Source organism: Pecten maximus, chromosome 1 (assembly GCF_902652985.1).
Source record: "Pecten maximus chromosome 1, xPecMax1.1, whole genome shotgun sequence".
NCBI lineage: Eukaryota > Metazoa > Mollusca > Bivalvia > Pectinida > Pectinidae > Pecten > Pecten maximus.
The window spans coordinates 20,624,254-20,768,432 of record NC_047015.1 but is presented as its reverse complement, the minus strand read 5'-3'; the positions used below and the strand labels follow the sequence as shown (position 1 = coordinate 20,768,432).

General features: G+C 38.0%; 2 protein-coding genes across 10 annotated transcripts; one reads left to right on the top strand and one right to left on the bottom strand.

Annotated features, from left to right (window-relative positions):
• The first annotated feature begins 30,295 nt into the window (after window positions 1-30,295).
• Window positions 30,296-100,473, top strand: LOC117327415. Of its 9 annotated transcripts, none has more exons than XM_033884398.1 (9): window positions 30,296-30,453; window positions 45,081-45,158; window positions 74,099-74,199; window positions 87,032-87,221; window positions 87,548-87,609; window positions 87,897-87,999; window positions 88,279-88,357; window positions 88,819-88,947; window positions 94,548-94,661. In XM_033884398.1, exons 3-8 carry the CDS (start codon window positions 74,142-74,144, stop codon window positions 88,924-88,926), a joined length of 600 nt encoding a protein of 199 aa, XP_033740289.1. In that variant the 5' UTR covers window positions 30,296-30,453; window positions 45,081-45,158; window positions 74,099-74,141; the 3' UTR covers window positions 88,927-88,947; window positions 94,548-94,661. The 9 variants fall into 9 exon arrangements, with proteins under 9 accessions (XP_033740289.1, XP_033740321.1, XP_033740296.1 ...); XM_033884405.1 differs by lacking the exon at window positions 30,296-30,453 and adding an exon at window positions 30,710-30,971; XM_033884414.1 differs by lacking the exon at window positions 30,296-30,453 and adding an exon at window positions 31,120-31,232.
• Window positions 100,474-102,090: 1,617 nt separating this feature from the next.
• LOC117327404 (transient receptor potential cation channel subfamily A member 1-like) lies at window positions 102,091-139,764 on the bottom strand. The gene is made up of 30 exons (XM_033884364.1): window positions 139,656-139,764; window positions 137,602-138,021; window positions 136,358-136,514; window positions 135,117-135,292; window positions 134,231-134,344; window positions 134,037-134,145; window positions 133,703-133,806; window positions 133,479-133,526; window positions 131,989-132,113; window positions 131,417-131,465; window positions 130,696-130,890; window positions 130,133-130,216; window positions 129,871-129,953; window positions 128,974-129,135; window positions 126,904-127,015; window positions 126,471-126,640; window positions 126,149-126,233; window positions 125,949-126,008; window positions 120,823-120,900; window positions 119,863-119,933; window positions 119,478-119,667; window positions 117,177-117,293; window positions 116,181-116,347; window positions 115,785-115,845; window positions 113,069-113,137; window positions 112,393-112,566; window positions 111,999-112,067; window positions 111,337-111,450; window positions 108,773-108,891; window positions 102,091-106,495 (listed from the first exon to the last, which is right to left on the bottom strand). Exons 1-30 carry the CDS (start codon window positions 139,671-139,673, stop codon window positions 106,348-106,350), a joined length of 3,648 nt encoding a protein of 1,215 aa, XP_033740255.1. The 5' UTR covers window positions 139,674-139,764; the 3' UTR covers window positions 102,091-106,347.
• Window positions 139,765-144,179: the final 4,415 nt, after the last annotated feature.

The window sequence follows — 144,179 nt, the reverse complement described above, 5'->3', positions numbered from 1 at the left end:
CTGATGTGTCGGTAATCTACCAGGTAGTCACTTATAGGCCCTCACTCTGATGTGTCAGTAATCTACCAGGTAGTAGCTTGGGCCCTCACTCTGATGTGTCAGTAATCTACCAGGTAGTCACTTGGGCCCTCACTCTGATGTACGTGTCAGTAGTCTACTGGGTAGTCACTTGGGCCCTCACTCTGATGTGTCAGTAATCTACCAGGTAGTCACTTGGGCCCTCACTCTGATGTGTCAGTAATCTACCAGGTAGTATTTTGGGCCCTCTCTCTGATGTGTCAGTAATCTACCAGGTAGTATTTTGGGCCCTCTCTCTGATATGTCAGTAATCTACCAGGTAGTCACTTGGGCCCTCTCTCTGATGTGTCAGTAATCTACCAGGTAGTCACTTGGGCCCTCACTTTGATATGTCAGTAATCTACAAGGTAGTCACTTGGGCCCTCACTCTGATGTGTCAGTAATCTACCAGGTAGTCACTTGGGCCCTCATTCTGATGTGTCAGTAATCTACCAGGTAGTAGCTTGGGCCCTCTCTCTGATGTGTCGGTAATTTACAAGGTAGTCACTTGGGCCCTCACTCTGATGTGTCAGTAATCTACTGGGTAGTAGCTTGGGCCCTCACTCTGATATGTCAGTAGTCTACTGGGTAGTCACTTGGGCCCTCACTCTGATGTGTCAGTAATCTACCAGGTAGTCACTTGGGCCCTCACTCTGATGTGTCAGTAATCTACTGGGTAGTCACTTGGGCCCTCATTCTGATGTGTCAGTAATCTACCAGGTAGTCACTTGGGCCCTCTCTCTGATGTGTCAGTAATCTACCAGGTAGTCACTTGGGCCCTCACTCTGATGTGTCAGTAATCTACCAGGTAGTCACTTGGGCCCTCTCTCTGATGTGTCAGTAATCTACAAGGTAGTCACTTGGGCCCTCACTCTGATGTGTCAGTAATCTACTGGGTAGTCACTTGGGCCCTCACTCTGATATGTCAGTAATCTACTGGGAAGTCACTTGGGCCCTCACTCTGATGTGTCAGTAATCTACCAGGAAGTCACTTGGGCCCTCACTCTGATGTGTCAGTAATCTACCAGGTAGTCACTTAGGCCCTCACTCTGATGTGTCAGTAATCTACCAGGTAGTCACTTGGGCCCTCTCTCTGATGTGTCAGTAATCTACTGGGTAGTCACTTGGGCCCTCACTCTGATGTGTCAGTAATCTACTGGGTAGTAGCTTGGGCCCTCACTCTGATGTGTCAGTAATCTACCAGGTAATAGCTTGGGCCCTCACTCTGATGTGTCAGTAATCTACCAGGTAGTCACTTGGGCCCTCACTCTGATGTGTCAGTAATCTACTGGGTAGTCACTTGGGCCCTCACTCTGATGTGTCAGTAATCTACTGGGTAGTAGCTTGGGCCCTCACTCTGATGTGTCAGTAATCTACCAGGTAGTAGCTTGGGCCCTCTCTCTGATGTGTCAGTAATCTACCAGGTAGTCACTTGGGCCCTCACTCTGATGTGTCAGTAATCTACTGGGTAGTAGCTTGGGCCCTCTCTCTGATTTGACGGTAATAGCAGGTAGTAGCAATTTTATAGCCTTCACAGATGAGTTTGATTCAGGTCACGATGCAAGGTTTGACAGAGGAAGAATCTATACAGAAGCTAGATCTCCTATGAATGCTGGTGATTTATAGATTTTCATAATTGATATACCACACCCATTTACTGAACCATAACTATATTTGTAATATACAACTTTTTTCCTATCAGTTCAAATCAGTTCACAATACATACTTACCAACCTGAAGAAAATCTTAATATATCATCCATGAATGTAATTTGGAAAACTGTCTTCATATGACTCTAACAAGTACACATTTCCTTAAAGAAACAAACAATGCTTATTACATATTCCATTGCTTTCTACATTAATTTGAAACAGACAGACTTTTTGTCCTTCGTCCGAGGTCCTTTGTCCCTCTGTAAACAATCCCAGTTACTGCTTTTTCTCAGAAAGTACTATATGAGGTTTTTTTTCAAATTACATATGTATGTTCCCCAAGGTCCCTAGTTGTGCATATTGAACTGGGAGACTGATAGGAGAACAAAATGGCTGACAGGTGGCCATCCTTGATTTTGACAGTTGCTAATTCTTCTTCACAGAAAGTCCTTCTTAGACTCCTCTTAGATTTCATATGTGATTTCCCTTTGTTAAAAGATAGTTAGAAGGGAAAGGGAAAGAAGGTAAAAGTAGAGAAAAGATTGATCTTAAACATAACAAATAAAGTTCAATCTGTGGTGGGCACCAAGATCCCTCTGGAATTTTTTGTTTGTAGGATCCCATTTCCTAGAAGGCCGCGGTGGACGAGTGGTTAAGGTGTTCCAACACTTTATCACTAGCCCTCCACCTCTGGGTAGCAAGTTCGAAACATACGTGAGGAAGTTAACTGGTACTGACTGTAGGCTGGTGGTGTTTCTCCTGGTACTCTGGTTTTCCAACCTGGCATGTCCTTAAATGACCCTGCCTGTTAATAGGATGCTAAATAATATAAACCCAATGCTTTGCAGTTATTCCTGAAGCAGTGATTCAGGGCTATAACACAAAGTCTGTAAGGTTAACTGCAAATCCATCAGGTTTAATATACTGCTATTGTAGACTATAAGTACTACCGGTTTTGTCAATTTGACTGTAATCACATTTTGCATGTGAAAGTTAACAATTCAAATGCTTCGGAGATTAAAAAAAATGGAAAGTCTCAGTTTTTGAATGCTCAACAATCTGGATTCCCAGAAGTGTGAAATTACACTGTGACATGGTTAAGTGTCAGCTAGATGTATATAGTCAATTTTGGTTAGTATATATAACAGGTGAGTCTGCCCTCTTTTAAACTTCTATTCCAGCTTGACCCATGCCATTGAGCTGACAAGTCTTTTAAGTCCTTCTGGATGGCTTGATAGATTTAGATCATAGTCTGGAGTATATTGAGTAAAGAAAACTCATTTCTATAATAAACTAAAGGTTTGCCTCTCCTTCGAAGGGCTTATTGTAGAAAAAATAGGCCAGATTTGAAAAACATATTCCCAATTATGCAGCAAATGTGTTCACAAATAGTCTAGTATTAAGGTCGTAAAACCTGCCATTGATACAGCTGTTTGGTATTTGTTTATACATTCAATCATCTCCATAGGATATAGGATATACTTTGGATGTTTTGTTTTTTTCACTTTTCTAACAAAAAGTTTGTGAAGTTCTTGGAACAGTAGAATTGATGTTGTCATTGTGAGTCTGGTGATGTCATAATAGTGGTCACATGATCAGATATTGTTATAGTGCGATATTATGTTTGTTGCTTTCTCTATATATTGCAATTGGATGATGCAGAACAAATAGTTTGCTATGCTTTGTGGAATTCAAGGTTTCAAACCAAAAAGTAGATGGCTGGAGATCTGGTGCAGTCATGTTGCAAGTCTTCCAATATTTTCATAGCCAGGAGGCTCAAGTTTTTATTTCATCCAAATGCAAAACAAGCATATAGGGAACAGTACAATCATTTTCATAATTATCATGACATAGACAAGCATAAGATGGCGGAGGACAATATTACCATCAATACTACTGTAATGAGATGTACAAGACATGTTGTAACTACATTGTGTTATCAATATACACTGTAAACTCACCAGTTTCAACTTATTGAATTAATATGACAAAACCATCACGTCATACATAGTAACGACACGTCATAACGGATGACGTCATACTATATAAAAAGCTACAGAAGCAACAGTGACACTGATGAAAAATGATGAATCAATAATAGCAACAAACTAAGATCAATTTAATTACTTGCAAGCAGGGCTTTTCTTTTCGCTGTAGCACGAAACAAATACTTACCCAACATATTCAAAATTTTAACACTTTTACTCGAGAATAATTCAATATACGTATACACACTTGGTCGACAATAAAAATACTTTTTGATGTATGTCGCCCTTAATTCGGAATATGCCGGACAGAGAAGTACAAAATGCACTTCATCCTCTACGTCATTTTTATCACAGACAGTACAAATCCTCTGATTTCTAGGGATGTTATTATAATGCCCAGACTCGATATTGAGACTGTGACACTGCATACGAAATAGGCTTAATAACTTCTTAAATATATGATTGATAGGTTTAATTAGATAGAACTGAGTACAGAAGGAATCCACAATATGTTTATACAAATAACATTTGGGGGATACATCAAAAGCATTATACAATTCTTGAACAAAAACATCATGAATACGTTGGTTGTATATTTGCAAAAAATGATTTTCATTTAAAACACATTGATTTTTCCAAACATATCCAAATCCTAAACTACAAAGTTCATGCTTAATATGATAGACCCAATTAGTTTTACAATTAGGTTTTCTGCAATTCAATTCGACTAGAGCATCATAGCATGATTTCAAAATACAATTTTTTGATTTCAATATTTTTAACCAATATTTCATAACAGATGTTTTACGTTGCACATACAATGAATATCTACCGATTTCAAAAAATACCATAGAAGTATTGACTGTTTTTCTAACGTTAAGTAAATCCTTAAGAAAAAGGAGGTGAATTTTTTCTACTTGTGGCGAAACATCTTGCCCCCAAACTTCACACCCATAATTCAAAATACATGTAACATATGTATCAAATAAGGAGAGTTTTGTTTCCGTGTTAAGGTTAAAGTGTTTCATTTTTCTTTTTAATTGAAAATATGCTTTCCTGCCTTGAGAAGATAAAGTATCTTGCGCTACAGAAAATCTGCCGTTAAAATTAAAAACCAAACCCAGGTAACAAAACTTATCCACAATTTCGATAGGTTTACTATTGAACGTCCAGCTTTCACCAGGTAATATTCTTTTCTTTTTTCTAAAAATAACAATTTTTGTTTTGTCTGTGTTAACTTTTAAATTCCACTAAGTAGTGTAAGTCTGTAAACAGTAAAGCATACGTTGGAGGTCAGTAACGTCCTCGGAGAACAAAACTGTATCATCTGCATACATTAACATAAACAGGTTAATCAACTGTAAGGAGTAACTTTGACAATCAGACTTTATAAATTCACTTTCCATATCATTTACAAATAAAGAATATAGTATGGGAGACAAAGATTCCCCTTGTAATAAACCGACATGCAAATCGAACATGGCGGATAATTTACCATTAAGTTTCACGCACGAACGTACATTATCATAAATTGATGAAATAACATTAAGTAATCGCCCTCTAATACCACTTTTCCAAAGTTTATGCCATAAATATCGATGATTAATACTATCAAAAGCCTTACTGTAATCAATAAAAACACAATATAGTCGTTTGTTCTGTTCTATAGAATTAATAATTAAGCTTTGTAATGCAAAAATTGCATCTCTATAGTACCAAACCCAGGCTTGAAACCAAACTGTGCATCGGTAACAATATCTTCACGAGCGCTCCACTTCAACAAGCGCTTATTTAACATAGACGTAAAAAGTTTAGCTAAATGACTAATTAATGTTATGCCTCTGTAATTGTTAACATTATCAATATCCCCCTTTTTGTGCAGGGGAATTATAACACCTTGAGCCCATGACTCTGGGAAATAACCAATTTGTAGCATGGTATTGAATAACTTTAATAAAACTGGTAGGAATACATTTTTATATTCAATAAAATATTCATTAAGTACCATATCAATACCAGCAGCTTTGCCCCTGGGCAGATCCTTAATTACTTCCAATATTTCATCATTACTAAAATCTACATCTAACTCGGGATATACGCACTCAGTATCATTACTACTTGTAATAACACTATTGTCTGTTTCACCCGCTAGATCTTTAAAATAGTTGAAAAAATCTGTTAATGATACAATGCCAGTCTTAGAGGTCTTATGATTTGAAAAATGACGATAAAACTCCCTAGGGTTATTACGTTTCAATACATCCAGCATATTGCCTTCCATACTATTATATTTACGTTTCATCTTTCTTTCATAGACTTTATATTGTTTTTTGGCATGGGAGAGAGTAGTTCGGTTAGCTGAGGACCGCTCACTATTAAACTCAGATAAAGCCCTTTTATATCTTTTATACAAATTTCTACAACTGTTGTCAAACCATGGCTTATCCGTTTCCATTTTAACCGAAGTACCAATATGACAGGAACATGAACAATCAATAACTTTACTGTTGGAGATACAAAATTTATCAAACAATCTGCGTGTACATGAAACAAAATCATTGAGACATATATCGACACTTTCTTTCGAGCAATCAAGTGATTCAACACAGCTATGTATTAAAAGTCTGGCGTTAAATATATCACTCGTAACGCTGCTACTGGCCTCATTTGACCATCTTACATTTGTTATAGTGGTATACGTATCATTACCTTGGCAACAGTTACATTGAAAGGTAGCTGATAAACAATCTAAAACAAGAAATATTGGTGCATGATCGGAGTATTCCGTAAAGCCACCTACTTCAAAACTTTTAATAGACGACATTGAACCATTATCCGTCAATGCGTAATCTATAACAGAACAGCCATTCGAATTAACAAATGTTAATTTACCATCCAGATCGCCAGAGGTACGACCATTTATAATTTGAACACCCGTTGTTTTACAAAGATGTAGTAAATAACGACCAAAGGTATTAACTTGTTGGTCCTCTGATGTACGTGTAACTGTACATGGATCCTGAGGGTAACTAATGAACCCCTCAAGCTGACGATGAACGCTATCATGCAGTAAGTCGATAGGTATAAAGTCCGGATCTATGCCGGTCCTACTGTTAAGATCGCCCATTACAAAAACCTTCCCTAATGAACTATAAGAGGCAATGCTGTTCTCAAGTACCGAGAATATATCCTCTTCGTACGAACGATAAAATACAGAACCCTCGGGAGGTAGATATACAAGCGCTAGATAAACACTTTTCTGGTCAGGAAATAGTTTACCATCAATTTTTACCCATACAATGCTGTCTAAAAGTACAGACTCAAGAGAAATGTAATTGTGTAACCATGGTTTGTATAAACATACTAATCCACCACCTTTACATTTTGATCTAACAACAGGTTTAAAGCCTTTAAAACCTTTTACATTTAACTCATCCTTATCATCTAGCCAACATTCTGTTAGGCAAACAATGTCTGCCTCACTGAAGGTGGTACAAAAATCAGTGTTTTCGACTTTATTTATTAACCCTCTCTGAACGTTCCAACAACAAAGCCGTATAGAAGTATTGGCCTCCGCCAACCGCTAATCGGCTGATTTGACGTGAGTCTCATCTGATGTCTGTTCAGAAATAGGCACACCCGTTGTCTGACATCTCGTAGTACCCGTTTGGTTATGTCCGTCCTTGGCAGACTTGACACTATTGTCTTGACGACCCGTGCTTGCTGGGGAACCTGCAGGGGAAAGCGGCGTTGAAGATTGCTGACGTCGCTTTGCTTCACGCCTATCACTGTAGTGTGTGCGAGTACTCATAGGTTGGTCAGCAGTAGAAAACCCCTGGGTGGTCTCTACAGACTCTTCACCAGTGTATAATACTCCATCAATGTACATTTTGTCCCTCACAAACTTAACCTTGTGATTGAGTCTACGAAGACACTTGGCAACGGGATATAGTTTCTTACGAATCTCTTCCACGGCGGACGGAAACTGTTCGTTCACGCCATATCGTGTGCCTCTAAGAAGGTAGGAAGGTGAAAGAACTAAACTATGCTGGCTCTGATCAAGAAATCTGGCCACGATAGGTCGGGGCCTGTCCTGTTTCCATTTCCCGAATCGGTGCACATTACCAAACTCAACGTCTTGGATGTCTAATTCGTTGTATAGGAACGACCTAACTAATGCCTCGGTGTCCTCTCTGACGTTCTCACTTAATCCATTAAAAACGAGGTTGGCCTTCATGGACCGGCACTGAAGGTCAGTTACTATCGACCTCAGTTCATGTCGTTCTTCATATGCCTTTTCGAATTCTACTGACAAAGCGACTGAATCCGATCTATTGGCTTGGCTTTTTAACACACTGATATCAGATTCATGCCTATCTGTCTGAGCCTTCACAGAATCAAACATTTGACCAATCGCTTCAGCGCTGTGCTCCAGATCACGCATTTGGCAACTCAATGCCCCAAATTTGTCCTCGATATCACACACGCGCGACGATAAAAGAGTGAGATCATGTTGAACTTTATCTATTTTATTGACTTGTTCCTCAATGTGTTTGAGTCTGTTTTCTATACGTGTCATAAAGTGAACCATGTCTGAGTTACTCACTTCCGAAGTCCCTGTGTCCATGGCGTCGTCATATAGCACTGCACGCGACGCCCCTAGTACAGATGACGTAGTTGGTTCCGACCCTGCACTCATAGTGCTGATCAACTGGTGTGCGGGTACAGGAATAAAGTCATACACATTGATTATATAAGCACAATGGAGAAGAATGCACGTGTCGTTACACTTCTCTCTCCTATAGAGCCTCACGCCTCGAGTCCGTCACGGTTGATTAGGCATACAGGTGAGCGCAACCGGTGAACAGGTGATCATCAAATACATATACAATGGACAGTCAATTGTTTGAAATAAAATGACGCTTAAATGCTCAGTACTCCAATATATCACCTTCGAACGTGACCGAAATCGAAGTATCAATCATAGTTCAAAAGTTGAGCCAGAAATTAAAGAAACCACACTGGCCACAACCATATTATATCACAAAAACTTACGGAGTCCCGACACACGTCTAAACACACCTGCCGCCATCTTGCAGGCTAAATTTCTGTTTTTATTTATGAGGCAAAATTTCTCATGCATGCTGTGAACAGAAATAATGTTGATGAACTCACACCCATGATATTTCCAGTAAAGAAACTTCACTTTGAACAACCCCTACCAATATTGGAGTTTGTGATTGGTAAGGGTACTGTAATGTCAAAGGTCTTAAAACAAATTATCTATGAAACCCTGTATTAACTGAAAAACACATACTTTGTAAATTTGATTACATTTTTATGGCATATTATTTTTTTACTGTTCGTCAGATTTTGTTCTGAAAAGGAAAATAATGATTTTATGTGAAATGTTTTTAATTATACAGCTAGAGTCCTAAATCCCTCTGTGTGTTGCAGCATCAGCACACCAAACTTTTAAACTTTAATTTTTTAGGTATCCCAGATTATATAAATTTGTGATAGACCTAACATGATATCTCAGAAGTCAAGGCCGGGTAGTTTATATAGTGGCAAGCTGTTACAGGTAACATTATGAAATCAATGATTTTGTAAGTCAACAAATAATTTCATGTTGAGTACGATGAAAACTCATGGTTTGGGCATGTTTATGGACAGAAATCAAAGTGCTAGGAACAGGATGGTAACTGTTCATTTGATATAATCCTTTAAAACTGTAATGCTGGTAATTCATTACCATTTCTATAATCACCGTAGACAGCGATTACACCATCTTAAAACATATTACATGTTTCGAGGTCTTTTCACCATGTTAAAAAAAATCTGTAATTCTTCCTTGCTGTAGGTCTGGCTTAGTTGTATGTAGAAATAAATAAATGTTAAGTTTCGGAAGAGATGTTCTGTTAAGAGATGCAGGTCGAGTGCCCTACTGTGGGCGTTTTCTGATTTCTTTTTTTTAAATTCTGTTATCAGCAGCACGTTCTGTAAGATTTCTGTTGGGAAACATTAGTCCAAAGCTGAAATGCCAGAACATCTCCTCCCAGAATACCTTATTAGTATTTAGTATGGCTGTAATGAGGCTTTGCTCACCACCTGTACCTGTTGAATGCTATAGACAAGAGGAATGCTTCTCCCCTTATGTAGCTTGGCATATCTACACTGAGAAGATGGCAGTACTATCTACAAGGCCAGGTTACATATCCAACCATGTCACAGGCTTGTAAACATGCCTCAACCTGTGGTTTTACTCAAAAAGGATAGGACTATCAACTATCATTCATATCGTTAATATCATTTCTGGAAAAAGGATCAATTTAACTGAATAAGTTTATGTTTGGGTCCTTATTGTAGACCTTCAATCAATAAATATCCAGACCAGGTTTGAACTTTGTGATGGTCCAGACTAGGATTTAGACCTTTGATACTCAACTAATGATGGTCCAGACCAGGGTTTAAACCTTTGATGCTCAACCAATGATGGTCCAGACCAGGGTTTAGACCTTTGATGCTCAACCAATGATGGTCCAGACCAGGGTTTAAACCTCTGATACCCAACCAATGATGGTCCAGACCAGGGTTTAATCCTCTGATACTCAACCAATGATGGTCCAGACCAGGGTTTAAACCTCTGATACCCAACCAATGATGGTCCAGACCAGGGTTTAAACCACTGATACTCAACCAATGATGGTCCAGACCAGGGTTTAAACCTTTGATACTCAACCAATGATGGTCCAGACCAGGGTTTAAACCTTTGATACTCAACCAATGATGGTCCAGACCAGGGTTTAATCCTCTGATACCCAACCAATGATGGTCCAGACCAGGGTTTAATCCTCTGATACTCAACCAATGATGGTCCAGACCAGGGTTTAATCCTCTGATACCCAACCAATGATGGTCCAGACCAGGGTTTAATCCTCTGATACTCAACCAATGATGGTCCAGACCAGGGTTTAATCCTCTGATACTCTACCAATGATGGTCCAGACCAGGGTTTAAACCTTTGATACCCAACCAATGATGGTCCAGACCAGGATTTAATCCCCTGATACTCTACCAATGATGGTCCAGACCAGGGTATAAACCTCTGATACTCTACCAATGATGGTCCAGACCAGGGTTTAAACCTCTGATACTCAACCAATGATGGTCCAGACCAGGGTTTAAACCTCTGATACTCAACCAATGATGGTCCAGACCAGGGTTTAAACCTCTGATACTCAACCAATGATGGTCCAGACCAGGGTTTAAACCTCTGATACTCTACCAATGATGGTCCAGACCAGGGTTTACTCCTCTGATACTCAACCAATGATGGTCCAGACCAGGGTTTAAACCTCTGATACTCTACCAATGATGGTCCAGACCAGGGTTTAAACCTCTGATACTCAACCAATGATGGTCCAGACCAGGGTTTAATCCTCTGATACTCTACCAATGATGGTCCAGACCAGGGTTTACTCCTCTGATACTCAACCAAAGATGGTCCAGACCAGGGTTTAAACCTTTGATTCTCTACCAATGATGGTCCAGACCAGGGTTTAAACCTTTGATGCTCAACCAATGATGGTCCAGACCAGGGTTTAAACCTCTGATACTCAACCAATGATGGTCCAGACCAGGGTTTAAACCTCTGATACTCTACCAATGATGGTCCAGACCAGGGTTTACTCCTCTGATACTCAACCAATGATGGTCCAGACCAGGGTTTAAACCTCTGATACTCTACCAATGATGGTCCAGACCAGGGTTTAAACCTCTGATACTCAACCAATGATGGTCCAGACCAGGGTTTAATCCTCTGATACTCTACCAATGATGGTCCAGACCAGGGTTTACTCCTCTGATACTCAACCAAAGATGGTCCAGACCAGGGTTTAGACCTTTGATACTCAACTAATGATGGTCCAGACCAGGGTTTAAACCTTTGATGCTCAACCAATGATGGTCCAGACCAGGGTTTAGACCTTTGATGCTCAACCAATGATGGTCCAGACCAGGGTTTAAACCTCTGATACCCAACCAATGATGGTCCAGACCAGGGTTTAATCCTCTGATACTCAACCAATGATGGTCCAGACCAGGGTTTAATCCTCTGATACCCAACCAATGATGGTCCAGACCAGGGTTTAATCCTCTGATACTCAACCAATGATGGTCCAGACCAGGGTTTAATCCTCTGATACTCTACCAATGATGGTCCAGACCAGGGTTTAAACCTCTGATACTCAACCAATGATAGTCCAGACCAGGGTTTAAACCTTTGATACCCAACCAATGATGGTCCAGACCAGGGTTTAATCTTCTGATATTCTACCAATGATGGTCCAGACCAGGGTTTAAATTTCTGATACCCAACCAATGATGGTCCAGACCAGGGTTTAAACCTTTGATACCCAACCAATGATGGTCCAGACCAGGGTTTAAACCTCTGATACTCTACCAATGATGGTCCAGACCAGGGTTTAAACCTTTGATACTCAACCAATGATGGTCCAGACCAGGGTTTAATCCTCTGATACTCAACCAATGATGGTCCAGACCAGGGTTTAATCCTCTGATACTCTACCAATGATGGTCCAGACCAGGGTTTAAACCTTTGATACCCAACCAATGATGGTCCAGACCAGGATTTAATCCCCTGATACTCTACCAATGATGGTCCAGACCAGGGTATAAACCTCTGATACTCTACCAATGATGGTCCAGACCAGGGTTTAAACCTCTGATACTCAACCAATGATGGTCCAGACCAGGGTTTAAACCTCTGATACTCAACCAATGATGGTCCAGACCAGGGTTTAAACCTCTGATACTCAACCAATGATGGTCCAGACCAGGGTTTAAACCTCTGATACTCTACCAATGATGGTCCAGACCAGGGTTTACTCCTCTGATACTCAACCAATGATGGTCCAGACCAGGGTTTAAACCTCTGATACTCTACCAATGATGGTCCAGACCAGGGTTTAAACCTCTGATACTCAACCAATGATGGTCCAGACCAGGGTTTAATCCTCTGATACTCTACCAATGATGGTCCAGACCAGGGTTTACTCCTCTGATACTCAACCAAAGATGGTCCAGACCAGGGTTTAAACCTTTGATTCTCTACCAATGATGGTCCAGACCAGGGTTTAAACCAATGATACCCAACCAATGATGGTCCAGACCAGGGTTTAGACCTCTGATACTCTACCAATGATGGTCCAGACCAGGGTTTAAACCTCTGATACCCAACCAATGATGGTCCAGACCAGGGTTTAAACCTCTGATACCCAACCAATGATGGTCCAGACCAGGGTTTAAACCTCTGATACTCTACCAATGATGGTCCAGACCAGGGTTTAAACCTCTGATACTCTACCAATGATGGTCCAGACCAGGGTTTAATCCTCTGATACTTTACCAATGATGGTCCAGACCAGGGTTTAAACCTCTGATACCCAACCAATGATGGTCCAGACCAGGGTTTAAACCTCTGATACCCAACCAATGATGGTCCAGACCAGGGTTTAAACCTCTGATACTCAACCAATGATGGTCCAGACCAGGGTTTAATCCTCTGATACCCAACCAATGATGGTCCAGACCAGGGTTTAAACCTCTGATACCCAACCAATGATGGTCCAGACCAGGGTTTAAACCTCTGATACCCAACCAATGATGGTCCAGACCAGGGTTTAAACCTCTGATACTCAACCAATGATGGTCCAGACCAGGGTTTAATCCTCTGATACTCTACCAATGATGGTCCAGACCAGGGTTTAAACCTCTGATACTCAACCAATGATGGTCCAGACCAGGGTTTAAACCTCTGATACCCAACCAATGATGGTCCAGACCAGGGTTTAAACCTCTGATACCCAACCAATGATGGTCCAGACCAGGGTTTAAACCTCTGATACCCAACCAATGATGGTCCAGACCAGGGTTTAAACCTCTGATACTCAACCAATGATGGTCCAGACCATGGTTTAAACCTCTGATACTCAACCAATGATGGTCCAGACCAGGGTTTAATCCTCTGATACTCTACCAATGATGGTCCAGACCAGGGTTTACTCCTCTGAAACTCAACCAATGATGGTCCAGACCAGGGTTTAGACCTCTGATACTCTACCAATGATGGTCCAGACCAGGGTTTAAACCTCTGATACTCTACCAATGATAGTCCAGACCAGGGTTTAGACCTCCGACTCTACCAATGATGGTCCAGACCAGGGTTTAAACCTTTGATTCTCAACCAATGATGGTCCAGACCAGGGTTTAAACCTCTGATACTCTACCAATGATGGTCCAGACCAGGGTTTAAACCTCTGATACTCTACCAATGATGGTCCAGACCAGGGTTTAATCCTCTGATACTTTACCAATGATGGTCCAGACCAGGGTTTAAACCTCTGATACCCAACCAATAATGGTCCAGACCAGGGTTTAAACCTCTGATACCCAACCAATGATGGTCCAGACCAGGGTTTAAACCTCTGATACTCAACCAATGATGGTCCAGACCAGGGTTTAATCCTCTGATACTCAACCAATGATGGTCCAGACCAGGGTTTAATCCTCTGATACTCTACCAATGATGGTCCAGACCAGGGTTTAGACCTCTGATACTCTACCAATGATGGTCCAGACCAGGATTTAAACCTCTGATACTCTACCAATGATAGTCCAGACCAGGGTTTAGACCTCCGACTCTACCAATGATGGTCCAGACCAGGGTTTAAACCTTTGATTCTCAACCAATGATGGTCCAGACCAGGGTTTAAACCTCTGATACCCAACCAATGATGGTCCAGACCAGGGTTTAGACCTCTGATACTCTACCAATGATGGTCCAGACCAGGGTTTAAACCTCTGATACCCAACCAATGATGGTCCAGACCAGGGTTTAAACCAATGATACCCAACCAATGATGGTCCAGACCAGGGTTTAGACCTCTGATACCCAACCAATGATGGTCCAGACCAGGGTTTAAACCTCTGATACCCAACCAATGATGGTCCAGACCAGGGTTTAAACCTCTGATACCCAACCAATGATGGTCCAGACCAGGGTTTAAACCTCTGATACTCTACCAATGATGGTCCAGACCAGGGTTTACTCCTCTGAAACTCAACCAATGATGGTCCAGACCAGGGTTTAGACCTCTGATACTCTACCAATGATGGTCCAGACCAGGATTTAAACCTCTGATACTCTACCAATGATAGTCCAGACCAGGGTTTAGACCTCCGACTCTACCAATGATGGTCCAGACCAGGGTTTAAACCTTTGATTCTCAACCAATGATGGTCCAGACCAGGGTTTAAACCTCTGATACCCAACCAATGATGGTCCAGACCAGAGTTTAGACCTCTGATACTCTACCAATGATGGTCCAGACCAGGGTTTAAACCTCTGATACCCAACCAATGATGGTCCAGACCAGGGTTTAAACCTCTGATACCCAACCAATGATGGTCCAGACCAGGGTATAAACCTCTGATACTCTACCAATGATGGTCCAGACCAGGGTTTAAACCTCTGATACTCAACCAATGATGGTCCAGACCAGGGTTTAAACCTCTGATACTCAACCAATGATGGTCCAGACCAGGGTTTAATCCTCTGATACTCTACCAATGATGGTCCAGACCAGGGTTTACTCCTCTGATACTCAACCAATGATGGTCCAGACCAGGGTTTAGACCTCTGATACTCTACCAATGATGGTCCAGACCAGGGTTTAAACCTCTGATACTCTACCAATGATAGTCCAGACCAGGGTTTAGACCTCCGACTCTACCAATGATGGTCCCGACCAGGGTTTAAACCTTTGATTCTCAACCAATGATGGTCCAGACCAGGGTTTAAACTTCTGATACCCAACCAATGATGGTCCAGACCAGGGTTTAGACCTCTGATACTCTACCAATGATGGTCCAGACCAGGGTTTAATCCTCTGATACCCAACCTGATTTCTGATTATCAAAGTAAGCAAATGTGTAAAATTGACTTTCTGTAGGATTCCATGGTTGTTAGTAATTTTTTTTCATGTTTAAGAACTTCCCTAAAATTATGGTGTTTGTATCAGTTTTACTGCTGAAATCTACATAAATGCTCCCATTGAATATGCTCACATTCCAATTGTTGTATCAGTTTTATGTCTGGAACTTACGTAAATGCTTAAAATTGAATATGCTAGCAATGGTGCATCAGTACAATAGTGTATGAGTAAGGCCTAAATGATATAGTTAATGTTGTTTGAGGATGAGTAAAATGATTATTTACATTTCGTGGCAGGGTATTGGGTAACATTCCATTCATGTTTAAAACACTTAATGAATTAACACATTTTGTTCCAATGAAATATCAGGGAAAGGTTTCATGGAACATGACCAGATCACGGAGGTTAGTAATCGGAGTATGAATCACTTCATTCATGTTTTAGATGTAATATATTCCTCACAGGAACATACAAAAATGCAGAATTGTCCATATGAAATAAATAGCATGACACATCCTGACACCAGGCAGTATTTCATTAAGATCTGATGGTAATCCCTGCATCTAGTGGATATCACAATCCTTACAGCCAATTCCCTATGTAGCTTCACAAGATTCTAGGTTGAGGTGAGTGATAGTTTCTTAGCACTGAAGGTTCAAGGTCAAAATGGATATGTAGGGTCTATAGATTCTAGTGGTTAGAGGAAGAGGTGTCTGGTTAATTCCTAGGTCATAACGATTCAAGGTCAAGGCCCCTGTTGCTTGCAAAAATATAAGGTCAAGGTTTTCTGTCACCTGTGACAATATAGGATCAAGGTTTCCTGTAGCTTGTGACAATATGAGGTCAAGGTGTCCTGTAGCTTTAGACAATAGGAGGTCAAGGTTTCCTGTAGCTTGTGACAATATGAGGTCAAGGTGTCCTGTAGCTTGTGACAATATGAGGTCAAGGTGTCCTGTAGCTTGTGACAATATGAGGTCAAGGTGTCCTGTAGCTTGTGACAATATGAGGTCAAGGTTTCCTGTAGCTTGTGACAATATGAGGTCAAGGTGTCCTGTAGCTTGTGACAATATAAGATGAAGGTTAGTAAATTTGCTTCATGTAAGTGGTCTTACCCTTGAGTTGCCCACCACTATCCTTCTAGTCTATAGCTTTGCTATTAAGAGTAACCCCTCCCTTACCTACTGCCCCAACCCCCACCCTCTAGCATAGGAAATGGTTGCTCTGGCCATCCTTCCTACATTTGTATAAAGACTGAGGCATTTATAAGCCCACCTGTAATATTTATTGCCCCCAGCCCCCACTTTCTTTCATAGGTAATTGTTGTCCTTTACACCCGACCTTTCTAGGTATTGGTTAGTGTAATCCCCCTCACTCCCAGCAGACCGTTGTAATGAATATTAGTTGTCGATATTCCAGACAGCATTGTTATACAATATAAACCAACTCAGTGGACTGTTCATGTTAACAGACATTGGAGTTCCTCTTAGCACCTTCGCTTCTATAGAATCGTAGCATATAGATTTAATTTGTAGGCGATGGCTTCTTGTGACTTACACTGGAATCCTCGGGGAGGTGCCATTTTCCACACAAGGGAAATAAACGCCTCACAAAGTTTTGAATCATCAGTATAAAGTGATAAAAGATATATACAATGTAAACATATAAACAAAGCCATCCATCCTTCTCTTGCCTGGGTTTTTTTTTTTTTTTGGAAATTTTTGTCTCCATGGAATATAAACAGTTAGACATGCTTAAGTGAAGGAATGAATCATCTTGAATAATGTGGAGGGTTGAATTCTCAGTGATTTGTTGCTGATGTATGATATACAGTCGTGTTTCCTGCTTATAGACACATATGTCCCAGAGATCGTGTAAACTTCTCGGCCTCGGTAAGTAACTCTCAGAACTTTTGAAATGTAAACTTTATTTATGTCACAACAATTGCAAAACAAGTTATATCAATTTATATATAGGTTAGGAATTAATGTATATTTTATGTCTGTATATATGAAGAAAATTTATTTTCTATATTCTAGAGAAACCTCTCATATATAGAAACCTGTATAATCTAGACAAATAATGCATGAGCAGAAAAAAAATCTATATTCTAAAGAAACTTTTTTAATAAAGAGAAATCTTTTTTATAGATAGAAATCTGTAATTCAGGCAAATATTGAGTAGAGTAAATTCTGTATTCTAAAGAAACTTCTTTAATACAGAGAAATCTCTTATTATGTATATTGAATGTGTGTAATGTAGACAAATATTGAGTAGAAAAAAATCTTTATTCTAGAGAAAAGAGGCATCTCTTAAATATATAAACCTGTGTAATTCAAATATAGATTGAGAAGAGAAAGTTTCTGTATTCTGGAAGAGCTGCTTTAATTCAAAGATTTTAACCTCAAATATTTATGAACATTTTTTTATGTAAGTTTTTTAATCTTTAAACTAATCTGCAGTTATTTTGCTAATATAAAGGTTCCTTTGTAATGTAGGGAAGTGTATGCATTAAATAAACAGAAACATCTGAAATCTCAATCTGAGAAATCTCTGTAGAGGAACCTGTATCATTTAGAGAAACCTGTGCAATCTACAGATATTTCAATAATTCAGAGAAATTTATTATCGCGCCTGTCCTCTAAGGGCCGGTGAGCTTAAAATTATGCCATGTCCGTCATCTGTCCATCGTCTGTCCACAATCCCTACTAGTCCTGAACACCTGAATGGATTTTGATGAAATATGGTCTAGAGCATTATTGAATAAAGAAAATAGAATGTTGTATAAATGACGGATGTGGTTCCCTTGGGAAAAGAGGGGCTAGGCCCAATAGGGGAAATAGAGGTATATCTTTAAAATCGCTACTAGCCATGAACAACTTAATGGATTTTGATGAAATTTGGTTTGGACCATTTTTGGGCAAATGAGATCTAATATATTTGTAAACAAACGATGTGGCACTCTTGAGGTGGGAGAAAGGGTGCCCAAAAGGGGAACTATTGCAAATCCTTTTCCTTTTTCCAGGAAAGACAAAACTTGGTCCACCTGTAGTTTGAACCATTGTTGGGTTAGGCAAAAATATGAAAATATTTGAAATATAACTTAGTTAAGTATTTTTCTATAATTACTGAAATATCCAGGTGAGCGGTGCAGGCCCTCTGGACCTCTTGTATGATCTAGAAATCTATGTAATCAAAATTAGAACTTCTCATATGAGAACATACACATTGCATGTACATGTATTCATGTTGTGTATATAATTAAGCATGCTTGTCATTTTTTTGCTCACCTGCCCAAAGGGGCAAATGAGCTATGCTGTGGTACAGCATCCATTGTCCTTCTGTCCAGTGTTAACTTTTCCTTCAAACAACTTCTTCTCAATAACGGTGAAGCACAGAGACCTAGCTACTGTAATATTGATCTTGTGCCATGCTGGGGTAAAGGGCTACAAAATTTGTTTAAATGATGACTTTGACCTACATTCAAGGCCACAAAGTCAATAGGCTAAAATCTTTAAAGAACATCTCAATAACCAAGAGACCCTGAGGGAGTTGATATTTTGATATTTTAAGTTTGTTCAAAGGAATGACTTTGACCTACAACCAAGGTCACAGGGGTCAAATATGTTAAAATCTTTACAAAATGATTTCTCGATAGCCAAGAGACTCCCCAGACCTGATATTGGGCATATAGTATACTGGAATGAAGGCTTACAAATTAACTTACATGAATAAACCTATCTTCAGGCCTTCTCTGATAATCTAATAAAGTGGTAATCCGCATAAGTTAGTATCTGCATATAAATGACATAGATCAATTTTAAAGTTGCTCTAGAAGCAGGTGAGTGATTCAGGCCCATTCAGCCTCTTGTTTGAATTGTTTTACACTGCACTACATTGTTAAAATGTCTATTCAGGTGACATTTCTGACCACCAAAGTTTTTTTCATTAACTGAGTGAATTGGTAATTTGATGATTCCACACTAACACTAAGAAACAGGCTAAAGAGATTTTGTTTTAAATTCTAAATTGCAGTTTTTGTAAAAATGTGTGTATGACTTGTACATTTTGTACCTTGTCTGGTAAAAAGAAATGGCATAAGGGTAGAATTTGTAATTTGCAAAGTATATGTTAATGCAAGGTGTTTTAAATTTAATTTGAAGAACTGGTATTTTCATAACCAAATACTTATAAAATGAAATAAATTATGCAATCTGTCTGTTGACACTAAGCCCATAGATGAGAAGTGAGTAAGTGTCTGAATAATCAGCTTACTTTCATTGGGAAATGCTTATTTGAATAAGTGTGCAAGGAACTGATTTCATCGTACTGTGGGGAAAAAATTAATTCATTACACTCCAAACTGAATCTGGTGGTTCAGAAATGCATTAGGTCTCGGGAGCCCTACCCTGACATACACTACTGGAGTCTTTCAATGAAATACTAATGAGCTCTAGCTTGACTGAAATACTACTGAGGCTTTCAATGAAACAAGTCTACTGAGCCGTTCAATGAAACACTACCGAGCCCTTCACTGAAATACTACTGAGCCCTTCACTGAAATACTACTGAGCCATTAATTCCCGGAGATACTACTGAGCCCTTTATTGAAACGCTACAGAGCACTTCCCTGAAATACTGCAGAGACCTTCACTGAAATTATACTACTGAGCCCTTCAATGAAATACTGTAGAGCCCTTCACTGAAATGCTACTGAACCCTTCAATGAAATACTACTGAGCTCTTGATTGAAATACGTCTGAGCCCTTCACTGAAATACGTCTGAGCCCTTCACTGAGTTACTACTGAGCTCTTGAGTGAAACACTGCTCAGAGCCCTCCGCTGAATTATTATTGAGTTCTTCACTGAAATACTCACTCAAATATTACACAGAGCCCTTCACTGAATTACTACTGAGACCTTCAAAAGAATTACTACTGAGCCCTTCACTGAAATACTATAGAGCCGATGGCTTCGCTACTCCACAGAATTACTTCTGAGCTCTTTATTGAAACACTACTGAGTCCTTCACTGAAACACTACTGAGTCCTTCACTGAAATACTACTGAGCCCTTCACTCAAATACTACGGAGTCCTTCACAGAATTACTACTGAGCTCTTCACTGAAATAATCCTGTGCCCTTCGCCTAAATACTACCGAGCCCTTCACTGAATTTCAGTATCATGGTTACATGTACACATCGAATTTGACCCAATATTGATATGTTTTATTGGCTGTAGGCTGTGTGATTAGGTTTAAATGTTTAGGGTTCACAGAAATTTCAGTATCATAGTTATTTGTACACAAATTCAAATCTGACCCAATATTGATACATTTTATAGGCTGTAGGCTGCGTGATTAGGTTTAAATGTTTAGGGTTGCTGGTTGATTCCATGGTTTCCACTGCGTTATTTAGTCGCTGTAAAGACACAAATAGGAATAAAACCAATTACACTACTTGATTACGTTGTATTTAGATCCATATACATTTGTACTTGAGTTTGAAAAGTTGATAAAGATCACAGGAAAGCTACAAATTTCAATATATGTCTGGGTGATTTTAGTGTTAGTGATTCCACAGCAGTGGTTCAAACCTCTACTGGTACCAGTATAAATTACATTTCTCTAGGGATCAATGTGTAACTTTGTCAATAAAGGTTCAGTACATGACAGACCAATCTTCCCTGTAGCTACACACTACTACATCAGGGCAAGTTTCACTGGAAAAACTTTACAAGAAAAATAAATGCAATATCGAGTGTGCAGCTTTGATTCCAGAGAATTTGTAGGTGGTAAATGAACACTTGTACCACCCATTGCCTTAATTCTTTTATGTATTGGTAATTGTATGTTCAGTAAGGTATATATGTATTGGTTGTGATTAATTGAACCTGATTGCTGTAGTTCCCTAACTGAAATTATGTTTACAATGTGTTCCTGTCAATAACTTGATAATGTTTGGTTAGGTTTACTGTTTGGAAAACCATCAATTCAAGTATACAACTAGAGTTCAAAGGTCATACTGCATTACTATGTTAATGCTGAAAATGAAGATTCATGATTTAAAGTATTATGTTATGGAAATTCTATCTGAATATTGAATTTGGTGTCTGCTGTAGATTTATACGGTATGACACACAAATAAAAATATATATGGAAAGAGCTCAAGCATTAACCCATGCTATGATTAAAAATTGAAGAAGCTACATACACAAAAACTACCGAGTTTGTTGGATTACATGTTTATTTCAGTAAAGTTGCCAAGTGTTTTTTAACATTGGTTATCCATCTGCTGATCTGAAAACAACAATTCTCAGACATGCATATAGTCACTCTGAGATGAGGTCATCGTTTATGTTGTTAAGATATAATAACGGCAGTAGACTTTGTTTGTAAGAACCTATTGTAAGAACTTATTGTAAGAACTTATTGTAAGAACCTATTGTAAGAACTTATTGTAAGAACTTATTGTAAGAACCCATTGTAAGAACTTATTGTAAGAACTTATTGTAAGAACCTATTGTAAGAACTTATTGTAAGAACTTATTGTAAGCAGCTTGCTGGTTGTAAAAGCTAACTCTGTAAGTGTTTTTGTTTTGTTTTGGGGGAAAAAAATACGAAATTTTCAGCAATTTGTCATAAAAAGAAAGGAAGCTGTACTTTAGTTTTGTCGAGGTCTGCCTGCTAATGCTAAAGCTTGCAGCTAGTATTTTATGAAAAGCTATCGATCTAATTTTGTATTATCTAGCAGTTGCAAATATTTTGCAATGTAGAAATAGATTTCTTATCTTTTTTTTTCAGATTCTGTTTTACATTGCAGTAAAATTGCCAAAGCTACAGAACTCATTTATATAAGGGCCTAACGGTCCATGTTTCAGAATCTCGTCCATCAATGCACTGGCCGTTTTTGACGCTAGATGTGGTCATGCAGGACACACCAGTACATGAATGATTCACATGGGATAGTGGGATACACAACTTTACTTATATTCAATGTATATAGACATTAAAGAACAGAATCAATCATTCCTTCCTTTAGACATAAAACCAATACTCTGTTTACCCTATGATAGCCAAGGGGTCATAGCCAAGGGGTCAATACACAAACTCTGTCTCTAAGTAGGGGGCAGGCTTATTGGCAGACTGTGAAATGTCTCAAAGTAGGGGTGAGTTTAATTTATTGCAGGACAGTGCAATGTCTTAAGTATAGGGGGCAACGAAGCTTATTGAAGGACAATGAAATATTTCAAAGAAGAATGTGGACTTAATTATTGCAGGACAGTGAAATGTCTCAAAGTAGGGGTTGGGCTTACTGCAGGACAGTGAATTGTCTCAATGTAGGGGAGGGGGGGGGGGGGGGGGGGGGGGGGGGGGGGGTAATGCTTATTGAAGGGTTATCACTCAAAGTGGAGTTTTGGCTTATTGCAGGGAAATGAAATGCCTCAAAGTACAGAGGATGTGCTTATTGCAGAACAATGAGATATCTCAAAGTAGTCGTGTTTGAAAACTGAAAGCACTTGTAAGCCCTTTTCATCCAGCTGGATTCAAGCAGATATATCTTTTTCTCAGCCAAAATGAGAATGCACGTGTGAAATGTGGGAGAAGATACATTTGCCTTGCTTTTTGAGGTTCTTAAAAAATAGCTCATGAATTGTTTAAGAAAAACTGATGAAACTACCTTTGATGTACATTTTGTGATCGCTTTAGTTACAATAGAGGTCAAGGACATCATGTATGTAACTGAGAGTTGAGGGAGAGCTAGGTCACATGGTGCATGTAGACTGTACTCAACCATAGCCTACTGGTATGGGAGGTACATCTCACATAAAAACACTTGTATCAGCATGAGGAAAATAGAATGTGAAATAAAATCAATTATCTGGAATAAAATCTTAAATATAGAGCTATATACCACTGTTGAAAGCTCTTTTTCAACTTTAAAAGTATCTATTCTATCTACAGACTTTTCCTGTCAGATGTTAAGAGCCTTTTGATAGTTCTGTTGCTGAATGGTTTTGGCATGTCTGAGATATCCTCCATGTAATGCTTCATCTGTCAACTTAGACTTCAAACAGAAAATTACACAAAATCAATGAGGGCTTGTCAGTGTTTATATGGACATAGATTAACCTGGCCCATGTCATGCAGTATCTAGACCCATGCAGCCTGTGTAAATGGACAGCGAGAATGCTGCCTGTCATCAGTGTAGATGTTCAATTGTTTACTTTCAATCTCTAGTGATGCAAGGTCTGACCTCACTAAGGGTATACACCTATACCTCATCTCCTATGCCCAGACCTCACTATATAACCCATCCCCTGTATCCAGACCTCACTAAGGGTAGACACATATACCTCATCCCCTGTGTCCAGACCTCACTAAGGGTAGACACCTAGACCTCATCCCTTGTGTCCAGACCTCACTAAGGGTATACACCTATACCTCATCCCCTGTGTCCAGACCTCACTAAGGGTATACACCTATACCTCATCCCCTGTATCCAGACCTCAGTAAGGGTATACACCTATACCTCATCCCCTGTATCCAGACCTCACTAAGGTTATACACCTACACCTCATCCCCTGTGTCCAGACCTCACTAAGGGTAGACACCTAATACCTCATCCCCTGTGTCCAGACCTCACTAAGGGTAGACACCTATACATCATCCCCTGTGTCCAGACCTCACTAAGGATATACACCTATACCTCATCCCCTGTGTCCAGACCTCACTAAGGGTATACACCTATACCTCATCCCCTGTGTCCAGACCTCAGTAAGGGTAGACACCTATACCTCATCCCCTGTGTCCCGACCTCACTAAGGGTATACACCTATACCTCATCCCTTGTGTCCAGACCTCACTAAGGGTAGACACCTATACATCATCCCCTGTGTCCAGACCTCACTAAGGGTAGACACCTATACCTCATCCCCTGTGTCCAGACCTCACTAAGGGTAGACACCTAGACCTCATCCCCGTGTGTCCAGACCTCACTAAGGTTATACAGCTATACCTCATCCCGTATCCAGACCTCACTAAGGGTAGACACCTATACCTCATCCCCCGTGTGTCCAGACCTCACTAAGGGTAGACACCAATACATCATCCCCTGTGTCCAGACCTCACTAAGGGTATACACCTATACCTCATCACCTGTGTCCAGACCTCACTAAGGGTATACACCTATACCTCATCCCCTGTATCCAGACCTCAGTAAGGGTAGACACCTATACCTCATCCCCTGTGTCCAGACCTCACTAAGGGTATACACCTATACCTCATCCCCTGTATCCAGACCTCACTAAGGGTATACACCTATACCTCATCACCTGTGTCCAGACCTCACTAAGGGTAGACACATATACCTCATCCCCTGTGTCCAGACCTTACTAAGGGTATACACCTACACCTCATCCCCTGTGTCCAGACCTCACTAAGGGTATACACCTACACCTCATCCCCTGTGTCCAGACCTCACTAAGGGTAGACACCTATACCTCATCCCTTGTGTCCAGACCTCACTAAGGGTATACACCTATACCTCATCACCTGTGTCCAGACCTCACTAAGGGTAGACACCTATACCTCATCCCTTGTGTCCAGACCTCACTAAGGGTATACACCTACACCTCATCCCCTGTGTCCAGACCTCACTAAGGGTAGACACCTATACCTCATCCCTTGTGTCCAGACCTCACTAAGGGTATACACCTATACCTCATCACCTGTGTCCAGACCTCACTAAGGGTAGACACCTATACCTCATCCCTTGTGTCCAGACCTCACTAAGGGTATACACCTATACCTCATCCCCTGTGTCCAGACCTCACTAAGGGTATACACCTATACCTCATCCCCTGTGTCCAGACCTCACTAAGGTTAGACACCTATACCTCATCCCCTGTGTCCAGACCTCACTAAGGGTATACACCTATACCTCATCACCTGTGTCCAGACCTCACTAAGGGTAGACACCTATACCTCATCCCTTGTGTCCAGACCTCACTAAGGTTATACACCTATACCTCATCCACTGTGTCCAGACCTTACTAAGGATATACACCTATACCTCATCCCCTGTGTCCAGACCTTACTAAGGGTAGACACCTATACCTCATCCCCTGTATCCAGACCTCACTAAGGGTAGACACCTATACCTCATCCCCTGTATCCAGACCTCACTAAGGGTATACACCTCCCCTGTATCCAGACCTCACTAAGGGTATACACCTATACCTCATCCCCTGTGTCCAGACCTCACTAAGGTTATACACCTATACCTCATCCCTTGTGTCCAGACCTCACTAAGGGTATACACCTATACCTCATCCCCTGTGTCCAGACCTCACTAAGGGTAGACACCTACACCTCATCCCCTGTGTCCAGACCTCACTAAGGGTATACACCTATACCTCATCCCCTGTGTCCAGACCTCACTAAGGATATACACCTATACCTCATCCCCTGTGTCCAGACCTCACTAAGGTTATACACCTACACCTCATCCCCTGTGTCCAGACCTCACTAAGGGTATACACCTACACCTCATCCCCTGTGTCCAGACCTCACTAAGGTTATACACCTACACCTCATCCCCTGTGTCCAGACCTCACTAAGGGTAGACACATATACCTCATCCCTTGTGTCCAGACCTCACTAAGGATATACACCTATACCTCATCCCCTGTGTCCAGACCTTACTAAGGGTAGACACCTTCACCTCATCCCCTATGTCCAGACCTCACTAAGGGTAGACACATATACCTCATCCCCTGTGTCCAGACCTTACTAAGGGTATACACCTACACCTCATCCCCTGTGTCCAGACCTCACTAAGGGTATACACCTATACCTCATCCCTTGTGTCCAGACCTCACTAAGGGTATACACCTACACCTCATCCCCTGTATCCAGACCTCACTAAGGTTATACACCTATACCTCATCCCCTGTGTCAAGACCTTACTAAGGGTAGACACCTACACCTCATCCCCTATGTCCAGACCTTACTAAGGGTAGACACCTATACCTCATCCCCTGTGTCCAGACCTCACTAAGGGTAGACACCTTTACCTCATCACCTGTGTCCAGACCTCACTAAGGATATACACCTATACCTCATCCCCTGTGTCCAGACCTCACTAAGGGTATACACCTATACCTCATCCCTTGTGTCCAGACCTCACTAAGGGTAGACACCTATACCTCATCCCCTGTGTCCAGACCTCACTAAGGTTATACACCTATACCTCATCCCCTGTGTCCAGACCTCACTAAGGGTAGACACCTATACCTCATCCCCTGTGTCCAGACCTCACTAAGGGTAGACACCTTTACCTCATCACCTGTGTCCAGACCTCACTAAGGGTATACACCTATACCTCATCCCTTGTGTCCAGACCTCACTAAGGGTAGACACCTATACCTCATCCCCGTGTGTCCAGACCTCAGTAAGGGTAGACACCTATACCTCATCACCTGTATCCAGACCTCACTAAGGGTAGACACCTATACCTCATCCCCTGTGTCCAGACCTTACTAAGGGTATATACACCTATACCTCATCCCCTGTGTCCAGACCTCACTAAGGGTATACACCTATACCTCATCCCCTGTGTCCAGACCTCACTAAAGGTAGACACCTATACCTCATCCCCCGTGTGTCCAGACCTCACTAAGGATATACACCTATACCTCATCCCCTGTATCCAGACCTCACTAAGGGTATACACCTATACCTCATCCCCCGTGTGTCCAGACCTCATTAAGGGTAGACACCTACACCTCATCACCTGTGTCCAGACCTCATTAAGGGTAGACACCTAGACCTCATCCCCTGTGTCCAGACCTCACTAAAGGTAGACACCTATACCTCATCCCCGGTGTCAAGCATCTTATGATGCAGGACCCAAAGCTAGTTCCAATGATGCAGGACTCATAGCTAATCGTCTTTTATGTCCATCCAGTTTCCAGCAACTAATGATGTAGGGCCACAGCTAGTCCTCATCTCTTAAGTCCATCCATTGTCCAACATCTGATGATGTAGGGACCACAGCTACCTCATTTCTGAAGTCAATCCAGTGTCCAAAATCTATTGATACTGGGCTTACAGCTACTTCATCTCTTAAGTCCATCCAGTGTCAAGCATCTGATGATGCACCTCATCTCTTAGGTCCATTCACTGTGTCCAAAATCTATTGATACTGGGCTTACAGCTACCTCATCTCTTAAGTCCATCAATTGATGTAGGGTATACCCAAACTAAATGGTATGATTATGTATCTCAGATACTTACCTATGTATTGATGTGAATTTTTGGCTTAAAAAAGTGTCGACTTTAAGAGATTACAATGCCTGCATTATGGAAAAAGCAATTATGTAAAAAACCCATGGTTACCAGAAGCCTTTCACTTCTGAAAGGATGCAATAATTACAGGCTTAATTCTTTGTACTATCATATATAAGGAGAGATACAGTTTTAGATACATCCTAGAATAGGAGGAGGAGTTTTAAGTAACATTACCTTCTTAAACTTGACATTGAGAAGGAGGAGGGAAACAGTTTTTAGTAACAAGCATCCTTAAGGATGACATTGAGGTGGAGAGATACAGTTTTAAGTAACAAACATCCTTAAGGATGACATTTAGGAGGAAATATACAGTTTTAAGTAACAAGCATCCTTAAGGATGACATTTAGGAGGAGAGATACAGTTTTAAGTAACAAACATCTGTAAGGATGACATTTAGGAGGAAATATACAGTTTTAAGTAACAAACATCCTAAAGGATGGAAAGATACAGTTTTAAGTAACAAACATCCTCAAGGATGACATTGCGGAGGAAAGATACATTTTTAAGTAACAAACATCCTTAAGGATGACATTGAAGTAGAGAGATACAGTTTTAAGTAACAAACATCCTTAAGGATGACATTGAGGAGAAGAGATAAAGTTGTAAGTAACAAACATCCTTATAAGGATGACATTGAGGAGGAAAGATGCAGTTTTAAGTAACAAACATCCTTATAAGGATGACATGGGTGGAGAGATACAGTTTTAACTCTTTACGTACTCATTCAAATTTCGCAGTCGCAACCGGAAGTGAATGCTGGGTAGGTCCTTTGTGTATTGGAGCATATGGCTATCACATCAGACGTCAATAAAACGATCTTTTACTGTTGTGTGATTCTTAATATTAAATGAAGTCCATCATATGGACCGAGTACTGAGTACGGAAACTCTTTTACCCAATTATTCCTTTGAAATACGGCGAAATCACCAGGCAGAATCGGGGGAAATGACATGTTGATCGGCACATGTGTCACACGTGTGCAAGTAATCATGCAGCCAAAACATTGTTTTTTCGATGTGTAAAAATATTTTACGTATTTTTTACTTATTTTGATGATAAACGTTACTCAATTATATATATTCTATCGTTTTTAATAGCTTTATTGTGTTTAACACCTCCACAATCTCACAGAAAACGAAAGTAAATTTGAGGCCGCCATTTTGTAGCTATGTAAACAACCCGGCATGAACCGGCAGAATTCTTTGAAATGGACAATCTTAACGAATGAACATGCTTCTGGTTAACGAATGAACATGCTTCTGGTATGTAAAATAATCCATCAATACAATATTTACATTGCTTATTATTTCTTAAAAACATCATTTCCGTGTCAACTCCTTCGTATGACTATGCTGAAACAGCAAGTAATATCAACATCTTTCGCGATGTTTTCCAACGATTTGAGTCATCACAAAGGATGGAAGGCATGTTAATTACGACGTGTGTAGTCGTCATGAAGGATACAAGAGCACGTTTTTGTGATGTGTGTAGTCGTCGTGAGTACGGAAAGAGTTAAGTAACAAACATCATTAAGGATGACATTCAGGAGGAAATATACAGTTTTAAGTAACAAACTTCCTCAAGGATGACATTGAGGAGAAATATACAGTTTTAAGTAACAAACTTCCTCAAGGATGACATTGAGGAGAAATATACAGTTTTGAGTAACATCCATCCTTAAGGATGACATTGAGGTGGAGAGATACAGTTTTGAGTAACATCCATCCTTAAGGATGACATTGAGGAGGAGAGATAAAGTTTTAAGTAACAAACATCCTTAAGGATGTCATTGAGGAGGAGAGGTACAGTTTCTAGTAACATCCATCCTAATGGATGACATTGAGGGGAAAGATACAGTTTTAAGTAACAATCATCCTTAAGGAAGGTTTTAGGTCACATACATATAACATTAGGGAGGAGAGGTACATTTTGATGTAATATATACATCCTAAGGCTGACATTGCATTAGGACTTGTTTCCATGATTTCTTAACCTCAAGAAGAAGACTTTTAATTCCAGACATGTTTTTGATACAGGTCTGTATTTTTGAGTCCTCTTGACTCTTTAATCCTTGGTGTTTACTTGTAATGAGTCTGATTTATAGTAATTTACATACAGAAACTAGAGCCTTAATACTGCATGGTTATAAACCAAAGTTAACAAGGGTCAACTAGATCAGGAGAGATAACTCTTGTTGATCTTGGGCAGTGTTAAAGGCTGTACATAGACAGTACAGCAGCTGTCCTACTACCACCTACACCACCACACCAGTCCCGACTCTCTCTGCTGCTCTCTGTACTGCTAGGAGTTGTATGGTAGAGGTGACAGCTATGTACAGGTAGTGCTTAGTTCGTGTTTACAAGTGGAAGTATAATACCCCGGCGGACAGGTAAGTCATTTGTTTACACCTGTACTTTTTCCTCAATTTTCTCACATATATATCACCAGATAGGGATAGGTAATAGTTATGAGGTTGGTTACAGGTAAACTATTTAACATTAGATCACTATCATTCATAAATATTCACTTCCGATCATGCTCTATCTTCATGAATGTTGTACAAGATTCCCCACATTCCACACAGGTATTGTATGTGGGTGTCTGTCACCTGTCTAAAACTTTGTTCATGGCTAAAATAAAACATCTTTCTGGCCAGACAGTGAAGGGCTGTTCGAGGGAGTAGTGTAAAAACACCTGTGGGACCCTACCATGTAATGTGATATTTGTAAGATGTTGGACTGTTTTTGGTCACAAGCCAACACTTACAGTACCTTACCTACCCAGATTAATGTGTAATCTGGTTGTGTGATGAAATTTGGATCTAATGTAATTTGAAGAACACAGCAGTGTTTGGTGGTGGTACAATTAGGCCGGTGGACTAGGACACTATTATACTATATATTGTGGGTAAGTTTAAAGTAGGTCACCTGTGTTTTACTCACCTGTAATTATACCTGTCAGGGAGGAGACTGACCAAGGACTGTGGTCAGATATAGGGAGGTACTGCGGTCAGTTTAAGTAAGGTATGACTGCAGACAGTTCATAGTCTTTTAAAAAGAGGACCAATGTGTGTGTAAGTCGATGTGGGATTAAGATTACCGTAAATGCCCAGGTGTTGGAATGCGAAGGTCATTAACAGGTGTAAACTAACATGTGTACAGCTATCAGGTAAATATACAAGTACCTAATGTCCTCTGTTGGCCTTTACCACTGTGATTTTATATCTAACATAAGCAACTTAAAGTCTGTTACACAACTTGTATTTATTGTAAATCCTATTGATAGTTTATATGGCAGCGATCACCCAAGCATGGAGGCTGATCGAGACATAACTCCTTATTTTAGCTGTGTATACTCATGATACCTGGCCAAAAATAGAACACTTAATTTAGTATATGGTAACATATCAACATAGCAGACATTCTTCTCTTTCAAAATAGTTCATTTCATTCATCTGTTCCTGTAGAGTTTTAGGCTACACCCAAGAGTAACACTATGTGACCTGTAGATAGAGGAGGATCAACGAGGCAAATACAGTTGATATCACTAATGTTATGTTTACATATTTAAACAATACACAATGTCTTCATCAACTATACATTGTACTATATTACAGATGTATTTACCACATAAACAATCTGAAAAATTGCCAGGATGTGATAAAAGTACTAAAGACATGTTGTCACGTTTTCCTTTATATATGTATACCTATATATATATATTTATTGATGAATATATCCTGTTAGGGTAGGTACAGCTATCATGTAGAGTATACTCAGATTTACCAGATTATTTATTTATTATTGGTTAATATCAATTATCAGGGTAATATTCCTATGGTAGTACTGACTCGATCATTATCAATTTCTATCAGATAGTCAATGTGACCCAATCATTGGCCTGAGGTATTCAAAATAAAATGCCATTTTATGATTTTTCAACAAATTTCAACCTTAATATCTATATATTTTTACCTCCATAGTTTTGTGGGGATCAAATGAAATGATTTTATTCATTGTTCATTATTTATTTGCCAGTTTGCGGTAAGCTACCTTAGGTTTTCTTCTCACTGATTTTAACATTCTTTTTGCAAGTTAAAAAAATGGTTCTATGTGTGAAATAAGTTAGAAATTTGTAACTTCTCAACAATAATTACTTAAAATAGTACATTTATACACTATCTCTTACATAGCAGTGTAAATATTCACTTTCTGTAATATTAATTAAAATCTCGCAAATCGCTTGTTTACGATGCAATATTTTATATATTTTTGTTTTAATTTTTCATTTTCACATACAATAGAGTAAGTAGAATGGAATCACCTTGTTGGCTGCATGTCTGTCCATTTTGTATTTCTAAATCCGAATTTCTTGGAATCCTTCAATGTATTAACTCTGAATTTACACACTTCAGCTCACTATTATGAATTTTTTTTATATCATTTATGCCCCTTTTATCAATTTTGGCAGTTAAATTTGTGATATCTGATTTCTGCTACAATAAAGATTTTGCCCTATATAGTTTTGTGAATCTCTGCCAACCAATCACCACAAGCTATAGGTAAAACTGGCTTGATAAAACATTGCTACCTTGAAAACTGTGACATTAAGTGTTTTATATTAAAGATGGTGGCATAGTTGTTACTAGTAAATTTGGTTTTATGTTAAACAATGAGACCTTCCTCTCCCAGATATCAGAAGAGTAGATCTAGTTTAAAGTGCATTATTTTTTTTTAACTTTTCATTTCCTTACCATCGATTCATTGGTAGACTTAGTAATGTAAAACCCACACCAAAGTCTGAATGAAATCAACACCCTGATGTATATCTACTGTTCCAAGTGTGGTGATCAGAAATGTTGGAATTACATCCCTGTATTAACGACATTCTGGGACACACTGCCATGATTGGCGTTACTACTTCATTAAACAGTTGGTAAGATGGGCAAACACTTCATTTTTTGTCATTGGCCTTTCTGCATGATTAGTCTGACAAAGTTAGTTGTTGATGAAATGCTAAAAAAGGGTATACCCCTTCTGGTGGTGAATGGGGAGAAATTACTTCTCTGTTCTGATAAAAGCAATTGGGTTTCTGAGCTTAATATAATGATGGGAGAATTAAGTTGTCCTTTCTTAGACTCTGTCCTAGTGACCAAATGTCAGGACTGCTGGCTAATGCAGGACAAATTGTGATACACTGTGTCAAAACACTTAAGATATCATAATACTGTGTGTCTGTGGAGTGTATATTGTGTTGCCCTCTGTGACTGTTGAGTGTATGATATTGTGTTGCCCTCTGTGACTGTGGAGTGTATATTGTGTTGCCCTCTGTGTCTGTGGAGTGTGTGATATTGTGTTGCCCTCTGTGACAATGGAGTGTGTGATATTGTGTTGCCCTCTGTGACTGTGGAGTGTATATTGTGTTGCCCTCTGTGTCTGTGGAGTGTATATTGTGTTGCCCTCTGTGTCTGTGGAGTGTGTGATATTGTGTTGCCCTCTGTGACAATGGAGTGTGTGATATTGTGTTGCCCTCTGTGACTGTGGAGTGTATATTGTGTTGCCCTCTGTGACTGTGGAGTGTATATTGTGTTGCCCTCTGTGTCTGTGGAGTGTGTGATATTGTGTTGCCCTCTGTGACAATGGAGTGTGTGATATTGTGTTGCCCTCTGTGACTGTGGAGTGTATGATATTGTGTTGCCCTCTGTGACTGGAGTGTATGATATTGTGTTGCCCTCTGTGACTGTGGAGTGTATATTGTGTTGCCCTCTGTGACTGTGGAGTGTATATTGTGTTGCCCTCTGTGACTGTGGAGTGTGTGATATTGTGTTGCCCTCTGTGACTGTGGAGTGTGTGATATTGTGTTGCCCTCTGTGACTGTGGAGTGTATGATATTGTGTTGCCCTCTGTGACTGTTGAGTGTATATTGTGTTGCCCTCTGTGACTGTTGAGTGTATGATATTGTGTTGCCCTCTGTGACTGTGGAGTGTATGATATTGTGTTGCCCTCTGTGACAATGGAGTGTGTGATATTGTGTTGCCCTCTGTGACTGTGGAGTGTATGATATTGTGTTGCCTACTGTGACTGTTGAGTGTATGGTGTTTTGTTGTGTGGCTAGTATTGTCCTCTCAGATTGTTGAATGTTTTATTGTGTTGGTAATATTGTCCTTTCAGATTGTTGTGTTGGTAATATTGTCCTTTCAGATTGTTGTGTGGGTAATATTGTCCTTTCAGATTGTTGTGTGGGTAATATTGTCCTTTCAGATTGTTGTGTGGGTAATATTGCCATTTCAGATTGTTGTGTGGGTAATATTGTCCTTTCAGATTGTTGTGTGGGTAATATTGTCCTTTCAGATTGTTGTGTGGGTAATATTGTCCTTTCAGATTGTTGTGTGGGTAATATTGTCCTTTCAGATTGTTGTGTGGGTAATATTGTCCTTTCAGATTGTTGTGTGGGTAATATTGTCCTTTCAGATTGTTGTGTGGGTAATATTGTCCTTTCAGATTGTTGTGTGGGTAATATTGTCCTTTCAGATTGTTGTATGAGTAATATTGTCCTTTCAGATTGTTGTGTGGGTAATATTGTCCTTTCAGATTGTTTTGTGGGTAATATTGTCCTTTCAGATTGTTGTGTGGGTAATATTGTCCTTTCAGATTGTTGTGTGGGTAATTATTGTCCTTTCAGATTGTTGTATGGGTAATATTGTCCTTTCATATTGTTGTGTGGGTAATATTGTCCTTTCAGATTGTTGTGTGGGTAATATTGTCCTTTCAGATTGTTGTGTGGGTAATATTGTCATTTCAGATTGTTGTGTGGGTAATATTGTCCTTTCAGATTGTTGTGTGGGTAATATTGTCCTTTCAGATTGTTGTGTGGGTAATATTGTCCTTTCAAATTGTTGTGTGGGTAATATTGTCCTTTCAGATTGTTGTGTGGGTAATATTGTCCTTTCAGATTGTTGTGTGGGTAATATTGTCCTTTCAGATTGTAGGGTATTTTGTTGTGTGAGTAATATTGTCCTTTCAGATTGTAGGGTATTTTGTTGTGTGAGTAATATTGTCCTTTCAGATTGTTGTGTGGGTAATTTTGTCCTTTCAGATTGTTGGATGTTTTATTGTGCGAGTAATATTGTCCTTTCAGATTGTTGTGTGGGTAATATTGTCCTTTCAGATTGTTGTGTGGGTAATATTGTCATTTCAGATTGTTGTGTGGGTAATATTGTCCTTTCAGATTGTTGTGTGGGTAATATTGTCCTCTCAGATTGTTGTGTGGGTAATATTGTCATTTCAGATCGTTGTGTTGGTAATATTGTCCTTTCAGATTGTTGGATGTTTTATTGTGTGGGTAATATAGTCCTTTCAGATTGTTGTATGGGAAATATTGTCCTTTTGAACTGTTGATGGGGTTGTTTGCTCTTGAGTTGATGTGAATCCCTGATACCCATTTTTTCGATACAGATTCACTGATATCAAAGGTTTTTCATCACCAACACTGTATCCAGGGCAACTGTATCTCAATGGCTGCTTGTTTTTGAAGAATCTAATTATACAGGAATGATATACTTCCCTTTACTTTTACTTAATGTTCTTAATTTGTCTGAAAGTGGCAAAATTTTATATGCATGAAGATGGTTACAGATATTGTGGTAAAATTTGAATTTGAGTATTGTCATGTTAGCTGGTGGATTAGAACAAAGTGATTTGACTGTTGGTGCCACTGACAAGGAGAAACACCTGTGTAGTATATTTACACTATCATAGTCAGACACTCTTAACTACTGTTCAGATATCACAGTCAGATGCCACATATTATGGATAACAATGAAACCATGTTACTAATATAACAATGATGCCATGTGACTAATATAACAATGATACCATGTTACTAATATAACAATGATGACATGTCACAGATAATAGTGATGACATGTCACAGATAATAGCGATGACATGTTATAGATAATAGTGATGACATGTCACAGATAATAGTGATGACATGTTATAGATAATAGTGATGACATGTTATAGATAATAGTGATGACATGTCACAGATAATAGTGATGACATGTTACAGATAATAGTGATGACATGTCACAGATAACATTGATGACATGTCACAGATAATAGTGATGACATGTTATAGATAATAGTGATGACATGTTATAGATAACATTGATGACATGTCACAGATAACATTGATGACATGTCACAGATAATAGTGATGACATGTTACAGATAATAGTAATGACATGTTACAGATAATAGTGATGACATGTTATAGATAACATTGATGACATGTCACAGATAATAGTGATGACATGTCACAGATAACATTGATGACATGTCACAGATAATAGTGATGACATGTTATAGATAATAGTGATGACATGTTATAGATAATAGTGATGACATGTTATAGATAATAGTGATGACATGTCATAGATAATAGTGATGACATGTCATAGATAATAGTGATGACATGTTATAGATAATAGTGATGACATGTTATAGATAACAGTGATGACATGTTATAGATAATAGTGATGACATGTCACAGATAACATTGATGACATGTCACAGATAATAGTGATGACATGTCACAGATAATAGTGATGACATGTTACAGATAATAGTGATGACATGTCACAGATAACATTGATGACATGTCACAGATAATAGTGATGACATGTTATAGATAATAGTGATGACATGTTATAGATAACATTGATGACATGTCACAGATAACATTGATGACATGTCACAGATAATAGTGATGACATGTTACAGATAATAGTAATGACATGTTACAGATAATAGTGATGACATGTTATAGATAACATTGATGACATGTCACAGATAATAGTGATGACATGTCACAGATAACATTGATGACATGTCACAGATAATAGTGATGACATGTTATAGATAATAGTGATGACATGTTATAGATAATAGTGATGACATGTTATAGATAATAGTGATGACATGTCATAGATAATAGTGATGACATGTCATAGATAATAGTGATGACATGTTATAGATAATAGTGATGACATGTTATAGATAACAGTGATGACATGTTATAGATAATAGTGATGACATGTCACAGATAACATTGATGACATGTCACAGATAATAGTGATGACATGTCATAGATAATAGTGATGACATGTCATAGATAATAGTGATGACATGTTATAGATAATAGTGATGACATGTTATAGATAATAGTGATGACATGTCACAGATAATAGTGATGACATGTCACAGATAACAGTGGATGACATGTCACAGATAATAGTGATGACATGTTATAGATAATAGTGATGACATGTTATAGATAACAGTGATGACATGTCACAGATAACATTGATGCGATGTCACAGATAACATTGATGACATGTCACAGATAACAGTGGATGACATGTCACAGATAATAGTGATGACATGTCACAGATAATAGTGATGACATGTTATAGATAACATTGATGCGATGTCACAGATAACATTGATGACATGTCACAGATAATAGTGATGACATGTCACACATAACAGTGATGACATGTCACACATAACAGTGATGACATGTTATAGATAATAGTGTTTTTGTCTTTGTAGATTATATGTAACCTATAAGTGGGGTACCACCCCTAGAATTATTTCCTTATATTTCTGTATATTGGTTTGGGAAGTTTATCAGGACCAATAGATGTGCTTGGGAATTCGAATTGACTTAAAGGGAAGTTTTAAGGAGGAAGTGTTTGTATGTTTTTTCCAGTGTTATAATACCAGTGATCCATTTCAATTTAAGGAGAATACATTTGTTTTTGTCTGTACTGACCAAATTTACTGTATTTATGGCATCTACAGATGTTGTGAATATTTTAAGAACTTAATTTTATTGTGTTCTTTGACTTTCAGATTTTAACCAATCTATGCTCTGGCACAGGTTATTGCAGTTTGTATAGTTTATGATCCCTCTGTTTATGCAACAAAAACGTCCACCTAGATGGCAGTACATGATTGGTCACAGGTAAATAACACCACAGTGAACAGGTGTAGAGGTGACTTTGAAAAAGGAAGTCATTGCCAGCATATTCTATATAAAAATGATACCATCTCACAGGAGTATAAAATGAAATTGTATCGGTCGTATCTGTCACAGCTGATAAATGTAGACATGCAAACATGATCACAGGGACCTGAGAATATTTTCTATTATTACACTCAACTGTGATGTTGGGGTGGCATATGACACAAAATAAGGTGGGGGACAAGGATAGGGAGGGGGAGGGGGGCTAACTACAGGACAAGGATAGGGTGGGGGAGGGGGGCTAACTACAGGACAAGGATAGGGTGGGGGAGGGCCTAATTACAGGACAAGGATAGGGAGGGGGAGGGGGGCTAACTACAGGACAAGGATAGGGTGGGGGAGGGGAGCTAACTACAGGACAAGGATAGGGTGGGGGAGGGCCTAATTACAGGACAAGGATAGGGAGGGGAGCTAACTACAGGACAAGGATAGGGAGGGGGGGGGGGGGGGGCTAACTACAGGACAAGGATAGGGTGGGGGAGGGCCTTACTACAGGACAAGGATAGGGTGGGGGAGTGGCCTAACTACAGGACAAGGATAGGGGGAGGGGGGGGGGGCTAACTACAGGACAAGGATAGGGAGGGGGGCTAACTACAGGACAAGGATAGGGTGGGGGAGGGGGCTAACTACAGGACAAGGATAAGGATAGTGAGGGGGGGGGGGGGGGGGCTAACTACAGGACAAGGATAGGGAGGGGGGGCTAACTCCAGGACAAGGATAGGGGGAGGGGGGGCTAACTACAGGACAAGGATAGGGGGAGAGGGGGGCTAACTACAGGACAAGGATAGGGAGGGGGAGGGGGCTAACTACAGGACAAGGATAGGGAGGGGGGGGGGGGCTAAATACAGGACAAGGATAGGGGGAGGGGGGGCTAACTACAGGACAAGGATAGGGGGAGAGGGGGCTAACTACAGGACAAGGATAGGGAGGGGGAGGGGGGCTAACTACAGGACAAGGATAGGGAGGGGGAGGGGGGCTAACTACAGGACAAGGATAGGGAGGGGGGGGGGGCTAACTACAGGACAAGGATAGGGAGGGGGAGGGGGCTAACTACAGGACAAGGATAGGGAGGGGGGGGGGCTAAATACAGGACAAAGATAGGGGGAGGGGGGGCTAAGTACAGGACAAGGATAGGGTGGGGGAGTGGCCTAACTACAGGACAAGGATAGGGTGGGGGAGTGGCCTAACTACAGGACAAGGATAGGGGGAGAGGGGGGGGCTAACTACAGGACAAGGATAGGGAGGGGGAGGGGGGCTAACTACAGGACAAGGATAGGGAGGGGGGGGGGCTAACTACAGGACAAGGATAGGGAGGGGGGGGGGGCTAAGTACAGGACAAGGATAGGGTGGGGGAGTGGCCTAACTACAGGACAAGGATAGGGGAAGGGGGCTTACTATAAAAGAAGGGTAGAGTGGGGGAGGGGAGCTTACTGAAGAAGAGAGGCAAGGGGGGGGGGGGGGGGGGGGCTTTCTGCAAGACAATGATATGGTGGTTGAGAGGGGCTTACTGCATGCAAAACAAGGATAGGGGGAGGGGTGGGACTTCTTGCAGAACAAGAAAATATAACATTTATATGTTGGTAAATTGCTAAATTAAAAAAAAAAATCATGGTTCTTTATGAGGCTGAGTACAACTTGGTTCCCATTTATTGATGAAAAATTTAACACTTTGGTGTGGGTATAAGCTCCTTGGTGAAAAGGATGTTGAATGTCCACTTGGATGTAATATGTCCACATCAGTTAGAAGGTCAGGTCATACCAGCCTATTGTCATGTGTTCAAGTTAACCTGTCAGACAGATGGAATTTAAACTGTTTTCCCACATACAGTATTGATGAGACGTCTGTGCGAAGCAATCTGGTAACAATAAACAGGACAAACAGATCAATTTCTTATATAATTCAACAATACCTTATCTTTTTCTTACAACTCTATGAAAACATTGTCAGTTTAATCTGTTATTGCAATCTAGCTTTATCATTTTTATCATACATTTTATACAGATGGCCACCTAACATCATTCTTAGACAGAAGATAAAACCAGTCTCTGATAAGTAGAACCAGTAGATATATCCCACTTTACCATCTAAGTGATATCCGAGGTTTACGGTCCCCTGTGACTATCGTTATTGCCCAGATTTGATCTGAGCTAATGTTGGCCTGCTGGCAATGTAACCGATCTCTAGCTGTATGTAAACAATGACCAGGGTTTGTACTGGGTAGTACAGGTCATGTTGTACTAATTATCTGACGTGGGCAGTCTGACCAGCATACCATCTATACCAGTACAGCTAATTACTAGTCTAATTGTAGTGCTTACAGTCCTGGTGTCACTGACCAGCTATCTACAGGTGTCTATAGGTGATACAGACTATCACTATCAGCTACACAGCTATCTACAGGTGTCTATAGGTGATACAGACTATCACTATCAGCTACACAGCTATCTACAGGTGTCTATAGGTGATACAGACTATCACTATCAGCTACACAGCTATCTACAGGTGTCTATAGGTGATACAGACTATCACTATCAGCTACACAGCTATCTACGGGTGTCTATAGGTGATACAGACTATCACTATCAGCTACACAGCTATCTACAGGTGTCAAGTTGATACAGGCTATCACTATCAGCTACACAGCTATCTACAGGTGTCTATAGGTGATACAGGCTATCACTATCAGCTACACAGCTATCTACAGGTGTCTAGTTGATACAGACTATCACTATCAGCTACACAGCTATCTACAGGTGTCTATAGGTGATACAGACTATCACTATCAGCTACACAGCTATCTACAGGTGTCTATAGGTGATACAGACTATCACTATCAGTTACACAGCTATCTACAGGTGTCTAGTTGATACAGACAATCACTATCAGCTACACAGCTATCTACGGGTGTCTATAGGTGATACAGACTATCACTATCAGCTACACAGCTATCTACAGGTGTCTATAGGTGATACAGACTATCACTATCAGCTACACAGCTATCTACGGGTGTCTAGTTGATACAGACTATCACTATCAGCTACACAGCTATCTACAGGTGTCTAGTTGATACAGACTATCACTATCAGCTACACAGCTATCTACGGGTGTCTATAGGTGATACAGACTATCACTATCAGCTACACAGCTATCTACAGGTGTCTATAGGTGATACAGACTATCACTATCAGCTACACAGCTATCTACAGGTGTCTAGTTGATACAGACTATCACTATCAGCTACACAGCTATCTACGGGTGTCTATAGGTGATACAGACTATCACTATCAGCTACACAGCTATCTACAGGTGTCAAGTTGATACAGACTATCACTATCAGCTACACAGCTTCTGCGAGCAATTGGTAACAACTACACACAGACAAACAGTATCACGTTCTATATATACATCACATCACTACACTATCTTTTGTTTACAACTCTATGAAACATTGTCAGCTATCTACGGTTATTGCAATCAGCTTTATCATTTTATCACTACAGTTATTACAGATGGCCCTTACTCATGCTTGAACAGACATCAACACACAGTCTCTGATCTACAGGTGACCAGTTGATAAGATATCCACTATTACCATCTAAGTATATACAGGTTTACTGGTCCCTGGACTATCGTATTGCACAAGATTATCGGCTATGTTGTCAGCTGCAATGTACACGTATCTACAGCGTGTAACAAGTGACACAGGATTATTCACTGTCGCTACACAGGCTATCAGTTGTACATATCATACGCTAAAGTATCTCAGGTGTGCAGTTGAACAGGCATACCACTATCAGCTACACAGCTAATCTACTAGTTATCTGTAGTGTTACAGTCACTGTCAGACACAGCTATCTACAGGTGTCTATAGTTGATACAGACTATCACTATCAGCTACACAGCTATCTACAGGTGTCAAGTTGATACAGGCTATCACTATCAGCTACACAGCTATCTACAGGTGTCTATAGGTGATACAGACTATCACTATCAGCTACACAGCTATCTACAGGTGTCTAGTTGATACAGACTATCACTATCAGCTACACAGCTATCTACAGGTGTCTAGTTGATACAGGCTATCACTATCAGCTACACAGCTATCTACAGGTGTCTAGTTGATACAGGCTATCACTATCAGCTACACAGCTATCTACAGGTGTCTAGTTGATACAGGCTATCACTATCAGCTACACAGCTATCTACAGGTGTCTAGTTGATACAGACTATCACTATCAGCTACACAGCTATCTACAGGTGTCTAGTTGATACAGGCTATCACTACCAGCTACACAGCTATCTACAGGTGTCTAGTTGATACAGACTATCACTATCAGCTACACAGCTATCTACAGGTGTCTAGTTGATACAGACTATCACTATCAGCTACACAGCTATCTACAGGTGTCTAGTTGATACAGACTATCACTATCAGCTACACAGCTATCTACAGGTGTCTAGTTGATACAGACTATCACTATCAGCTACACAGCTATCTACAGGTGTCTAGTTGATACAGACTATCACTATCAGCTACACAGCTATCTACAGGTGTCTAGTTGATACAGACTATCACTATCAGCTACACAGCTATCTACAGGTGTCTATAGGTGATACAGACTATCACTATCAGCTACACAGCTATCTACAGGTGTCTATAGGTGATACAGACTATCACTATCAGCTACACAGCTATCTACAGGTGTCTATAGGTGATACAGACTATCACTATCAGCTACACAGCTATCTACAGGTGTCTATAGGTGATACAGACTATCACTATCAGCTACACAGCTATCTACAGGTGTCTATAGGTGATACAGACTATTACTATCAGCTACACAGCTATCTACAGGTGTCTATAGGTGATACAGACTATCACTATCAGCTACACAGCTATCTACAGGTGTCTATCGGTGATACAGACTATTACTATCAGCTACACAGCTATCTACAGGTGTCAACTTGATACAGACTATCACTATCAGCTACACAGCTATCTACAGGTGTCTATAGGTGATACAGACTATCACTATCAGCTACACAGCTATCTACAGGTGTCTATAGGTGATACAGGCTATCACTATCAGCTACACAGCTATCTAGTTGATACAGACTATCACTACCAGCTACACAGCTATCTACAGGTGTCTATAGGTGATACAGACTATCACTATCAGCTACACAGCTATCTACAGGTGTCTAGTTGATACAGACTATTACTATCAGCTACACAGCTATCTACAGGTGTCTATAGGTGATACAGGCTATCACTCAGCTACACAGCTATCTACAGGTGTCTATAGGTGATACAGACTATCACTATCAGCTACACAGCTATCTACAGGTGTCTATAGGTGATACAGACTATCACTATCAGCTACACAGCTATCTACAGGTGTCTATCGGTGATACAGACTATCACTATCAGCTACACTGTCTGGAATGTACTTACATTGACAGGCAATAGTCCCAGGACAGTTTTATAGCTACACTTTGAGTCCATTTGTCACACACCTGTAATGGTCCTACATTATAAATTACCTTGACCTCATTTACCTGCAAATTTATTCAAAACTGTAGTGAATATCTTTACAGCAGGGACTTTTTAGTTTGTCTCTTTGAAGAAGAGGAAGATCTATTAATCTGATATTAACATTTTGTTGAAAGGCATTAACACATCACTTTATATTTGTACTAGAGTTTGGGGGGTGGGGGTGGGGTTTGAAAAAAAAAACCCTGTTTTATGACACGTTTTGAACATTTTTTGCATTTTTTAAGATATCAAAGATTTTGCACCTCTTTATGAATGATGTCAATTAAGGTTGAGTATCGCAAATTAGTTGTACACAATATAAATCTTATTTATCCAACATGCAAAACAATACCAATTTATATATTTTGATTATTTATTGACAAACATTTGTGAGATGAGCTATGCCGTTCTACATCAGCTCTTGTTTGTGTTATGGTCAAGAACCTACTCATTTATACAAGTTTGTGTGAGTGCATGTACACAAGTTTGTTAGGTAGACACCAACTTCTACAAGGAGACCCTGTCTCAAAATGACCCTGGCTGTTCATGGGGCAATTAACCCAACAAACATACTAGTGTTAGTATAGACCATATTTGTGATATTTATTTCGTAAGTTTGTACAATATACGGTACCATCCAAGCAATACAACATACTTTGAAATGATCGAGATCAAGAAACAATTTGTTAAACTTATATAAATATTGTGGAAGAACAATAAATGTGTCATGAAAATATTATTAATGAAATATTTTGTCAATAAGTACTTACAAATTACATCTTGTTGCGCTATGGATTTTCGTTGCTAAAAATATCTTGAAAATTTATGTTAAAATATATATATATATATGGGGCAAAGAAGTAATTCAAACAGTGTAAACAATAAGGTTTGTTAAATTTTATCTGGATTATACTGTTCATATTACTTCTTTGACCCTTATATATATATATATATATACATAGGATATCAATCCGTCTGTAACAACGATGCATTGGCATTTACTATATGTAACAGGTGGTGAGGTACATAAAAATTATATACATACAGTTTATTATTCTCAAATTGAGTGTTTATATTTTGATTATTGACAACAATATTCTTTCTTGACATCTTAGTTTTCATTATATATAGTCCTTAAAACCTTAATTAGAAACTGTCCAGTTGTAATGCCTATTAGACTGGCACTATGTATAGAAGTTGTATTGAGAGTCCCCACAAACGTAAGGTATAAGTATGAACCTCCATCGCCTGTACACAGTGATTAGGTCCCACCACCTATTACTCAATGCTAATCAATGTTGGGGGATTATACTGTGCTGTGGTCTTTGGCCACCTTTAATTGCTACCAATACAGTGACTGAGATATTTTTTTTACATTTATTGTTTCCAGATTAAGACTTTGTGTGGCTGTTAGAACCCTGGCCCTGTGATGTGGGCTACAAAGGGCTGTTAAGAGATAACACATCAGGTGAGTAGCAGTATTCATTGTCTACAGTTCCAGGCTCTGTAACAGGAGGCCTGACCAAACACATGGGTCAACTACAGCCTGATATTACCGTACCTATCCTAGAGGGTACACAGTAAACAACAAGGCCAAACACATGGGTCAACTACAGCCTGATATTACCGTACCTATCCTAGAGGGTACACTACAGCCTGATATTACCGTACCTATCCTAGAGGGTACACGGTAAACAACAAGGCCAGACACATTGGTCAACTACAGCCTGATATTACCGTACCTATCCTAGAGGGTACACAGTAAACAACAAGGCCAGACACATGGGTCAACTACAGCCTGATATTACCGTACCTATCCTAGAGGGTACACGGTAAACAACAAGGCCAGACACATAGGTCAACTACAGCCTGATATTACCGTACCTATCCTAGAGGGTACACAGTAAACAACAAGGCCAGACATTTCTGGATGTTGGAAAGAAATTATCATTTACACGCACTGATACATTTTAATGAAAACTTGTAAACATATTCACTAATATGCATTAAGAAGCCTGAGTGGGATACCCACACTTTGATCTAAATTGTTGGCAGCTTATAAAGATACAGGGGGATGTTCTGTGTGTGTTTAAAACAGTCATCCTGCTGTTCTGTCATGTGTAATTATGAAATAAAACCACTAACTGTCTGTTCCTATATGTGACCTGTATGTAAGTGGTTATACATCTATAGGAGGGGTCAGTCCCAGAGTGGATTTAGGTTGGTACATTTTGGTACCACAGAGGAGCACATATTTGTACAGACTGGACCTCTACACAAATGGTTACACAACAAAGTGGTAGTCTAGACCTTAACCAAGTGGACACCTCCACACCAGGAACATGTACCATGGTACAGACTCTTATGTATCATGGCTATTTTGAAATGTTTACAGTTCGTGCATGTGTGTATTGGTGTATCATGCTGTCCAAATGACGGAATACATTTATTTATAGCTGATGCATGTTCAGGAATTGATATATTTTTTCATGCTATTTTGATATCTCCAAACTTATCTCATGGTCTTTGTTAAGGAGATAAGTAAACATTTTTATTTATAATGAATGCATTATATATATAAAGATACAGTCTGACAATGAAGGGGGAAAAAAGGACAAAACATGACCATGAAAAGCTGATATATCTGTTACATTATAGATTAGAACCAGGTGTGGAGATTGAGGTTTTATCTATAAAGAGTTAGATCACACATAATCTTCAACCACAGGAAGTCTCCCATGGCAGAGAACAGACCCATTTAGCCAGACGGTCAGACGTCTGTGGCCAGATTTACTACAGTACCACATTACAAACAGCATAATGCTTTAACCCTAAATCTAGTTTTAATCAAATATTTGCCATTTTTTCAAATTTCAAACCTTTGCAATATGTCTTCTTGATCAATAACCTTTTGAATTGTTGTCACGCAGAGAAAAATTAGTTTCCTAAACAACCAGCACCTGCAAGAAGTAAAGCTGCCATATGGCTGGTGTGGTGTTAAATATTGACACAGGGGGACATGGCTGGTCTCTGGATTAATACATTATGTCCTCTGTCTAACCATATAGATCTTGTCTCATGATTTATGAAATATACATATAGAAATGTGAATATTTGTGGAGATATTTTTGGTTAAGTCCTGGACCTTGTGTTATTAATTCATCACGTTCCATATCAGAAACCAATATTTCTCATCAAATATTGGCTGTCGGTCCTTTTGGAGATTGTCCACACATTGCCATCACACATAGCCAATTATACCCACGAGGCAACCATGTAACATTACATACAGATTTATACAGAACAACAGGATCGATGGTATTTTCCCAGACAAATTGTAGACATAAGTTATAGAAGGTGACTGATGGGAGATATCATGTAATATTTTAGTACTGAAGGGTAGTTAATAGAAAATTATAGGGAACATTATAGGGGTGGATGGTTATATATCATGGGTAACATTATAGGGGTGAATGGTTATATATCATGGGTAACATTATAGGGGTGAATGGTTATATATCATGGGTAACATTATAGGGGTGAATGGTTATATATCATGGGTAACATTATAGGGGTGAATGGTTATATATCATGGGTAACATTATAGGGGTGAATGGTTATATATCATGGGTAACATTATAGGGGTGAATAGTTTTATATCATGGGTAACATTATAGAGGTGAATGGTTATATATCATGGGTAACATTATAGGGGTGAATGGTTATATATCATGGGTAACATTATAGGGGTGAATGGTTATATATCATGGGTAACATTATAGGGAACATTATAGGGGTGAATGTTTTAAAACAATGTTTTACTGGGGGAGACTGATAGGATATTATTGGTAACAATGTTTAACCAGGGGCGATTTATAGGATGTTATTGGTAACAATGTTTTACCAGGGGAGACTGATAGGATGTTATTGGTAACAATGTTTTACCAGGGGAGACCGATAGGATATTATTGGTAACAATGTTTTACTAGGAGAGACTGATAGGATATTATTGGTAACAATGTTTTACTAGGAGAGACCGATAGGATATTATTGGTAACAATGTTTTACCGGGGGAGACTGATAGGATATTATTGGTAACAATGTTTTACTAGGAGAGACTGATAGGATATTATTGGTAACAATGTTTTACCGGGGGAGACTGATAGGATATTATTGGTAACAATGTTTTACTAGGAGAGACTAATAGGATATTATTGGTAACAATGTTTTACCGGGGGAGATTGATAGGATATTATTGGTAACAATGTTTTACCAGGGGAGACTGATAGGATATTATTGGTAACAATGTTTTACCAGGGGAGACTGACAGGATATTATTGGTAACAATGTTTTACCAGGGGTGACTGATAGGATATTATTGGTAACAATGTTTTACCGGGGGAGACTGATAGGATATTATTGGTAACAATGTTTTACCAGGGGAGACTGATAGGGTATTATTGGTAACAATGTTTTACCGGGTGAGACTGATAGGATATTATTGGTAACAATGTTTTACCGGGGGAGACTGATAGGATATTATTGGTAACAATGTTTTACCAGGGGTGACTGATAGGATATTATTGGTAACAATGTTTTACCGGGGGAGACTGATAGGATATTATTGGTAACAATGTTTTACCGGGGGAGACTGATAGGATATTATTGGTAACAATGTTTTACCGGGGGAGACTGATAGGATGTTATTGGTAACAATGTTTTACCAGGGGAGACTGATAGGGTATTATTGGTAACAATGTTTTACCGGGTGAGACTGATAGGATATTATTGGTAACAATGTTTTACCAGGGGAGACTGATAGGGTATTATTGGTAACAATGTTTTACCGGGTGAGACTGATAGGATATTATTGGTAATAATGTTTAACCAGGGGCGATTTATAGGATGTTATTGGTAACAATGTTTTACCGGGGGAGACTGATAGGATATTATTGGTAACAATGTTTAACCAGGGGCGATTTATAGGATGTTATTGGTAACAATGTTTTACCAGGGGAGACTGATAGGATGTTATTGGTAACAATGTTTTACCGGGGGAGACTGATAGGATATTATTGGTAATAATGTTTAACCAGGGGCGATTTATAGGATGTTATTGGTAACAATGTTTTACCGGGGGAGACTGATAGGATATTATTGGTAACAATGTTTTACCAGGGGAGACTGATAGGATGTTATTGGTAACAATGTTTTACCGGGAGAGACTGATAGGATATTATTGGTAACAATGTTTAACCAGGGGCGATTTATAGGATGTTATTGGTAACAATGTTTTACCGGAGGAGACTGATAGGATGTTATTGGTAACAATGTTTTACCGGAGGAGACTGATAGGATGTTATTGGTAACAATGTTTTACCGGAGGAGACTGATAGGATGTTATTGGTAACAATGTTTTACCGGAGGAGACTGATAGGATATTATTGGTAACAATGTTTTACCGGAGGAGACTGATAGGATGTTATTGGTAACAATGTTTTACCGGAGGAGACTGATAGGATGTTATTGGTAACAATGTTTTACCGGAGGAGACTGATAGGATGTTATTGGTAACAATGTTTTACCGGAGGAGACTGATAGGATGTTATTGGTAACAATGTTTTACCAGGGGAGACTGATAGGATGTTATTGGTAACAATGTTTTACCGGAGGAGACTGATAGGATGTTATTGGTAACAATGTTTTACTGGGGGAGTCTGATAGGATGTTATTGGTAACAATGTTTTACCGGAGGAGACTGATAGGATGTTATTGGTAACAATGTTTTACCAGGGGAGACTGATAGGATGTTATTGGTAACAATGTTTTACCAGGGGAGACTGATAGGATGTTATTGGTAACAATGTTTTACCAGGGGAGACTGATAGGATATTATTGGTAACAATGTTTAACCAGGGGCGATTTATAGGATATTATTGGTAACATTAACAATACTGTCACCTTTCAATTTCCACACATATCCTTAGTGCTTAATCCTGTCAATGCCAGCTCTTCCAATATCTGGTATAAAATTATTTTTAATTACTTTCATTATCCAGGACTTTCTGATCCCTGTAGCATTATCATTTATATTTGTGATGAACACATAGAAGTCTGTTTGCTATAGGAATAATGAATTTAAAGATACAATTCACAAGTAATTATTTCTTGTCATTAGACAGGACTTTGTTAAAAGTAAGAGTACATTCTCAAGTACTTGCTAAAACATGTTAAGGATCAGATCTTTGCTGTTGAATAATGACCGTTTCTCCTTCATTACTCAACACTGTTCTGATTCTACATTATGCTGTCCCTACCAATATTTCACTCAATTTTAGAGAGACAAATGTAGTAAGATGTTGTTGATGTCTTTGTAGACAAATCTTCATGAATTATTTACCAACAGTTGAAACAAATCTGTCCACCAAGACTTCTTTTTTTATCTTGTCCTTGTCTCCTGAACCTAACCTGACTACCAGACAAGTGAAACCAAGTATACTATTAACACATTCATTCTCAGTATATTGTTGTTTGGTTGACAAACTAGTTAATGTTATCAAGGAAGAGGATGATAAATGGTGACATAGTGAAAAATGTGATACATAATGAGTTTTAGGACATATGGTGTGATGTTGAGAGTTGTGAAACATGAGGGTTTAGGACATTGTGTGATATTGAGATTTGTGAAACATTATGAGAGTTTTAAGACATGGTGTGATGTAGAGAGTTGTGAAACATTAGGAGAGTTTTAGGACATGGTGTGATGTTGAGAGCTGTGATGCATGATGAGAGTTTTAGGACATGGTGTGATGGTGAGAGTTTTAGGACATGGTGTGATGGTGAGGGTTGTGATACATTATGAGGGTTTTAGGACAATGAGAGTTTTAGGACATGGTGTGATGGTGAGAGCTGTGATACATGATAAGAGTTTTAGGACATGGTGTGATGGTGAGAGCTGTGATACATGATAAGAGTTTTAGGACATGGTGTGATGGTGAGAGTTGTGATACATGATAAGAGTTTTAGGACAATGAGAGTTTAAGGACATGGTGTGATGTTGAGAGCTGTGATACATTATGAGAGTTTTAGGACAATGAGAGTTTTAGGACATGACGTGATGTTGAGACTTGTGATACATTATGATAGTTTTAGGACAATGAGAGTTTAAGGACATGGTGTGATGTTGAGAGCTGTGATACATTATGAGAGTTTTAGGACATGGTGTGATGGTGAGAGTTGTGATACATTATGAGGGTTTCAGGACATGGTGTGATGGTGAGAGTTGTGATACATTATTACAGTTTTAGGACATGGTGTGATGGTGAGGGTTGTGATACATTATGAGAGTTTTAGGACATGGTCTGATGGTGAGAGTTGTGATACATTATGAAAGTTTTAGGACATGGTGTGATGTTGAGAGTTGTGGTACATGATGAGTTTTAAGACATAGTGTGAGTTGTAATATTTATAGTAAGTTTTAGTACATGGTTAAAACTGTCAGGTTACAGAGTTCTTCAGTGTATTAAATTAATTGAAAGGTTGTTATTGTTAAGTCAGGCTATATAAAATTTCTGGTACACTGGCTGATTGATTTCAGTGTTTGAGTTATGATCCTAGATCCTGACATGGGAATCTGTTATACCAGCCAGAACCAATGTGAAGGAACTGTGTGTTTGGATATGATGTATGATGGGTATATCTGAGAAAGATCAGTAAAACCTCACTTTATCAGGGGGCGATCACACCATGTAATCAATACATGTAATGGCTGCATAGTTTGGGACGATAACAAATTTACATTGATTTATAGTTTTATGGTCAAATAGTTCAATTGATAACAAAAGGAAACGGCATTCTGTCACACAAGCTCCCTAGCCACTAACAGGGGTGTGTTACTCTGCTGTCTGTCATAGCATCACTTTAGTTTTCTTACCTCCTATCCTGGTACCGTGGTCAATTTGTATGCCCAATTTGAAGGAAAAATGTATTTGATGACACTTTCTGTTTTTTTAAACTAAATGACAATTCATATGCTCTGTATGTCAGTGTGATGTATCGGAAAAAGTTTAAATTTACATGTGATTTACCCTGATCAGATTATTTCTGTCTACTACAGCTACTACAGTCGGTATAAATACACATATTGTCTACAGGTGTGAAAATGGTATACACAGAAAGTACAGTAATGTGTAATTTGTTAAATGAGTTAAACTAGTTTTATATTAAGATAAGATACATATCAAACTATATTACATGTTAGTACTACTAGTCTACCGAAAAAACTGCTTCCTCTCTCAACCAATTCGTAGAAATTGGGGATGCATGTGAAAGTAGGAATGTACTTTCACTTTGTTGTATTTCATTGATTTTCTTTGAAACTATTTTTCTTTTAATGATATCCTTATATATAGATTCAATCTTGGCTTTATGTATTTAGACTCAGATTGGTGAATGATAAACTTTCATGCTCAGTTTCATGATTGTGGTAGACATTGTGGTACAATAGGCCAGGGTCATTGACAGACTTGGTATAGTAGGCCAGGGTCATTGACAGACTTGGTAGTAGGCCAGGGTCATTGACAGACTTGATAGTAGGCCAGGGTCATTGACAGACTTGGTAGCAGGCCAGGTTTATTGACAGACTTGGTTGTAGGCCAGGGTCATTGACAGACTTGGTAGTAGGCCAGGGTCATTGACAGACTTGATAGTAGGCCAGGGTCATTGACAGACTTTGTAGTAGCTATATGTATAGGTCAGGGTCATTGACAGACTTGGTAGCAGGCCAGGGTCATTGACAGACTTGGTAGCAGGCCAGGGTCATTGACAGACTTGGTATAGTAGGCCAGGGTCATTGACAGACTTGGTAGTAGGCCAGGGTCATTGACAGACTTGATAGTAGGCCAGGGTCATTGACAGACTTGGTTGTAGGCCAGGGTCATTGACAGACTTGGTATAGTAGGCCAGGGTCATTGACAGACTTGGTAGCAGGCCAGGGTCATTGACAGACTTTGTAGCAGGCCAGGGTCATTGTCAGACTTGGTTGTAGGCCAGGGTCATTGACAGACTTTGTAGCAGGCCAGGGTCATTGACAGACTTGGTAGCAGGCCAGGTTTATTGACAGACTTGGTAGCAGGCCAGGTTTATTGACAGACTTGGTAGCAGGCCAGGGTCATTGACAGACTTGGTAGCAGGCCAGGATCATTGACAGACTTGGTAGCAGGCCAGGTTTATTGACAGACTTGGTAGCAGGCCAGGTTTATTGACAGACTTGGTAGCAGGCCAGGGTCATTGACAGACTTGGTAGCAGGCCAGGGTCATTGACAGACTTGGTAGTAGGCCAGGGTCATTGACAGACTTGGTTGTAGGCCAGGGTCATTGACAGACTTGATTGTAGGCCAGGGTCATTGACAGACTTGGTTGTAGGCCAGGGTCATTGACAGACTTGGTTGTAGGCCAGGGTCATTGACAGACTTGATTGTAGGCCAGGGTCATTGACAGACTTGATTGTAGGCCAGGGTCATTGACAGACTTTGTAGTAGGCCAGGGTCATTGACAGACTTGATAGTAGGCCAGGGTCATTGACAGGCTTGGTTGTAGGCCAGGGTCATTGACAGGCTTGGTTGTAGGCCAGGGTCATTGACAGACTTGATTGTAGGCCAGGGTCATTGACAGACTTGATTGTAGGCCAGGGTCATTGACAGACTTTGTAGTAGCTATATTTATAGGCCAGGATCATTGACAGACTTGGTAGCAGGCCAGGGTCATTGACAGACTTGGTAGCAGGCCAGGTTTATTGACAGACTTGGTTGTAGGCCAGGGTCATTAACAGACTTGGTAGTAGGCCAGGGTCATTGACAGACTTGGTAGCAGGCCAGGTTTATTGACAGACTTGGTTGTAGGCCAGGGTTCATTGACAGACTTTGTGGCAACCTCAAATTTATTCAGCATGCATTATAACTTAATAAAGAAGTGTATGCTACACAATGTGCTGATTACTTCAATCAAGAAAATTCTTGTATTACTGGATTTTTCTAACAAATTTCTATCCATATAATGTCTGGTGGCATTTAATCACAATAAAAAATACTTAAGTTATGTTGTTTAATGCCATTGATAAACCCTATCCAGGGACATTTGTACACACACAACAGAAGTAGTAAAATTGGCCATTAACTTAGCCAGCGATATAGAGACTCAATTAGTTAATGGGTCGTTGGTGAGAGGTCACAGGTTATATGGTCCTCCCGACTTCTTACACTTACAGCTTATATGTGGAGAGTGTCCTGGTTTCTGACCTAATTGTTTCAGAAAAAATTACATGTTAAAGGTGCTATGATTTCCTGTCTGGGATCAATAGTGTAATTATTTAAAAGGCAGTTCACTTCCTGTCCAAGGGGTTTATTGGATATTTATAGGGTGCCTGAGGTATGATTTATCACTAAATCTCACTGAGAAAACTGACCTGTATACAATCTGGTAAGCTAGAGGCTGATTGGGCTGGTCAGGAGATGCTATCCAGTCAGGTGATATTGATCCCAATGATTAAACAACCCCATTGGTGGATAGATTGGGAATCTAAGAGAGCATGATTAATACAAGTCTATGTACTCCCTTGGTTAAGTCCTAACTTCAAGACAGGGGATGAACCTGGAGTTCTTAAGTCTTAATAATTAAAAAGCTAAGTCTTACACTGTATGAACCAGTAGAGGGTCTGATTTTAGTCTAAAAGTGTCAGAAATTATACATGATCATTGGAAGGTCATAATTGTCCTAGACTTGATAAGAAAATTTCTGCTTCAAGATTCTCTTTTCCCAGGGAATATTTGTGTTTTGCCATCTTTCCCCTTTCTTGAAAATTCTGTTGGTTTTCAAAATTTTCAGGACCAGAGATTTTTGTGGTCTGAGAAATGTTTGTGATTGACAGATTATGTAGATCAACACATATTAAGGACTTGATAAGTTCATATGAAATTTAATTATTTTACCATCAGCATTAAGTTGAAGCAAGCGTATATATATTGACTTGTACGCTTCGTTTTTTTAATTAATAGATCATGGTAATGATGATGCCAACTAAGATGTGGGTCATGACATTCATAGCTGATATGAGAGGTTAACATTATGGTGTTGAGTTGCCATTCCTTGAGATGGTCAGTGTATGTGGTATAGCCCCAGGGAGGCTGTACCTTACTGCTCCACCCTATATCTGTATACTTCAATCCCTGTGTAGTTTCATTGCTGTTTTGTGTGATATCTGTTGATATTTTTATTTCTTGGACATTGTCCAAATTCTCTATACATACCTGAATTGATAGTCATTGCAGGTTTCTCTCGGTGGTATGAAGGATATAAGACACTGGATTGTATTAATTGTATTACAGTTGGTTGATAGGAGAATGAACAGAAGGTAACGCTGTACCTGAAATAACAACAGGTTGCCCCAGGTAAGTTGTTCCCACTGGGATTAGTTGTGGTGTGCCCAGGTGTAAAAATGAATGAAATACCTCAAGTACTATACATAATGCACTGTAACCGCACAACATTTAATATTCTCATTGAAGAAAACCAGTAGTACACCCACCATCACTATACTCACTCCTGTAGATGTGTATTGGAAGTCTGGGCACACAATCAGGTTCTTCAGAATATTTCATCTCGGTGAGTAAATCATACTTATAATGGTTGTATTTTTTGACAGTTTAACTGTTTATTAAGTTCATTTGATGATGTTTTATTGCATCAATGAGGATTTCATGAATTTTGATTATGGTAGGTAAATTATTAGGCAGGTGAATTACATAACTAGGGTTAGTGGATTAATTGAGGCAGGTACGTTAATGAAGGTAGATCAGTTAATTAACATTTTAAGGTAGGTGAGTTGTTGAGTCAATTAAGGTAGGTGAGTTGTCAAGTCATTTAAGGTAGGTGAGTTGTCGAGTCAATTAAGGTAGGTGAGTTGTCAAGTCAATTAAGGTAGGTGAGTTGTCAAGTCAATTAAGGTAGGCGAGTTGTCGAGTCAATTAAGGTAGGCGAGTTGTCAAGTCAAATAAGTCAGGTGAGCTTATTAAATTAAGTGAGTTTAGTAAGGTAAGTAAGTTAACGTGCTACTATCAGTAAAGGCCAAACTTGCTATGTTAACGATTGATTTTTGACTATGTGTTTGTAATTTTATTATTTTGTGTATTCCTGTGTACACAGTTGTAAACACCACAATCACATGTTTTCCCACAATGCAGTGACTGATGTGCGTGTTTAAATCAAGGGAGGTCAAATTTCTGAAAATATCATGATCTTGTGTGAATAGGAAAGTGATTCATGTGTTAGAAAATTTAGTGGAAAAGTTAATCATGTGCATGACTTGAAATTTTCTTCTATATACAATAATGGTGCTGTTTAAAAAGAACAACAACTTTTGTTTGACCTTAGTTATAACAAGGATCCGTTAATGTCTGTAGTGGCCTTATTGATATTGAAAAAGACTCATTAAATAACTGTCAATACAATAATTATTGGATTATTGATTCTGATGATTTTCAGACCAAACCATGAAGACTATTTTTGAGCTATCCTAAAGTCTGTCTGACTGGTCCTATTACATCACAAACCAAGTGCCTTTTCCTATGTTGGAATTTTCATTTTCCACATTTTTTCTGTAGCCATGAAAGCATTAACAGTAAATAATTTAACCATTTCCAGTACAACTCAAAACTCCACAAAACTTGATAACCACACCAGGTTACAATCTTGTGGCCTTTAGGTGACCTTGAAGCATGGTGGAATCTATTTTTACTTATCCAAAATGGATTAGTCTCCTCAAATTTGCATTTTCCTCAATAATTGGTGAAGGGTCTGAATATCTACTTATTGTAATTTGAGGTGAAATGATAGTTAGGTTATTGTCAGGTTGGGTTCCACTTACATTAACAGTCTGGCAATAGTGTACTTTTACATCAGTCATTTCTGAGCTAACACGGGGACCAAGTAATAGGATTGCAGTGTTGATAAACACATTTTCTCAAACAAAAAAGTCCATTTGAAGACATACGGGCTGTGGAGGCTGATAAGAGAACTTTCATATGTTGGCAGGTGATCTGTGTTGATGGTATAACCTTTATAGGCTCAGGGAGTTGGCTTATCTCAGGGTGCAGAGGCTGGGTCTCAACAATGGCTCTGGAGGTCTGTTTGATAGAGGAAATTCCTGCTGATATTTGCCTCTACAAATACATACGGGGCCCTGTCATTCTCAATTACACACACTGGATATCACTTATAATGATACTGTCACCAATTACTACCAGATACATATAATATGACATATAATATTTTATGACAGACTTGTTCAAATATATTCAAAATGATAATTGCCATAAGAAATATACTTTATTGTCCACCAAATGTCGCTTTCATCAGGAGAATAACAAATTAAAACACATTGTATCAGATAAAAAAAAAAGGGGGGGGGGGGGGGGGGGGGGGGGGATCTAACGTAATCTCAGAAAGTGGAAATGAAGGATTGTAACTGTTTTGAGGATGTGTATGTTTGACCTTGTGTTTTTCATTGGTAACATATAGATAGTACCATTTCCAACTCTAGACTGTAGACAAGGCCAAATCCTCTATACATTAAAGATCCTTGCATCTAAATCACTCACTACAAAGCAATGAACACACTATCATCAATATTTAAGGCTCAAAATGAGTAAATATTGTTAAGATTCCCTGATAATGTCACCAAATGGTTTTACCATGTGGGTTTGATAACAACTGAAATTTTGTAACAACAAAACAAAATGACTGTATGAGGATGTTTAAAGGCACTTCCACTATCAGCTACACTTACTGTTGGCATAAACTGCAGAGATTTTTTTCTCCCAAAAGCTACATACATGTGGATTTAGGTCATCCAAATGTCTGTCAACAAGTCAACATTAATTTCCCAGGAGTCAAGTATTTTACTTGATGTAGTTTTATTGAACTACAGCTGAATCGCATGCAAACTGGTTAAGTTTATGAAACTTACATTGTACCGAATAATTAAACTGTTCAGCAATTATTCATATAAAGACTTTAACAGCCAGTTCAATGCTATGGACATTTAAAGTTTCAGGGGTCAAATGTCAAGGTTACTGTAAAATTTACTGAAATGCATTCAGTCCCTAGTCTTCTTTGGAAAATCTTAATTGAAGGAATCCCTTTGAATTAAAGAATACGTGTGTAGCTAAAACCACATTCCAGAATGTGGCATGGATACATACCTGTTATTGATATAAGTTCAGAGTTCAAAGACAAACAAAATTTGTCTCAATAATCTGTAGATTTTTAAATAATTCCAGACCTAATTTTTTGTAATCTTTTCTTCCCTTTTAACATGCTCACAATCAACACCATTCATTCAGTGATACAGGTAAGAGGTATAAAGGTCTTGTAGTTTTATGTCCAATGAAATCTCAAAATTCTTGGAAGAAGACTGATTGCTAATTCAACATTTGTTTTGTGACTTCTCCAAATTGATTGAAGAACTTATGTTGCTGTCTCTATGTTAAAAAGCCACCTGATCCCTTACCTTCACTGGTAATATAATAGCCTGCATGTCCTCTTATTGGTTTACAAGGATATAGAGCAGTTGTCTCGGGTCTACATTTCCTGATTGTAATAGCTAGAACTGAACCTAATTACATGTACAACTTCTGTCTCAAACGGTTGATAAAAGAAATGTCTTTACACCATGACCAGTGCAAATGATTGGATCGACTAGCTGTACTCTGCTTAGTATTCTCTTTCTAACCAAACAGACACCATTGTGATATATATCTTTGTAATGGCAATTAAATCGTTAGATATTGGGATGGAGCATTTGTTAGCCTCTGAGATTGATATTGGGAGTGTAGTTGTATCCTCGGTGGATCTGTGACTACAGTATCTGTATGAGTTACATTGGCAGTGTTAATGATCAAGCTGCTGATTTCGTGTTGACCTACCATACAATGTTTTGTAGGGAGCTTGCCTGAAAACGTTTACTTTGAACTTGATTTGTGCCTTGTGATGTGGACACTGTCAAAGCTGGCAAGTGTGTATTTTAAACTCAAACAGCGTCAGCAAACTCGATGGAAATGAATTGAATCCATTGAGGAAATGAATTTATCGCTTCTTCCTTGTTTTATGCTTACGTTTGCAGTCTGTGTTAGGACACACATAGTGGAGAGAATGGGATGGAGGAGTAAGTCTGTCTATATAGTGAACACTAAACTCATTATGTCGGAATCAGGACTCTCTTTGATAGTGAAAGTGATGTAGATCTGGGCTGTTTATAGTCTGGTCATCCTGGTGACAATGACCCATTTTGCCTAGTTGAATAAAGTAAAAAAAAAACTCGCCTTCAACACCCAAACCTTGCAGAACCTTTTTCAGAAATAAATCTGATTTCCATTTCTAGAGATATTTATTGCATAGGTAATTATAAGAATAAAGTATTTCTTTAAGAAAGTGTTCTCATTGTGTTTGAAAATGTCATTATTATTTGGATATTAAAGGAGGTAAAATTGATTTAGTAGTTATCTAAGTGTGTAGGGTGATAGATTACCTCCTCTGTTCTGTCTGGAAGACTTTGTCTGGACAACTTTGTCTGGAAGACTTTGTCTGGACAAGGGCTATTGTATGTTTGTGGCACTTTGGTGATTCTTATAACCTCCACTGTCACCTTTCATGTTTGTTTGAGACCAATGCTGGATTCATTATCTGTCAATTGTGTAAAGCATCAAGGTCTGTTGTTGATGAAATTGGTGCTGTCTCATCACTTTAGTCGTTCAATACAAGTGGCTATAAATGAAATAGGCTTACTTCTCAGCTAGGGCAAATGATAGATTCATTCATTTAATAAAAGTGGGATGAACTTTAAAATAACTTTCCATGCTACAATGTTTGTTGGCGCGTAACATGTCTGTACGGCCTAGCACCTGACACACAGCGCCATGTGGTCACCTGACAGGTTAGCCTGGCACAGAAGACTTCTGGGAATGGTCATGTGACTAGGAAATCAAGTCTGGACCATTGTTGATTTGTTTGTTTTATTCCGCTGGCTGTGAAATGGTTTGGAAGGAAAGGTAATGACATTCAGTGAATCAATATGTGTATCATTATGTTCTCTAACCAGAGAAGAGATTCAGCATATTGATAACAAGACATGAGCTACTGGTAATAGTATGCTGTCAGGACATTTTTCAGACAACAGTTTTGTCATTTGATGGTAACCGTGGCAGGTCCAGAGGGCATTTCCCTTTCTCCAGAACACCACACTCAATAAATATGGTATTTTACAAAGAAATAAAGTTATATATTTTATCCATTTGTCCCAGATAAAGCTAGGAGAAACCACATACTCGATTGAGTTGGCCTCAGGATCAGAACTTCACTATCTATGTATGCAGAAAATGTGAGCATTATGCATTTATCTTATATATTCTCTACCAAACAATGTCAACTTCCTCATTGGTTAGACAGATATCTCCTGAAGAGTTAGTGTTTGGTCCTCGTGGATACATTTTGGTACTGCTGTAAAGCACACACCACATTGTGAGATGTCATACATTGTAGAGGAACAAAGAAAAAGGAAGTCTTGACATTAAGCATTGTCAGCAACTTTAAATAGGGTGACAAATTGATCGAACCAGAGGGGTGTGTGTTATATAGGGTTTTACTGATGTATGGGAGTGGAAACCTTCAGTCTCTTTTGGAAAACGCAGCATGCCTGTCAACTTTCCAAATTACAATGCAGGTAAACGACATTTTGACATTTTTAAATTGACATTTTATAATATGATGAACATAACAATTTGAAGTTATAACAAATGAATAACAAAAAGTACTCAATCTTGATAATTATGTTTGTATGTTATGATAAGAAGATCTAGCTCACTACAACAGTATTAAAACATCATGATTTCTACAAATTAACAAATTACTAATAACATATAGACACCATTTTGTAAAAACACTAAACACCATATCTTCAGTCGAGTACTTCATTGATAGTCCTACTGTGGAGGACAGATTAGATAGAATTAACAGGATTGTGGATGATTGGAAAAGGAAGTTGATACAGACCAAAAGGCTTTGGTAGAAAAAACTTAAAACAAGAGAGATTTCCCTGTAATTGTGTTAACTTGACAGTGTCAGTTGAGATAATCTTGATATGTCTTTAAGTGACTAGATCAGGGGACCAATAAACAGATATCCATCCCACCTGCTCTATAAAGACATGGTGTCTGTGACAGCTTAGGCTGGTTACACAATGTTCCAACTTAACATTGGCCTTCAAAAGATCGTAATCTTTTTTCTGTTTATTGATAACAGTCATAAGGGAATGAAGATAATCTGATTTCAAAGGAAAAAGTCTGGAGCAAGGCCGCAAGAGATGATGTCGTTTTGATATTTCATTGAATAGATTAGACTTTTATAACATTAAATGTTGGCAAATGAAGGTCATCACTGCTTCTGTGGGTAGGTACCAGTCCTTTTAAACATTTACAAACTTGTTTTTTCCTTTCAGAAATACATTACAATAGCTTTATTTTGCATTTATCCACCAATCCCCCATATATTTACCTTAAAAGATTGAAATCCACCAGTCTCGGTATTTTCACTACTTATGATTAACTTAGAGTTTTACAAATCACATATTATTTGTGGTTATTGGGCCTTTAGATACCAGCCAATGTCTTTCTGAATCCCTTGGGAGCATAAAGCAGGAGCTGCCATTTTGGAGCTGACACAAACCATTTCTTGTACTGTCTCATTTACTGGGTCGACTAGAAAACAACGGAGTAAAGTACTGTATCTTGTTCAAGGGTACAAGGTAACATGATGTTCTCTCTCACATTCTCCTCTCTCATTTTCCTCTCTCATTTTTCTGACTGATCTTTTAGAGATCTCCCTCACTACAGTGTCTGACTGATCTTTTGGAGATCTCACTACAGTGTCTGACTGATCTTTTGGAGATATCTCACTACAGTGTCTGACTGATCTTTTAGAGAGAGATCTCTCACTACAGTGTCTGACTGATCTTTTGGAGATCTCACTACAGTGTCTGACTGATCTTTTGGAGATCTCACTACAGTGTCTGACTGATCTTTTGGAGATATCTCACTACAGTGTCTGACTGATCTTTTAGAGAGAGATCTCTCACTACAGTGTCTGACTGATCTTTTGGAGATCTCACTACAGTGTCTGACTGATCTTTTGGAGATCTCACTACAGTGTCTGACTGATCTTTTGGAGATATCTCACTACAGTGTCTGACTGATCTTTCGGAGAGATCTCTCACTACAGTGTCTGACTGATCTTTTAGAGAGAGATCTCTCACTACAGTGTCTGACTGATCTTTTAGAGAGAGAGATCTCACTACAGTGTCTGACTGATCTTTTAGAGAGAGAGATCTCACTACAGTTTCTGACTGATCTTTTGGAGAGAGATCTCACTACAGTGTCTGACAGATCTTTTGGAGAGAGATCTCACTACAGTGTCTGACAGATCTTTTGGAGAGATCTCTCACTAACTGTCTGACTGATCTTTTGGAGATCTCACTAACTGTCTGACTGATCTTTTGGAGATCTCACTAACTGTCTGACTGATCTTTTAGAGAGAGAGATCTCACTACAGTTTCTGACTGATCTTTTGGAGATCTCTCACTACAGTTTCTGACAGATCTTTTGAAAACTTGGTAGGCTTTATATGCATTATAATTACATAGTCGTACTTGAGTGTCATTTTTTTTCTGTAAGGTTTATACAGTGTTATATATTCATGTGCCATCTGAGCTTTTAGGTCATGAGCTTGTATGAGTATAAGTTGTTTGTCAGATTATATGATGTAGTTTTGTACCTTGCCATAGCTTTACCTAGAATGTATGATTGTACATAAAAGTATTTTGGATTCTGCTTGTAAACTAGGACTAGATATGATCATGTAGTCCAATGCCAGTCACTTTTTAGGTCACCTGAGACAAAGTCTCAAGTGACCTATTCTAATCCCCTTTTGTCCGTCGTCGTGCGTCGTGCGTCGTCCGTCGTGCGTCGTCCGTCGTCCGTCGTGCGTCCGTAAACAATTTACATTTTCGACTTCTTCTCCAAAACCCCTAAACCAAATTCAATGAAATTTGGCAGGAAGCTTTTATGGCTAAAGGTCAACCAAAATTGTAAATTATATGGTCCCCACCCCCCAGGGGCCTGAGGGGCGGGGCTAAAAAGGGTCAAATTGACTAAAACTTCAAAAATCTTCTTCTTTACTCACAGATATGGTGGAATCAAACACTCTTCATAGATGGAAGGGTCTTAAGGTGCTTTACCAAAATTGTAAATTTCATGACCCAGGGGTCTCACGTTTGCCCCTGGGGAGGGGGTAAACTTTACTATAGTTTATATAGGGAAATCACATTTTTGACTTTTATTTGTTTTATTTCTATTGGAATTCATTCTAATTTGGTTAACATTATCAGCATGGGATGACAGTTTGATGGAATGCACATGTTGGCCCTGACTGACCCCCAGGGGCTGATGGGCGGGGCTAAAAAGGGCCAAATTGACTGAAATTTCAAAAATCTTCTTCTCTACTCTCGGATAATATGGAATCAAATACACTCCATAGATGCCAGGGTCTGAAGGTGCTTTACCAAAATTGTGAATTTCATGACCCCGGGGTCTCAAGTTTGCCCCTGGGGAGGGGGTAAACTTTACTATAGTTTATATAGGGAAATAACATTTTTGACTTTTATTTGTTTGATTTCTATTGGAATTCATTCTAATATGGTTAACATTGTCAGCATGGGATGACCGTTTGATGGCATGCACATGTTGGCCCTGACTGACCCCCAGGGGCTGATGGGCGGGGCTAGAAAGGGCCAAATTGACTGAAATTTCAAAAATCTTCTTCTCAAGACCGAAATAAGTTGGAATCAAATACTCTTTAAAGTTGGAAGGGTCTTAAGATGCTTTACTAAAACTGTGAATTTCATGACCCTGGGGTCTCAAGTTTGCCCCTGGGGAGGGGGTAAACTTTACTATAGTTTATATAGGGAAATCACATTTTTGACTTTTATTTGTTTTATTTCTATTGGAATTCATTCTAATTTGGTAAACATTGTCAGCATGGGATGACAGTTTGATGGCATGCACATGTTGGCCCTGACTGACCCCCAGGGGCTGATGGGCGGGGCTAAAAAGGGCCAAATTGACTGAAATTTCAAAAATCTTCTTCTCAAGACCGAAATAAGTTGAAATCAAATACTCTTTATAGTTGGAAGGGTCTTAAGATGCTTTATTAAAATTGTGAATTTCATGACCCTGGGGTCTCAAGTTTGCCCCTGGGGAAGGGGTAAACTTTACTATAGTTTATATAGGGAAATCACATTTTTGACTATAATTTGTTTGATTTCTATTGGAATTCATTCTAATTTGGTTAACATTATCAGCTTTGGATGGCAGTCTGATGGTATGCACATGTTGGCCCTGATTGAACCAGAGGGGCTGATGGGCGGGGCTAAAAATGGTCAAATTGGCTGAAATTTCAAAAATCTTCTTCTCAAGACCGAAATAAGGTAGAATCAAATACTCTTCATAGTTGGAAGGGTCTTAAGGTGCCCTACTAAAATTTATTAATTTAATGACCCGGGGGTCATAAGTTTTCCCCTGGGGAGGGGTTAAATTTGACTATAGTTTATATAGGGAAATTACATTTTTGACTGATTTGTTTGATTTCTATTGGAATTCATTCTAACTTGGTTAACATTTTCAGCATGGGATGAAAGTTTGATAATATGCATATGTTGGCCCTGACTGACCCCTGAGGGCTGATGGGCGGGGCTAAAAAGGGTAAATTAAATTAACTGAAATATTTCAAATCTCAGGTGACCGTTAAGGCCCATGGGCCTCTTGTATGAACTAGCTAGGATCAATTAAGGCATATCCTTGGTGGGTCTGAGTTTACATGAACTAGGACCAGGGCATGATAGCTGTGGGTCTGAGTTTACATGACGTAGGACCAGGGCATGATAGCTGTGGGTCTGAGTTTACATAAACTAGGACCAGGGCATGATAGCTGTGGGTCTGAGTTTACTTGACGTAGGACCAGGGCATGATAGCGGTGGGTCCGAGTTTACATAAACTAGGACCAGGGCAAGATAGCGGTGGGTCCGAGTTTACTTGACGTAGGACCAGGGCATGATAGCTGTGGGTCTGAGTTTACATGAACTAGGACCAGGGCATGATAGCTGTGGGTCTGAGTTTACATGAACTAGGACCAGGGCATGATAGCTGTGGGTCTGAGTTTACATGACGTAGGACCAGGGCATGATAGCTGTGGGTCTGAGTTTACATAAACTAGGACCAGGGCATGATAGCTGTGGGTCTGAGTTTACTTGATGTAGGACCAGGGCATGATAGCGGTGGGTCTGAGTTTACTTGACGTAGGACAAGGGCATGATAGCTGCGGGTATGAGTTTACATAAACTAGGACCAGGGCAAGATAGCGGTGGGTCCGAGTTTACTTGACGTAGGACCAGGGCATGATAGCTGTGGGTCTGAGTTTACATGAACTAGGACCAGGGCATGATAGCTGTGGGTCTGAGTTTACATAAACTAGGACCAGGGCATGATAGCTGCGGGTATGAGTTTAAATGAACTAGGACCAGGGCATGATAGCTGCGGGTATGAGTTTACATGAACTAGGACCAGGGCATGATAGCTGTGGGTCCGAGTGTACATGGCGTAGGACCAGGGCATTAACAAGAGCAAACTAGTGGCGAGTGTAGTTTTGAGTCTATGAATTTAGGAGCAAGGAAGTAATTTTACAAACAAACTGATAATTTTGGATAGATAGGCCCTGGTTAACATTTGGTTTGTGACATATACATGTAGCCTACAACAAGGTAAGTCAAAACTGAACTTACACGGTTCTTAGTATACAAATATGTAAAAGACTGGATCACTAGGGTTGTGAAGGCATATTGAGATCAGCCTCGTGTGGCTTGTCATTGTACCTACTGCTACCTGGATACCTCTGACGCTGGACAGCATGTGTGGGGATTTACCCATTGTAGTTTTTTGTTTACGCTGATACAGGTAAATAATTAATCAGCTGATCGAGAGCTGGCTGCCTCACTGCTCACTGAAGCAAAGCATAATTATAGTAGAAATTACAGCTGTGGTTTAACTGCTGTGTACTGTTTAGAAAATATTATTGTAGTGGTTGATAATCCTAACATGTGGTGTCAGGATGAGTGGAGTGTCGGATAAAATCTAGAGTTTCACTTAACGAATGGTATTGGGACACATCCATGAGAGAAAGGAAGTAATATATGCCTAAGACGAGGTAAATAACATTTTAAATTTTATTGGATAGGTTTGTAGTACCTCTGATCCTAATATCAGCCTTGATGTTTAGATATCCCAGGTTTTCTCTTTATGTTTCCTGAGTTGTTATCTCCTGCCTAGCTGTTAGGTATGTTTTCTAATTTCCTGTTCTCTGTCCTGTACTATATATCATTACCTACTGTGATATATCTATCAGTGTAAGGAGACATAAGTATACTGTATGTTGTAATGTCTATAGAATGAGGAATACATCAGAACCTGTGATTTGGACTCTTCGACATATATCCCATTGTCTCACTGCCCAATGATAATTTAACCCTGTGATTTGTCCATTGTTAGATTCTTGTCCGATAATAACCTTTTTTCTTACCCCGGACAGGGATATCCACAATTTTTACCAGTGAGATTTTTGTTTTGATCTCCCCTTCGGGTTGAGACAAGGTACACTTGCTCAATCACCTCACGTCAACTTTTGTCTTGCATTGATGTAATGGCAATATTTACATATGTGGGTTAACAGGGTAAAAGTAAAAAAAAACATTTACCCTTTGAGAATAAGACTGGGAATCTACCCCTTGTCAATTGTTAACTTATGACCTTGTCCCATGATAACCCTAAAACCTTATCCAATAGTTACCCTGCCCTTTATCCATTGTTAACCTTTGACCTTGTCCCATGATAACCCCATGACCTTGTCCATTAGTAACCTTTCCCTTGGCCATTGTAAACTGAGTTCTTGTCCCACAGTAATCCTGCCCTTTGTTATGCCCCCCCCCCCCCCCCCCCCCCCACCATGAAATGAGGGGACATATATATAGTGTTACCCTTGTCTTGTCCCAAAGTAATATAACTAGCTAATCTCAGGAACTGCTGATGCAATCCTCATCAAACTGTGTTTTGAGGTGTCACGTAGCAGCAGGAGTATTTCTGTCTTACAGACATTTTCCAGTTAACATACGGTATGTTCTAGTCCCATGATAGAGCTGTTCCATCCTTCTAGGGTGCAAGGATCGATGCTGCCTTATTTCCCAATTAAAGCCTATACTTTTTTGTCAAATGATATTTATTTTTGTCCCCATTAAAACCTGGTAAGTGCATGATATTTTTTGTCCCATGAAAACTGTTTCTATCCCAAAATAATTGTCACTGTCTCTGCCCCATGATAACTGTCTCTCTCCCATGATAACTAGCTGTCTCTGTCCCATGATAACTAGCTGTCTCTGTCCCATGATAACTGTCTCTGTCCCATGATAACTGTCTCTGTCCCATGATAACTGTCTCTGTCCAATGATAACTGTCTCTGTCACATGATAACTGTCTCTGTCACATGATACTGTCTCTGTCCCATGATAACTAGCTGTCTCTGTCCCATGATAACTGTCTCTGTCACATGATAACTGTCTCTGTCCCATGATAACTGTCTGTCACATGATAACTAGCTGTCTCTGTCCCATGATAACTGTCTCTGTCATATGATATCTGTCTCTGCCATATGATAATTGTCTCTGTCACACGATAACTGTCTCTGTCCAATGATAACTGTCTCTGTCCCATGATAACTGTCTCTGTCACATGATAGCTGTCTCTGTCACATGATAACTGTCTCTGTCACATGATAACTGTCTCTGTCCCATGATAGCTGTCTCTGTCATATGATAACTGTCTCTGTCCAATGATAACTGTCTCTGTCCCATGATAACTGTCTCTGTCACATGATAATTGTCTCTGTCACATGGTAACTGTCTCTGTCCCATGGTAACTGTCTCTGTCCCATGATAACTGTCTCTGTCCCATGATAGCTGTCTCTGTCCCATGATAACTGTCTCTCTCCCATGATAATTGTCTCTGTCACATGATAATTGTCTCTGTCACATGATAACTGTCTCTGTCCCATGATAGCTGTCTCTGTCACATGATAACTGTCTCTGTCCCATGATAATTGTCTCTGTCACATGATAATTGTCTCTCTCCCATGATAATTGTCTCTGTTCCCTGATAACTGTCTCTACCTCATGATAAAGGTCTGTGTGTCATGATAATTGTCTCTGTCACATGATAACTGTCTCTGTCACACGATAACTGTCTCTGTGCCATGATAATTGTCTCTGCTTCATGATAAAGGTCTGTTTGTCATGATAATTGTCTCCATTCTATGATAACTGTAAATGTTCCATGAGGGTTTATAAAACCTTCAGTTTTCCACTGAAAGCATTAATACTGAATTTTATGGATCAAAGTCATAGGGATTGAAGTTATGTTTTTGTTTTGTAGAAATTATAATTAGTTCCTATAAAGATTGAGGCTTTGGATAGTGACAGTTCCAGAGATGAACCTGATACCTGAAACATAACTTTGAAAATAGATTGTAAATTGATTGTAAAACACTATGTCAGAATCTTCAATTACAACACAAAATTAGTCTCCAGTGTCTCCTGTAATAGAGGTATTGGAACTCCATCATTACAGCTGTGTAAATTGTAATTGAGTTCCGATTTGCACCTGTCAATTCAAACTACAGACAAATTACAAACCACAGAAATCTCAAAGGGTGTGTAATCGCTTATGGTTCCTATCAATTGCTTTGCTTTCTTTAAAATTGTGATAGATGTTGTTTATTTTTGTATGTGACAGCAATGCTGCTGATCTGTAGCCTGTGTTACCCAGTGGTGGCCTTATAGGGCCAGCTGTAGGAGGTATTGATGAGTTTGTAATTCTCCTCGAGTTACAACATTCTATACTGGAATATATAAGTGAAAGTGGAAGATAAAGCCATACTTTGTAATCACCTTGATAACTTGTTTTAATTCTGACTTTTTGTGGATCAATAAAAAATAGTTTTATATTGGATCAAGTTAACAACCTGTAAAAACAAAAAGTTGGTTATGGACACTTTAGAGTGTCAAAAATGGTTTAATATCCCCAAATCTCTGAGGATAATACGGTTTACTCGTCATCATTATGTTTTGTCTTTCATTGTACATACTGTAGTCCCCAGGTTTGTGTTTACATTTTATGCTTCAAAATTCTTCTCAAGTTCCATCATTGACCATCCTGAGATGGTCCTGACCAACTATAGTTATTTTTGGGTTGGTCCAAAATCCAAGATGGCCTCCATGACACTATCTTGAAAAACACATTTTAACTAAATATTGGTGGGATTTATAGAAAATTAACCCAACAAAGTGTTGTGTTTTTTACCTCATCAAAATTTCAACATGGTAGCCGTCAACAATTGACATCTTTTTCTAAACTACTAATCAGGATTTAACCAAATTTAGTAGGAAGCTTCCCTATGTGGGGTGGGGCAAAAATGGTTCCATTTGGCTATATTGATATTAATGACTTCTGGAACTAAGCATTGTATGATATTTATATTTCAGTGGTAAAATCCCTAAGTGACTGGATTCAAATTTATACAAATAATGGGACTGAACCTTGGTACATCATTGATTAATTACAGGGAGATAACTCTCACCCTCTGTAACTTCAGTACATCATTGATTAATTAAGGGGAGATAACTCACATCCTCCATAACTTCTGTACTTCATTGATTTACTAAGAGGAGATATAATTCACAATCTCTGTAACTTCAGCACATCATTGATTAATCAAGGGGAGGTAATTCAAGCCCACTGTATTGATTACCAAAGGGGAGATCATTCACACTCTCTGTAACTTTGGTACATCATTTGTTATTTAAGGGGAGATAATTCACGCCCTCTGTAACTTTGGTACATCGTTGGTAAAATAAGGGGAGATAATTTGCAGCCTCTAACTTTGGTACATCATTGGTTGATTAAGGGGAGATAATTCACAGCCTCTGTAACTTCGGTACATCATTGGTTGATTAAGGGGAGATAATTTGCACTCTCTGTAACTTTGGTACATCGTTTGTTGATTAAGGGGTTGTTGATTAAGGGGAGATAATTTGCACTCTCTAACTTTGGTACATCATTGTTTGATTAAGGGGAGATTATTCACACCCTCTGTAACTTTGGTACATCATTGGTTGATTAAGGGGAGATAATTTACACTCTCTGTAACTTTAGTGTAAATAATCTTCCCTTAATTTATTCATGGCATACTTCTTACTTATACTTGTATGTACCATCTGTCCTTCTTAAGATGTTGTTTTCCTTCACTGTCAAACAATATCAAGATATGATTATTTCTCCAACATAATTATAACTTAACATTAGAAAATTCATCCTTAATAGTCAGAACAGAATCAAATGAAGTACAATGAATATCTAAAGTTACAGATGATTGGACATATTTCCGTGATCAAATTCAAGTGGTAGAAATTATTTTCTTTCTATAGTCAAGTATTTTCAAGGATTTTACTTTGATATTGGCATAGTAATTTGTTACAATGTATAATTGTTTTAGATATCTTATGTTACTGGAGTGTTGATTGACTTTTAGAATTATAGCTTTTTTTATCCTAGTGTTAGGATCCTTACTCAAGTTGGGTGTGGCCCCAAAGTAGGTGAGGCCCCATAGTTGGTGTGGCTCCAGTGTGGGTGTGGCCCCAATGTTGGTGTGGCCCAATAGTGGGTGTGACTCTAGTGCAGGATTTGCCCCATGGTGGGTTTGATAGTTGTGCAGTTCAGTCAAATATTCATACACACTGAGCTATTTAAAGATTATTTATGTCTTTCAGCAAAATGAAATATTTATTTATTGATGTAAAGGTTGCATGAAAGTATGGAAAGATGGAGGCATTTTATGTGTGGGATGTATAGGTACTGTGGTATTCCTACTTATCTCTGTGCTACAGAGGGAGATTGACCGGTTCCTCTGTTGTGGAGAGTCACCAGGGTGTTGGTCCATCATCCCGTTCTAGTCTCTCATAATCTTTCATAGGTTTATATATCACAAGTGTGGTGTTGGTGGATGTACTGGTACAGATGAATGATATATGTTTGTGATAGACTGACTCTCCAAGATATATTTGATACATCATGAGATCAGCTGCTGCCTGCTGATGGAACTCAGGCTGGCTGTATCAGGCAGCTATAGATGTTGGGGTGTCTTCTATACAGTAAGGGATCTTCACTGTCCAGTATATGATGTATATAACGTGTATGCTGGTCAGCCCTTGTCATTAGATTATTAAAATTGCAAATAAAACTGATATATATGGTTAAATTTGAATTGATCTCTTAATTAGTCTAGGTGTCCAGTTGAATTAAAAGGTCTGATTTTATACAGGTTACATTGAGTTAATGTGGCATAGTGGTTAAGTGGATAACACTCTTGTCAGCCAGTGGTACAGTTGTTGTGGGTTTGTGTGGTAAAGGTTTGTGGTGGTCAACACACATACTTATCTGTTTTGTGGACAACACACATACTTGTCTGTTTTGTGGACAACACACATACTTGTCTGTTTTGTGGACAATTACACACATACTTGTCTGTTTTGTGGACAACACACATACTTGTCTGTTTTGTGGACAACACACATACTTGTCTGTTTTGTGGACAACACACATACTTGTCTGTTATGTGGACAACACACATACTTATCTGTTATGTGGACAACACACATACTTGTCTGTTTTGTGGACAACACACATACTTAATTGTCTGTTTTGTGGACAACACACATACTTAATTGTCTGTTTTGTGGACAACACACATACTTGTCTGTTTTGTGGACAACACACATACTTGTCTGTTTTGTGGACAACACACATACTTAATTGTCTGTTTTGTGGACAACACACATACTTGTCTGTTTTGTGGACAACACACATACTTATCTGTTTTGTGGACAACACACATACTTGTCTGTTTTGTGGACAACACACATACTTGTCTGTTTTGTGGACAACACACATACTGGTCTGTTTTGTGGACAACACACATACTTATCTGTTTTGTGGACAACACACATACTTGTCTGTTATGTGGACAACACACATACTTATCTGTTATGTGGACAACACACATACTTGTCTGTTTTGTGGACAACACACATACTTAATTGTCTGTTTTGTGGACAACACACATACTTAATTGTCTGTTTTGTGGACAACACACATACTTGTCTGTTTTGTGGACAACACACATACTTAATTGTCTGTTTTGTGGACAACACACATACTTGTCTGTTTTGTGGACAACACACATACTTGTCTGTTTTGTGGACAACACACATACTTATCTGTTATGTGGACAACACACATACTTGTCTGTTTTGTGGACAACACACATACTTAATTGTCTGTTTTGTGGACAACACACATACTTGTCTGTTTTGTGGACAACACACATACTTGTCTGTTTTGTGGACAACACACATACTTAATTGTCTGTTATGTGGACAACACACATACTTATCTGTTATGTGGACAACACACATACTTGTCTGTTTTGTGGACAACACACATACTTAATTGTCTGTTTTGTGGACAACACACATACTTAATTGTCTGTTTTGTGGACAACACACATACTTGTCTGTTTTGTGGACAACACACATACTTAATTGTCTGTTTTGTGGACAACACACATACTTGTCTGTTTTGTGGACAACACACATACTTGTCTGTTTTGTGGACAACACACATACTTATCTGTTATGTGGACAACACACATACTTGTCTGTTTTGTGGACAACACACATACTTAATTGTCTGTTTTGTGGACAACACACATACTTGTCTGTTTTGTGGACAACACACATACTTAATTGTCTGTTTTGTGGACAACACACATACTTGTCTGTTTTGTGGACAACACACATATTTGTCTGTTTTGTGGACAACACACATACTTATCTGTTATGTGGACAACACACATACTTGTCTGTTTTGTGGACAACACACATACTTAATTGTCTGTTTTGTGGACAACACACATACTTGTCTGTTTTGTGGACAACACACATACTTGTCTGTTTTGTGGACAACACACATACTTGTCTGTTTTGTGGACAACACACATACTGGTCAGTTTTGTGGGTTTTGTGGTAAAGGTTTGTGGTCAAGTTTGCAGTGGACAACACACATACTTATCTGTTTTGTGGGTTTGTGGTAGGTTTCAGTGGTTTGATGGCTACAGCTTTCCACAGCTAATCTCCAGGATTTGGAAGGCTATCCATACTCTTCCTTTTCCTTATCAGAATTTTACAAAATATCATTAAATTTGACCTGCACCAGGAGAATACTTTTTTATTAGCAGCTCTGGTGATAGCTGTCCAAATTATACAGAGAGAGGAAGTGTTTATTTCTGCTGAAGTAGGAATGTCTTAAAGTGTAGACAGCTTGTGGCTGATCAACACAATATAAAAAGTATTGTTTCAGAATAAATAGCCTAGTCTGTGAAGATCACACAGGTCTGGCACATCAAGTGGTCTGTGTTTGTCCTGTAAAACTGTCCCTGCATTAGGCTGTTTGTCCTGTAACTACCAAGGACCATATTTGGAGAACAAGTCATTTAGGTTCTAAGAGGGGGGGGGTGGGGGGCAACTATAATAGTATTGTCATTTACATCAAGAGAAACCCTGATCGGAATTATTAAACATCAGGCATTCAGAATATCTCTGAACACAGGACCCGGTATTCTAGTCCGGTGGAATTGCAGCACCGTGATGGCTTGTATTAGCTGAGTACTAATTTCTGATATTCTGCTTGAGTGCCTGTGAATTTACTGTTGCATTATAAGCTTAATGTTTATTACAGAGACAGCAGGTGAATTAATGCCTTGGTAAGGATACCTTGTTCCGGGTACAAATGATGATTGTATCCACCGATTATTACAGAAATGATCAATGTCCTGGACAATGTCATCATTACATTAACTATCAATAAATTTAATGCTTCTCTAAAATAATTAGTTGTCTTCAATAGACACTGCAGTCCCCACTCCCAGTCACGTCGGTTTTAAAGATTCCAAATCTACATGTGTTTCATCCAATCAATTTCCTGTACATATTGCGTGCGTGATAAGTATGGGGAGGTGCAGCAAAGCATACAGGGAGTTGTGGGCGTAAAACAGAATGATAGTCAATGATTGATGAGACTGTTTTTACTGCTCCAGGTAGCCTGACTGGATGTCATCAAAGTGATTAGAGGCACGAAGTATGCTAAGGACTTACGGCCTACTACTACTGCTGGCACCCCTACTACTTCAGCTTGCAGGTGAGTTAGATGTTTTTGTTTAAGTGCCCACACGGGAGACATGTGATGGCTGGGTGGATTTACGGCAATGGGAGAGGTCGGGTCGTATGGTCTGTTGGGAATTATTATCAATAATGCGTTCATATGCAATAATTATTGCTAGATAACTGTAATGATTGAATTATGAGTGTGAAACATGCAAAGGCTTATTAGACCGATCACCGCAATACACTGACACGCAGGAACAGGATGTTGTGGATGTTTCTAGAGTATGAAATATGGAAATTTTGATCTCTTACATAATTAAGAAATAATTAACGATGATTCGTGTATTGTTACAGGATATACAACGAGGACGAGGATATTTTGTAAATAAATTAATAACGAAGGCTGCAGGCCTGAGTTATTAATTAAAATTGCAAAATATCCGAATCCGAGTTGTATATCCTGCAACAATACACGAGTCAAAGTTGATTATTTCCATTCTACCATGTACTGTTTAGTTCTGAGATCTACCTCTTCCTGATAGAAAAACTGCAAAGAAACCCCGGGAAATGTGTCGCTACATGGCTGTTACAATTCACAAGAAACGATAAGGCGCGCGTGTTAATGAATATTCAAAAGCTGACGTCAATCCCAAGCCAGTTGACGGCAACTTTACAAGAATTTTCGGGGATGTCGGCCATTCATGTAGAAATGATCTCCAAAGGTTGCCTGTGGAAATTGAGATTACAACATATTGTTTAGCAAAGTTTGTTCTGGGTTGAACAAATTAACAATCGGGCAAATTTCTCTGTTGTAAAATACACGGTCTCCGACGTTCAAATGTTTTGGCACCGCCATGTTTGTTTACAAATGCACGATTTTGGAGGGGGGAAATTGTAACAGCCGTGACTCACGAGCGTGTATTATTGACACGAGCGTGTATCATTGGCAAATAATACGCGGTTTTAAACCAATCAAAACTGGCGTTGCATAGCAAACGTGGTAGAATAAGAGATAATTATTTCAAATAAGGGGAGGTAATCTAGCATTAGTGTTCTCATCGGGACAACTTTTCAAAAATTAAGAGATTTATAGCGGTCTTAAGTATGACCAGTGTTTAGTTGTACCTTGCACATGAAAATTCCTTTAAACTCTAATATAGGTTACTGTTAATTAATCAACTTTCAATTTTCCAAGTTGTCATCATTTTGAAAATGCAGCTGTATACATGTAGGTTAAAAAAAAAATTGTTTTGCTCACACACCTCAACATGGCCTTATCTGTACCAGCAAGAGTGACTAGATATAACAGTTTTGAAATAATTCATCAATTTTATTGAATAGTTAAAGAGAAAAAAAATTATGAAATTATATGATAATACTTTATTTTTCAACCTTTTAAGGCAGTTAAACATTAAAAAAAAATATTTTCGAAATTCTTACATTGTTACCTTATGATAAATTTTAGGGGGGAATACAATTCCTATGGGGGTATACTTATCCTATGGCCATTTATTGTATCCGGATACTTGTCCTATAGCCAAATATTGTACCTGGATACTAATCCTATGGCCTGTTTTAGTATCCGGGTATTTATCCTATGGGGGATACAAATCCCACATGACACCGGTAATAGTTTGATAAGAAGTCAAGGATGGGATATAAAGTAAAACACAGCTAAGTTGAAGCTGACAGGACCAAGTAAAACCTTCGACTACTTAAATCTGTTACCATGTACAGAGATGTGCAATGTCATAAATGACCCCAATTCTTCGGTTGTCTACTCTATGTACCTGTCCGATAACATTGTGTGACAAACCAATGACTATACAAACATTATATATCTTATACCACAACAATGACTTTTTTAATGATATAAAGATTAATATATATACAGAATACAGAAGAATATAGGTAACATAAACACTAGTCCTGTCACACACATATATAGATACAAATGCATAGTCATACACATACATAAGGAGCATGTAATGAATTTGATAGATAAAAATGATACAGACATTCACAATTATATCCCAAGGGTTGAAAACTCTGAAGTCTACTATCAAAAATACAGACATAGGAACATCCAAATCTAGGATACAACAGATACCAATGGGGTACAGTAGGTGATCTCAGCCAAAGGGAAATCACTCAAGCATAACTGGTCACGAGATTTTGGAAAGAATAGAATAATTTCATCTGTTTTTGTATACATTTTGATTCTGATATTTGCAGTTTTTATGCATAAAAAAGTAAACAAACCACTGCAGATTGCATGGTTGACAAAGATTCATAGAGATTGAAACCTTCACCTGTGCAGCCGTATAAATAAAGGGATTAATTAATGCTCAATTAATACCCTCAAACTATAACATTGGGGTCTGTTGATACCAATACCTCTGAAGATTCAGCTTATTAGTCGGAAGATAGAAATTTTTACTTCAGTCAATGAGACACCTGGATGTTCATTTCACCATTCAGTCAATGAGACACCTAGATGTTCATTTCACCATTTAGTCAATGAGACACCTAAATGTTCGTTTCACCATTCAGTCAATGAGACACCTAGATGTTCATTTCACCATTCAGTCAATGTGACACCTAGATGTTCATTTCACCATTCAGTCAATGTGACACCTAGATGTTTATTTCACCATTCAGACAATGAGACACCTAGATGTTCATTTCACCATTCAGACAATGAGACACCTAGATGTTTATTTCACCATTCAGACAATGAGACACCTAGATGTTCCTCTCAGAAATTTTGGTATAATTCAGAACGGACAAATTACAGAACATATTTAACACAACTGTAGCCTGTGATAAATAGTGTTTGAAACATCCATATTTAATTTGAGAAAGAAGAGAAAAAATCAGGACTGAACGAAACATTCAACAATCAAGAGACCATATCATGATTATGTTACTGAATCCTGCACTCATTAATCCGCTGAGCTTTTTTCCACTGTGCATACGCTGATTTATTGGCAGTGAGAGTTTAAGAATGGAGATATGTAAATTTATGTATTTGAACAGTAGATTGAAATGAAAAGCATCTTATTCAAGGAAACTGGATGCATAAATTGCAAGCATGATTTTGTAGCTATAAGAGATACAGTTTGTGTTAAAGAGCATTGTCATCCATGCATATTTTACAAGGGAATGAGACAATAGCAGATTTATTTAAGAACGGCCCAGAGAGATATACGATAATCTGTTTTCGTGATGTTCAGACTCATTCAGCAACTTTTCATCATCAAACATCACTTGTCTGACAGATTTGTCTGTTTTGTGTATCAAGATAGATTACTCCATGGAGCGTAAAGGTATAGATAAACAGTATGTCTTTGATGAAGTTACATACCATACAAACAGCTTTGTCAACAAATACTTACTAATGAAGTAAAACAATGGTATCAACATGTAAAGTTTGTGTGAGCAACATCTCGCATACCGAGCATATCTGTGGCTTGTCTTCCTTCCAAACAATGTTCCCAGTCAGCGTTTTTGTTTAACATTGCCCTGTAACACAAAAACTGAAGAAAACAAACACACACAATGAGATTTCTTAAACATTTAAGAGGGATACCTATCGCTTTACATAGTAGGTATTATAGAGATATTGACTGCTGTTTTACTGTGAGGAGTGGTATGTAGGATACACTAATGTACCTGTAATATATACTCAAAACAAACAATACTCGAGAATTTCTACTTTTGGTATCCGCGATCTCTATATTCACTTCCTGTGATCCTCGCATCCAGGACATAAGTCATATTTACGTCACCTATTGATAGTATCATCTCACGTCAGTATCGTCTCACGTCAGTATCATCCCACGTCACTGGGAGATGGTTTTATGTACAGCTATATTATTGGCTAGATTACAATGTCATGACCAGCCCACAAACTTAACGAGCTAAGGAAGGCTGTCCTCTTTATCATCATATATAATTCACATATTGATATCAGGATACAATCTTGCCTTAAGCTACTCAATTTCAAAAGCACATTAACTGAATTTTTTGCATTTTTGACAAATTTTCAAAGTTAATTGATACGTGTATATACCTGGGACATGATGGATAATATATAAATACAGGTAGTCAGTTTGACATTAATCACTCAGGAAACCTGTGTAAATGATGGTGTGCACGATTACCTGTAAAGCAGTTACCTGTTACAATATATGCTGACCTGATGATCACAATCAGGATTGATGTTTAGGACAAATCTGTCTATGCTGAATGTCTTGTGTGGAAACATTTGGAATTCAATTGCTTATTGGACACCAGTTTAAATTCCTTTACTGCATTGAAAATCCACTGAAGAAAAGTGACAGGACTTTTCAATTTACTGGTCAATAAAAACATTGGATTATGTATGGACACAAGATGGTTCTCCTCATCATGCTATTGACCCTGTTGACTCCATATTGTGAATCCAGTAGTCTATCGGTAGACTGTGTACTCGGACAAGGAAGTAGGTATACTTACTACTGTCCCTCAGTTTGTATAACTCTGTTATATATCTCAGGATATCCTCTCTTTTTACAGCTAATTCATGTATTTACAATATACCTCTGAATATGAATTTGACATGTAGCTGTTTCAGTTTCCTTTGCTGAAGCATTGGCTTTTATTACCTTGCATATACAATGTAGTCACAAGAATTACTGGTAATGACTGATCAATCGTCAAAAGGTTAATGTACCCCTATGTTGTGATGTAGGAGATTATGTACCCCCTATGTTGTGATGTAGGAGATTGTGTACCCCTATGTTGTGATGTAGGAGATTATGTACCCCCTATGTTGTGATGTAGGAGATTGTGTACCCCTATGTTGTGATGTAGGAGATTATGTACCCCTATGTTGTGATGTAGGAGATTATGTACCCCCTATGTTGTGATGTAGGAGATTATGTACCCCTATGTTGTGATGTAGGGAGATTATGTACCCCCTATGTTGTGATGTAGGATATTGTGTACCCCCTATGTTGTGATGTAGGAGATTATGTACCCCTATGTTGTGATGTAGGAGATTATGTACCCCTATGTTGTGATGTAGGTGATTATGTACCCCTATGTTGTGATATAGGAGATTATGTACCCCTATGTTGTGATATAGGAGATTATGTACATCTATGTTTTGTAGGAGATTATGTACCCCTATATTGTGATGTAGGAGATTATGTACCCCTATGCTGTGATGTAGGATATTATGTACCCCTATGTTGTGATATAGGAGATTATGTACCCCTGTATTGTGATGTAGGAGATTATGTATCCCTATGTTGTGATGTAGGAGATTACGTATCCCTATATTGTGATATAGGAGATTATGTACCCCTATGTTGTGATGTAGGAGATTATGTACCCCTATGTTGTGATATAGGAGATTATGTACCCCTATGTTGTGATGTAGGAAATTATGTACCCCTATATTGTGTAGGAGATTATGTACCCCTATGTTGTGATGTAGGAAATTATGTACCCCTATATTGTGATGTAGGAGATTATGTACCCCTATATTGTGATGTAGGAGATTATGTACCCCTATGTTGTGATATAGGAGATTATGTACCCCTATGTTATGATGTAGGAGATTATGTACCCCTATGTTGTGATGTAGGAGATTATGTACCCCTATGTTGTGATATAGGAGATTATGTACCCCTATGTTATGATGTAGGAGATTATGTACCCCTATGTTGTGATGTAGGAGATTATGTACCCCTATGTTGTGATATAGGCGATTATGTACCCCTATGTTGTGATGTAGGAGATTATGTACCCTATGTTGTGATGTAGGAGATTTCGTAACCCTGTGTTGTGATGTAGGACATTATGTACCCCTATGTTGTGATGTAGGACATTATGTACCCCTATGTTGTGATGTAGGAGATTATGTACCCTATGTTGTGATGTAGGAGATTTCGTAACCCTGTGTTGTGATGTAGGAGATTATGTATCCCTATGTTGTGATGTAGGAGATTATGTATCCCTATATTGTGATATAGGAGATTTCGTAACCCTGTGTTGTGATGTAGGAGATTATGTACCCCTATGTTGTGATGTAGGAGATTATGTACCCCTATGTTGTGATGTAGGACATTATGTACCCCTGTGTTGTGATGTAGGACATTATGTACCCCTATGTTGTGATGTAGGAGATTATGTACCCCTATGTTATGATGTAGGAGATTATGTACCCCTATGTTGTGATGTAGGAGATTATGTACCCCTATGTTGTGATGTAGGAGATTATGTACCCCTATGTTATGATGTAGGAGATTATGTACCCCTATGTTGTGATGTAGGAGATTATGTACCCCTATGTTGTGATGTAGGAGATTATGTACCCCTATGTTGTGATGTAAGAGACTATAACTTGAAGTCACCTTTCCTTATAAGGCTTATCTTCCTGAGATGGACAACTTTTAGGTGCTGCATTCCCTACTCTATCCAGAGTTTCCCAGGCTTTTAATGCTTACCCTCAATTTTACTTAATGGTCCTGTTTTTCATCCAGCTTCCTAGCTGCCTTTCTTTTACATCATACGTTATCTCACAATAACACCCTGTTCTTAACATTCTGTCTTCCATTCTATCTCTTTTATCTGACATCACTCAGTTTATTCCTTTCTTTAAATATCTCTGATTATAAAACATACTGTCCTTACAAGTTAAGTGATGTTTGCTTAAAAAGTTATGTCATTTACTACTACTATAAATACCTTACAAGTCGGTTTAGTGCTTAAAACCATGAGGAAAACAAGAATTATCTAAGTAAACTTAATAAATCCTAACATTGGTGACAATAATGTAAAGGATTTATCACAATGGAGTATTTAATAAACTTTCCAGCCATTTGATTTATAGCGTTACACTATGCTGTATGACCAGTGTGTTGGGTGTGACGACAATGAGAGAGTTCCAACATGTACCCCATGCTGTGTCCCTCAGTAGCATCATCATCACACAAAAATGGCTTTTTAAAAGTCAAAGACTGATACCTCATTTGGTGCCCAGCTTTATTCCAGACTGTGTCTGTAATAGGGTCGTGGTACTTTAAAAAGCCAGTATTGAATTTGGTGTAACTCTGAATCTAATTTCGTAATGGGTGGTTAGTTTTTGTGTACACTTTTTTTTTGGTCCATTATCTCTGGAGAAAGTAAGACTTTAATTCAATTGTGAAAATCACCTGGTATCATTATAGGTACAGCCAATGTGTATTCTGAATGAAAACCATTTAAATCTTCCCCTATGTGAAGGTATTAGATGTCATACAAATACTCTAAGTGTACTTGGTAATTGTTTCTACAATTGGGAAGTGTTTCTTAAGACTCTAACATGATGATTCCTCATTGTAGTGTACATGTACCAAGACACAAGTTTACCTAGTGTACATGTACCAAGACACAAGTTTACCTAGTGTACATGTACCAAGACACAAGTTTACCTAGTGTACATGTACCAAGACACAAGTTTACCTAGTGTACATGTACCAAGACACAAGTTTACCTAGTGTACATGTACCAAGACACAAGTTTACCTAGTGTACATGTACCAAGACACAAGTTTACCTTTTAGGTGTATGTAGTGTACATGTACCAAGACACAAGTTTACCTAGTGTACATGTACCAAGACACAAGTTTACCTAGTGTACATGTACCAAGACACAAGTTTACCTTTTAGGTGTATGTAGTGTACATGTACCAAGACACAAGTTTACCTAGTGTACATGTACCAAGACACAAGTTTACCTAGTGTACATGTACCAAGACACAAGTTTACCTAGTGTATATGTACCAAGACACAAGTTTACCTTTTAGGTGTATGTAGTGTACATGTACCAAGACACAAGTTTACCTTTTAGGTGTATGTAGTGTACATGTACCAAGACACAAGTTTACCTAGTGTACATGTACCAAGACACAAGTTTACCTAGTGTACATGTACCAAGACACAAGTTTACCTTTTAGGTGTATGTAGTGTACATGTACCAAGACACAAGTTTACCTTTTAGGTGTATGTTGTGTTTCCTGATCTACCTATATCTATAATGTACTTTTTCAAGAAATCACTTAAACAACTGTTTGTCAGTACCTATAATAAAAGCTTGATAGGTACACTTATAATAGATGTAATCACATTGGCGTACCTGTACCACCCTCTATGTGTGTACCTTATAGATGTAATTACCATATTGGTGTACCTGTACCACCCTGTATGTGTGTACCTTATAGATGTAATTACCACATTGGTGTACCTGTACCACCCTGTATGTATGGTGTACCTGTACCCCCCTGTATGTGTGTACCTTATAGATGTAATTACCATATTGGTGTACCTGTACCCCCCTGTATGTATGGTGTACCTGTACCCCCCTGTATGTGTGTACCATAATTACCACATTGGTGTACCTGTACCACCCTGTATGTGTGTACCGTAATTACCACATTGGTGTACCTGTACCACCCTGTATGTGTGTACCATAATTACCACATTGGTGTACCTGTACCACCCTGTATGTGTGTACCATAATTACCACATTGGTGTACCTCTACCACCCTGTATGTGTGTACCATAATTACCACATTGGTGTACCTGTACCACCCTGTATGTGTGTACCGTAATTACCACATTGGTGTACGTCTATCACCCTGTATGTGTGTACCGTAATTACCACATTGGTGTACGTCTATCACCCTGTATGTGTGTACCGTAATTACCACATTGGTGTACCTGTACCACCCTGTATGTGTGTACCGTAATTACCACATTGGTGTACCTGTACCACCCTGTATGTGTGTACCGTAATTACCACATTGGTGTACCTGTACCACCCTGTATGTGTGTACCGTAATTACCACATTGGTGTACCTGTACCACCCTGTATGTGTGTACCGTAATTACCACATTGGTGTACCTGTACCACCCTGTATGTGTGTACCGTAATTACCACATTGGTGTACCTGTACCACCCTGTATGTGTGTACCATAATTACCACATTGGTGTACCTCTACCACCCTGTATGTGTGTACCGTAATTACCACATTGGTGTACCTGTACCACCCTGTATGTGTGTACCATAATTACCACATTGGTGTACCTGTACCACCCTGTATGTGTGTACCGTAATTACCACATTGGTGTACCTCTACCACCCTGAATGTGTGTACCGTAATTACCACATTGGTGTACCTGTACCACCCTGTATGTGTGTACCATAATTACCACATTGGTGTACCTGTACCACCCTGTGTGTACCGTAATTATCACATTGATGTACCTCTACCACTCTGAGAGTACTCAAATTTTGGTATGATTTATATATAATGGATCTTTGCTGATGTGGCATTGTACTCACATCTCAGGCATTTAGATCCTAGATTTTAGAGTCTATACATTTTCAGATTTTACGTATATATGTACCTAAGTGAATGAACTTGAGCCATCTATTGTGACTGGATTGGGTGATTTCCCACCATACACTGTGGCACCCGTACCTCCAGAACACAGCTACTGTCTATAACCTAGTCTGTAGAACTATTTGGGGTCCTATTCACCTGTCTAGTTGTGAATGACCTGTTTCACCGCCATGCTGGTAGTGACATCCCCACATTTGTGTACATGTATTGGTTCCTTTCATGTCTGCACACATTAAATGCTTCACATCACTAATAAATAAGACATCCAGCCTAGATTGGTTTGATGGAGGTGTCTCTGTTAGATCACACACACTTCACTGCTTGTCATGATATCCCTAACTCATTGTCCAGTCTCCAGTGTTGGACTGGACACACATAACACTTCTCTATCTCTTCCTGCCATCAATTGATCAGTAGGAATCAAAGGCACAGTTGTCATCCCACCCTAGAGTCAGGTCAAGGAGACTCTTTCTGTGTGTGGAATAAAGAAATCAATTAATAAAAGGTCAACTGGACTAACAGCCTTGGCAGTATGAATTGCTCACTGGAGTATGAGAGGCTGATAAAAGGGTGGGAATTCAGGCTGATGAATCATTAATTTGAAGGTCAGATTCATAGGCCGAAATTCCTGTATAAAATAACCAGACTGATACTGGTTGATGGAAAAAATCTCAGAGGTGGTCTGAAGGCTGATGTCATGAAAAGGACATTGTTTGTAGACTGATGATGAGAGCATAGTTAGCAGACTGATGATGAAGGCATAGTTAGCAGACTGATGATGAGGGCATAGTTAGCAGACTGATGATGAAGGCATAGTTAGCAGACTGACGATGAGGGCATAGTTAGCAGACTGATGATGAGGGCTTAGTAAGCAGACTGATGAAGGGGGCATAGTTAGCAGACTGATGATGAAGGCATAGTTAGCAGACTGATGATGAGGGCATAGTTAGCAGACTGATGATGAGGGCTTAGTAAGCAGACTGATGAAGGGGGCATAGTTAGCAGACTGATGATGAGGGCATAGTTAGCAGACTGATGATGAGAGCATAGTTAGCAGACTGATGATGAGAGCATAGTTAACAGACTGATGATGAGGGCTTAGTAAGCAGACTGATGAAGGGGGCATAGTTAGCAGACTGATGATGAGAGCATAGTTAGCAGACTGATGAAGAGAGCATAGTTAGCAGACTGATGAAGGGGGCATAGTTAGCAAACTGATGAAGGGGGCATAGTTAGCAGACTGATGATGAGAGCATAGTTAGCAGACTGATGAAGAGGGCATAGTTAGCAGACTGATGATGAGGGCATAGTTAGCAGACTGATGATGAGAGCATAGTTAGCAGACTGATGATGAGAGCATAGTTAACAGACTGATGATGAGGGCTTAGTAAGCAGACTGATGAAGGGGGCATAGTTTGTTGACTGATGAAGAGAGCATAGTTAGCAGACTGATGAAGAGAGCATAGTTAGCAGACCGATGAAGGGGCATAGTTAGCAGACTGATGATGAGAGCATAGTTAGCAGACTGATGATGAGGGCATAGTTAGCAGACTGATGATGAGGGCATATTTAGCAGACTGATGAAGAGGGCATAGTTAGCAGACTGATGATGAGGGCTTAGTAAGCAGACTGATGAAGGGGGCATAGTTAGCAGACTGATGATGAGGGCATAGTTAGCAGACTGATGATGAGAGCATAATGAGGGCATAGTTAGCAGACTGATGATGAGAGCATAATGAGGGCATAGTTAGCAGACTGATGATGAGGGCATAGTTAGCAGACTGATGATAAGAGGGCATAGTTAGCAGACTGATGATGAGAGCATAGTAAGCAGACTGATGATGGAGGCATAGTTAGCAGACTGATAAAGGGGGCATAGTTAGCAGACTGATGATGAGGGCTTAGTAAGCAGACTGATGATGAGGGCTTAGTAAGCAGACTGATGAAGGGGGCATAGTTAGCAGACTGATGATGAGGGCATAGTAAGCAGACTGATGATTAGGGCATAGTAAGCAGACTGATGAAGGGGGCATAGTTAGCAGACTGATGATGAGGGCATATTTAGCAGACTGATGAAGGGGGCATCGTTAGCAGACTAATGATGAGAGCATAGTTAGCAGACTGATGAAGAGGGCATAGTTAGCAGACTGATGATGAGAGCATAGTTAGCAGACTGATGATGAGGGCATAGTTAGCAGACTGATGATGAGGGTATATTTAGCAGACTGATGAAGAGGGCATAGTTAGCAGACTGATGATGAGGGCTTAGTAAGCAGACTGATAAAGGGGGCATAGTTAGCAGACTGATGATGAGGGCATAGTTAGCAGACTGATGATGAGAGCATAGTTAGCAGACTGATGATGAGGGCATAGTTAGCAAACTGATGATGAGGGCATAGTTAGCAGACTGATGATAAGAGGGCATAGTTAGCAGACTGATGATGAGAGCATAGTAAGCAGACTGATGATGGGGGCATAGTTAGCAGACTGATAAAGGGGGCATAGTTAGCAGACTGATGATGAGGGCTTAGTAAGCAGACTGATGATGAGGGCTTAGTAAGCAGACTGATGAAGGGGGCATAGTTAGCAGACTGATGATGAGGGCATAGTAAGCAGACTGATGATAAGGGCATAGTAAGCAGACTGATGAAGGGGGCATAGTTAGCAGACTGATGATGAGGGCATATTTAGCAGACTGATGATGAGAGCATAGTTAGCAGACTGATGATGAGGGCATAGTTAGCAGACTGATGATGAGGGCATAGGGGATTGTAACTGATGAAGAAGGCATATTATGAATTTGTAGACTGATGAAGAAAACATTTTATAAATTTGTAGACTTGTGAAGAGGGCTATTGTAGGATGACAAAGAGGGAATAGTTTGTATGATGATGAAGGGGGCAAAATATGATGGCGAAGAGGGCATATATAGTTTGTAGACTGATAAATGGGCAAATGTAGGACGAATGAGGGTATATTTTGTAGAATGATGGAATGGGTATTTATTGTAGACTGATGAAGAGTCTATAATTTGATAAAAGTTTATCAATGAATTTAGCTGTCCTGGTAAGCAGTTTTACAGTTTTTTATGGCAGCTTAACACTATTATAATTATAAAATATTATTAGATAGGACATTCTCACATTATCTTATAGTTGGATTGATGGAAACCATTATGGTCAAAATCTCAATTTCATACACTTTGACTTGAAATTATCAACCCTCTGGTTCACTTAATTGTTCAACTTATGAAGAAGGCAATTGTTTTGACTTAGTTTCCTAATCATGCATTTTTTTTTTTTTTTTTATGATTTCCTTCAATTCATGTTTTACTTAAATGAAGTTCCATGTGTTCATATTACTTAAATCAGATACATAAGAGCATCACTTTAACAGATAAGACTGTCATTATTTCCATTTTGTTTGTAGAGGGGTGTGGCAGAACTCCTGTAACTAAGCCCCAGGGTGATGAAGAAGAGGTTACCGTGACAGTCCCCACAGAGAATGCAGAACATCATAGAGACAACTGTACTGAAGATGAAGTGAATCAACAGGGATGTCTTAATGATGGAATCTGCTTTGTTGTCATCATTGACGCTATAAGGATACTTAACTGCCAGTAAGTTATCAAACCAATGGCCAGACATGTCTTCATTTCTTGTCTGCTTGTCTTTTTGGTTACATTTATTTGTTTACAAATCTATTAAAATTTTGGGTCCTCAACATAAAACTGACAATTTGATACATTGGTGTTTTTTTTGTTTTTCTTTTGTAACTTATATTTTTATTCAATACAATGATACATGTTCTTTGACTTTGCATGTAGTTCCTACAAGTGTTCAACCTTTGATTAAGACATATTAGACTTCAAATTGCACATAAATGTATTTTTCCAAATAAAGGGAGGCAACTCTTAACTATCTGCAATATCAATGTTTCGTGTAGGTGTCCAGGAACACATATTGGGACGAGATGTGAACTCTTAGATTTCCAACCTGGTGGTCAAGGTAGGGGCCAAAATTATTTATTACATAAAAGTATTTAATGGTAGTATATAAAATCAAAATTTTTGCTTGACTTCTTTTTTTTTCTCACAGAAATGCCTTAATATATTTACATTCTATAGTAAATTTGTTTTTGCCATTTGTAGGTTACATTTTTCATTGTCTTCAGTTTTCTTTGAAAAAGTGATTTTAATTATGTGAACATATGTATATCAAAATACCACACCCATATCACAATGTGTTATGTTGTAACTCTGCTGAGATAACGGGAGGATCATGTAATGTTTCAGAGGAGGGCAAGGACAGAATAGCCACTGCTGGCGTGGCAGCACTAACTGTAGCAGGAGTGTTGTTTGTCACAATTCTTATCTTCATTGTGATATGGAGGAAAAGGTCAGTAAATCTTGTAACAATTAGTCTAACATCAAAATCTGATGTGGTGAAACAGGGATATGAAATCAAATGTGTGGAAAGTTTATTTTGATCTTTGATATTTCTCATATGTAAATATATACATGTCATTAAACTCCATTAATATACAGCAAATTGTTTCCGGTAATTACTTTATAATTGATATTTTCACACAATTTCCATTTACATGACATTTTATATTATATATCACTGTTGTCTTTAAGATGGTCAAATGTATAACTTAATTTATTCACAATACAGGTACTTAAGAAAGAAAGAACAGAATGGAAATGACAAAGAAAAGCTTCAGGATACAGTGAAGTCAAATGGTTCACCATCAGTAAGTATAGTAGACTGTCCATAACACTACAGCTAAGTATCTGTCCACAACCAAACAGAAATTCAATTGATGAATTATCTGTGGAACTATGACAAAACACCATTTAAAAGTAGATTTACATTTACATTAATATAGTACAAATAAAAGTGTCATCAGATAAGTAAACAAGACAAACAACCATGACAACTAAGAGAAAACCATGACAACTAGGATATAATTATAGCCAGGGATGATATTGTCATGACAACTAAGAGACAATTAGGATATAATTATAGCCAGGGTATTATAGGCATGACAACTAGGAGACAACCATGACAACTGATGATTATGCCCAGGTTAGGATTCAGACAGCAAAGATACATTTATTGGAGTAGAAATACCAATATGATTTTAAGCAGAATTAGGCAACATGCCTTGACAGCCATCATATAGACCATTACATCTCTGTCCCACACTGTTAGTATTTTCCTCAGGTACGTGGTGAGGGTTTGTCATCAACGGCTCGCCATAACCAGGTGCCAGAAGCAGTGCCATTGACAACTATGGAGAATGAACACAACTCCAGCTGACCTAATGCAGGGTTATAAATGGTTGGTCTTTAAGGTTTTGGTATATAGTTTGGTGTGGAATTATAATATTAGACCTCACTAATACCCTACAGCTAGTCTAGTAGTCACTTTCTAACCCTACTGGTCCACTATCTAACCTAATGCATGTGACAGCCAAGTCAACGTAAGTCATGCATGTAAGACGGCCATATAAGACAGCTCAGCCAATTTTTGTGTCACCTGCGAAAGCAGGATAACTCAACTTTCCTTGGACTGATCAAGCTCAAACTTTATACAGACTTTCCTACCAACAAAGCTTGCTTGGGATTGCATTTCATGTCCGAAGGTTAAAGGTCACTGTTACTAAAAATGAAGATGTGTTTCCGTTTTGTTTAAATTGTTTCATTTTCTTCAAATTCATGAAACATATTGTGCAGGCTACACATCCACTTCTATAGAATTATTGTTTGTCTTTTATTTACAGACTTACATGTACTAGCCAGTCAGTGTAAGTCACCTGTACAGTACATGTGATAGTCAGTGTTAGTCACCTGTACAGTACATGTGATAGTCAGTGTAAGTCACCTGTACAGTACATGTGATAGTCAGTGTTAGTCACCTGTACAGTACATGTGATAGTCAGTGTTAGTCACCTGTACAGTACATGTGATAGTCAGTCAGTGTAAGTCACCTGTACAGTACATGTGATAGCCAGTATTAGTCACCTGTACAGTACATGTGATAGTCAGTGTTAGTAACCTGTATAGTACATGTGATAGTCAGTGTTAGTCACCTGTATAGTACATGTGATAGTCAGTGTTAGTCACCTGTACAGTACATGTGATAGTCAGTGTAAGTCACCTGTACAGTACATGTGATAGTCAGTGTTAGTCACCTGTACAGTACATGTGATAGTCAGTGTTAGTCACCTGTACGTACATGTGATAGTCAGTGTTAGTGATAGTCAGTGTTAGTCACCTGTACAGTACATGTGATAGTCAGTGTTAGTCACCTGTACAGTACATGTGATAGTCAGTGTTAGTCACCTGTACAGTACATGTGATAGTCAGTCAGTGTTAGTCAGTTATACAGTACATGTGATAGTCAGTGTTAGTCACCTGTACAGTACATGTGATAGTCAGTGTTAGTCACCTGTACAGTACATGTGATAGTCAGTGTTAGTCACCTGTACAGTACATGTGATAGTCAGTGTTAGTCACCTGTACAGTACATGTGATAGTCAGTGTTAGTCACCTGTACAGTACATGTGATAGTCAGTCAGTGTTAGTCACCTGTACAGTACATGTGATAGTCAGTGTTAGTCACCTGTACAGTACATGTGATAGTCAGTGTTAGTCACCTGTACAGTACATGTGATAGTCAGTGTTAGTCACCTGTACAGTACATGTGATAGTCAGTGTTAGTCACCTGTACAGTACATGTGATAGTCAGTGTTAGTCACCTGTACAGTACATGTGATAGTCAGTGTTAGTCACCTGTACAGTACATGTGATAGTCAGTGTTAGTCACCTGTACAGTACATGTGATAGTCAGTGTTAGTCACCTGTACAGTACATGTGATAGTCAGTGTTAGTCACCTGTACAGTACATGTGATAGTCAGTGTTAGTCACCTGTACAGTACATGTGATAGTCAGTGTTAGTCACCTGTACAGTACATGTGATAGTCAGTGTTAGTCACCTGTACAGTACATGTGATAGTCAGTGTAAGTCACCTGTACAGTACATGTGATAGTCAGTGTTAGTCACCTGTACAGTACATGTGATAGTCAGTGTTAGTCACCTGTACAGTACATGTGATAGTCAGTGTTAGTCACCTGTACAGTACATGTGATAGTCAGTGTTAGTCACCTGTACAGTACATGTGATAGTCAGTGTAGTCACCTGTACAGTACATGTGATAGTCAGTGTTAGTCACCTGTACAGTACATGTGATAGTCAGTGTTAGTCACCTGTACAGTACATGTGATAGTCAGTGTTAGTCACCTGTACAGTACATGTGATAGTCAGTGTTAGTCACCTGTACAGTACATGTGATAGTCAGTGTTAGTCACCTGTACAGTACATGTGATAGTCAGTGTTAGTCACCTGTACAGTACATGTGATAGTCAGTGTTAGTCACCTGTACAGTACATGTGATAGTCAGTGTTAGTCACCTGTACAGTACATGTGATAGTCAGTGTTAGTCACCTGTACAGTACATGTGATAGTCAGTGTTAGTCACCTGTACAGTACATGTGATAGTCAGTCAGTGTTAGTCACCTGTACAGTACATGTGATAGTCAGTGTTAGTCACCTGTACAGTACATGTGATAGTCAGTGTTAGTCACCTGTACAGTACATGTGATAGTCAGTGTTAGTCACCTGTACAGTACATGTGATAGTCAGTGTTAGTCACCTGTACAGTACATGTGATAGTCAGTGTTAGTCACCTGTACAGTACATGTGATAGTCAGTGTTAGTCACCTGTACAGTACATGTGATAGTCAGTGTTAGTCACCTGTACAGTACATGTGATAGTCAGTGTTAGTCACCTGTACAGTACATGTGATAGTCAGTGTTAGTCACCTGTACAGTACATGTGATAGTCAGTGTTAGTCACCTGTACAGTACATGTGATAGTCAGTGTTAGTCACCTGTACAGTACATGTGATAGTCAGTGTTAGTCACCTGTACAGTACATGTGATAGTCAGTGTTAGTCACCTGTACAGTACATGTGATAGTCAGTGTAAGTCACCTGTACAGTACATGTGATAGTCAGTGTTAGTCACCTGTACAGTACATGTGATAGTCAGTGTAAGTCACCTGTACAGTACATGTGATAGTCAGTGTTAGTCACCTGTACAGTACATGTGATAGTCAGTGTAAGTCACCTGTACAGTACATGTGATAGTCAGTGTTAGTCACCTGTACAGTACATGTGATAGTCTGTGTTAGTCACCTGTACAGTACATGTGATAGCCAGTGTTAGTCACCTGTACAGTACATGTGATAGTCAGTGTTAGTCACCTGTACAGTACATGTGATAGCCAGTCAGTGTTAGTTACCTGTACAGTACATGTGATAGCCAGTGTTAGTCACCTGTACAGTACATGTGATAGTCAGTGTAAGTCACCTGTACAGTACATGTTATAGTCAGTGTAAGTCACCTGAACAGTACATGTGATAGTCAGTGTTAGTCACCTGTACAGTACATGTGATAGTCAGTGTAAGTCACCTGTACAGTACATGTGATAGTCTGTAAGTCACCTGTACAGTACATGTGATAGTCAGTGTTAGTCACCTGTACAGTACATGTGATAGTCAGTCAGTATTAGTCACCTGTACAGTACATGTGATAGTAAGTGTTAGTCACCTGTACAGTACATGTGATAGTCAGTGTTAGTCACCTGAACAGTACATGTGATAGTCAGTCAGTGTTAGTCACCTGTACAGTACATGTGATAGTCAGTGTAAGTCACCTGTACAGTACATGTTATAGTCAGTGTTAGTCACCTGTACAGTACATGTGATAGTCAGTGTTAGTCACCTGTACAGTACATGTGATAGTCAGTGTTAGTCACCTGTACAGTACATGTGATAGTCAGTGTTAGTCACCTGTACAGTACATGTGATAGTCAGTCAGTATTAGTCACCTGTACAGTACATGTGATAGTCAGTGTTAGTCACCTGTACAGTACATGTGATAGTCAGTGTTAGTCACCTGTACAGTACATGTGATAGTCAGTGTTAGTCACCTGTACAGTACATGTGATAGTCTGTCAGTGTTAGTCACCTGTACAGTACATGTGATAGTCAGTGTTAGTCACCTGTACAGTACATGTGATAGTCAGTGTAAGTCACCTGTACAGTACATGTGATAGTCAGTGTTAGTCACCTGTACAGTACATGTGATAGTCAGTCAGTGTTAGTCACCTGTACAGTACATGTGATAGTCAGTGTTAGTCACCTGTACAGTACATGCGATAGTCAGTGTTAGTCACCTGTACAGTACATGTGATAGTCAGTGTTAGTCACCTGTACAGTACATGTGATAGTCAGTCAGTGTTAGTCACCTGTACAGTACATGTTATAGTCAGTGTTAGTCACCTGTATAGTACATGTGATAGTCAGTGTTAGTCACCTGTACAGTACATGTGATAGTCAGTGTTAGTCACCTGTACAGTACATGTGATAGCCAGTCAGTGTAAGTCACCTGTACAGTACATGTGATAGCCAGTGTTAGTCACCTGTACAGTACATGTGATAGTCAGTGTTAGTCACCTGTACAGTACATGTGATAGTCAGTCAGTGTTAGTCACCTGTACAGTACATGTGATAGTCAGTGTTAGTCACCTGTACAGTACATGTGATAGCCAGTGTTAGTCACCTGTACAGTACATGTGATAGTCAGTGTTAGTCACCTGTATAGTACATGTGATAGTCAGTGTTAGTCACCTGTACAGTACATGTGATAGTCTGTACTAGTCACCTGTACAGTACATGTGATAGTCAGTGTTAGTCACCTGTACAGTACATGTGATAGTCAGTCAGTGTTAGTCACCTGTACAGTACATGTGATAATCAGTCAGTGTTAGTCACCTGTACAGTACATGTGATAGTCAGTGTAAGTCACTTTATAAACCCTATAACCATTTAGTTAGATCATATATACATATAAAGTCCTCTATAGTTCCTTATAACACACAGCTATATGTTCCTATACTCAGTTTTCCTATAATAACACCTAACATGGGCGAGGACACCTCATTGACCCTACTAAACAATTCTGAATTAATCATCCAAGATCACTTCTGCCACCCAAACACATGTTGATTTAGAATATGGCAGTTTGTTTTTCCTTTCAGCAAAGATTCTCAACAGTAATGTACTGTGTTTGGAGGTTGTAGCATTGTTTTCATTTGAATCCTATATACATATGTATACTTGACAGTTACAATAGGTACATGTATTTTAATGGATCTTGTGGTTTGACTTGTCAAAAATCTCTGAGACAAGGTATCAGTAAGTACTGACCACTAACTAGGTCAATGGCGCTGGCGAGGCTCAGAAAGGTAACTGTCGGAAAGGTAACTGTCAGAAAGGTTACTGTCAGAAAGGTAACTGTCAGAAAGGTTACTGTCAGAAAGGTAACTGTCAGAAGGTTAGTCAGAAAGGTAACTGTCAGAAAGGTAACTGTCAGAAAGGTAAAATGTGAGTGATGAACATAATCAGTTCATAAAACGTATTGTTGCACAATCATTGTAATATAATAAAAAAAAAAAATAAAGTATAATATCCTGTGTACAGCTTATAAAAATAGTTATCATAATACAAACTTACATCAGGCATATACATATATATATATATGTATGAATATTGTTATCGGAAAAGCACAAAGTATATTCTTTATTTCAGGATACTAGAAGAGACAGTGAAAAGCATGTATTGCGAGGATCTGTATATAAATAAGTTAACTACATGTAGTTATATTCTCATGTAAAACAAAGCAATACCATTGCAAACTCACATTTCAGCTGTTTAAATGGTTGTTTTTATTTAATAGTTCATTACCTTCCACCGTGCAGTGATATAAAACTTAATTCAAACATTTTGTTATGATATGCCATTTTTATTCCTCAGGAATCTGAAAGTGCATCATCATCTCCAAGAAAGAATGGTTCCCTTAACAACGAGCAACTTGAGCCACTGCAGAACACAATCGGCAAAGGCAAAGGCGTACCTGTATAGGGCACATGTCGGGGCCGATGTGTGACCTTGAACAAAAACAGTATCTAGATACAGGCTCAGTACCAGGAGTGACCGGTGCTGGACAAGACTGAACTAGACTGGGCTGGCAATGTTGATGGGAAAATGTCTTGGACTAGTGATTAATCAAAATAAAACTCCTCCTATGACCTCACTTGTATGAAGGTCATTTGGATGACTGGTTTCTAAGTAACATAAAATATCACGAGAAACTGACCAACCTGAGATGTAAAACAATGTGGTGCTACCATGTTTATCCTCATCAGTCACCAGAAGGTATACTGGTGAAAGGAATGATGGCACTAGTAAGATCAAGCATTAGGCTCTCTTCTTTGGCAGCTTAGACAATGTGTAGCAATGACTTCACCCAACCTGTACTACTAAGGTAAAGCTTATACAAGCGATATTAGAAGTAATGTGAGTTCTGGAATTAAAAAGATTGTACGTAATGTATATGGTTATATAGAATTGATAACTGACCTGGTATACATACATACCTTTACACCCTATTTCACCTTACTGTAGTGCTTCCTTTATGTGATCCCACTGGACCATGCAACTGGTTCTGATGTCAGCGAGCCCTGTTTTCAGCAGATCTGATGTTGATGTCAGTGAGCCCTATGTTGTCAGGGGTTCTGATGACAGTGAGTCCTGCTGTCAGGAAATGTGATGTCAATGAGCCATGTTCTCAGAAGTGCTGATGTCAGTGAGCCCTATTGTCAGCAGAGCTGATGTTAGTGAGCCCTTTGTTGTCAGAAGTTCTGATGACAGTGAGCCTTGTTGTCAGGAAATATGATGTCAGTGAGCCTTGTTGTCAGAAGTGCTGATGTCAGTGAACCCTGTTGTCAGCAGAGCTGATGTTAGTGAGCCCAATTCTAAGCAGTTCTGATATCAGTGAGCCCCGTTGTCAGCAGCTCTGATGTCAGTGAGCCCTCTGTTGTCAACAGTTCTGATGTCAGTGAGCCCCATTGTCAGCAGTTCTGATGTCAGTGAGCCATCTGTTGTCAGCAGTTCTGAAGTCAGTGAGCCCTGTTGTCAGCAGTTCTGATGTCAGTGAGCCCTGTTGTCAGCAATTCTGATGTCAGTGAGCCCTGTTGTCAGCAGTTCTGATGTCAGTCAGTTTTGTTGTCAGCAGATCTGAGAAATGTGAGGACGGGATGTGTGCTAGAATGGTACAAGTGTTCGTAAATATTGAATATTTTTTTGTTTATCTGCATGTATGATATGAAATTTTTGTATTTTGTATTCAATTTGCAAAACATTGTCTATCCAGTTTAACCACCGAATATTTCAAGTGCAGATCATCCTATTTATACTTTTTTAACTTGTATTCTGTTAAAACTGTTTTAATTGTACAGCATATAGTAGGGAAGGGGACCCTGAAATGTATCAAGGATTGTTACAAGAAAAGGTGTAAAGAAAGAAAAATGAACTAGAAATATTTATCATTTAGCTGGAAACTGATTTGAATGTGTTGGGGAAAAACAACAAGAAGCTTTAATCAATTATGAAATTTAGCATTGTTAAATTTGCGTCTTGTAATCTTCATGAAATCCAGTTCACTAGCTGTAATACAAAGGCCTTTGAAAGATAGAAAACATGTTTTAAAAAATGTAGATGGAATTAATGTTTAACTTTGTACCAGCATGCATGTGTTTTCATGAGAGGTTATAATTGTTTCAATAAAGGTCAGTGATTGAAAGAAAGATTATCATTTGATATTAAAGTTTTAAATCACACCAAATATGTTATATGTAATTAAAAAATCAAAGTAAAATCTTGCATCATTTTAAACTGTTTAACACGCTGGTTTTGTGCGACGCTAACACTGCAGTACAAAGTATATGGTTGTGTGTACTTATCTATTTGTATATGTTAAAGTTTTATCATGTGTGATGTATTATGGAATGTAAGTTTTATGTGAGCAGTGTGTATTATATTGAGTGTATATAGGTATTGTATTATGGAGTATATGTGTATTGTGGTATTGAGCACATGTTGTATGATAGAGTGTATGTATGATAGATATCCTTTACAAGCAATGTGATAATCTACTGGTATCTCATACTTATTTGTGCCATTTGTTTCAGTCAATCCCTTTGTTGATATTTGTGTGATATCGATTACTTCTGTGTGTACCTTAAGTAAATAATATTCATTGTATACTGAAAAAATGGTACATTGTTTTAAAATGCATTTATCTACATTATTACAGCAAAGACTTTGTTTATATATCAAAATATAGACCAATTTAATTTTTGTATTGTCCTTCTCAATGTGTATCATTGTGGCTGTCTTCATCAGCTGTAATAGTGTTCTGGCAGTTCATACTTGTGATTTACAAAGCTATTCACAGTCAGTGCAGTAGCCCTATACATTATAATAAGGAAGAATTCTATAGACTCTGGCCAGTGTGGTATATGGTTTAACCTGCTGTACTTTCTCAAGTATTTAGCTGTCAGATGTTATGATGTACCTATATCTAAATACAAAATCAATATAGGTCTGCTACAGGTGTAACCTGTCCTATCCTTCCAATTGGAGATGGTATACCTGTCAGTCTACTACAGGTGTGACCTGTCCTATCCTTCCAATTAGAGATGGTATACCTGTCAGTCTACTACAGGTGTGACCTGTCCTATCCTTCCAATTAGAGATGGTATACCTGTCAGTCTACTACAGGTGTGACCTGTCCTATCCTTCCAATTGGAGATGGTATACCTGTCAGTCTACTACAGGTGTGACCTGTCCTATCCTTCCAATTAGAGATGGTATACCTGTCAGTCTACTACAGGTGTGACCTGTCCTATCCTTCCAGTTGGAGATGGTATACCTGTTGGTGTTTTAAGGGTTAACACCTTTCCAAATTATACTACAACAACAATTTATTTTATTTTTGTTACCCATTAAAATATGAGTATATATCTCATTTCTTTTGGACATTTACATAATAGTATTCATACTTTGTTAAAAAAAATAAATGCAAAACATATTCAAACTTGTACAATGTACTTGTTTCTAATTCAAAATTAAGTGAAAATTATATATCTAGGACAGTCTGTATAGTAAATGATTTACGGTTTTAATTGCTGGTATATTAATTATCTCACTACTACTCGTAGCCCCGACACATGTCATTTGTAGTCATCTATATGTATTGTGTCATGACACCTTGATAATTTAAAATGTTTTCAAGGTCACGATTGAAGTTTTTACTGAATTTGTTAGAAATGTATAAGTTACATTTGTGTATGCTTATTTATCTTATTATCTGTTTATGCATTTTATCTAGTTTGGCTTTAATGATTGATCGTGAAATTTCTATTCCCGTCAGTTGTGATACAGACGGTACAGATGAAATGGTTCGGCACACAGGTCCTTCTGTAACTGATCAGGTCGACCAATAGGTACAGTCGAGTTGGTGGTACTATTGTACACCTTCTGTATGTCTACATCAAGGACTCTTGAATGTTGATTCCCTATTGATTTAGAAGAAGAAAAACTTTAAAAGGCCATGTACTGTACCAAATAAAGTTTATATATCGTGTTTATATATATATAAAAACAAAACAAAAAAACTTAATGACAAACTTTCTGCACTTTCACAGCTATTGTATTCAGGAAAGTGTTTTTATGAGAACCAAAAATTAATTATCCATTTTTTATTTAATGTTTTAACTCAATTTCTGTACCAAGGATCATAGGGCTTGAGTGGTATTGCAAATAAAAATACTAAGCCTGCAAAATGTTAACTTTGTCACATTACAATCTTTAAAATCTGTTGAATTAACGCAAATTTGGCTTATAAATTTTTTCTCTTGAACCATGACAAATCTTAAATGTCTCATTTTCTTTTGCCAAAAGTTTTCTTCGAGGAAATAAAATGTCCATAAAAACAATGGAAAGTGCATGTATTTGTGATCAGAGATGGTGACGACACTGATACCCGATTACATTGTATTCTGTCTTTGTTTTAAACGTGTTTCTGTTAAGCCACTGTTATATATATGTAAATGTACGTTGTGTTTTATCATTCCATGAATGCATGAACCTATATTTATTGATATGTATATTCTCTATTTGTACATCAACCTGTCATTTGTCTTTTTAAAGTAGGAATGTATATATCATAATGAGGCTGTATGTCGACTGTATACATTTGTACAGCGACATGAGCATGTTGACACTTACAGATCTGTCTTGGTGTATGAAGTTGTGTTTGTTTTATCTGGTAACTCCTACTGAAAGTAAACAGTCCTGTATCTATACATATATATGGTGACTCCTATTGAAGGTATAAACAGTCCTGTAACCATGGTAACTCCTTCTGAAGGGAAAAAGTCCTGTGTCCATATATGGTGACTCCTACTGATGGTAAACAGTCTGTATTCAGATTGACTCCTAGTTGTACTGACTGTAAACAGTCCTGTATCCACGGTGACTCCTAGTTGTACTGACTGTAAACTGTCCTGTATCCATGGTGACTCCTAGTTGTACTGACTGTAAACAGTCCTGTATCTATGGTGACTCCTAGTTGTACTGACTGTAAACTGTCCTGTATCCATGGTGACTCCTAGTTGTACTGACTGTAAACAGTCCTGTATCTATGGTGACTCCTAGTTGTACTGACTGTAAACAGTCCTGTATCCATGGTGACTCCTAGTTGTACTGACTGTAAGCAGTCCTGTGTCCATGGTGACTCCTAGTTGTACTGACTGTAAACTGTCCTGTATCCATGGTGACTCCTAGTTGTACTGACTGTAAGCAGTCCTGTATCCATGGTGACTCCTAGTTGTACTGACTGTAAACTGTCCTGTATCCATGGTGACTCCTAGTTGTACTGACTGTAAACTGTCCTGTATCCATGGTGACTCCTAGTTGTACTGACTGTAAGCAGTCCTGTATCCATGGTGACTCCTAGTTGTACTGACTGTAAACGGTCCTGTATCCATGGTGACTCCTAGTTGTACTGAACTTTCATGTTGAGTTACATCAGCAGTACTTTGTTCTATTATTGATTGAATATTGGGATGTGGTTATAGATGGTTTTTGGGTGTTTTTAACAAGGTCAGAATATTGATTAAGGTATAAGATCTCAGGGCCTTGTGGTTATTTGAAAGGTGTATTTTAGATATTTTGGCCAATTTAACTCTTTCAAAGGTAAATCTTGGTCAATGTCTTTCATTTGAACAAACTTATTAGCCTTCACCAAAGCCTGCTGCAAGCCAAATATCAGGTTCTCTTGACGTTTTGGTTATTGAAGAGAAGTCATGGACATATTTTAGTCTATTTGACCCCTGTGACCTTGCAGGAAGGTCAAGGTCATTTATTTGAACAAAATCGGTAGCCCTTGAACCCAGCATGCTACAGACTCAATATCAAGTCCCTGGGGCTTTTGGTTATTGAGTAGATATTTTAACCTATTTGACCCCTGTGACCTTGAAAGTAGATGAACTTCATTCATTTGAACACAGTTGGTAGCCCCTCATCCCAGCATACTACAGGCCCAGTATTATTTGGTAGGTTTCTGGGGCTCTTTAAGTTGACGACAGAAGACGCACCATGGCTCATCGGGCAGGTGATCAAAAAAATCATGAGAGTTTGAGTACCTAGATAAAACAAATATCAGCTAGTGTCTTGATATACAAGTTTATTTAGGATTGGCATATCATTACATCAGGTGATAAGGTTAATGGAGGGACTCATTGTCTTCCTAAGTAACACAGGTATGATAAGACACTGAGAGGAAATTGTCCTTGTATACACTGAAATATTTATCAATAAACAGTATGTTTTGTTATCCTTTGTCTGTGTTTTACTTCTCACTTAATAAGTACTAAATAGGAAATCATTTTTCACAAGAAAATCTTCATTTTAATAAAATGTTTATTTTAACTTTTCCAATATCATATTCTTTCTTTATGTTCATTTTCCTACATTTTTATATACACTTCAGATTGTATAGACTTGTAGTTAGTAACAGTTCTAGAAATTCATTCATAATCTCAAAATTCTAGTAACAATACTAGACTAAGTATATTTATACTAGACCATCAAATATTGTACTTGACAATTAAGTATTAGGCTAGATCATTAAGTATCATACAAGACCATTAGGTATTATACTTGACCATCTGGTATTCAACTAGACCAATAAGTGTTTTGCTGGATCATTAATTAGGTACTAAACCATTAGGCATTTATTGTACCTGACCATTAAGTATTATACTAGACAATTATCATACTAGACCATTAAGTGTTTTGATAGACCATGAAGTATCCTACTAGACAATTATTATACTAGACCATTAAGTATTGTACTAGACCATTAGGTACAGTATTATACAGTGCTAGATCATTAAAAAGTATCATACTAGACCATTAAGTATCATACTAAACTGTTATGTATTATACTAGACCTTGGAGTATCATACTAGACAATTATTATGCTAGACCATTAAATATTATACTAGGCCATTAAGTATTATACTGGACTATTAAGTACGTATTATACTAGACCATTAAGTATTATACTGGACCATTAAGTACGTATTATACTAGACCATTAAGTATTATACTGGACCATTAAGTATTATACTAGACCATTAAGTATTATACTGGACTATTAAGTACGTATTATACTAGACCATTAAGTATTATACTGGACCATTAAGTATTATACTAGACCATTAAGTATTATACTGGACCATTAAGTATGATACTTGACCATTAAGTATTATACTAGTCCATTAGGTATTATACTTGACCATTAAGTATTATACTATTCCATTAAGTATTATACTATACCATTAAGTATTATACTGGTCCATTAAGTATTATACTAGTCCATTAAGTATTATACTTGATCATTAAGTAGTATACCAACCATTAAGTATTATACCAACCATTAAGTATTATACTTGATAATTAAGTATTATACTCGACCATTAAGTATTATACTTGATCATTAAGTATTATACTAGTCCATTAAGTATTATACTAGTCCATTAAGTATTATACTTGATCATTAAGTATTATACTAGTCCATTAAGTATTATACTTGATCATTAAGTATTATACTAGACCATTAAGTATTATACTTGACCATTACACAATATACTAGTCCATTAAGTATTATACTGGTCCATTAATATGATAAAAGACCATTAAGTATTATACTTGACCACTAAGTATCATACTAGACCATTGAGTAGTGCACTTACGATCATTAGATATTACAGTAAACCGTTTTTAAAGATCTGATAGGAATACCAATTACCTGGTACAATGTTCTATAAACTGTAGGAATGTCATGTACATGGTGTGTGTGTACACTATTGTGAATATAAGATCCTTCAGTAGTTTCACAGTCTGGGAATGTAGGATCAATTCTATATACAGAAAACCAACAAATTGAGAAATTCAGAGCAACAATTTATTTGTTGGGAAAACTATTGATACCATTTGAATGATTTATGCTAATTATTGCACCTACATGTAATATACATATTTCACAAGATTGTTTCTTTTTTAAGTTAGAGAATGTTTGTTGTACTTAAATTACACAAGATATGATGAACACTTGTATGTCATATTGGTCCAAAGAAAATTACTTTTCTTGGTGATAATTGTTTACCTGGTGTTAATGCTGGAAAGTGTATACATTCACAGAAAACAAGCTCAGAAATGGCCATGTCTTTCCAATTCCAAGTTCAGAGAAATGTAAAAATTAGATGTCCGATTTCTGTGACCTACACAGTTTTGTAGTCACTTGTATATTTTGGATGGTGTGTAGAGAGGAAGACCAATACAGTGTATGTCTTCAGGTTTATTCGAGTGTAGGTCTGTCCAGTACAGACCCAATAATCCAACAAATCAAATCTGTTATAATTTCAACTAAATTTTCAAATCATAATTTATCTTATTTCATTTCCTATCATCAATCTGTTTTCTTTTTAAAAAAAACTACCCAGAATAATACATATAAGATATAAGATGTGTAATCAACCTTATCAACATTCTAAACACTGTATGATGTAACCAACACAGGAATAGTATGTATATCTGACAGTTTAACACTGTAGTACACAAAGTCCAAACCTATGTGTGAAGGCTACAGTGAGATGACCTAGTTTGCTATCATAAAACAGGGGAGACAATTCAGGTATACTTACTGTCATACAACAGGGGAGACAATTCAGATATACTTGCTGTCATACAACAGGGTAGACAATTCAAATATACTTTACTATCCCATAACAGGGTAGACAATTCAGATATACTTTACTATATCCCACAACAGGGTAGACAATTCAGATATACTTTATTATCCCACAACAGGGGAGACAATTCAGATATACTTACTGTCATACAACAGGGGAGACAATTCAGATATACTTACTGTCCTACAACAGGGGAGACAATTCAGATATACTTACTGTCATACAACAGGGTAGACAATTCAAATATACTTTACTATCCCATAACAGGGTAGACAATTCAGATATACTTTACTATATCCCACAACAGGGGAGACAATTCAGATATACTTTATTATCCCACAACAGGGGAGACAATTCAGATATACTTACTGTCATACAACATAAGAGACAATTCAGATATACCTACTATCCTACAACAGGGGAGACAATTCAGGTATACCGACTATGAGGTCTCGCACAACTAATTAAGTCAATCAGCTGGTGTTTCACCTAAACCAAGTCCCTGAAGAAAATGTGTTTCTTAGGTTTGTAGCTATTTTCTGAGTAAATAACATATGTAATGTGTACTTTCTATAGAAGAGAATAAAGAGTTGGGTCTTGAGATTTTAGAAATCAAAATTATACACTCCTGGTATAAATAGAAAGATGTAGGATTCCAGGTGTAAAAAGGCGTTCATTCCCCAGTCCACTGTAAATATCAGGGTTACTGTCTACCAAGTACTGGTGAGCTCTTATATACTATTAAACCTATCAAATAACATCATTTTTTTCTGGTAGGGAAATCTTCATTCTTTAATTTGATATGAATTTCACAATATTTAAACTTCAAATGAGCAATTGAGGGGATTGAGTCATTGGTATTAACATATAGTGAAATAATAAGTTGTGAGAGACCTATCAAACAACAGGGGAGACAATTCAGATATACTTACTGTCATACAAAAGGGGAGACAATTCAGTAACAACAGGGGAGACAATTCAGATATACTTTTTTATCATACAAAAGGGGAGACAATTCAGATACAACTACTATCATACAACAGGGGAGACAATTCAGATAAACTTTTTTTATCATACAAAAGGGGAGACAATTCAGATACAACTATTATCATACAACAGGGAAGGCAATTCATATATACTTTACTATCATACAACAGGGGAGACAATTAAAATAAACTTTACTATCATAAAACAGGGGAGACAATTCAGATAAAATTTATTATCATACAAAAGGGGAGACAATTAAAATAAACTTTACTATCATAAAACAGGTGAGACAATTCAGATAAACTTTATTATCATACAACAGGGGAGACAATTCAGATAAACTTTATTATCATACAACAGGGGAGACAATTCAGATAAACTTTACTATCATACAACAGAGGAGACAATTCAGATAAACTTTTCTTTCATAAAACAGGGGAGACAGTTAAGATATACTTTACTATCATACAACAGGGGAGACAATTCAGATAAACTTTACTATCATACAACAGGGGAGACAGTTCAGATATACTTTACTATCATACAACAGGGGAGACAATTCAGATAAACTTTACTATCATAAAACAGGGGAGACAGTTAAGAAAAATTTTACTATCATACAATAGGGGAGACAATTCAGATAAACTTTACTATCATACAATAGGGGAGACAATTCAGATATACTTAACTATCATCCAACAGGGGAGACAATTCAGATAAACTTTACTATCATACAACAGGGGAGACAATTCAGATATACTTTACTATCATACAATAGGGGAGACAATTCAGATATACTTTACTATCATACAATGGGGAGACAATTCAGATAAACTTTACTATCATACAACAGGGGAGACAATTCAGATATACTTTACTATCATACAACAGGGGAGACAGTTCAGATATACTTACTATCATACAACAGGGGAGACAATTCAGATATACTTTACTATCATACAACAGGGGAGACAGTTCAGATATACTTACTATCATACAACAGGGGAGACAATTCAGATAAACTTTACTATCATACAACAGGGGAGACAATTCAGATATACTTTACTATCATACAACAAGGGAGACAGTTCAGATATACTTACTATCATACAACAGGGGAGACAATTCAGATAAACTTTACTATCATATAACAGGGGAGACAGTTCAGATATACTTACTATCATACAACAGGGGAGACAGTTCAGATATACTTACTATCATACAACAGGGGAGACAATTCAGATAAACTTTACTATCATACAACAGGGGAGACAATTCAGATATACTTTACTATCATACAACAGGGGAGACAGTTCAGATATACTTACTATCATACAACAGGGGAGACAATTCAGATAAACTTTACTATCATACAACAGGGGAGACAGTTCAGATATACTTTACTAATATCAATATACAATACTTACAATGTCAGCTTAAATACATTTCACAGAAATAGGAAGGAATTGGAAGCATTTGAAATTCATTCATCACATCCTTAAGTAGAATATCATATTTGTCAATAAAACTGAATCCTTGGCTTGACTAGAATATAATAAAATGTACTAATGTCAATATTTATAGATTAATGTTAAAAGTAGATCATAATTAGTCCATGTACACAGTATTAAATGTGTTACGTAAGATCAGTCACTAACTTAACAATGAATCACATAAAAATCTCTTATACTAGAAATCACTAAGGCTCCAGTTAATTCTTCTGGGTTTATCGCCCAGTGAGTCAACTTGAAATCAGTTCTTGTAGTAGATGGTTGCTATTTTTCCTGAACAACATGGAAGGTCTGTCATCCAGAATTGGGACAGAAGTGGCTTACCCAAGGATAGCTATGACAACAAAGGATTGTCTGTGAAGTGTCTTACCCAAGGATAGCTATGACAACAAAGGATGGTCTGTGAAGTGTCTTACCAAAGGATAGCTATGCCAACACTGGATTGTCTGTGAAGTGTCTTACCCAAGGATAGCTATGACAACAAAGGATGGTCTGTGAAGTGTCTTACCCAAGGATAGCTATGACAACAAAGGATGGTCTGTGAAGTGTCTTACCCAAGGATAGCTATGACAACACAGGATGGTCTGTGAAGTGTCTTACCCAAGGATAGCTATGCCAACACAGGATGGTCAGTGAAGTGTCTTACCCAAGGACAGCTTTGACAACACATGGTGTCCTGTGAAGTGTCTTACCCAAGGATAGCTATGACAACACAGGATGGTCAGTGAAGTGTCCTAACCAAGGATAGCTATGACAACACAGGATGGTCAGTGAAGTGTCCTAACCAAGGATAGCTATGACAACACAGGATGGTCAGTGAAGTGTCCTAACCAAGGATAGCTATGACAGGTAGGGATCAGGCAAAAAAGGTAAACAGAATTAATAAATCTATTGAATCATAAATATACTGCTTATCTGATGTTTATTAATTATGGAATGTGGAGCATCTGTAAGTTAACCTATTTCCATCCTGCTCAGCATATCTGACCGGACAGAATCTACAGGTGAAAGACGACTAAGTGATACATTGACATCAAGATGGCTGCAAATCTGTCTCATCATCTCCTGTTGTTGTTTCTGGGCCGCCTGCATATTTAGTAACCTGACAATAGATAGTCAAATTATATAGTAACCTTACAATTCAGAGTCAAATTGTACAGTAACCTTACAATACAGGGTCAAATTATATAGTAACCTTACAATACATGGTCAAATTATATAGTAACCTTACAATACATGGTCAAATTATATAGTAACCTGACAATACAGGGTCAAATTATATAGTAACCTTACAATACAGGGTCAAATTATATAGTAACCTTACAATACAGGGTCAAATTGTATAGTAACCTTACAATACAGGGTCAAATTCTATACCAACCTGACAATAGAGAGTAAAATTCTATACCAACCTGACAATACAGGGTCAAATTGTACAGTAACCTTACAATACAGGGTCAAATTATATAGTAACCTTACAATACATGGTCAAATTATATAGTAACCTGACAATACAGGGTCAAATTATATACCAACCTGACAATACAGGGTCAAATTATATAGTAACCTTACAATACAGGGTCAAATTATATACCAACCTGACAATACAGAGTCAAATTATATACCAACCTGACAATACAGGGTCAAATTATATAGTAACCTTACAATACAGGGTCAAATTATATAGTAACCTTACAATACATGGTCAAATTATATAGTAACCTGACAATACAGGGTCAAATTATATAGTAACCTTACAATACAGGGTCAAATAATATAGTAACCTTACAATACAGGGTCAAATTGTACAGTAGTCTGACAATAGAGGGTCAAATTATATAGTAACCTGACAATACTGGGTCAAATTGTACAGTAACCTTACAATACAGGGTCAAATTGTACAGTAGCCTGACAATAGAGGGTCAAATTATATAGTAACCTGACAATACTGGGTCAAATTGTACAGTAACCTTACAATACAGGGTCAAATTATATAGTAACCTGACAATACATGGTCAAATTGTACAGTAACCTTACAATACAGGGTCAAATTGTACAGTAACCTGACAATACAGGGTCAAATTGTACAGTAACCTTACAATAGAGGGTCAAATTATATAGTAACCTTACAATACAGGGTCAAATTATATAGTAACCTTACAATACATGGTCAAATTATATACCAGCCTGACAATACAGGGTCAAATTATATAGTAACCTTACAATACAGGGTCAAATTATATAGTAACCTGACAATAGTGGGTCAAATTATATACCAACCTGACAATACAGGGTCAAATTATATAGTAACCTTACAATACAGGGTCAAATTGTATAGTAACCTTACACTAAATACAGGGTAAATCATTATTTATACCACCTGACAATACAGGTCAAATTATATAGTAACCTACAATACAGGGTCAAATTATATGTAACCTTACAATACGGGTCATTAGACTACAAGGTCAAATTGTAAAGTAACCTACAATAAGGGTCAAATTATATAGTAACCTTACATACAGGGTCAAATTATAGTAACCTTACAATACATGGTCAATTATATACAACGCAATACACAAATGTATATAGTAGAACCTATACAATCATGGTCAAATTATATAGTAACCTTACAATACAGGGTCAAATTATATAGTAACCTTACAATACAGGGTCAAATTATATAGTAACCTTACAATACATGGTCAAATTGTACAGTAGCTGACAATAGAGGGTCAAATTATATACCAGCCTGACAATACAGGGTCAAATTATATAGTAACCTTACAATACAGGGTCAAATTGTACAGTAGCCTGACAATAGAGGGTCAAATGCTATAGTAGCCTGACAATAGAGGGTCAAATTATATACCAACCTGACAATACAGGGTCAAATTATATACCAACCTGACAATACAGGGTCAAATTATATAGTAACCTTACAATACAGGGTCAAATTATATACCAACCTGACAATACAGAGTCAAATTATATACCAACCTGACAATACAGGGTCAAATTATATAGTAACCTTACAATACAGGGTCAAATTATATACCAACCTGACAATACAGAGTCAAATTATATACCAACCTGACAATACAGGGTCAAATTATATAGTAACCTTACAATACAGGGTCAAATTATATACTAACATGACAATATATGGAACTCGTATGATTCTTTTATTACTAGAAAAGTGGGTAGGGTAACTGACAACTCATTAAATGTAATGTGCAAAAACATAACAATAAATTGACAATGGAAGGCTATATACATGACCATACTTTATACATGACCATACTATATACATGACCATACTATATACATGACCATACTATATACATGACCATACTCGTAAGGAGATACTGCTACTTACATTGCCTTTTGCTTCCTCATGTCATGTTTGATTTGGTTCAGTGAGTCTGACACAGGGTCACTGCCATCCTCATCTAAATAGGTCTTATTGTTTTCAACATTAAAAAGTTTCTTCTTTAACTGAAAAGATACACCAAATTATATCCTTGTTATTAAAGTATTCTACAGCTAATTGTAATTAGTGTTATGCATGGAAGTACAAACAGGATGAAAGTAATTCATCCAGATTATTTGAGTGACACATTAAGATGGTCTCGCAAGCCTTCACTAGAGAGAAGATAAGTGTGCATATAATATATAATAACATAATTGACTAGAGAGAAGGAAAGTCTGTATGTCCTCTACTGAACCCCAATTGGCTAGAGAGAGGGAAAGTCTGTATGTCCTCCGTTGAACCAAAATTAGCTAGAGAGAGGGAACGTCTGTATATCCTCCGTTGAACCCCAATTAGCTAGAGAGAGGGAACGTCTGTATGTCCTCCGTTGAACCCCAATTAGCTAGAGAAGGAAAGTCTGTATGTCCTCTACTGAACCCCAATTGGCTAGAGAGAGCAAAAGTCTGCATGTCCTCTTTTGAATCACAAATAGCTAGAGAGAGGGAAAGTCTGTATGTCCTCCGTTGAACCCCAATTACATATGTAGCTAGAGAGAGGGAACGTCTGTATGTCCTCTGTTGAACCACAATTAGCTAGAGAGAGCAAAAGTCTGTATGTCCTCTGTTGAACCACAATTACATATGTAGCTAGAGAGAGGGAACGTCTGTATGTCCTCTGTTGAACCACAATTACATATGTAGCTAGAGAGAGGGAACGTCTGTATGTCCTCTGTTGAACCACAATTAGCTAGAGAGAGGGAAAGTCTGTATGTCCTCTGTTGAACCACAATTAGCTAGAGAGAGGGAAAGTCTGTATGTTCTCTGTTGAACCACAATTAGCTAGAGAGAGGGAACGTCTGTATGTCCTCCGTTGAACCCCAATTACATATGTAGCTAGAGAGAGGGAACGTCTGTATGTCCTCTGTTGAACCCCAATTAGCTAGAGAGAGGGAAAGTCTGTATGTCCTCCGTTGAACCCCAATTACATATGTAGCTAGAGAGAGGGAACGTCTGTATGTCCTCTGTTGAACCACAATTAGCTAGAGAGAGCAAAAGTCTGCATGTCCTCTTTTGAATCACAAATAGCTAGAGAGAGGGAAAGTCTGCATGTCCTCTTTTGAATCACAAATAGCTAGAGAGAGGGAAAGTCTGTATGTCCTCTGTTGAACCCCAATTAGCTAGAGAGAGGGAACGTCTGTATGTCCTCCGTTGAACCACAATTAGCTAGAGAGAGGGAAAGTATGTATGTCCTCCGTTGAACCCCAATTAGCTAGAGAGAGGGAACGTCTGTATATCCTCTGTTGAACCCCAATTGGCTAGAGAGAGCAAAAGTATGCATGTCCTCTTTTGAACCACAATTAGCTAGAGAGAGGGAAAGTCTGTATGTCCCCTGTTGAACCCCAATTAGCTAGAGAGAGGGAAAGTCTGTATGTCCTCTGTTGAACCCCAATTAGCTAGAGAGAAGGAAAGTCTGTATGTCCTCTGTTGAACCCCAATTGGCTAGAGAGAGCAAAAGTATGCATGTCCTCTTTTGAACCACAATTAGCTAGAGAGAGGGAAAGTCTGTATGTCCCCTGTTGAACCCCAATTAGCTAGAGAGAGGGAAAGTCTGTATGTCCTCCGTTGAACCACAATTAGCTAGAGAGAGGGAAAGTCTGTATGTCCTCCGTTGAACCCCAATTGGCTAGAGAGAGCAAAAGTATGCATGTCCTCTTTTGAACCACAATTAGCTAGAGAGAAGGAAAGTCTGTATGTCCTCTACTGAACCCCAATTGGCGAGAGAGAGCAAAAGTATGCATGTCCTCTTTTGAACCACAATTAGCTAGAGAGAGGGAAAGTCTGTATGTCCCCCGTTGAACCCCAATTAGCTAGAGAGAGGGAAAGTCTGTATGTCCTCCGTTGAACCCCAATTACATATGTAGCTAGAGAGAGGGAACGTCTGTATGTCCTCTGTTGAACCACAATTAGCTAGAGAGAGGGAACGTCCGTATGTCCTCCGTTGAACCACAATTAGCTAGAGGGAGGGAAAGTCTGTATGTCCTCCGTTGAACCCCAATTAGCTAGAGAGAGGGAACGTCTGTATGTCCTCCGTTGAACCACAATTAGATAGAGAGAGGGAACGTCTGTATGTCCTCTGTTGAACCACAATTAGCTAGAGAGAGGGAAAGTCTGTATGTCCTCTGTTGAACCCCCAATTAGCTAGAGAGAGGGAAAGTCTGCTTGCTCTCTACTGAACCCCAATTGACTAAATAGTAGGAATGTCTGTAAGACTTCACTAAGCCAGTTAACCCCAAAGTCATTAGTAAGTTCTACAGCTGTATATCGTTGTATTCTTCAAGTTCTGTAAAAGCTGACCAATCCTAATGTCTATCTGTTACGATGAATACTCCGCACTTATACATATAAGTATCAGGTTATCAATTGACTCTGCTAAGTAACATCAATGTGTCGATTCCTAAAACAGGTGCTTACCTGATTCATGCAGGTCAAACTCTCCAGGTTCGGTTTCAACTCGAACCTCCTCTTGTATAATTTTCTTTGAAATATCCTTGGGAATGTGGCCTCATATGAGCAAAGCATTTGTATCTATCAACACAAAATTGTTTTGTATAATAAAAATATTTGGGTAGAGTTGATGTAAGAAAGACACTTGTAAAAACATATATGTCGAAATGTAGGTCACATTGACCCAAAACATCAAGATGTTCCCACACAAATCTGTTAAGATCTAATGGGAAATAGCATGGGAAATAGGCTTAAAGATCTTAGTCCACCGGGGGTATAAAATGCGGACTGATCGGTACCTACAGCATAAACAGACACAATGTTGAACTTTAGTACACCAGCCATGTCACAGATACCCTTTATTTCACCTTAAAATGACCAAGGAAAATAACAGGTCAGGGTGACCTACTTCTGGTATGCATACATCAATTACAAAAAGATTCCTCGTAAAGTAGTATGGAAAAGATGAGACATGAAGCGATGGACAGCTATCATGAATGCTATATAACCCCTCCCCTTCACTATTTCAAAACAGATATCACCACAGTTATTTGAATATTAGCAGATCTAAATTTAAATGGTATTTCGGGTTTTCTTGATTATTTGAAGTGATGACATTATCTGCTTACCTGAAGTGAAAGACGAGTCAGGTAAGCCTCCTTCTGTATCTTGTCTATGTCACCAACCGCAATACCTACCTATCAATAGGAAAACATTTAATGACTTTTGAGGCAATTAACATTAGTATCACAAATAAAACGTGATTTCTTGTCCCTTATACAGGATTGACCTTCAGAGTGACCCTGTCAATTAAATATATAACCAGTGGTAAATAAATAACGAGTACATAGAAATAAACACTCATAGTGGCATGCAATTCTAGAAATTTTCTTTAAACAACATCACAAGTTATGCCCTCATTCCTATTATGACAGAAATGGAGATACACACAATTTTAAACAAAGTTGAAAATAAGACAAAGCCATTTACCATCAGGTAAAATAATGTAAAACACTGACTTACTAGAAGGTTCATCAGACCAATCGGCATTATGATCATGAACATGGTCATCAGAAACATGTTGTCCACTACAAACGGATCGTTGGTGCTACTTGCATAGTTACCGACAAAGTTAAGTTCGCCAAGAGTCATGGACAGGACGGTCATGGGGTACCAACTGTCTGGTGTGAGACCAGGCTGTGACAATTATAATTCAGATGTATAGCCATGATATATATAGACTTAAAACATGAAATATCTCGCTTTATAGTGTATAAATGGAGAGTTAAGGTCTCGTTGCAAGCTGAGGCTAGCAGTAACTTGCCCTTAGCTTACTACATTCTAGGCCCAACGTGGACAGGGTATTTTTTCTTGTAACATTTCATCGATCTCGTTTTTAGGCTAGGAAACCTCCCTGAGCCATTTTGAAAATAACATACGCATTGATGACATCACACTGGCATTACACTGGCTGCCACACTAATACAATTCATTTGTTCCGATTTTCTTTTATCAATGGTAGATCAGTATGAAATATATTGATTTTGTCTACCATCAATTCAATTAATTCACCTTTCACTAATTATCCACTGCATCACGTATGTAGCTTTAACGCATATTTTCTTTCATTCAAAATTAATTGCACCTGTTTCGTCAAGGAAACCAGTTCACATGTATCCAAATACCACGATAGACTTACAGTTTGAGCCATGGTGATAGCGAAGGCACTGGCAAAGGACATCAGAAACAACACCAGAACAGTCATCACCTGTCAAACAACAACATTTGTATAACTTAACAAAAAGGCAGCAACGACATGGAAAGACAGGAGGCAGTCGAAAGAGACCAGTAACTAGGCATTAGGCTTGGAACGCCGAAGCACGTTCCCTTAGAAGGCCAGACACGGACATGATCAAGCATCAGGGGCGAAAAGATACAGTCACAGAAAACTCTCGACAGTTGGTTTGCTGATTTGGTAAGAAAATAAGAATAGCATGATAGGTGTGAGAAAGGAGTCGGGGACTGGATGAATTTAGTTGATGCACTTCAAGGGAAGGCCTTGCCACATTATGCACGGTGTTCATCCCAGACTCTTGTGGCAGTCTCTCATCTAGGAAGTACCGCTCACGTCTGTAGAGACAATAGTGAGAATGATCAGCGGATCCTTCGGTGATGGCTGAGCGCACGTTCCAAACTTCTCGGTGATGGAGTAGTTCAAGGTAACGTTTGGTGTGTTAAAAGTCATCATATGATGACCAGGTCAGAGGATTAAGGATATTAACACGGACAGGAAGGAATTGGGACGCCTGGCTGGTACTTAATGTGACAAAATCCGGCACAGGGATATAGTTTGGATTCTGGAAAAAAAGGTGTTAGGGTCTTAAAGATATACCAGCAAGCCTTCGCTGGACCAGATGGAAGAAGAAGAATATACTAAAAGGGACAAAATCTGTCAGATTTGTAGTGTGGAGCAGGAAGGAAGGTCAGCATGGATGCAGGTTGGATACTTGCAACAATAGGGGACTGGGGAATGAGGCAAGAAATCTATCAGAGAAAAATCTTACTTTTTCAGTAGAAGTGGCCTCAACACCACTCCAACAAGACATCGTGATGTTGTCCCGCAGCCCCAATCAGGAGATGATGGTCGCGGTGACATGGGAAGACAAGACAGGATGGAGGATGCCAACAAACAGAATCAACGTAAGTGCCAGCAGTTGGTTGATTAATGTAAGTAGCAGGGAGTGAGAACATGGTATATGTTTGTAGAGGTCGGCTGTAAAGGATTCCCTGGTCCGCCAACCTGGCGAGCCTTACTACTGATAAGAGTCAATGAAGCAGGAGAGAAATGATACGGGACAGGGGGCATGCAGACAGAGGTTACTTACAGCTGGATATGAAGGAAAGCGGAGCAAAGACAGCAGCAGGAGAGAAGACACTGCTGATACAACAAGCTGTGAAGATAACTGAGTAGTAGCGAGAGCCGACTAGCCCCTAGTACGGCTTGATCAACGCAGTCGGCACGTCTGAAGAAGAAGGATCAATTAATTGTAATAGGGTCATATATTCAATGATACCTAATAGTATGTATTGGTACTAAATAGTTTTGTTTATAAATATTATTATTTTAATCATTATGTGCTATTATAAAGATTGTCATTGATGGAATTACTCCGTTAGATTAGAAAAACGTTTTTACCTGCGAGCGAGTATTATATCGGCGTGCGCGTTTCTTTGTATTCGTAATGTACATGTATATGCGTAAATAGTGGTCACCGACAGACTGGACATGTGACAGTTCTGACGGACTTTGACGAAGGTGTTTGATTGGTTGGATGTTGTTTTCGTATGTTTTAGTAAATGTTTCTTTGTGTTTGGGCAGTTTTGAATTTGCCGTGGTAGACGGTGGTTTACTGGTTTGTCTTGGTTTGCCCGCTATATATGTTCATCATGGGTAAGTTAGTTTTATTTGAATTCATTTGTTTTCCCCCCGTGTGGTTGACAATCATGAGTGATCGAATGATGAATTAGTGTTTTAATGATCCATTGAATAATGTGTTTTATTATATACGAGTATACGTGTATACTTTTCTGACATGATTGCTATGTTGGAATAAAATCATATAATATTCTTATCAGTAAAGCAATCATCACGTATTTGATGTGATATGTATATTTATATGTATGAGTTATCATGTATGACATTCGGTATGGTCTTTTAATGTAGTTTATATAAAAGGCGATTCTAGACTGTGACGTACTAGGATTGTGTGCCTTTGTGCAAATCAGCATTGATACACGATACGTGTTGTAAGTGTATTGTTATTTTTACTGAATATATGATATATATTTGATGTTATGATTTAAGATAAATCCATATATATATAAATATTAAGTAAAGTGAAATTATATCATTTCGCTTGTATTAAATGTAATTTGTCTAGTGAGTGTGAGTTCCGTGTATGTGATGTGTGAGTAGAGATTATATATTTTGTATCTTTGTGTGTTTCAGAATGATTTATGTATTTATTGAAATCGTCTTCAATAAATATGAGAATTCTACAATGAACCCTGCGGTGTTGTCTTTAATCTGACATTTACATCCGCTATATAATGATGATGAGACCGGCAAGCAATGGATTCATCCAGTGGATTCAAAGCAGAGAAGCTTCAGCATGTTATTTCTTTCTCCAGTTTACATCTTTCGTTGAAGCGTGTTTCAGAAAATATAATTTGATATGTTGTTTTTAATGGCTCTTTATTTTAGGAATTACTATATTGTATGAAACATTTATTTAGATCAGCACATTTTTTCAGACTGCATTATGTAAAGACACCATCCAGAAATAACAAAAGCATTAACATAGACTTCTGTTTACGATGTGTCCTCATTAATCTCCAGCTTCCATTGATCTTACCTTCATCAGTGATTGAACAACCTCAGAAAACATCACAAAGTATAATCCTATAGAGTCAAGTCTGAAACAAAAAACCGTTATAACAAAGGTCATCAACAAATAATATACAGACAAGGTCAGAGGTCATCAACATATTACTGGTGGCAAAAAATATGTTTCTTAAATGCACGTGAAGATTGCAAAAGCGAGAAATTCAATAAATTAAGGATCAATTGATAAACTGACATTGATGATTGATGTTTATTGAAGGGTATTTTGTCTGGTATGGAATGTATTTAATGTATGAATTATATTGTAGGTAATTATTTATCACATTAAATATATCAATCCATTAAAACCTTCCATCACCAGTAATACAATGTAAACGATGAGGATGAACAGGCACAACAGCTTTACCCGGAGAGGTTATGCATGAAGAGAATACATGCAGACAGTGCGGCGATCCATCCAGCCCGCCACTCGGACTCACACGGAAGGTAGCCGCTGGGCGTAAGGAAAAAATCGGTGGACACCAACATCGTAATGATCATGTAGTTGTTTACATTTTTAAAGTAGTGAACCCTCTGTCAACAAAACAATAAGGCTTTCTGTGAATCTCTTTCATGTAACTATCGGCACAGAATGTACATTCAATACAATTTATCTTTTTAATAACAGTATTTATTACATTTTTACCAGTGAAATATCAAAAATTATTCATTCTATAAAAGTGATATTTATATTTTTCACTAGTGAAAAAATATCACTTTTGCTGATTTGACCAATCAAATTAATTATTAGAAAATACCAAAATAATTGACCAATCAGAAAGCCTGACATATATGTCAGCACCTGGACAGGGGAAACTACTTTTTTTGTATGCAAACTTTCGCTGTAGGCCTAGTTAGCATACGGGGTAGGTTTTTCGTTGATAAAAAATGTAATAAACAGAATATCTAACAGTGTCTTCAGTAATACCAAATATATTTCACTCGTGTGGCTAATATTTTGATATTTTTCACTCGTGCTGCGCACTCGTGAAAAATATCAAAATATTAGCCCCACTCGTGAAATATATTTGGTATTACTGAAGACATTGTTAGATATCCTCTATATATACATTACAATTCCGAGTCACTCATTCTTACATCATGGGTATGGCAGTACATATTATATACGAGTATAAAGTAACTTTTTTTTTTTTTTTACTTTTGACATTTTTATTAAGATTTTCCACATAAAGTAATGACATGATACAGAAAGAAACAAAGACACCTTTCACACACACACTTGCATACACAGACTGTATATATATATAACTTGAATACAGAGTATGTACAATAACTAATAGGTGAATAATACATGAGGAAAAAAACCCTTTAACTTTGTATTATATGTAACAACGTATCTTACCATCACTAGTATACTGATGATTTCCCGTAATGAGTAGAGACTTGTGATGCCGATGAGGATGTTGTTAAAAATCAGCGCTGTTGGGTCTGTCACCATATTGTAGGAATAACTGCCGGCCTGTAACAGACAACAATTACGATAATTATCGAACTGTAACCCCGACACTGACCCCTTCTCTTGTAAATAATCATAAGACAGTGACTTGATTAACCCCTTCTTATGTAGATAATAATAAAAGGGTCATAACTCCTACGGAACTGATTTAAATGGTGAATCAGAAGAGTAGGAATATCTTTGATATATCTAAGTTTGATGACCATGTCCAAGTTTAATACTGACCATGTCCAAGTTTGATACTGACCATGTCCAAGTTTGATACTGACCATGTCTTAGTTTAATAATGACCATGTCCAAGATTGATACTTACCATGTCCAAGATTGATGCTGACCATGTCCAAGTTTGATACTGACCATGTCTTAGTTTAATACTGACCATGTCCAAGTTTGATACTGACCATGTCCAAGTTGATACTGACCATGTCTTAGTTTAATACTGACCATGTCCAAGTTTGATACTGACCATGTCTTAGTTTAATACTGACCATGTTTGATACTGACCATGTCCAAGTTTGATACTGACCATGTCCAAGATTGATACTGACCATTTCTAAGTTTAATACTGAGCATGTCCAAGTTTGATACTGACCATGTCTTAGTTTAATACTGACCATGTCCAAGTATGATACTGACCATGTCCAAGTTTAATACTGACCATGTCCAAGTTTGATACTGACCATGTCCAAGTTGATACTGACCATGTCTTAGTTTATTCTGACAATTTCTACGTTTCATAATTTTTTCAGAGAGAGAGAGAGAGAGAGAGTGTGTGTGTTATTCCAGAAATGTTAATTTCTTCAATCAGAGGTAAAAACACCATAATTTTGTAGGAGTATACAACGAAAGAAAACAAACATAATCACTCATTTACTTAATGTGTAATGTTGAGGGTAAACAATTAAAATTTATTTCATAAAGACGGGAATATAAAGCCTAGTGTTTGGCCAGTATGTCTGTAGTTACTATACTCATGATATTACATCATCGAGGTGACATTCATGCAGAATTTCGCCTAGCTGTTCTTTGTAGTAGACACTATAATCTTGACCCCAGATGAGGTTCAGTAGTTTGTCACCATCTTCATGGCCATGAATGTGAAACCAAAGATGGACCCTTTGCAGAATTTTTATACTTAGTTGCCAGAGTATACACATGCCCAGACGGAAGATACTGACAGCAAGGATTCTGTCTTGAAGCTAGCTGGAAAGAAATATTCACCCTATGACGTTCGGAGGGTGAGTGGAATGCATCCTCAAGGAAGGACGTCCGGAAAATCGCCCGTAGTGGAGAAGCAACCAGTGTACTCTCAAGACTTCTGGCAGTGGCTGGCGTCAATGTCATTCTCGCAAATTGAGGGTGTGTACGGAGTGGTTCAGCAGTGTTTAACCTGGAGTTGTCGCAATAAGGGACTTTTGACCAAGACATGTTATCACAACCCCAGTGACGGACTCAAAGAAGAAGCTATCTTGAGTGAAGTCATCTGGACTGGACTCATTCCAAAGCTTAAAGCTGCATCAGATCATCCATGTTAGATGATCACATATTTTGATGAGTCGCTATACGTCATTCATTTAGTTCAAGGAATAAAGAATCTGATAAGATGCGCCCAGCAGCATCCAAGCTATTGACACCTCAGGAAGTGAGTTTGATTAAGTATTCAGGCACTCTGTCTCATTGGCGCACATTATGGAACTCGGGAATAATACTTGCTGTAATTTGTGATTTCAGTAACATCTGGTAACTCGAGGACGAGTTCTTTCCTGGAGGAGGAGTAGACGTAACCCTGGTAAGTACTAGCTCTGATATAAAAAGAGCTTCCCTTTAGCTTGATTAGTTGAGCGCAAGACTAGAGAGCCATAGAACCTGGATTCAATCCCTACCGGAGGCATTCACATGGAGAACTTGTTCAATGACAACGAGGTGAATATAAGGACAGGGAGGGTATACCTTTATCATAAGTTGATCCCAGTCTGATTAAAGACCATGTCTGACTTAATTATTGAGTGAATAGTCAGTTTTTATCAATGAAGGCAAACAATTCTCAAAAAAGCAACAAGTGGTAGATTATGTAGAATTTAACACAGGACAGATAAGCAGATGATTACATCACTGTTTAATACAAATACAAATCACATTGCAAAATATGCAAATGTCTACATGTCACACTTGTATTTATTTCCTTACCGCCTTCAGACTGGCCAGAATGGCCGGATCAGCCGCTGTGCTGTCGTTGACTATGACTGGACAGGATCGGACATCGTCCATTATATTGGTCGTTATTTTTGGTACCAGACCCATATAGGTGAGTAGGATAACCAGGTAAATCAAATAACTGGCTAAGTTAAGGTAGAACATGATACGGCCAAAGTTCCTCCTGTAAAATAGGTAAATCCGCTGATACCATACAGTAGAATTTTATCTGTAATTATCCCAGGTAAATCAGTTGCTAACATAGTGTAGGTATTTACCTGAAATAATTGCAGTTTGTATTTACCTGGTGATAAACATAGGTAAATCAGCTGACCACACACATATTATGTATTTACTTATCAAATTAAGAATGACTCACCACTTCATGAGGAGAAGACTTTGTACTAGGGGGTGGCACAGAAGTTCCTCGCGCTTTTTCTCCACCATTGTCTGCCAAATAAAATTACCAATATAGCTTACTCTTTCAGTGTAAACAAACTTGTCCAATGTAATGATTTTTACTATCCCAACGTTTTTACCAAAATCATTTTTCAATTCATACATCAATCATCTATACTTACAATAAAGTAAAGTCGTCTTGGCCGGGGTTTAAGTATATCTTTACTCTGTACTTACAATAAAGTAAAGTCGTCTTGGCCGGGGTTTAAGTATATCTTAACTCTGTACTTACAGTAAAGTAAAGTCGTCTTGGCCGGGGTTTAAGCATTCTTTAACTCTGTACTTACAGTATTCTAACTCTGTACTCACAGTAAAGTGTCGTCGTCTTGGCCGGGGTCTAAGCATTCTTTAACTCTGTACTTACAATAAAGTAAAGTCGTCTTGGCCGGGATTTAAGCATTCTTTAACTCTGTACTTACAATAAAGTAAAGTCGTCTTGGCTGGGGTTTAAGTATTCTTTAACTCTGTACTTACAGTAAAGTATAGTCGTCTTGGCCGGGGTTTAAGCATTCTTTAACTCTGTACTTACAATAAAGTAAAGTCGTCTTGGCCGGGGTTTAAGCATTCGTTAACTCTGTACTTACAATAAAGTATAGTCGTCTTGGCCGGGGTTTAAGCATTCTTTAACTCTGTACTTACAATAAAGTAAAGTCGTCTTGGCTGGGGTTCAAGTATATTTTAACTCTGTACTTACAGTATTCTAACTCTGTACTCACAGTAAAGTGTCGTCGTCTTGGCCGGGGTTTAAGTATATCTTAACTCTGTACTTTCAGTAAAATATAGTCATATTGGCCGGGGTTTAAGTATATTTTAACCCTGTACTTTCAGTAAAATATAGTCATATTGGCCGGGGTTTAAGCATCTTTTACTCTGTTCTTACATTGACAGCGAAATACCGGATCTGTTTACAGCAGGGGTCATCTGGACCAGGGTCTAAGATCTTGAAGTCATGCTTTACCTGTAGAAACACAATCTTCGTAATGAAGTTTGATGGTTTTTAAAATAACAAATGAATAACGTATAAAACTAAAATACCTTACTTTAACCCTTTCTGTGTTTTTATTGTTTGTTGTGGTTCAAACCTTTGGTAATCTGCATCCATAATAAGGAGACACCTATATTGTACAATTGCCCTTTTGAATTACATCAACATTAATGGAACCTGACCATTTGAAAAGCATAAAAGCAGGACTGACTGAAGTTTGTATATTTATAATTAATTTTTCTTTGTTTTCATGGTAAATACTCAAATGTGATTGGTCGAAAAATTCTTTTCATTCTTCTATGAAAGAAATTCCGAGAATGGCGCGAAAAATGTGACGTCACAATACGACAATTGACGTTGCGTATTGATTTGAGAAAAAGAATCCTATTTAAAACCAGTAAAATTGTAAATAAAACATGTTTTAAATTAGAAAATCATTTTCAAAAATTAATTATAAGCGTTGATGTCAATTATTGTTTAGTTTCATCGGGGTATGAAACAAATTTTGTTTGCAAACTGTATGAATCCGCTAAACACATTTTTATTTGCAAACTTCTGTAAGAATCCGCTACGCGGATTCATACAGTTTGCAAACAAAATTTGTTTCATACCCCGATGAAACTAAAAAAAATGACATCAATGCTTAAATGATACAAATACATCACATGAAATCTGGTCCCCGTTACTATATGGTATTAGTCACTTTGTAATATCAGAGACCTACATACATTCTATTAGGTTACATCAGTCCCCGTTAGTATCCGAGACCTACATACATTCTATTAGGTTACATCAGTCCCCGTTAGTATCTGAGACCTACATACATTCTATTAGGTTACATCAGGCCCCGTTAGTATCCGAGACCTACATACATTCTATTAGGTTACATCAGTCCCCGTTAGTATCCGAGACCTACATACATTCTATTAGGTTACATCAGGCCCCATTAGTATCCGATACCTACATGTACATACATTATATTAGGTTACATCAGTCCCCGTTAGTATCCGAGACCTACATACATTCTATTAGGTTACATCAGGCCCCGTTAGTATCCGAGACCTACATACACTATTAGGTTACATCAGTCCCCGTTAGTATCCGAGACCTACATACATTCTATTAGGCTACATCAGTCCCCGTTAATATCCGAGACCTACATACATTCTATTAGGTTACATCAGTCCCCGTTAGTATCCGAGACCTACATACATTCTATTAGGTTACATCAGTCCCCGTTAGTATCCGAGACCTACATACATTCTATTAGGTTACATCAGTCCTCGTTAGTATCCAAGACCTACATACATTATATTAGGTTACATCAGGCCCCGTTAGTATCCGAGACCTACATGTACATACATTATATTAGGTTACATCAGTCCCCGTTAGTATCCGAGACCTACATGTACATACATTATATTAGGTTACATCAGTCCCCGTTAGTATCCGAGACCTACATACATTCTATTAGGTTACATCAGTCCCCGTTAGTATCTGAGACCTACATACATTCTATTAGGCTACATCAGTCCCCTTTAGTATCCGAGACCTACATACATTCTATTAGGTTACATCAGGCCCCGTTAGTATCCGAGACCTACATACACTATTAGGTTACATCAGTCCCCGTTAGTATCCGAGACCTACATACATTCTATTAGGTTACATCAGTCCCCGTTAGTATCCGAGACCTACATGTACATACATTATATTAGGTTACATCAGTCCCCGTTAGTATCCGAGACCTACATACATTCTATTAGGTTACATCAGTCCCCGTTAGTATCTGAGACCTACATACATTCTATTAGGCTACATCAGTCCCCTTTAGTATCCGAGACCTACATACATTCTATTAGGTTACATCAGGCCCCGTTAGTATCCGAGACCTACATACACTATTAGGTTACATCAGTCCCCGTTAGTATCCGAGACCTACATACATTCTATTAGGTTACATCAGTCCCCGTTAGTATCCGAGACCTACATACATTCTATTAGGTTACATCAGTCCCTGTTAGTATCCGAGACCTACATACATTCTATTAGGTTACATCAGTTCCCGTTAGTATCCGAGACCTACATACATTCTATTAGGTTACATCAGGCCCCGTTAGTATCCGAGACCTACATACATTCTATTAGGTTACATCAGTCCCCGTTAGTATCTGAGACCTACATACATTCTATTAGGTTACATCAGTCCCCGTTAGTATCCGAGACCTACATACATTCTATTAGGTTACATCAGGCCCCGTTAGTATCCGAGACCTACATACATTCTATTAGGTTACATCAGTTCCCGTTAGTATCCGAGACCTACATACATTCTATTAGGTTACATCAGTCCCCGTTAGTATCCGAGACCAACATACATTCTATTAGGTTACATCAGGCCCCGTTAGTATCTGAGACCTACATACATTCTATTAGGTTACATCAGTCCCCGTTAGTATCTGAGACCTACATACATTCTATTAGGTTACATCAGTCCCCGTTAGTATCCGAGACCTACATACATTCTATTAGGTTACATCAGTCCCCGTTAGTATCTGAGACCTACATGTACATACATTCTATTAGGTTACATCAGTCCCCGTTAGTATCCGAGACCTACATACATTCTATTAGGTTACATCAGTCCCCGTTAGTATCCGAGACCTGATACATTCTATTAGGTTACATCAGGCCCCGTTAGTATCCGAGACCTACATACATTCTATTAGGTTACATCAGGCCCCGTTAGTATCCGAGACCTACATACATTCTATTAGGTTACATCAGTCCCCGTTAGTATCCGAGACCTACATACATCCTATTAGGTTACATCAGTCCCCGTTAGTATCCGAGACCTACATACATTCTATTAGGTTACATCAGTCCCCGTTAGTATCCGAGACCTACATGTACATACATTCTATTAGGTTACATCAGTCCCCGTTAGTATCCGAGACCTACATACATTCTATTAGGTTACATCAGTCCCCGTTAGTATCCGAGACCTACATACATTCTATTAGGTTACATCAGGCCCCGTTAGTATCCGAGACCTACATACATTCTATTAGGTTACATCAGTCCCCGTTAGTATCCGAGACCTACATACATTCTATTAGGTTACATCAGTCCTCGTTAGTATCCGAGACCTACATACATTATATTAGGTTACATCAGGCCCCGTTAGTATCCGAGACCTACATACATTCTATTAGGTTACATCAGTCCTCGTTAGTATCCGAGACCTACATACATTATATTAGGTTACATCAGGCCCCGTTAGTATCCGAGACCTACATGTACATACATTCTATTAGGTTACATCAGTCCCCGTTAGTAGCCGAGACCTACATACATTATATTAGGTTACATCAGTTCCCGTTAGTATCTGAGACCTACATACATTCTATTAGGTTACATCAGTCCCCGTTAGTAGCCGAGACCTACATACATTCTATTAGGTTACATCAGGCCCCGTTAGTATCCGAGACCTACATACATTATATTAGGTTACATCAGTCCCCGTTAGTATCCGAGACCTACATACATTCTATTAGGTTACATCAGTCCTCGTTAGTATCCGAGACCTACATACATTATATTAGGTTACATCAGGCCCCGTTAGTATCCGAGACCTACATGTACATACATTCTATTAGGTTACATCAGTCCCCGTTAGTAGCCGAGACCTACATACATTATATTAGGTTACATCAGGCCCCGTTAGTATCCGAGACCTACATACATTCTATTAGGTTACATCAGGCCCCGTTAGTATCCGAGACCTACATACATTCTATTAGGTTACATCAGTCCCCGTTAGTATCCGAGACCTACATACATTCTATTAGGTTACATCAGTCCCCGTTAGTATCCGAGACCTACATACATTCTATTAGGTTACATCAGGCCCCGTTAGTATCCGAGACCTACATACATTCTATTAGGTTACATCAGTCCCCGTTAGTATCCGAGACCTACATACATTCTATTAGGTTACATCAGTCCCCGTTAGTATCCGAGACCTACATACATTCTATTAGGTTACATCAGTCCCCGTTAGTATCCGAGACCTACATACATTCTATTAGGTTACATCAGTCCCCGTTAGTATCCGAGACCTACATACATTCTATTAGGTTACATCAGTCCCCGTTAGTATCCGAGACCTACATACATTCTATTAGGTTACATCAGGCCCCGTTAGTATCCGAGACCTACATACATTCTATTAGGTTACATCAGTCCCTGTTAGTATCCGAGACCTACATACATTCTATTAGGTTACATCAGTCCCTGTTAGTATCCGAGACCTACATACATTCTATTAGGTTACATCAGTCCCCGTTAGTATCCGAGACCTACATACATTCTATTAGGTTACATCAGGCCCCGTTAGTATCCGAGACCTACATACATTCTATTAGGTTACATCAGTCCCCGTTAGTATCCGAGACCTACATACATTCTATTAGGTTACATCAGGCCCCGTTAGTATCCGAGACCTACATGTACATACATTCTATTAGGTTACATCAGTCCCTGTTAGTATCCGAGACCTACATACATTCTATTAGGTTACATCAGGCCCCGTTAGTATCCGAGACCTACATACATTCTATTAGGTTACATCAGTCCCCGTTAGTATCCGAGACCTACATACATTCTATTAGGTTACATCAGTCCCCGTTAGTATCCGAGACCTACATGTACATACATTATATTAGGTTACATCAGTCCCCGTTAGTATCCGAGACCTACATACATTCTATTAGGTTACATCAGGCCCCGTTAGTATCCGAGACCTACATACATTCTATTAGGTTACATCAGGCCCCGTTAGTATCTGAGACCTACATACATTCTATTAGGTTACATCAGGCCCCGTTAGTATCCGAGACCTACACACATTCTATTAGGTTACATCAGTCACCAATAGTATAGGGTATTAGTCTCTCAGTAATATCTGAGACCTACATACCTGGTAGTATTATATTGCTTGTGTTAATTACGGTACTTACAGTGTATTGGAGGTCATCCTTCCTGTGGTCAGAGTAGGCTAAACAGTTGTCCATTACCACCTGGTCAGTACAAACATACATTAATAAATACCACTTTACTATAAATCTAATATGCTATAGTTGCTACTTCGTTGATTTATCTGTGTGTGAATTAAACATTAAACAGAACTATCTAACAAAGTTCAATAGGTAAAATATACCGTGGCAGCCTCTGGTACTTTTTCTATTAATCGCTTCATCGGAGAAAATCCGTCTTCATCCCTCATCTCCATACAATCCCTCCAGCTGTTAGAATGACAGGGATATTGTTGTAAAAGGTATAACAATGAAATGTGTATTAATAACAATAACAGGATTAATCAGGCGTAATATTGATGAATACTATATTATCTTTATTGATTCGACTACGTATGTTTGATATTTCTTGTCCATTCTCTTAATTGTCTGTTCTATCGACAAACCATAACTTTTGTTTAGATGTCTCAACATGCACAAAATAATATTACATGAATGTAGCCTTACCTGGCGTGTTTCAACATTTCTATCACAACATCTGTATATTTGTTTTCTATAGCAGCATCCAATGGAGTCTTGCCGTAGCTGTTTCTGCATGTCACCTTGGCATTTCGACATAATAAGAGTTTGGTAGTGTCTGCATGTCCATGATAAGCCGCTATATGGAGAGGTGTGTTCTGTGTGGATGAAAAGGTTACGAAAAAAAAACTGTTATATAGAGCATGCATGATAATCATCAGCATTTTCTTATATGTCAGCGGCAGACATGATAATTGTAACCTTGCCCTTGGCACTAATTTACCTTTGTTTGATCATTTACGAGTTTGACCTTTACACTGTTTACCTTGATCTGATCACTTATTAGTTTGACCTTGTCACTTGTCACTAATTTACCTTGATATAATCACTAATTACTTTGACCTTGCAATAACTGATCTACCTTGACCTTGTCATTAAGATTGATCTCTGCATAGTTATCCAATAGGAGTTTGACTAGCTTTGTATGTCCAGCAGCTGTAGCCAGCATAGTAGCAGTCCTACATTCTTCATCCCTGTAAATAACCATAATGCATAATACATGTAACTAGGACAGTCTCATAATTAAACAAATAAGTTGCACAACAACAAAAAAACATAGCTAAACAAACACAATACACACAATCAGCTGCGTTAACATGTCAACTAGAACAGTTTACAGCTACACAAAGATTGCTAGATAAGCAGATATACATAGTAGCTTGACGAATTCTTACTTGGTAAAACGGATGTATTTGCAGAAATAAAGAAATAGCAAAAGTAGCCAAGAGTTACAAATCAATTGTTGCCACACAATAACGGTTTACATCATAGACAGATCAACCTTCTTTACAGCATTAACAAACAAGAGGCCTAGAAGGCATGTATCGCTGACACCTGGATATTTCAGTGATGACGGCACAACATTTTTTAAGTTATTTGGGGCCCGCCCATAAGACTTCCGAGCGGTCAGATCCGTCATTTATAGACAATCGGTTTGCTTTTACCAGATTATGTTTTAGGCCAAAGGAGGTGGTGCATAGGAGGGCTAAATCGGCCCACGGCGATTTTTTTCCCGGAAACATATTTTTGTCAAAAGCATAATATCCCCGATTATGTGGGAGGAATTAATTTCCATTCCTCAATGTATATATTCTTTTTTTGGTGATTTCATTATTTCCCCATCAAACTGCATAAGAAGCTAATGTTTTGACCACTAATTATTATAGAACACATTTTTATTACCTATTTGTGAAACAAATTCACCCCATTTGTTTAAGGTTTAATTTTGTATATGAATTATCACGCTCTGTGACACTAAAATTAAATTTCAGCCTTATTTGATGTCCTCTTTGTGAAAATCAATGTTTTTAACTTTTCATTTAAAGTCTAATACCACAAAGTTATTAATGGAGTACTATCAAAATTTCCGGTTAGAAATAATCTATGGATATTCATAAACATTTAATGAAACAAATTTATTTTGTGAATTACTGGATATGCCAAGATTTTATTGTGTTAAATGCATACACCCCACATTTTGGACAACATATCAAAGTACCGAAAGTACTGAAAAATGGAGGCAAATGCTACAAAAGGTACATCAAAACGTTCGATCAAACATTATTTTATTACTTTACTGCTTGTGTAAGACAGGGTGCTCCATTTTAACCCTTGTTTTTTTTAATAAAATTTACTTCATGACCTTTCTTTGCATGCAAAAATCTTTCGTTATCCAGTAGTTTTTGATGATTTTTTTTGGTTGTGTATTAAGATTGATATGCAAAGATGTTTTTTAAAAGCAAAATTTGATAGTACTCCAACGATTATTACATTTTATCTACTTAACAAATAAAAGAAAATTTCAAGAAGGTAATTTTTTTTTCTGATAATTTTGTTAAAAAAGCTGTAATTTCACTTTCTATTATACAAATTCATACTAAACACACGTTTTTATAAAATATAACATCACATGAGACTATCAATGCAATATAAAATTTATCAAGTACTTTTGTGCGAGAAATATATTGAATTTAAAAGGGATGGTACACATGGTTTACAGAAATCGTGTTAGGTGGCGCTGCGTATACAGCATTTGCCAATTTTCGTTTTAGTATCTAAAATGACATGTATTTGGTAAAAGTCTATCATAATATCATACATAAAATAAGATTCGGCCGTGGGCCGCCATGCACCACCTCCTTTGGACCAAATCTTTTCATTCCATTTGCTATGTTTCTCATATTGAGTCTTGTCCATCAGACCGCCGCGGATCAGCCCCACCATTGGTACAATTTTGAATACCCACTACTCAATAATTCTTCCACTCAAATATGATTGATATCAAGTGCATAGTTCTAAAGTAATATAGCCTCCTGATGAGCCCTAGTGGTCTCATGATTTGTACAATTTTGAGTCGTTCGGACAGACGACGGGCGCCACATTGTATAAGTCCATCTGGTCCACCAAGTAGGTAATCTAGAGATACATGTACCTCATTGTTAGGTCAGCTCCATGGTACAGCAGGGCCTGTGCTGTGTTATAATTTCCAGTTTCTGCTGCCACCATGATGGGTGTTTTACCATCGCTGTCTGTATCATTGAGCTCTGCTTGGCTGGCTTGGACCAGTTTATCAATGACCTTGGAGTTGCTGTACCTAAAAAACACACCAGGAAGGACACTGTGTTGCTATATCTACTAACCACCAATGACAGTTGTGTATCTGTACCTTGTCACCACCAATGACCTTTTTATATCTGTATCTAGTCACCACCAATGACCTTTGCGTTACTATATCTACTAACCACCAATGTCCATTGTATAACTGTATCTAGTCACCACCAATGATAATTATGATACTGTGTCTGGTCGCCTAAATGACTAAGTTGGGTGGGTGGGTTGGTGGGTAAGTAGGTAGGTAGGTTTAGTGTTATATCAAGTTCAAGCCACGATTTGGCGGCCATCTTTATTAGACTTTAGAGCGTATCCTATACAGATACTTACTCACCAATTTCGATGCAAATAACCATATTGTCAAATCAGAAAATGAGAATAGTGTTATTCTTCATTTCTATTTTTCACCAATTTTGGACAATATGTAAATTTCGACCAATCAGAAGCAACGACATTGGGGTTATTTGGTTGACAATGTCGATGTTTTTTATTTGAATTTACAGTCTGTCATATTTTCAATTGAGTTTTATTTTGCTGCGCCAAATAGAATAGAATTATGGCTCAAAATGTTTTAGACAACGAAAGGCCTAACTGGCTAAAACATTGCTATTTTTGACGATATTCAGAGCAAATGAAAGCATTGTTAACATATCTTTAGCCAGCAGTAATAGTCTCTCTAAGATTTGTGAAGAAGGGGGATTCAATTATTGTAACTCACTCAGCAGCTATATGTAGGGGTGTCTTCCCATCTTGATCTCTGGCGTCCAGTCTGCACTTGTACTTTAGAAGTGCACCAAGTATCTGTTAAGAAATTAACTACTGTATATGAAATTCTTTTTTATGATTATATATTGATGCATCTTCATTCATAAAGAAATACTAATGCAAATCATTTCATTCCACCACCATCACCTAAAACCTACCAGTACTATGAGCCCAGTCCCTTTGTCAAATCCCAACACCATGGAACCCCTACTTACCGACATGTCCCCTAGTTTAGCAGCATAGTGAAGTGCTGTCTGGTCTGTCTGGTCCAGACATTCCATGATTCTGGAGCAGCCATTCTGGGAGGTAAATGGTTACATTAATATTTATACAGCATATGAAATTATCCCAACACATCCTGACTATCTTCAGGTCACTAGTACATGTATATATCATGACCATCGATGTACAAATGTATATACATTTTAAGATTGTCCTAATATTAATCCTAACTGACCTCTGTTTCACCAATATTCCCTAATTCAGTGATATTCCTTAGCTTAACTTTTGCATAGGAAAGAATTGTTGAATTTCAGGAAAGTTTCTGAGCTAAGATTCCTTCCTTAAATCCATGATTTCCGATGGAAACGTTTGCGTTAAGGAATTTCCTTAAGTTACGTTAAGTTTCTGGGTCAACTTCTTATAGTAATAAAAGTAGGATATCTTACATTACTCACACTTGTAGCAACGAGTGTCAAACTAAGAAACCTTAGTAAGCTTTAGAGGTATCTTTAATTTACCAATTTGATAAGAGGGTGACCAATAGAGAGGAACTGACCTCCAACAGCTGGGTGATGACCTCCGGATGACCATGCTGGACAGCTATATGAAGGGCAGACCTGCACGTCTGGTCCACCTCATCGATCTTGGCTCCATTTTTAAGCAGGAAGTTTGTAGTCTGTACATGACCTTTCCAACAAGACATCATCAGCGGGGTCATCTGGTCCTCACTCTTTACATTGACATCCCCTCCCTAAACATCAACATTATGCATACACAGAGACGGAGATATACGTCATGCTAATCCTGACAGAACCCCAAAACTTTCCCCATGGTGATTGAACCAAAACGACAACAGCACAAGCAGGAAATGTCACAGACGGACACATTAATGTTTTATAGGACAATGATGTCTGTACAAACCTGCCAAAAGCTGTCGCTACTACCGAGTTCTTATAATTGCTTCCATTTTGCATGCAAACACATAATACAAAGCGAGATGCAGCGATGCAATTTCACTTCGACATGTTTGAGCTACAGTTATCGTAATATTCTGTTTCGTGATCAACACCAGATACCCATAATGCTGGCAATTGAGAGCATGACAACAGTTAAGTCCAAGTTAACATTCTACAACCCCATTAACCGGGGGCAATATTTGGTGGAGCTAGCGTAGCCTGGTCTGGAAAACATTCTTGCCTTCTCCTATGATGGGCATGCAAGCAAGTTAAGAATAAGGTCTGTCTTCCTGATACAATACCCTGGTCATGTGTTCTCACCCTATTCATGAGGAGTTCCACGATCTGATACCTGTTGTACATCGCTGCTCTGAAAAAAGAAAGTTTACCCAGGTGAGATTTTGCAGTGTTCTCCACAATGCCATTACAGTCAGATGGAGAACACGGAATACTTTCTGACCAATCAGTTATTTTTTCATTGTAATAAATAAACAAAAGAGCTTACATGATAAACAATCGCTCGTGTTACTTTCTCAGGTGAGTTTTAGCCAGATAATTACATGTTATTACCAACAGTGAATGTCATACTCAGCTTATAATTAAACCTTCAATAGATATAGAACTTTGACTGGCTATAAACTTGGCTGTGTCTTTCCTCTGCAGTCTTCAAAAGAAAGGACCAGCTTGTTGATTGGTCAAGTCCTGACACAAATCAAATAGTTTGTGGTAGACCAACAGCGAGCGATATATCCAAGTATAATTTCTCATAGTACAATCCTTGGATCTGGAACTTCGTCACTCTTCCTGGACTTTCGCCGGCTCTTGTACAGTTGAGTTTATTTGATAAATGTACACTTACGGTATAACAGAATTGTAGTTGTATCGGTATCTACCTGTGTATGGCTGTCATATGTTCTTTGTCCCTCCTCTCTATGATGGCTCTGTACGACAGGAGTAGTTCGGTGATCGGGACATGACCGTTAACCGCCGCGATATGTAAAGGAGCTGAATGGGAGCCCTATAGACAAAGACATTACTACAGATATGATAGTGGATTTACAGCATTACTGACCAGTACTAGGTTTCCCCGTTACATTACAAATCTTCTCTTTTTACAATGTTAAAGAATTGAGTGAAGTTGTTTCATTTAACGTAGTCTATATCAAGTACCTATAGTATAAAATAAATAATTTATATTCCATGTGTTACAGAATACTTATACAGTGTATTATTATCAATCACATTTCACGATGGTATACAAAAAAAATAAATAATTATAGGATTTTTCGGCTTGGGTAAAATGTGAAAAATACCAATAATGGAAAATATTAAGACTGTTTTTTTTTCTGATATCAATACAATTTTACACGTTGATATTTATCCTACAACAACGTGTTTCTTGGTATAAATATATACCTTTATGTTGTATAGCGCAGTATCTGTTAATGTTACATGGATAAATCAATTTATTTTAAGAATCGTGCTTTTTGAAATCGATGTTACATTAGATACAGAATACTGTGTTTTTATCATAATGACAACAAGGTTTTCCATAACTTTGCTACAAATTTAGGTAAATGATCTTCTTCTATGATTTTCTATGATAACTGTTTGGACATTGGCGACATATTGGCCAAATTGAAATACGTGTTTTCTCTCCCTACTTGTATAGATCTCTGGTGCACTTTGACAGAGCAAATTAAGTTGTTTTAAATCTGGCACTGTACAAATATTCCTATCTCCAAGCATTGGTCGTGTGTTCACCAAGTCGTCTGTGTGTTTATTTTACTTATATCTGGATATACAATGCGAAAGAAGTTGTATGGCAAATATTAGTTCGAAACAAAAACACAAAAAGCGAATAATGTAATATTGCTGTAAGCAGATGGTAGAGTACATTTGTACATCACGTTCTGAAGCATGGGATTATATGTGCAGTCAAATAAAGTGTTTATACATCAACACAACATATGTTACGATACAAACATGCCACGGGCTTACCTCAAGCTATAGGAGGGAATGGAAGTTATATTATGAATAATATACTGGAAAGAGCTACTGTTAAGTAAATTCATATTCATCGAGCGTATCACCTTGGTATATATCACTCTCTGGAGTACGTATTCAACGAAACGAGATTGGTTCTATAAAGCAAGTAGTATTTATGTAATGTTCTAAAACACAAATGGCTATCAGATATGTACAAGTTCAAAGACATTTTACTTCCACATTGGGAATAGGTATAACAAAGCCGATTGTAATCCTACCAGTGATACATTAAATTGATTGTTATTAATAGATTGACTGATGCAGTTATATCCATAGGCACAGGACTGCAATGGGTATATCAATAGATTCAGGTAATGGTAATTCATTTACTTACATTTCTCAGATTTACGTTTGCTCCCTTCCTTAGTAAGTATTCGGTTGCCTGCGATAACAACAGTAAATAGTTGACTGACAAAAGGATGAGTGAAAAATATTGTCTGTATAACAACAATGGCAGAGTAGGCATTGGAGGTGTCACGCCTTACAGAAAACAATAAACTTTTGTTTTCTGAGTACAGAACCCACGAAACAGGATGGGTATCCAAGTAGTATGCATACCTTGAGTTTGTTGTTGAGAATAGCCATGTGGAGTGCAGTGTTACCCTCATTGTCTCTATGTGTCAGCAGTCTTTCTTTCCCAGCCAAACCATACATATTCTCACCTGTTAGGTTACAAAATGTGTCCTGTTAATGTTCTATGTAATAAAACACGTTTATAACGAAATTTAAGTAAACGACATCAAAGACAAGTTTTTGCTATTTATTCAGTCAATTGTTTCCTAAAAGCAATGCATAAAACACGTGGTTAGAAAGTCCTCAACGTAAACCATTATTCTTTTGCACGCTATAACATAAATTCTAGACTGGATTAACGTAAGATTATTCTTATTACCTGTAACTAAAAATAGCTCCAACAAGTCAATGAGTTCCTCAGCAGAAGCGAAATGGTATACCAGTGTTTCGTTGATATCCTCAGCATATATATTTGCTCCTCTCTCAACCTGCATGTATTTACAATAGACAATTGTTAGATAACAAAGAGTAGATGATATGGTGTCCTTATCTTACTATCTTATAGATACTTACAAGCAGTACAGCCATCTTGGTTTGTCGATGCATCACGGCATCAAATAACGGCGTAAGTTCATCCTCATCAACAGCATTGACCGCAACCTGTGCTCCTTCACCGACCAGCAACGTCTGTCAACAAAAGTCTCGACCGTCATACATCCTGTGTTCACTGACATGTTCTAGGCAGACTGTAAACCTCTGCACAAACATATTTTAGCGATTCTCTTTTCAGTTATGATACTCTAATAACATCGTGTTACGCAAATAAAGATCATATTTTTTGTTTTCTGCGGCAAGCATCATTACGCTGACCTGTTTACATTCTGTGATGTTTTAAAAGATGGACACACAAAAAATTGTACTTTTACAAAAACAATATTATCAGTTGTCATTTACTTTATCTACTTTTATTTATAGTGCAGAGAGTGAAATGTATATCACCTGTTTTACATTATATGGGGCAAAGAAGTAATTCAAACAGTGTGGACAATGAGGCTTGTTAAATTTTCCGAGGCAATCCGCCCCTTTATCAAAACACAAAAAACATAAATACAATCACATAATATATATAAGAAGTACTGGAAATACAATAAAATACAATAAGAATAATGTTTTAGTAACTGGAGAAACAACAATGAACCCTTCGGCAAACGTGGGCCGAAGGCGGATACTAGCGTGAATGTATCATGTTCAACACTAGATCGCTATGCGACCAACGGCAGAGATATTTTGAATTCCCCCGCACGTGAAAGTATATCGAAGAGTTCAAAGACGATTCGTCCCTAAATACTACGTGTTTTACATTATATATACATTGTAGTTTTTTTTTTATTTAAACATCTAAGTGAACCAGTATTGAGGACGGTATACCAATACTAGGTGACCATTGTACCATCCTTACCCTGGCCATCTGTAGGTGACCGTGTCTGGCGGCCAAGTGGAGAGGGGTCTTCATTTTAGCGTCTTGACACATTAGATTAGAGCTTGATTGTATCAACAGTTGTGCTGCATCACAGTTATTGCTCCTAGCCGCTGTATGTAGAGGACGGTACCTATATGGACCCTCCTTATTAACATCTGTAAACAAATACTCTTCATCATTTCTATACCATTACATTGTTGTGTCATTCAAGATGGAGCGGAGTTCGCATGTTTATGCAGTTTGATACTATAGTAAGGCCTCTTTGATATGATTTTAACCCAATATAACCAGATTTATTCTCAATTAACATGTGGATGACATGAAGTGATACCATTTGTACACCAATAACAATCCTTTGGGTACAGTGTTAACATTTAACACCAAGACTGTACTATACAATAACTCAAGAAGGAACTCTTCTGCGCTAGTTAATTATTCTTTTAGAGTTTCCGAATTCTGAGTTAAATATTTCAACATCAAATACAAACGTTGATATATTCTACAACATGTAAATGCAATTGAATGTATCTTTACTTGGGTCATTATGTATAAACATGACTTAGACAAATAACATTAGGGCTGTTTTTACGTATACAAACATTTGTTCTGTAATGACTTCATAACATTAATGTAAATTAAAACATTAAGGTATCAGGTTAACACAGATTTACATAGAACTGTTTACAGTGAGAGTACCATACATGTTTGTATCGTTACACGGCAAATTAAAGCTTATTCATCCAAGTAACTTATACAGCTCATTTGGTAACATCACCAATGCAGGGGAGGTTTTGACAGCTAATACACCTGTATGTATTCAGTAATACACAATAAGCATCTACCAATAAGGATCGCGGTTAAATAGCAATGTATGAATGATGATATCGCTAAGTAATGTTAAAATGGCGTTCCATTTATTTGGCTTATTTTGCATTAGCTTGTGATATCAAATTAAACAATATTGGAAATACATCTTTAGTTCTTATCACTTATAGTGGTTCGGCTTGATGTACAACTACGAAACAAGTTATATATCCAGGAATCCTGTGGAGGAAGCAATCCTTACCAATCCTAAAATCGAACCACGGTCATCTTGGTGAAAGACGAGTACTGTTTTGACATACAGATCTATAAAGTACTCCTAGTCCACAAATATACCTGATAACAACCTTTTTGGAGATGTTTATTGTCACCTGAGTCATAGTCCTGGTGTTATTTACCTGCATTTTGTCTGATGAGAACAGACATAACAGCCACAGCATTATATTTGGCTGCTAAATGCAGAGGAGAGTTCCCGAGGTTATCCACTTCGTTGACGAGATCGGGGTTGCTTATCAGTAGGTCCGTGACAGCCCTGCCATTGTTTTCTCTGACAGCCTGGTAAAGCAAGGACATACAGATTATCATTGGTGATTTTTGTTACGTTCAACCTTAATCACGAATCATTTCATTATCCTTACAAAACTACAATGTACGAAGGAAAAATACTGACTTTATTAGCTAAAATACAGATATGGCGGACCAATTACTGAATCCTTGAATACAAAACTTTGATATACCTGCATAAGCTCCTAAAATGTTGATATTGTTTGTGTCGTAAGCTCTTACTCTAAAATATTGTAAAGAGAACGTTAAAGGGGAGATGTGAGTATATTTGTGTGAGTAGATATATTCAAGTAGATCTGTGCGAGTAGATCCGAGTGAGTATATCTGTGTGCGATTACCTGGGTGAGTAGATCTGTGTGAGTAGATATATTCGAGTAGATCTGTGTGAGTATATCTGTGTGATATATTCGAGTAGATCTGTGTGAGTATATCTGTGTGAGTAGATCGGTATGAGTAGATACATTCGAGTAGATCTGTGTGAGTAGATATATTCGAGTAGATCTGTGTGAGTAGATTGGTGTGAGTAGATATATTCGAGTAGATCTGTGTGAGTAGATATATTCGAGTAGATCTGTGTGAGTAGATATATTCGAGTAGATCTGTGTGAGTATATCTGTGTGAGTAGATATATTCGAGTAGATCTGTGTGAGTAGATATATTCGAGTAGATCTGTGTGAGTAGATCTGTGTGAGTAGATCTGTGTGAGTAGATTGGTGTGAGTAGATATATTCGAGTATATCTGTGTGAGTAGATCTTTGCGAGTAAATATGTGTAAGTGAATCTGTTTGGGTAGTTCTGTTTAAATGGATCTGGGTGAGTAGACTGTGTGAGTAGATATGTGTGAGTAGATATGTGTGAGTAAATCTGTTTGAGAAGACTGTTGGAGTAGATATGTGTGAGTAGATATGTGTGAGTAAATCTGTTTGAGTAGATATGTGTGAGTAGATATGTGTCAGTAGACCTTGGTGAGTAGATATGTTTGAGTAGATATGTGTGAGTAGATATGTTTGAGTAGACATATTTGAGTAGACCTTGGTGAGTTGATCTTGATTATCTATTTGAGAAGATCAGTACTTACATGCCAGAACGTGTATGAACTTGGCGTACTGTTGTCCTCTGTCTCATCCTCCTCATCCGGCAAGGAATGTACTTTGGGGGTGTCCTTTATCCCAAACAAAATACTAGCTAGCCCCCTCCCACTGCTCTTCTTGGACCTCTTGGCAGTTGGGAGTTGAGCCTTTGGGACAGTGAGTAGTCCTGGGGATTCTACGTTCTTCACTTTTCTCACCAAAGCACTGAAGCCTGTGGTCCTGACTGTACCGCAATCTCCCGCCGTAAAGGCTTCTTGTTTTAGTGTGTATTTCTCCCCTTCTACGGGGTCTACGATAATCTGAGGCGAAGAATCGTCATCCTGTTTGTAAGTCGCCATGATAGACTCCTCCAGATTCCCAAGGGAATCAGAAGAATTGGCCGGGCGAGGCCTACTTTTACCAGCTGCCTGTTGAAATAAACATTAGCACTGTATTCTCAGTGTCACCGGAACAGCCATAGAAACTACCTAAGCATTGGAGCTTTATGCTTCCCATTGCTCACAATTATAACGTACAATTGTTAAACAATTTTGGGTCACAGATTGATTGTAGATCCCACCCAACATACACAATGTACAGCTGTCGGACTGCCCTAACCTTAGTGACTGTAAAGTTATAGCCTCTCAACAACAACAACCAATACCTATTAAGTGCACAACACTGCATTTTACCCATGCCATAAGGCTTGTCAAGTTGTTGCTAATACATCATAGATAAGACGTATTTAATTAATTGTTTTGATAATAGCTTTGTGTCCATCTCTTATGCTAGTGGTTAAGTATTTTTGGCATTCTAGAGTTCGACATGCTGTCCGTGATAAACCTCGGAATTTCTACCGGGTATTACCGGTTATTTGTTTTATATTAACAGTCAGGATTCTAGTACCTCAAAATATGATTGAGTGTTATTTAAAATCCACTTACTGAGGACCAATGATGATTTATATTTAATAATACGGATGGTTGCCCACTTATAATGAGGAATACTCTGGGCAGATCAGGTTTCTCTGACTCTGCACAGTCAATATTGACAATTTAAGCACGTCCAATATCGATATATATAACATATATACAAAAGGTAGACAATGTGCGCTCGTACCTCGATCACAAAACCGTCTAACCAGAAATAGCCGTGACTGTTACCACTGCACCAGGTTGACATCCCGATAGAGATGTTTCGATGTCAGTGATTAACAGTCTGAGACCTCATTATTATAGTGTTTCGAAGGAAAATTCCTAAAAATTGAAGCTTCACTTTTAATATTGATAATTATGAAATCTAAATTTATTTTGATTATGGGCCTTTTCTACCGTCAATGTTGTGAGGTTTTTTTTGACCATTTTTTATCCGCCTGACGAGTCCTAAAAGGCCAAACAGCTGTATGATGTAGTTTAATTCAGTTTAGGCTTTATTTCATCTACCTCTTAATTTACTTTGAATGACGCCAATACATTGTGTGTCTTGTGTACAATATTTTCTCATGTTTTGTTGAGAAATAAGATATAGTTTGTGATTTATGAAGAAAACAAATAATTTTTGATTAAATCTAAGAGCACGGCCTACCGTCAATATCCTGTCTGTCTGTCGTCCGTTCGTCCTTCCGTAAGATGTAAGGAGTGTATTCGTCAGTATCTTTGTCTCTCTCTCTCTCTCTCTCAGACTGGCACTCTGTCGCGGCCGAATACCTACTCTGAACCCCGTCGCTTTTGTTATATGTTAATGTTGACATTCTGATTGGCGGTAAAATATCAGTGGCTAATCCCTCCTATTTTATACAAAGTGTTAACTATCCAGTATGCTGGTGGAAACACTAGAATTTAAAACTTACCGATTCACGTCACTATCAAGTTACTGCTGATAAAAGTGGTTATCTTAGTGCTAAACATGTTTCCATGCAATGTTTTGTATTGTGTATATAATATAATGTATAAGGGAATGCAGAATGACACGTTTGTACATTATGGGTTTTTGAAACTTTACTACCGTACGACTTTCGTTTTTTGTTAAAAACATTTCCTTTGTAATTATCTGTAGACCTTACCTGATATGCGTCGTCCATCAATATTGACGATTAAGTTGGTGATTGGATTGGGCATTAGACGTCAAGTCTACACATCACCGTATCAACATGAGCTATCACACATATATAGAGTCTGGTACGTTATTTGGACATTTAAAGTATACTTTGTATTAGTCTGTACGTATTTATTGTAAAACAATTATGACCACCTATTTAAAAACAGTCCAAGGCTGAATGAGCACGAGTTAAATACACCCTATTAAACGTTCCCGAGAGATATGAAGTCACTATGGGTTTTTTCTCTCTCCCAGAATGCCTCATTCAAGATGGCTGCCAATGTTGGGCAGCCATCTTGAATGAGGCATTCTGGGAGAGAGAAAAAACCCATAGATGCCTTCAATTCTCTCCCCTGTATCTTGGTTTTCAAAAACAGAAGTGACATACCTTTCTTTGTATTTTCTTGAGATTTTATCTTTTTTAGGTTCTTTTAGACATCTTCTTCTTTCAATATCTGTTGTTGACGATTCATGGTGTATACCAAAAAACATTGGAACCAGATTCATCAGAGGCCTTGGTGATTAAAACAAGATCTCATGACGTTATTGACTTTCGGTATGCTAGTATAGTATGTAAATGGCTAACCGGTTTGGTTTTCACGACGTTATTGACTTTCGGTATGCTAGTATAGTATGTAAATGGTTAGCCGGGTTGGTTTTCACGACGTTATTGGCTTTCTGCATGCTAGTATAGTATGTAAATGGCTAGCCGGGTTGGTTTTCACGACGTTATTGGCTTTCGGCATGCTAGTATAGTATGTAGATGGTTAGCCGGGTTGTTTTTCACGACGTTATTGGCTTTCGGCATGCTAGTATAGTATGTAGATGGCTTGCCGGGTTGTTTTTCACGACGTTATTGACTTTCGGCATGCCAGTATAGTATGTAAATGGCTAGCCGGGTTGGTTTTCACGACGTTATTGGCTTTCGGCATGCTAGTATAGTATGTAGATGGCTAGTCGGGTTGGTTTTCACGACGTTATTGACTTTCGGCATGGTAGTGTAGTATGCGATGGCTAGCCGGGTTGGTTTTCATGACGTTATTTGTCAGTTTTGTCATGATTTTGTCATGTTTTGTCATGATTTTGTCATTTTTGTCATGTTTTGTCATGATTTTGTCATGTTTTGTCATGTTTTGTCATGATTTTGTCATTTTTGTCATTTTTGTCATGATTTTGTCATGTTTTGTCATGTTTTGTCATGATTTTGTCATGTTTTGTCATTATTTTGTCATTATTTGTCATGATTTTGTCATTTTTGTCATTATTTTGTCATTATTTGTTATGATTTTGTCATTTTTGTCATTATTTTGTCATGATTTTGTCCTCATTTTGTCATTTTTGTCCTCATTTTGTCCTGATTTTGTCATTTTTGTCCTCATTTTGTCCTTATTTTGTCCTCATTTTGTCATTTTTGTCCTCATTTTGTCCTCTTTTTGTCCTCATTTCGTCCTTATTTTGTCCTCATTTTGTCCTCATTTTGTCCTTTTTGTCCTCATTTTGTCCTCATTTTGTCCTTTTTGTCCTCATTTTGTCCTTTTTGTCCTAATTTTGTCCTAATTTTGTCCTTATTTTGTCCTTATTTTGTCCTAATTTTGTCCTCATTTTGTCATTATTGTCATGTTTTGTCCTCATTTTGTCATTTTTGTCATGATTTTGTCATGATTTTGTCATGATTTTGTCATGTTTTGTCATGATTTTGTCATGTTTTGTCATGATTTTGTCATGTTTTGTCATTTTTGTCATTTTTGTCATGATTTTGTCATGATTTTGTCATGTTTTGTCATGTTTTGTCATGATTTTGTCATTTTTTGTCATTATTTTGTCATTTTTGTCATTATTTTGTCATTATTTGTCATGATTTTGTCATTTTTGTCATTATTTTGTCATGATTTTGTCCTCATTTTGTCATTTTTGTCCTCATTTTGTCCTGATTTTGTCATTTTGTCCTTTTTGTCCTTATTTTGTCCTCATTTTGTCCTTTTTGTCCTCATTTTGTCATTATTTTATCCTAATTTTGTCCTTTTTGTCCTCATGTTGTCCTTATTTTGTCCTCATTTTGTCCTTTTTGTCCTCATTTTGTCCTCATTTTGTCCTTTTTGTCCTCATTTAGTCCTTTTTGTCCTCATTTTGTCCTAATTTTGTCCTTTTTGTCCTTATTTTGTCCTCATTTTGTCATTATTGTCATGTTTTGTCCTCATTTTGTCATTTTTGTCATTTTTGTCATGTTTTGTCATTATTTTGTCATTTTTGTCATGATTTTGTCTTGATTTTGTCATTTTTGTCATTATTTTGTCTTGGTTTTGTCATGTTTTGTCATGTTTTGTCATGATTTTGTCATTTTTTGTCATTATTTTGTCATTATTTGTCATGATTTTGTCATTTTTGTCATTATTTTGTCATTATTTGTCATGATTTTGTCCTAATTTTGTCCTTTTTGTCCTTATTTTGTCCTAATTTTGTCATTTTTGTCCTAATTTTGTCCTTTTTGTCCTTATTTTGTCGTCATTTTTTTCCTTTTTGTCGTCATTTTGTCCTCATTTTGTCCTCATTTTGTCCATTTTGTCCTCATTTTGTCATTTTTGTCATGTTTTGTCATGATTTTGTCATTTTTGTCATGATTTTGTCATGATTTTGTCATTTTTGTCATGATTTTGTCATGATTTGTCATGGTTTTGTCATGTTTTGTCATGTTTTGTCATGTTTTTTCATGATTTTGTTATTTTTGTCATGATTTTGTCATTTTTGTCATGATTTTGTCATGATTTGTCATGGTTTTGTCATGTTTTGTCATGTTTTGTCATGATTTTGTCATGTTTTGTCATGATTTTGTTATTTTTGTTATGATTTTGTCATTTTTGTCATGATTTTGTCAGGATTTGTCATGATTTTGTTATTTTTGTCATGATTTGTCATGTTTTGTCATGTTTTGTCATGCTAATTTAGCATGCTAACGTGCTGCTTTAACGTGTTGATTTGGTGTTTTAGCATGCTAACGTGTTGTTTTAACGTGTTGATTTGGTGTTTTAGCATGCTAACGTGTTGTTTTAACGTGTTGATTTGGTGTTTTAGCATGCTAACGTGTTGTTTTAACGTGTTGATTTGGTGTTTTAGCATGCTAACGTGTTGTTTTAACGTGTTGATTTGGTGTTTTAGCATGCTAACGTGTTGTGTTAACGTGTTGATTTGGTGTTTTAGCATGCTAACGTGTTGTTTAAACGTGTTGATTTGGTGTTTAAGCATGCTAACGTGTTGTGTTAACGTGTTGATTTGTTGTTTTAGCATGCTAACGTGTTGTTTTAACGTGTTGATTTGTGTTTTAGCATGCTAACGTGTTGTTTTAACGTGTTGATTTGGTGTTTTAGTATGCTAACGTGTTGTTTTAACGTGTTGATTTGGTGTTTTAGCATGCTAACGTGTTGTTTTAACGTGTTGATTTGGTGTTTTAGCATGCTACGTGTTGATTTGGTGTTTTAGCATGCTAACGTGTTCTTTTAACGTGTTGATTTGGTGTTTTAGCATGCTAACGTGTTGTTTTAACGTGTTGATTTGGTGTTTTAGCATGCTAACGTGTTGTTTTAACGTGTTGATTTGGTGTTTTAGCATGCTAACGTGTTGTTTTAACGTGTTGATTTTGTGTTTTGGCATGTTAACGTGTTGTTTTAACGTGTTGATTTTGTGTTTTAGCATGTTAACGTGTTGTTTTAATGTGTTGATTTGGTGTTTTAGCATGCTAACGTGTTGTTTTAACGTGTTGATTTGGTGTTTTAGCATGCTAATAGTTGGACACTTTTTAGCTTTTATGTGTAAAAAGTTTGAAAATAGGCAAAAAAAAATGACTAAAATATGCAAAAAAATGAACAAAAAAATAGTAAGAATATATAGTGAAACTTGCAAATTTTGTGTTGAAAAAAGATTAAGGAAGAAAAATTCAAAACTTTGTTAAGAATTCTGCAAAAAATGGTTAAGAATTCTACAAAAATGACTAAAACATGCAAAAAAAATGAACAAAAAAATAGTAAGAATATATAGTGAAATTTGCAAATTTTGTGTTGAAAAAAGATTAAGGAAGAAAAATTCAAAACTTTGTTAAGAATTCTGCAAAAAATGGTTTAGAATTCTACAAAAATGACTAAAACATGCAAAAAAATGAACAAAAAAATAGTAAGAATATATAGTGAAACTTGCAAATTTTGTGTTGAAAAAAGATTAAGCAAGAAAAATTCAAAACTTTGTTAAGAATTCTGCAAAAAATGGTTAAGAATTCTGCAAAAATGACTAAAACATGCAAAAAAAGGAACAAAAAAATAGTAAGAATATATAGTAAAACTTGCAAATTTTGCATTTTTCTTGTTTATTTTTTTCAACACAAAATTTGCATGTTAGCATGCTAAAACACCAAATCAACACGTTAAAACAACACGTTAGCATGCTAAAACACCAAATCAACACGTTAAAAACAACACGTTAGCATGCTAAAACACCAAATCAA

Coding starts and splice junctions, on each gene's coding strand:
- LOC117327404 (XM_033884364.1), bottom strand. Junction 133,527..133,702: donor TTCTCAACAACAAACTCAAG/GTATGCATACTA, acceptor TTGTTATCGCAG/GCAACCGAATACTTACTAAG. Junction 108,892..111,336: donor GTTTGACCTGCATGAATCAG/GTAAGCACCTGT, acceptor GTATCTTTTCAG/TTAAAGAAGAAACTTTTTAA.
- LOC117327415 (XM_033884382.1), top strand. CDS start 78,549: ATGTATGGACACAAGATGGTTCTCCTCATCATGCTATTGACCCTGTTG. Junction 78,652..87,031: donor CTGTGTACTCGGACAAGGAA/GTAGGTATACTT, acceptor TTTTGTTTGTAG/AGGGGTGTGGCAGAACTCCT. Junction 87,610..87,896: donor TTTCCAACCTGGTGGTCAAG/GTAGGGGCCAAA, acceptor GTAATGTTTCAG/AGGAGGGCAAGGACAGAATA.